The sequence below is a fragment of the Barbus barbus genome (assembly GCF_936440315.1).
Source record: "Barbus barbus genome assembly, chromosome: 12".
In the NCBI taxonomy this organism is placed as follows: domain Eukaryota; kingdom Metazoa; phylum Chordata; class Actinopteri; order Cypriniformes; family Cyprinidae; genus Barbus; species Barbus barbus.
The window spans coordinates 29,726,925-29,871,103 of NC_136740.1; the positions used below are offsets into that span (position 1 = coordinate 29,726,925).

Consider the following 144,179-nt stretch of genomic DNA (forward strand, 5'->3'; position numbering starts at 1 on the left):
CACCTTCAAAAACATCAGAGCGTGGCCTAGTTTCTGCCAGCAGGGTTTGTCGTCGATGTAATCTTCACACGGGGGCTGCGTTCGACTGCCATTCTGCGAATGCACAGAAAGAGAAAGACCACACAGACGAACCAGGCTGAACATTTACGCTTCGAACACGAGATTACATCGGCCTCACCCACGCTCCCCTACTGTGAACTTGCATGCCCAAAGCCAAAGCTAAAGGGACGCATTAAAGACGCCTTAGCTGAGATTCAGGTAGCAGCATTATTCTGCATCTTGGAAGCTGGGGTGCTATTATTAAACAGCCATATGCAGGAAACACGACGCAGGCAAACGTGCATCGCCCTATATTATTGTACACAATGCTGATGCCACAAACCCAGTTTTAGTTCCTGCCTTGCTCAGTTGTGCATCTTTTGTTGCACCTTACCTCAATCCCCATATTTCTGACAGTCATATCTGAACATCTGATGTGCAACTTTGGCAGCGAGTTGAATAAAAGATCATTGGTGCAGATTTGTTTAGATAGACTGGCCTACAAATGCAAAGGAAATCCAAGATGCAAAGAATATCTGAGTAACAGTAGGTCATCGGTAAACCTAACACACGAACGAAAACACGCCAGATGCACATTTCTAAACCTCATGCAGGAAAAATACACTTAGAGCTCCATGCAAAGTCATAGGAGAACCTTACAAAGTTTAACCAAAAATATTTGTATTTGTCATTTATGAAGAAAAGATAAGGATTTCAACAATAAGGATTTCTCCTTGCCTGCCAATATTTCCACTATTTTTAATCAAAAAATTATGCTTTTGTAGCAACATATTCTATATGCAGTATAAGGCCTTTACCGAAAAACAATTTCAGACAAAAAATATTTAAAATTTAATAATAAGGATTTGTACTTGCCTTGACAAATTTACTGCATTTGTTCAACAAAACAAACTTTTAGCAACATATTCTTTATGGAGTTTTAAGTTTTCTTGAAACAATTTTGAACCAAAAATGTTTTTTACTCTCCAAAAAACCATATACAGAGCTCAATAATAAGGATTGTTTTTCAGCTGGCCTGGATTTGTACTTGCCGTGCCAATTTTTCCACTGGCCTCAAAACAACGTATAGCAACATATTTTAGCACCATTCTACATGCAGTATACATTCTTTACTACAAAAACAACTTTGATCAAAAAATGCTTCTTTTTTTTTTACACCCCAAACAATCATATTCAAAGCTCAACGATAAAGATTTGTACTTGCCCTGCTAATTTTTTTTCCAGAACAAAATTATACTTGTTAGCAAGATATTCAATGCAGTATACGTTTTCCTTACTGATAAACAATTTCATACAAAAACAGATTTTATTCTCCAAAGAACCATATACAGAGCAATGTTTTCTGCTGGCCTGAATTTGTACTTGCCCTGCCAATTTTTTCACAGAAACAAAATTATGCTTTTTCAGCAACATATTCTATATGCAGTCTAAGTTTTCAAGCACTCAGCAAGGACTGCAAGTCTGTATTTGCCTGGCCAATTTTTCCATTTTTAGCACATATTCTATATGAAGTTTTCTCCACTTAAAAACAATTGTGCAAAATGTAAGAGCATAAAAGTTACGAAAACATAGACTCACAAAATGTCAATGAAACCTCATCTGTAACCAATTAGATCATGCTAACTTGACGAAATCAACAGAATTTGATCACTTTTTATATGCATGCGAGACATAAAATACATGCACAGAAGATGGGAAAGTCGTAGAGGGGAATGGGATACGACATATGCCAGATTAAAACTCACATTCTCTTGAGCACTTTCACAACCCACTTTGACAGAAATGTAACTTTTAGGAGTGCAAAAAACATTACGTACTGTATATACATTTTGAGCAATCAATCACCGGGCCCTTGAGAACGGGGAACTAGAGGTGCCGTGCATTGGGCAGCCCGTACGGTGTGCCATGCACTAATGGGCAAAACCCAGAGCAGGATGCCTCTAATCAGCCAGGCTGGGAGGGATCAAGACTGATTTTTGCCACAGGGCATTTAGCGTTCCTGAAGAGGCACGGATGGGCTGGTGGGAGGGGGGTATTGTCTGCCACGGCTGTGCGTTATAGGATTGAGCTCAAGTTTCCTTTGTGCGTCGATTTTTGTTGAGGGATTATGTTCTTTGAGAGAGTTGTGCGGGCAGGGGGACGGAGCGGAGGCGGTGCGGCGGAGGGAGGGCGCGGGGAGCCCGTGTCTTTGTTCCGAGAGAGGAAAGAGAGAGAGGATGTACAGCGAGAAAAGAAAGGCATAGCTCAATGAAGTGAGCATCTGTGTTATAATGTCATTGGGCTAGATGTCAAGCAAGTCATGTAACCAGCCATGTAACAATTCAAAATCAATTTACCTCCCAAGAAGGAGCTGATCTCGAAGGCACTCGAGAAGCCCTGTCTGAGTTAATCGCCCTGGAAAGTTTCGAAATGATTCTTCTTTTCTGGCTTTGTCACTTGAACCTGCGTCAGACTTTTAAAGAGACTTTTAGATGGGATATTTGTAGGTTCAAATATACACGTGGACATTTTTGCCATTTTAAATGCATTTAAAAAGTCAAAATATTCCACGCAGGCTCTCGATTAATAAAAGTTGCATGCATTTGCGGTTTAAAATAGTTTTCAATGAAGTACAGAAGAAACTTTTTTTTAAAGTATTTCATATCAGCTAGGCGTCTACAGACACTGGGTATTACATACTTGGTAAACGCAATACTTTTGCTCCACACAGGTTTTTGGTCGCACATTTGGCGTTCCCAACTTGTTAAAGCATCGCATTTGCATCGGATAACCAACATATAGCGCATCATTTGCATGCCTGAAAGTACACTTGAGTAACTGTAATTACACGTGACACCAATTACTCTGTTACTTTGTATTAAATTATAATGGAAAATTCCACTAGAGAATTGGAGCCTAATTGCATCTTAATTTGCATAATTTTGCATATTAATCACATCTCAGATGAATAATAAATTTCAGCAGATTTGTTAATTTATGCATAGATACAAAAACAAGAAAAAATAATCCGTTGGGGGGAAAAAATCAGAAACTATTACTTTGGCATTTGCACTGATTCTCTCATTATCCAACATCAAAGTAAAGTTACAGTGTGCCACTCATGACATGGTTACATTTTCATACATGTACCTCTCATATTTGTGTAAAAAACTATATAAGCCAGGTTTTAAATGCCCTTGTAAGATAACAGCATACAATACTGTATCTCAACACTATTCATGCTGAATGTTACTGGCATTAATATGCAAACTGATGGCGAGAGTGTCATGGCAAAAACTGCAAACAGGTTTTTCAATTATGCCTTTTTTGTTCACCGCAATCAAGACTAGTTTTGTCTTGCAAGTCCAAAATAAAATCCAGGTAACAAAGCATCTTTTTCTTCTTTGCTATTTATTATTGGAGGCACTCTGAGTTTCTTTCCGCTATAAAATCACGACCTAAAGTTTGTAATCACTCTGGCAAAGTAATTAATTGAAATCGGAACTGCTGCAAGATTTTTATTATTCTGTTCATTCAAGCCACAGATGTAAAAGCATTTCAGACTGACAGAGATAATTACTATAATACATCTTAGCAAGGTTTCCATATCTGAGCGCAAATTCAATAATGATGAGCTGCAATAGCAATTATTTATCAATAAAAATAGTCACAGAATTCAGAGGGGCGGGTAAATCGTGCAGGTGTCTGTAGTCTTGGTTTTTATGCCTCAACCCTGAAAGAATAATCATCATTTTCAAAAGAAAACACAGATAGCAGGCAAATACAAAAGCTTATGACCTGTAATCAGCGGAAACAGCAGGAATTTAATGATGTTTTGCTCTGCTGATCACATTTAAGCTTCTGAAACAATGATGTTGTGCACCTGTGAGGTGTGTTTGGGTGATGCTGCTAGCTTCGGAGAGGGGGGCACTTTTAAAGCGGCTTGCCCACCTGTGTCACTCATTTGCATTCGTTGATTCAACAGGAACACTTGCCTAACCTGCTCAAATCCCTCTTTTTATTCAAAAGTTCATTCATCATATCGTTCAGTGCATATATGATACAGTACAGACATGATCGTTCATGCAGATGGAAGGGAAATGCAAAAAGAAGTTTGCTAGATTAAATGATAAAACAATAAATAGAGAGACTAGGGCTAGTTATCCCAAAGGTTTGCTTCAGCTGTGCGTCTACAAGATGCTTTCAACTGTTAATCAAATCAAATTTCCACTATCGTCATATTTTTGTAAAAAGCACACTAAATCGAAGGTCGGGGCAAGTTGTCACGTGATTTAATATGTATGCATTTTAATGGTTTAGGTATTTTTAACTGTTTGGATGTGGCTAAAAGCCTATAATAGGCTGTTTAATTGTGACATCTTACCCAATATAGCATGACAGCATGCTCAGTAGCCTTTTTGTAGTCAGGATTTTGGATGAATTTAAAGTTACTGTCATATTATCTTTCACCGACTACTATATGCAATTACAGATTAAATATTCAACAACATAATAAATATAATAATCCAAAGTAGACCAAAAAAAAAATTCAAGATTTTATACATACAATTCTATAAAAGACTCTTTAAATGTATTTGTGATTAAAATTGGAAACATTTTTGTGAGTCAATCTTACAAAATAAGTCATTATTGTAGTCAGGTCTTTGTGTCTATGCATAAAATGACACAACATAAATAATCACTGTATGACAACTTGCCCCGGTGTCTCCAATGCTATTCTCAGTAAAGAAAAAAAAGTATTGTTAAATTTTCAGATTTTTGGAGAACTGGCTTATATGTCCTAGAAACCTAGAGTTACTGAGCAAAACATAAGGATAACATTTTGTGAAGAACATACATTATGCTGCATTTGAGCGCAAACAATGATATTTGATCTAATGCAACATCGACATTCATACATTTTAAGCGCGATTTTAGTGTCCAAATAACTTAATGCACGTTATATTGTTAACCTGAGACGCATTAGGTGAACAAAAATATGGCATTCTGGCCAACATAGAAGATATTCACGTTAAACTAAAACTTGCACTGTATGGGTCTACTTTTTTTTATTTATAACTTCTCATAATAAATGCTACTTACATTGCAAGGCCATCCATCAGCATCAGCATGCCATCCAGCGTCTGCGCGGGAGCGCGCATGGGAAACACGGGTCTTTGCCTCCATCTACTGGAGAAATGACACAAGTGATGAGAAACCAAAAGCATTATGGGTACAGCGTGGGTTAGTTTCATAAGGCTGCCGGAAGATACGCTGAGGTCGGTACGTTTGTCATTTAAGAGTTTCACAGTGACCAGATCGGCATTGCGCAATTGCAAAAGAAATGCGCGTCCGTGATGCATCGATTCACGTGTTTGGCTGCACGTCGGGAACTCGCATTCTTGGCCTGTTCATGGAAGAGGAATATTGTGTCGATTAAACACGAAACCCACTGCCAACCATTGTGGCATCAGCGCGTGCGCCCTCATGCCAGCTGCGCGACCTCTCCAAAGCGCGCATGGCATCACCTGCGCAGACCGTCTGCTGGCCAGCACTGCAGACTTTATAGTCAAGATGCAGACAGGGACACTAAGGACACTGAGCATCCTGGCATCATAGTGGTGGGCATCCCGGATCCCATCGCGTGGATCAGGAATAAGACTACCTTGTTTTTAATTGAATTGTATTTTGGCTTGAAGTTCAGTGTGGAGTTTGACAGTGGTGTGAAACAGGTTGGTATGATGATATGGCAGAAAATATCCCATAAATCATAAGCCTTTTTAGGATTATTTTAGTTACCTTAAAAAAAAAAAAAAAATCTTATGAAATCAATTTTTTTCAGCTAGTTTTACATTAAAAGTAATTTTTGAAAACTATAACATTAAAACACAATACAGAAAAATGACTAAAACACCTCAAAACTACTAAAACTAAAATGAAAACAAAAAGCACACAAACTCTTTCAGCTATTAGCTAAGACATAATTTTTATTTTAATGTACAAAGTAGCTATAAAATAAAATAACTGAAATAAAAAATAATAAAAATTTAAAATGTAAATGAAAACAGAAAATAAAAAGTGAAAACTGCTTTATTTCAGGTAGCAGCCAAGGCAAAAACACAACAAAATTGCTCAAATACAAAATAAAACCAAAATTATAATAAAAAAAAAAAACACTGATCTTCTAATAACGATGCCTAGAGAGTACTGTGGCCAATAAATAATGCCATTTAATTACAGCAAATGAGATTTCAGAACAAAAAGCTCTTCTGAAATGAGTGCTTATTTTACATGCTGATTACTCCGCATAATAATGCTTTAAAAGAGAAATCAACATGATAATCTCCAAACGGCCAAATGCAGCCTGGCAGATATATCTGTTTATCACTAATAAAGCACTGAATTGTGATTATGACTGACATCTCTCTCCACAGGCAGCAGTCCATGTGTCTACTATGCTCTCCAAAGGCAAGTTTAATGAATTAAGGAGTGTGATGTCGAAAGAGGTTAGTTCATTCAATTACTGGTTTTGCAAACATTTGAAGTCATATAAGGCCTGTACAGTTTTTCTTCTGTTTACAGGCTGTTGACAGTGTCAGAAAGCAATGTAAAACTCTGTCAGAGGCCCAACAGAGACATCTTGCCATTTCCCTCGATGACATTATATTTCTGCTGCCTGAGGACGTGTCCGTATTCTTTGACCAGAGCGGTGAGTCTGTTCATTCCTCTTATGCAGAAACTTTTGAAATCTATAAGCTTTCGAAAATGTTAAATATGCTTGTGTTGTAACTTTCTAAGGATACGGCGGACTTTTAGAAACATTCTTAAAAAACTCAGACACTTTAAAGATTAACTAAACTTTAGCAACACAAGAAATGAACAGGATAGAAATATGAAGCAAGAAATATTGAGAATTTCACATTTTTATTTATTGTTACTAATATTATTTTGACTAAGTTTTGATGTAATGTTGATTTCTGTCATTATGTCAGACAGGATGGAACGTTTAAATATAAAATCAATTGATAACACTCACTGCGGTTGTTTTCCCTCCAAAGTGATGTCACTTCATGAAGGATGATGTCATTAAGGCTTTTGTTAAAGAGATATTACAAAAAGTGATATTGGGTACACAAGAAAAAAAATATCTAGAAAATGATTAAATTAGAACATACATTGTTTGAAATATTTAGTTAGGCAAATAATAAAATGACAGATTCTTCATAAATTAGTAGTAAAATAATAAAAAATTCACCTCATTCTCATTATGATATTACAACATCAGATCAACGCATCTGATCCTGATGGGTGAGCAGCGAACTGAACGTCTTTTGTTCTCCTAGGCAGAAAGTTTCTTTACATCACCATGAGGCTTTGGTATCTGTCCAGCGCAGACGTACCTGAGGACCCAGAGAGCACCCGCATCTTCAAGATGGACTTCACTGAAGAAGATGGTCCTCAAAAGAAGATCATCACAGCTGTGTACGAGTAAGTGTTCTGTGACAGAATACATCTAAAGCTAGATATGAAGAACTATATGTTCATGTGCATGTATATTATAACTATTAAAAAGGGTACTAAAATGATCAAAAATTAAAAAAACAATAGACATTAAAACAATTTATTAAAAAAATCAATTAAAACTATAATAAAAAAATAAAATCTTTTTTTTTCAGCTACTTGCCAAGGCCACATTTCTCATTTTCATTTAGTTTCATGTACTAAAATAACTAAAACTGATTTAAAATAATTAAAAAAAAAAAAAACTTAAAAAGGACTTAAGTGAAGACGATGGTCCTCAAAAGATCATCACAACCGTGCATGAATAAATGTGATTTGACAGAATATAAAGCAAGATATCAAAGACAAACCCAAAAAATCTATAAATAAAAAACAATCAAAAATAATATATATATATATATATATATATATATATATATATATTATCCTATAAATAAGCATCATATTCTTCATTCTTTCCTTCTAATCTTTCTGATTTGGGGGTGAAATGTGAGCTGGACATGGTTTTTTGCCCTTCATCTTATGAACATTTCAGTGTTGTGATCTTCTTGTGTTTCTTTATGTTTATGCACTGCTTATGTGACTTAAATTGCTATATCCGCCTTAGTTTTTCAGTCCAAACATACATATAGCGGCTGTATGTTTGGCACTCCAGAGTAATTTTCATATACGACTCTTTGAAAGAGTCACACTCAAAACATAATTAGAAGTCAAACGCTCTTCATTTCATTGCACTTGTAAACTGTCTCAGCGAAAGCACCTCGTGTGACAAATTCTCCTCCCCGTAGACAGATTTTGGTGAACGTTGACGTAAACTGCACACAGCCATAAGTCTGACTGATGAATGCCAGCACAGCTTCAAATGATCTTAAATGTACTTAATGGATTTCTCCCTTATGACAGACATTTGTTTTCCGCAGTGCTTTGATGGATATATAGATGCTAATAGGTTCGCTCTCAGCTGTTTGCATACTCCTCTCTTTCTCTCGTGTTTCAAAACATCTTTCCATCTGTCACATTAGCACGTTTTACTCGGCTGTCGCTCAGCTAGAGTGCCGTCTCTAAGTTAACTTTGTGAAAGTGTCATACTTCAGCTCACCCTAGTGTGGGTCTGATGTGACACGTTTTTTCACACCTCAGTCTTTTTTCTGTTGTGTGATTTTAGTTCTGACACCCTTTGAGTTTTTTTCATCGTTTTATGATATATGAAATTCCCCAGATTTTCCATTGCATTGCAATAGGGATGCACCAATGTTGAAATTATGGATAACTGTCAAAATAAATCAATACTTAGTCTACCCTTTTCCCCCACACATTTTCATCAGGTGCAATGCAACAGCTTTTCCATAATAAATAATTTGTCAGATTGACAAAATATCCAGTTGCTGGTGTTTTTACTGATTAATCACGGCAAAAAAGTAATGCATATTACTATATAGAATATATATTTTTCTAGTTATGCTCCATTTTAACATTTCATCAACTAGATACTTGCTTTGTCCAAATACCCACACTTGTGGTCTCTGCACTTGACCACTTATATGACTTATTTCCTGTATTTGGTCCAAGTGTTCAAGTGAGCATGAAGATCACAAGTGTGTGTAGAACATTTTCATTACCTGATGGGACACAATTATAGTGTTGTAAAAATGCAAGTGTTTACATAGCTTTATTTTTATTTTAAATACTTTGCAATTTAAAATCAACTTCTAAATGTCTGTTCAGTATTCCCTATAACATGGCAATTTAATTTTGGTGCTTCTAATTAAGTGATAAGAAGTAGTTGCAAATGTTGTACAAAATAATTATCACCTCTACTCATCTTTGCACCAATAAAACGTGCAACACTTTGTTTTTCTACCAAATTATCCAAGCAGCCTTTTATATTAATATTTAACTTTCCGTGACCGCTCGCGTGATCTCGGCAAAAAGTCTCAAGATTTATTTCCAGAACATGATGCATGATGGGATACACTAATAGCACTCCGGAGTAGTATTCGAGATAGTGTGCATTAAGGGCACTGCATTTGTCTTTAAACTTGGGACAGTCTTGCACAATTACTTCCTATCACGCACACACACTCTCAAGTGGCCAAGACCGCAAGTGTGGGTATTTGGACAAGGGAACTATTCACATGGCATAAACTTTGCATGCAAGCCAAATCTTGCAATTTTGCCTTTTTTATATATTTTGACTGAGTTTATATATCAGATTTTTTTTTCTTCTTAATTCTGGACTTGCATCTCTCAGTTATGTTCCACCATGGAATAAAAAAATAATTGCAACTTTGTATCAAAGTTGTAAAGATTATACCTTACAACTATGACCTTTCTTCTCAAAATTGAATATTTAGATCTAACAATTTTATATCTCACAATTTTGTGAAATAATAAATCGCAGCTACCTTTTTATTTTTGTATCCTATGGCGGAAACAGGCTTCCATACCAGTATCCAGCGTTTCAGAAAAAAAAAAAAAAAAAAAAAAAAAAAAAGTACATTAAAAGGTATTTTCTGGTCCCTATGGAAATATTAACAGCTTATGTGTTCGTTGAAGGTTTTATCGTGAATTGACTGCTGGAGGTGATCCAGAGTGGACGGTGACCCGGATATGGCACTGGAAGCGACTAGAGTAAAACACACAGGACCCCTCACAATACACTTTACCAGACTAAAGCAAACACCTTGTTTTCACTTTATATTTCATCCATCCTGGGTGATTTGATCACAAACGGTCAGGTGAGGAACATCAATGTTTACAGCTGTTAGTAACTCGCCTCAAATTACTCTCCTATGACTGGATTTCAAAGGGAGGGTCTCTTAAAGTTTAAAACCCATGTTGTAATTCAGTGGTTGATTGACAGGTGAGTAGGTGCTTCACTGCTGCTACAATATCAGTTCACACATTCTGGCTACAAATGTGATTTAAGTGATCGGATCACAGCACGTTTTGGATCCAATCCTGTACTTTATGTACTGTAGCACTGACCACTTGTGGTCTGATCGCCTGAAACAGATCTTAATTCCAGTATAACCAAGGTCAAAGAATCACTCCAAAGTCACCTTTACATCCACAAGTAACAGATTGTGTCGGAGCTCAGATGTCCAGAAAGCACTTGATATTTCAATAAAAAAAAAGTATAAATTAATTCTGCCTTGTCATTTTTTATGTTGATATTTTTATTGTTGTTGTTTTGGGGAAAAAAAAAGTTATTAGTCAATTATTAGTTATTAGTTCAGTTGAAACTGATATTGTAAACGTATTGCATAAAGATAATGAAGCCCTTTTTTTCTGAACCATTAAGGTTTTCTGCATTTACTTAAGCAAGTTTTACAACAAATTGTCTATAATGTGGACAAACATTAATTCTCATCACTGTAATGCAATCAGAAATATCTGTCAGGATGCAATGATATTTCTTTTTTATTAAAAATCTGAGTAAAATATACTCCTACAATGGGAATGAGATGGCTTTAAAGTGAAAGTGATGTGACATACGGCCAAGTATGGTGACCCATACTCGGAATTCGTGCTCTGCATTTAACCCATCCAACGTGCACACATACAGCAGTGAACACACACACACCGTGAACACACACCCGGAGCAGTGGGCAGCCATTTATGCTGCAGCGCCCGGGGAGCAGTTGGGGGTTCGGTGCCTTGCTCAAGGGCACCTCAGTCGTGGTATTGAGGGTGGAGAGAGTGCTGGACATTCACTCCCCCCACCTACAATCCCTGCCGGCCCGTGACTCGAACCCGCAACCTTTGGATTACGAGTCCGACTCTAACCATTAGGCCCCTTTAAATGTGCCTTATTGTCATAAGAATCTCAAAATATCTTGAAAACAGGCTTCATTTACTTGTCTTTTACAAAACATCCATGTTAATATTGGTGACTTCAGTCTATTTGAAAAAATGTTACAGATGTCCTTGGGTCATGTGATTAATTAGGGCCTAAGTTTGTTTCAGAGCTGGATTTTCCAAGTATCAAAAACATAATTTTTATGCCAAATCATGGTCTAATGCACTTCCATTAAGCAGAGACTGGAATTAAACGGATATCTCAACAAAACAGTACTGAAAGAGTCACCCTTTTTTTTCCAGATCAAGCAAATGAGATTTGCGACAAGATAAACAACCACAATTATGATATTTGATATGTTCGGATCATAGAGAACCACAGATGGTAGTTGAGACCAATTATCACCTAATTTAGATATTAAAATAAATCCTTTGTTAAACTGACAGGAAGACGTTCTCACCCATGCGTGGATGTCATCCTATTTCTGTGGAAAACTCTTTTATGGCATGTCATTGTTTATGCATTCATGGTTTTACAGGGAGTCATCGAATTATCGTTGACTGAAATTCATTAAATCATTTAGAAATATGGCTGTGGGATTATTATAATTTTTGCAGGCAGTAATGGATTGTTCTGTTCAACTTGCGTGGGTGTTTTGTCACATGTGTGCAAACAAGTCATAATATGATTAACAGTGGATATCATACCTCCTGTTTCAATTGAAATAAATATGTTAATACCATATTAGGCAATTAATCACGCTGGCTTCAACTACAAGTGAACTGAACAAAAGAAAATAAAAGCATTAATGTGCTTTACAAAGCTATTTTGCACTCCTCTAGGCTTTTATCATGGATTAGGGACTCTGCTGTTATTATTAATCTGTTTATTGTACTAAACATTAACTCATATTTCTGATGGGTTATACTGATGTTGCCAAATTAGGCAGATGAATTCATCTGTGTACTCTTGTGCATTTAAAGTCAGCATGAAATGCAGCTCAAAACCCATTTAACTCCTGTAATATGACACATTTTCAAGTGACAGGATAGGCAAGAAAATTGATTCGATTGTGAAAAGGAGCAGGATGTGTATTAATAAAGTAAAGAGGTTCATGTTCAATGTGTCAAACAAAAGAGATTGAGATTTACTAGTCCAAGAGATGGAATAATTTACCTGATAACCAGCAAAGGAATAGGTGTATACTAATATCCAGGCAGCAAATAACTATTATTATACATAACAGATTACAACACTTGGCCAAACTATATTGGGTAAAGCACACAAACACACACACACACACAGACTCCCACTAATCATCAGTGTGTGATAAAGTCCTTTGGGAGAAAACAGTAATTGACAGCAATCTCCATCTCTTTCAAACTCCAAATGCAGCATACGTCCTCTAAGTAAACTCAATAATGTTATCCTGGGAGGCAAAACTTCATTACTAAGCTGAGCTATTATTACGCTACGTTGAGGGCACTTCTTATTGCAGTCAGGCCCGTTGCAGCACTTTGCTTCATTTGACAAGAGACTAAATTAAACAAATAACATGGCTGAAATTACCGCTGACCCAATAATGGATCTGAACTAAGAAAATACTGCAGTTGTAGAAGTCATGAGGGTCTGAACCCACTTCACGGTGTAGTAATGATTACTAGTTTAGTGTGTCCACACCGATTATTGTACAAATGAAAAAACCTTTCCAGAGGTAGTTTCTGCATTTATCATATTAACTAAATAATCCCTTGAAAGGCACCTAGAGCGGTCTCATTTTTTTTATGTTACTTTCTCCTAAATTATCTGAATGCAGGCAAACTTTGAATTATGGAGTCACCAGGATTTTTAATAGTTAACTGAAACTTAAAACCATAAAAAAGTTGTTACTTTAAACTTGAACTAATAATAAAAAAAAAGAGTAAATTTATAAAATTGTTAATAAAGATAGACAGTAAAGCAGACTATACATGAAATTATAGAAATATGTCTCATAATATCTAAATGCTTAGTTTTATTATCAAAGCTGATGAATAAGAGATGAACAAATAAACACTCCTCAAAAGCCTGATGATCATATTCAGAAAAAAGAACTAATGTCTGGAAAATCAAGTAAAATCAAATCAAGTCCAGCTAAGTTGGACTAGTCCATTAAATGTTCATCTTGAAATATAAAAGTTATTACGTTTACCTCATAAAAATCAGATCAGATTTCACAGCAAAAAGACATTTGAACCACAAGCTGAAAGTAGATGTTTGTAAAGTTGTGTGCAGGTTTATCAGAAAAGCTGAGCAAATTTCTAATTTAGAGGCTTTAGAAATTTCCAATATGATACAGTAGGTTTTAAAGGTTAAGCAACACCTTGAAAAAAAAGCATGGAGGTTGTTTTAAAGCTTTGTGTAACTTGAATATTTGGGCAGTTTAAGGAGATTCAAAGGTTTTGTGTGAGACTCACCGGCTGGGGAAAGTCTACCCACGACAGCATTGATGAGAGAAGACGAGGTGAAGAAGTTGTTCTGCACAGTTCTAGGCCTAGACAGGGTTTTTGGAGTTTTCCTGGTGCTTACCACCTTAACCGGTTCCAGATCTTCAGGTCTAATCAAAGGCTTCACGGCGCTGGATTCCTGGAGATCTGTGCGCTGCATGTAAGCTGGGGCGGTCCAAGCCTTCCACTATAAGTTTAGAGATAAATTTAAAATATTTCAAGCCTTGAACCAAACCAATTAAGCTCAGAGACAATCAAAACATTGATTTGAAGCAGAACAGTATTTGAAAAAACTAATTCAAGTAAAAAGTCTTTTGGTATTTTTTATGAGGTTTTGGTAGATCTGTCATGACTTTAGAGACTTAGTGAGCAAGTAATGCACCTCCTGTGAGAATTTTCTGCTCCACCCTGTTGATTGGCAGTTTGTCTTTCCAATTAAGAAAATTGGAAAATTCCATGAAGCCGATCAGTCCGTCTTTATCAACATCACAGTGATCCATGAGATCATCAAGCACTGCGTCACTGTAACACAAGACAATTACAACAGGTTTTCAGCATACTTTTGTTCAGAAATGAATGGTTAACTATGGTGAAATTCTGATAGTTTGTAATATAAATTAATGGTAACACTTCACACAATGCTCAACCAATTCTCACTATTAAGTACCATGCATATTACTAGCATACTGGCTATTTATTAGTACTTATAAAATACTTAATCCTACCCCATTCCTAAACTTAACAACTCCCATACTAACTATTAATAATTAGTTAATAACGAGAATTGCACCTTAAAATAAAGTGTTACCAAATCAATGAGATCTTTATAACAGTATACCAGACGTCTTTACATGAAATGATACAAATATTAGTTGTCACTCTATATCTCTCAATAATACTGATCAAAGCTCTGTAGTATCAAAAACTATAATGCTATGCAATACAATAATCAATAAGAGACAAATTACCCCCGGTTTCACAGACAAGGCTTAAGCCTAGTCCTAGACTAAAATGTAAATCTTAGCTGTTTCAAATGAAATAAACTTGCACTGACTGATCTTAAAATATATCAGTGACTTTCTTTTGTCTCAAGATGCGCCCCAGTAATGTTTTTTTCTAAGCATGTTTATAAAAATTACTTAAATGTCCTAATTGAACTATGGCCTAATCTTGGCTTAGTCTAAGCCTTGTCTGTGAAACCGGGCCATAATGTTCCTCAAAAGCTTAATGATCAAATTTGATACACTTTAACATGAAAAAAAATTATGTATGGATAATCAAGTTAACCTGTAAGTTGCTTCAGTCCAATAAATGTTCATCTTGAAATATTACTAACAATATAAGTTATTTTTGTTTACTTTATAAAAATCAATAAAGATTCCACAGCAAAATTACATGTGAATTAGAAGCTGAACATTTCTCCAATTATACTAAAAGGCATTTTACTTGCTAAAAAAGCACAAGACAGACCATCAAAGAAAAGTGGTAATTGGTAAAACTGGCAATGAGCAGTTTAAGAAATTAAGCAATGAGAACAGCTGCTGACCTTGTCGTAGTATCTAAATGCTTCGAGTAATGAGCTGAAGTTCTGGTAGTTGGACTTCTTGAGGTGCTGGCGAACAGCGCTGACCACGGCTTGCTGTCTGTCTTTCCCTTCAGGTACTCGCCAGGAGGAGTTTGATGGAGCAGGTCACCCACACCTGAGGAGAAGTGGTTGAATCTCTCAAAACCAGTCAAGAACATACCCCACAAATATGCTTAACTGTCATGAACATAGGCTTCATTTTCTTTATTTAAAATACAATGAATGTTTTTGAGTTTTGATTATAGGAAAGTCCAAGTTAAAATTTCCCAACAATGTTTTTCACACCAACCAAGAATAACCCATGAACTCTCTACAATACTGGCTGCTAATTTATTTCTGACATATCAAACTCAGAATGTGACAGACGATTTAAATTACCAAAGCTGTCAGGTTTCATCAAGACTCCAAATGTGTGATCACTGGGAACGTTTAATGTCTCCGCAATTCTATGAATTAATGCACAAACAGAAAAGATGATTTACACAGTGGCAGAAACTGTGAAAATATCATTAGTATTTAACAAAAATGCTCTTAACCATGACTTACGGATCATGAACGTTGCCTGTTTGTGGCTGAGTCTTCTCTCTGAAGTCATCGCAGCGTTTGGAAACTAATTTTGCGCTGTTGTGCCTGAAGACATGAAGATTAATTAATTGTTCATTTCTGATCATGTTGTCATTCACACTGCTATATTAGTTGTCATTAGGGGCTTATTTAGAAAATTTGAAACAAAGTATGGATTGTCATTATAAACTGAATAACGAAGATTGCAGACATTCATAATAGCTGTCAAAATAGTAAAAATGACAACACTGTTACCTTTCTGGAGGCATAATGTTATCCCAAAATACATTAATTTAGCTACAAATGACAATGCAATTAATCTCTGATTTTCTCGATCCTTGGGACTGAGAGTGGGGTGAATGACCCAGTACTCCCCTACAGATGGTGCTATGTGTGTATACATCTATATTATACAGCATATATATATAATATAGATTTTTTTTATATTTTTAAAGTCTCTTCTGCTCACCAAGGCTGCATTATTTGATCAAAATAAAATATATATTACTAAATTTAAAATAATTGTTTTCTATTTGAATATAAAATGTGATGCAAAGCTGAATTTTCAGCATTACTCCAGTCTTTAGTGTCACGTGATCCTTCAGAAATCATTCTAATATGCTGATTTGCTGTGCAGTTATTATTAATGATCAATTATGAATTATTAATAATGGTTCTTATTACATTGTTTGCTGGTTAATATCTTTGTAAAAAAAAAAAAAGTGATAATTTCTTCAGATTAGACAGTTCACTCAATCAGCATTTATTTGAAATATTTTTTTTACATTATAAAATGTATTTACTGTCACTTTTGATTAATTTAATACATCCTTGCTGAATACAAAAAAATGAAATCATTTTAAATGTGTAGCAGTGTTACACTGTTTTCACAAAATATTAAGCAGAAAAACTTTTCAGCATTGAGAAAAATAATGTTTCTGGAACACACACACACACACAAAATGTTTACATTAACAATATAAATATTTACATTTAATCTGAAAATAAAAATCAATACTAATAAATCGCTGTATGTTTAGATTTTCAGCCATAAGCAAAACGTAAGTTAAGGTGTGTATGTGTGTGCATGTTTATGTGGTTTATGAGGACACAAATTTGTATAATGACATGGGTATGACAGAGGTATTACAATATGAAGGTGGTTTATGAGGACACTGCCTATGTCCCCGTAATTCAAAAGGCTTAAAAAACATACTAAATGGTGTTTTTTGAAAATCTAAAAATGCACAAAGTCTCCTGTGAGGGCTAAGTTTAGGTGTAGGGTTGGTGTAGGGCAATAGCACACACAGTTTGTTCAGTATAAAAACCATTACACCTATGGAGAGTCCCCATAAACCACAAAAACCAACAAGTTGTTACTGTACAAAGCACAGTAAACTATTTCTATAAAATATTGCACTACTGTTATTTTGCATAGAATACATTGTTCTATCAATACTTGCACACTCATCCAGCTGTATTTATTTATTTATTACCACTGTTCTCACGTCTCTGCTGTTCATAATGTGTATATATAATCCCACATTGCTCTGTTCATAATGTACATACAATCCCTACATTGCATTCCTATTTATATTCTGTATGTACTCTGCTCAATACTGTATATAGCAATTCCACTGTACATTCTGTAAATCATATCTTCATTTACTCTGCACTTATATGTATATAAAACACTATATTCTTGCACTTCTGGTTAGATGCTAACTGCATTTCATTAGCTCTGTACTTGTACTCTGCATAATGACAATAAAGTTGAATCTAATCTAATCTAATCTAATGTGTGTGTGTGTGTGTGTGTGTGTGTGTGTGTGTACACGTTTACATTAGTGAGTCACAGGGCCACCGCAGAGATCTGGTGATGGTTCTCCCATCATTGTTATGCAGCGTTGGGAAACCAAACCTACCATCTCTCCTATAGTGATTGCAATCGTACTTTCTGTCCACACGCTCTCCTGCAACAACAAAGAGACAAATGCAGCCAAAAGCTGTCCATCTGTGTTTCTGAAATGATGCCAAAATAAGCACAAGAGAAAAAGATATCAACAAAAATGGAAAGTTTAGGCAAAGACTAAGACCTCTAAATGGGCTGCATTCTGACTGACCTACAAAATAGGATCCGTGTGAGCGAGCTGATGTCCCTCATCCGCTTCCTCCTTCACCTGATGTGTGGTTTTGGGTGGATTGATGACCTCACCGCCGTTAGATACTGCATTTAAAAGAATTCACAGTTTCTTTTGATTATTGAGTCTATAAATGACTACGCTATTGAGGTTTCACTATTACTCTTACACTGGAGTGTTGTAACACCAAAAGTGGTTTTCTCAGCATCAAGCCAGCTTGGTAAACCAGGTCCTTGAACTCCTGACCTCCCAAGAGGAGCTTTCTGATAGTTGGCATAATTGATTTCATGAAGATGACGCAGCCTCTCTTGGAAGCGTGTTTTTGGTGCAGGATGGATCACTAATCCAGCCTGAAAATGCATGCATGCAGTGAGCAAACACTTTTTCTTTGTATCTATTACATTTGCAACAACGTCCAAAGTTGCCAATGTGCTTGTAACTGAAAAAAGAAAGAAAAGCTCATGAATAAATTGTTTTCAAAAGTATTTTGATATTGAGATTAATATGACTGGCTTTGTGTGAAGTTAAAAGGGTTTAAACATGAAGCACTAAGAACGAATATAAAAATTGTGACATGATGTCTGCTTACATTAATGGATGATTTAGTGTTCACACCATGGACTAGTGTGCTGGCAATATCAGGATCATTTGCTTTTCCATGGAAGGCCCGAACTGTCCCAACGGGCGGCTGAGCAGAATTGACAAACTTTCTCACCACAGGTGGAGTTACAGTCTGTAAATAAACATAAATATATATGTTTTACAATGCCAGTCAAAGGTTTGGTTTTTCAAAAGTTTTATATAGACCAAACATACACAAAATGGTTTGGTACAGCAATTTACTGCTTTTAAAAAAAAACTGATAATATAAAATAAAATAAAAAGGCTCTATATATATATCTCCAGTTAGTAGCCTAGAAGAAAATTGGAGAATGACCCACCCCTGGTGTAATTTCTTGCAGACAAGTCTTAGTTGTGTCACCGACTGTAATGAGTTGTCCTGCCTTTCAGTGGAAATTATTATACATTAAAATTCAGTAATATTTGTTGCATAATTATAGTCGAGAAATCTATATACAAGATCATTTTGTCAGAAAGTCGAATTAAGCGTTTATTTTATATTCTAAAATTATCCTGTCTATTATCTACCTGCAACAAAGACCTAAGTTGCCAATGCGCTTTTAACTGGAAAAAAAAAAAATTATTAGTCTTGTTTTCAAGAAAAAACTTGAATTAATTAATACATGACTGTAATATGACTTTAGGGAATTTCACAGGTTAAAGTAAATATAATAATAATAATAAACTCTGTATACAAAATTATAATCCGGTGTGTTATGAAAATAAAATATTTGTGATGAGCGTTGTTCTGATTGGCCGATTTGTCTCCGATGAGTCTGACGTCAGATCCAGTCATCATCAGATTTGATGCAAAAGGGGAAGTTGGGAGGAACCGAGAGGAAGGTACGAGTCTCAGGGCTTTAAACATTTGTACGGTTATGTTAGTTTGAATGTTTTTTGCTTTGTTTTTTAAATAAGCCAAACTGTTGTCCAGTTATTTCCGATTTCTTGCTTTTTTAACGGTTTATTTATGAGGTGTCACGCTCAGTGCTGTGTGTGCGAGCGGCCTGTTTGTCTTTTAGCATTAGCACCATTAGCTTCTGGGAACCATTAGAACCGAAGCATCTGAGAAACTGACAGACCCGTTAAAGTACCGCTAAAAACACGACTGTCATTGAGTTGACTGTGTGTTTACATGTGTGTATTCGAGACAGATAATATCACTAGCATAGTTAGCATCAGAAGCTAACAGGCAGCTTCATATCGTGACATTAAATACATGTACTATTAAATAATTAAGTGATTTGATTTTATCATTTAAGTTACTTCTAAATGTAAACACTATATTAACCGATTAAAGCCTGCTGCGGTTTGTTTTGAAGAGCCAGATTATGCTAAACGTCAAATAAGTCACGTTTTATCAATAATGTTTATTTAATTTGAGCATATCCTATAAATTCTGATGTGAAATGTAAAGATAATTGCTATTTATAATCGCCTTTTAATTTAAAAATGTTTAGGAGCTATCACAAGCACTTATTTATCATTAGTGTCAATAATAGACTTGTTTTGCACAGTCACTCTGTCTCATACTTTCTATATCGCATAAGATATAGCAGGGTTGTATGTATAGTCTAGAATGTAATGTAGGCATTGGGACTTGGGCTGTGTTTGAATAGCATATCACCACACTAGTCTTACTGTTTCTGCAGTATACATGGTATGCCGGGGAAGTCGTGGCCTAATGGTTAGAGAGTCGGACTCGTAATCGAAAGGTTGTGGGTTCGAGTCCCCGGCCGGCAGGGATTGTAGGTGGGGGGAGTGAATGTACAGCGCTCTCTCCACCCTCAATACCACGACTGAGGTGCCCTTGAGCGAGGCACCGAACCCCCAACTGCTCCCCGGGCGCTGCAGCATGGCTGCCCACTGCTCCGGGTGCATGTTCACGGTGTGTGTGTGTGTGTGTGTGTGTGTGTGTGCGCATTTGTTCACTACTCACTGCTGTGTGTGTGCACTTGGATGGGTTAAACGCAGAGCACCAATTTCGAGTATGGGTCACCATACTTGACAATACGTCACGACAACAATGTGTGTACATGGAAGTTTTCTTCCAAATGACCTACTATATTTTAGTACTTTACAAAACACCTGAAAAGTATACACCAAAAAGTGTGTAGGCTCAAAAAGTCAAATGAAGGAATTAGAAAGTAAAAGAAAACACTGGGATATCGATGATGTAAATGTTCTTGTTCTTGCTTTGAACACTTATTGCACATTTGTGCTTACTAATAAATATTCTTAAATATTCTAAAATCAGTTGGCAGTAAACAATATATACTATAGAAAAAAACAAAACACGTAGTGCTAAATCAAATATTGGATAAGTCAAATTTATAGCAATTTCGAAATGAGATAAAATGACATGAAAAGTTTAATTTGTCATAACTCGTTTTGTAAGCAAATTTCGACTTCAGTCATCAACTCTGTTATGACAATGTCATAATTTTGACTGTCATTTTTTATTTAATAATTATATGGTCATAACTTAATGACACTGTCCATTTCATTTTTTTTGTTTCACAATGTTTCACGTTTTGTCATAATTATGATTCATTATGGAATTATGATTTTTCTCATGTGGCAGAAATGGCCTTCCATAATATACAGTAATCAGTATGTAATAAGCTTGTATTCCACCCCCATCGTGGCTTTGCTTTTTGTTTGTGGTGTTTAAGGACACAATACTGTTGTCACTGGGTTTTTGGGTCAAAGCACAAAAGATATTTAAGGCTTAACACAATGTCTATTGTCTATGATTTAGTCATGTGACCACATTGGTATGGATGTAATTGATGGCATGACAGACTACACAATAGATGTTCTGACTAGATCGGTGTTGCAGTCGAATATTTTACAATATATGAACTGAAGATCTGGGTCTCAACTTGTAGGATTATGCTTATTACAGAATATAGAAAATGGCATATCGTTACTAATTGGCCACCAACATATATTGTGCAACTCTTGTTATCCTCAGGTTGTATTTGGCTAACCAAGACACCCCTGATACATTACATTACGTAATAGTGTTAACTTACAAGCGATAATAGATTATTAATGTTTGTTCCCGTAGATCTGGGAGTGACCGTTTGAGAAGCACCTCTTGACTTCAGTACAGGAGATTGGGGCTTAGGGTCATGGCAGGAAGAGGTGGAGCAACGAGACCTAACGGGCCGAACGCCGGCAACAAAATCTGTCAGTTCAAACTAGTGCTTCTGGGAGAGTCCGCTGTGGGGAAGTCAAGTCTAGTCCTTCGCTTTGTAAAAGGACAGTTTCACGAGTTTCAGGAAAGCACAATAGGAGGTAAGACATGCATTATATTGTCTGCATATAATAACCCATATCTGATGTGATGCTAATGCACTTATGCATGGGCAGTTAGACCTAAAATCGTATATTACAGTAATGGTATATCACTAGTATAATATACAGTAAATAAGAATTGTTTTTTTTTTTTTTGGTGGCAAAATGGAAAAAAAAAAAAAAAAAACAGTAAACAGGCACAAAAAGTTTAGTTATCAACACCCTTTAGCATCTCAATCGGCTAAAACATTTCTGCCATTGGAATATGCAGTCATACTGCCCAGCCCTAATTACAAGCAATTACCAGATACTGATGGCAAGATCTGACCCATCTCTGTCCTCTCTCCACTAGCTGCCTTCTTGACTCAGACAGTATGTTTGGATGACACAACAGTCAAGTTTGAGATCTGGGACACAGCTGGCCAGGAGCGTTACCACAGTCTGGCCCCAATGTATTACAGAGGAGCGCAGGCTGCCATAGTGGTGTATGACATTACAAATGAAGTGAGTCCTAACCCACTTTGTTTACTCTGCAGTTTAATTGACAAATCAGATTTTGAATCCAGTCACATTTATTTAGAAGGCATAATTTTATATAATACAGATATATAATACAGTAATAAATGGGAAAATGACATGATGCTGGGGTCTTCAAATATGAGAGAAATTCAAATTTTGCTTGTCTCATTCAGTTTTAGTCAGTTCTGTGTTGGTTCAGATTCAGAGTAACTCTGTAAATATCTACAGAAACAGCTCTACAGAAGACAACACTGTTATTTAGCTCAAGAACGTTCAGTGTCGATTCTTTTCAGTTCAATTAAGTTGAGATAGAACTTCTTCCCAAGTCCAAAAAGAGAATTTATTGTAATTAATCTGCAAAATGACTCAGTCTAAAGTCCTTTCAGCAAACCTGCAACCTGAGTGTGAATGTGGCAAAGTGGCGTTACTTATTTCACATGCGAAAGAGGTTATGAATACAAAAAACATCCCATTTAATTCTACAATTCAGCGAGAGGGTGAAAAAAACTGTTTTGAAAAGTCATTTTTGGATCTGTGAGAAAAATAACTGAAAAATGCATGATATATTCCCTTTAAGCACAAACGAGAATGCTCTGAATCCAGAAAATGCTTTACAGAAATGCATGTTTTTTTTTCTTTCAGGAATCATTTGCACGTGCGAAAAACTGGGTGAAAGAGCTTCAGCGACAAGCCAGTCCAAATATTGTAATAGCTTTGGCTGGAAACAAGGCAGACCTTGCCAACAAGAGAGCGCTGGACTTTCAGGTTTGCAATGTTTGAACAGCCACAGAGGAGCAGACGCTTCATGTTGTCTTTACAAATGAGATGTGGAACGGTTTATAAACAAACATGCAGACGTCCAGTCACTTTGAACAGTCTGTTTAGAGTCTGAAACCCTGACTTTTTTTTTTTGGTTCACAGGATGCACAGTCTTATGCAGATGACAACAGTTTGCTCTTTATGGAAACATCGGCAAAGACTTCAATGAACGTTAATGAAATTTTTATGGCCATTGGTAAGTTTATCAACCAGTTTGACGCACTACTTTTTTGGTAAATAGTTCTACACTGCCATTCGGAAGTTTAGGATCGGTATGATTTTTGTTCATGAAAGAACGCATTTTTATTTTTGCTCAGAAATACAGTAAAACCAGTAATATTGTAAAATAACTTTTCTATTTGAATATATTAAAATGTAATTTATTCCTGTGATGCAAAGCTGAATTTTCAGCACCAATAATCCCTTCAGTATCACATGATCCTTCAGAAATCATTCTAATACACTTATCTGCTGCTCAATAAACATTTCTAATTATCAAAGTTAGAGGTACAAAAATTTTAACACCCTAAATTTTATCCAGTCAATGGGTGCCGTCAGAATGAGAGTCCAATAATCCATCACAATCCACACATCTCCAGTCCATCAGTTAACGTCCTGTGAAGTGAAAAGATGTGTTAGTAAGAAACAAAACCATTAAGATGTGTTTAACTACAGACTGCTGCTTTTGGCTAAAACACGAGTCCTCTATCCATCCATAATATTGCTTTCTCCAGTGAAGAAAAAAAAATAAAAAATCCACTGTCTGAATCAGGGGAGAAATATGCACAGATCAAGCACGGTCTATAAGTAAAACCCTGTCTGAAACAGTTCTAAACCAAAAATATATGCGTGATGTGAGAGGACAACGGGATGTTATGAGTCCGTTATTATGGACTCATATTTTGGTGAGTGTTTAAATTTAAATATTGATAGATCAGATTTGTTTCATACAAATGCACAGCTTTTCACTTCACAGGATGTTAATTGATGGACTGGAGTGGTGTGGATTTTTTGTGGATTGTGATGTTTTATCAGCTGTTTTGACTTTGATTCTGACGGCACCCATTCACTGCAGAGGATCAACTGATGAGAAGTTGATGTGATGCTAAATCTGTTACAATAAAGAAAAACTGCATCTTGGATGGCTTGAGTAAAATTTTAGCAAAAAAAAATGAAGTGACACTGCCAAGTGTGAACTATTTTAGTGTGAACTATTCCTTTAACTTCCAAACATAATGAAACATCATTCCTTATATTTACAAAAATACCTCTTTTGTGTGTTTTTGCACCTTAGCAAAGAAACTACCCAAGAATGAGCCCCAGCCTGCAGGTGCCAACACAGGACGCAACAGAGGTGTGGATCTAACAGAAACGGCACAACCCACGAAAGGTCCCTGCTGTAGCAACTAAACGGCAACGGTCCTCACCTCCTAACCAACCGCATCACATCTGGACATGGGGCTCCTCCTTCCAAACCTCGCTCCTTGGATTAGCTAAAGACTCTGTATAGCTGTGTTTCTAATACTTTTTTTTTTACTTTTTATTTTTAAGAAAAAAATAATATGTAAATCAGTAGTCTACTGGATGCATGCATCACTACAAATGCTAAATACACATTTTAACTTCAGCAGGAGAACAAACCTGGATGAAAGCGCGTGAGAGAGAGAGATAGAGAAATATTGAGTGTGTTTGTATGAGTTTAGTATGTGGAACTGATTACCTTATAACCAGGCCCAGGTGCAATCTGCAGACGTTTTCTGCTAGAATGGATTAAAACAATGTGTTAAACGAAGCTATCCTTAGTGGTAACTGCAAGCATAATCAAATCGAATTAGCAAACTAATAAACTTCATGAATGCATTACAGTTCTGTGGAAGTCTGCATGCAGATTTCGTGTAGGCCGTTTATGACTCGGAGAAAGAATTTAAAAACAGTTTAAGAAAAACCAGATTCCCCACCCGCTCCATCAGCATATGGTCTTGGGTTGGTTGGTTTTGGATGCAGTAGCTTCATATTATAGTCAAGCATTCCTCAATGCACCTGCTGTGTCCTCAATACACCACATATTGCAGTATGGCCATGATGATATTGAAAATATTCGGCCTTCATTAGAGCGATTCATAAAGTCGTCCAGCTCTTTGGCAAAAGGGATCTTACAAATCGGCTTGGTGAATCGATATTGTCTTTGGGATAAAGAACAAATCAAGGAAGGCAGTCAGTAAAACATGTTCAGCCTGCTGTATGAATGAGAATACAGTCCCAATTAATAATAATCATCATCATCTGTGTTATGCTTATACATTTATTGCCAGGTCCAGATAGACTGTGCATTTTCTGGGGCAAAATCTACTGAATTCTGAGGATTCACATGTTCAGTGGACTATTGCAACAACAACAAAAAGTCAGAAATCTGATACTCATAATTCTGACTTCTGAGAAATATAGACTCAGACTCGAAAGATATAGTCTTGGAAATCTGACTCTCAATTGGAAAAAATGTCTCACATTACTGGAAAAAAAAAAAAAAAAAATTAGAATTCTGACTTTTTGTTGTTGTGGCAAGTCCAAGTTTATACTGTAGTCAACATTTGAAGTGGATCAAAAAGACAAGAATACATGTTGGTTTTATGTTTCAGGACAACTTTGATGAAAGGTTTTGAGCCACTTCAAATGTTGATTAGTGTATTTCGCAACTCATAGCTTCGTGCAATTCTGACTTTTTTCAGTTTACAGTGCACAATTCTTGCTTTTTCCCCCCTCTGAATTGCAAGTTTATATCTTGTAATTCTGAGTTTATATATCTCACAATTCTGACTTTCCAAAAATAAATTCTGTGGGGGGGAGAGTCTGAATTGTGAAATATAATATCCAAATTGCAAGGGCAAAAAAAAACTGCGAGATAAAGTTGCTGTTACCTTTATTTTTTATCCCATGGTGGAAACGAGCTTCCATGTGTAAAAGTGGCCATTTGAATCCTCCACAATTTCTATGTGGGCCTGGTAATTATCAATTAAAAGACAAAAAAAAGAAAGAAATTACTTCTCAGACATGTCCAGGAGTCTTTCTCTGCAATTTGTATTGTAATCTTACTGGAAGTTATGAGCAAACTGTAACGCCTGATTATGTCAGTGATGCAGTGCAGTTGTGTTGTCACATGTACTCTGAAGACTAAAGGTGTGTGTTTGTGGGCAGATATAAATGATACTTTTATAAATGAGCTTTTGCTTCAAAACATAACTTAGAGATCTTTCAATGTTTTGTGGGCAGATAGAAACCCGGCATGTCTGCATCATTTAGGTGTGCCTGCCATGACGAACAGTAATTTGCACACTGTACAGCCTCTCATAAATCCTACTACCAGTTTGAAGTTTCTTTTAACGGAGAATCATGTTTAAATGGTGGTCTTTTTAATGTACGTAGTGTTATTAACAAATGAACTTGACATTTAGTCAGTGGTCTGTCTTGTACCGTCTCTTAAAATGCTAAATGTTTTTATTTCTAAGAACCTATTGAATTGCACAATTTTGAGTTGCGTTTTTTTTTCTTTCTAATTATAAAATTGTGGCTGCCTGTTGTATTTTATCATGGACTACAGTGGACATTGTAACACTCCTGAAGTACCACAGGTAGCTGCGGTCAGTAAACTAACTGGCAGACGTTCAGTAAACCAAACAGATTCAGCGGCGTAATGCATTAACACTGAGGTACTGATCAATTTTTAATTTCCAGGTACTAGTATATTTCCAATAAAGGGGGTGAATTGTGTGCATGCATGCTGTGAACGTTTAATTCAGGTGGTTTTGATTCCAATTCGATAACATTTGTCTGACACGCATTTGGAACATAAATATCCTGGACACCAGCAATTCCATCAGATGAGTTACAGTTCTTGCAGTATCAAGGCTGGTCATCAAATTTGGTAGTTTTTCCAACATTGTTGGCTTATCCTGTTGTAGATTCCCCGCCTTCCACTGCGACTGAAGTTTCAGTCGACTCACTTGTCCAATCCAGAGCGTGTCTTCCAAATTCAGCATTCCTGACTTCCTCAATACTGAATCCCAAAGTCACAAAATAATCCAGCAAAACTGGTTCCATCTTCCTCCAGCATCTCCTGTAAGCCACTTGAGACCAAGATGAGCAGTTTGGTGGAGACTCTGGTAGTAAGCAGCAGAAGACCACACGGTCACCAAAGTCCCATTTAACTTCAAGCAAAGCAAATGAGGCCATCTTCTGAAACAAATCCTGGGTTTCATCCTAAACTTAGCTTCATGTCTATTTCTTGAACATTCCAAAAAATAAAGGTGCTTCACGATGCCATAGAAGAACCTTTTTTTGTCTAAATGGTTCCATAAAGAACCTTTAACATCTGATTATAAAAAGGTAAGAAAGAGATGGTTCTTTAAAGAACCTTTGACTGAATGGTTCATCTATGGCATCGCTGTGAAGAACATTTTAAGCACCTTTATTTTTAAGAGTGAAGGTCTTTTGACTCCATAGGGATGTTCATGTTATTAGGTGTATGTGTGTCACTTTAGGTAAAAGTGTTTGCTAAATGACCACTTACTCTGCTATATGGGAGCAGGGATTTAAAGCTACACTTTTAAAATATAGGTTTCAAAAGGGGGGTTTATAGAGATGCAATAGAACAACCGTTTGTGGTTCCAGTTTTTATTTGGTTAACAGCTCCTGAACTGTTTTTATTAGTGTGAAGAACATTTTCATAATATAAAAACCATTTTTCACTCTAAATAACATTTTGTGGAATGGAAATTGGTTCCACAAAAAGTTATAGGTTCTTGATGGAACCATCAATGCCAAAAAAGGAACCTTTATTTTTAAGAGTGTGTGAAGAATATTATAATAATCTGAAGAATCATTTTCCACTGTAAAGAATTTTAAAAGTGCTCTCATTAATGCCAATAAAGAACATTTATTTATTTATTTTTTAAAGTAAACAATAAATAGGGTTTGCTTTTTGAAGAGATGCACATGAAGTTCCCTCAAAGCATTTTTAGTTGAGTTCTGCCCTGAAATTCACTGAATACTGTGCTGTAACATGCACCATCAGCTTTTCTTTACAGTTCATATGGTATTTTTTCTATATGCCAGTAAATCCTGAAAGTGGCAAAAAAAAAAAAAAAAAAAAGACTTACCCCCGGTTTCACAGACAAGGCTTAAACCTAGTCCCAGACTAAAATGTAAATCTGAGCCGTTTCAACTGAAAGAAACTTGCACTGATTGATCTTAAAATATATCAATACCTTTGTTTTGTCTCAAGATGGACACCAGTAATGCGTTTGTATAAAAATTACTTAAATGTCCTAATTGAACTATGGCTTAGTCTAAGCCCCGTCTGTGAAACCAGGCCTTGAAGTGTCTTGTCTGTCTAGGTCTAGATTTTTGGCTTGCACCCAGAGAATTCCCTATAGAAAGACAGTGTTTGAGTTGCAGGCTGTGTTTATAATGAGAAACGCTGGTATGAAGGAAGGTTTGGCCCTAGGAGGCCACAATTCCTCTTATTTAGAATTAAAAATAAAAAAGGCGTTGTATTTTCATATTTTCAGGATATTAATCAGTGTGTGTGTGTAATATATAAGAACGTATTATAAATAACTTATATAATTAAAAATCACCGTTTATATTGCAGACGCCATAAATCATCTGTCGCAACTCTCTAATGAAAATGAGCCGTTCATCCGCTTCCTCTTCAACATAACTTACTTGGATAGTAATAGTTGTGTATATGGAGATTTATTGGTTTATTAAACCCATAGTGACGCACTTTTCATGCATGCATTTAAAACGCAATTTTGTCAGCATTTGGAAGCTTTTCCTTACCTGCATGTTCTCCTCCTATCCAGCAGATGGCAGCAGGACGCTTTCCCAGCTCTGCTCTATGTGCTAGTTGTTTGTCCTCAGACAAACTCACACTTTACTCAGTTAAAAGTGATTTAAAAAGTTTTCTGTGCGAGTCTCTTTGGGCTTTTCCACACGAGCTTCACTGCAACTCCAGTCAGATTGAATCAGGGTCATTTGGTGCGCAGGTGATGCAAATTACCCAGAGGCCATTGTGGTTTGTGTGAATTAAAATCAATATGCATGCAAATTCGGCATGACCCAATTCATCTGGGTCGATCCGACTCGTTCTTACAAGTAGCCAATCACTGATTCAGAAAGCACTCAGACAAAACAGGCTACAGAATAGAAAAAGTTCAAGTAGCACAATAATTAATTTGGATTAATCTGTTCATTGTTTACAGGATTTCACCCACCAACCTCATGCTTCTTGCATTTTCTCACAAAATGTGCAACTGTGTATTGTCATGACAGCTATTTAATAAATATTTGACAAATCTAGCTTTGACTTAAATGAATAAATGAACTTTAAGATCAGCTCCATCTATTGAAGAAAATCTCAGATAAGAATGATAATTTCCACATAATCACACACACTAAACTGAGGAGCCATTTTTAGCTGTTGCTACAGTATTATCTAAAAACCCCACACATGTTTCTTCATAAAATATATCTATTAATATTAGGCTATAGCCCAGGGATCCTCAAATCTGACCCACTCCTGCAGAGTTTAGCTCTAACCCTAATCAAACACACCTGAGCTGCTAATCAGAGTCTTCAAGATCATTAGAAAATCACAGGTAGGTGAGTTTGATCAGGGTTGGAGCTAAACTCTGCAGCAGATTGGCCCTCCAGGGAAAGATTTGAGGAACCCTGCTATAGCCTATAGGTTACTAACATAAAACACAAAATTATAGCCACAATTATCTAAAATTGTTTAAACATCTATGTTTACAACATTCTAGTGATCATCTCTAGTTAGTTTCCTTGTAGAAATGCTGCTATTTTCAAAACAGGTGTGAACATGTTTTGTCCAGTGTCTTGAGAATCAGCAATATTAGAGGCAGGTGCTTCTGAAGTTAATTTATTGCTTCTGTGAACGTTTCGACATTGAAACAACAAGGTGACATTGTGGACATCTGAGTTGTTTTCTGCCACGATATGCATCTCCTGTCGCGCTTGTCACCCGCAGCCCTGAGATGACATCACGCTGACAGTCCTATTAAGATGATAACTCTGACCGCCGCATATATTACTGTCACTCCACTCTCCGCTTCATCCCCTCTGAATGAAAAGAACCAGAAGATTGTGTCAAACAGGCCTCGTCGCAGAGAGGATATCAGATATCTGTAGGGTGAGTGGATTTTTGAAGACTCAAACCGGGACAGACAGGAGGGTGTTCTTGTGAAATCTTCATGGGGGGTGAAAATGTGACGGGAGTATAGTTCTAAAACAGCTGGAAAACAAGAGTTTTTCATTTTAGTCGGTGTCATTTTACTTTCTTTCTGGCACAATGAATATTGTTAACTAAAACTATGTGTGTTTTAGCAGCTGGAATATAGCAACGCATGTTTTACGCACACCTCCAATGTCCAGTCTTTGTGTAGATTTCAGTCTAAGGTTACTTTATTGAACATAATATAAATACATACTTGCAATGATGAATGGTGGACACCTTAGCTTCCCGAATGTGGTAAAAACGGTATACGCTCCCTGCACCAAGCCTGCTAACTCTACGTGAATAAAACACCGACTTAAAAACCCTATGTGCACATACTGCCCCAAGTGGTGACAGCCCAAAATACATTGACACATTGGCTCCTACACACCGGCCCCATAATTGTTAATGTACAACTACAAGTATCTCTTAAATTATCAAAGAAGCCAAAATGGGTGTATGTGAACTTCTTTGAAGATCAGTCCATTGTTTCTTCCAACAACAGGCAGATTTTGGAAACAGGTCTATCCAGTAATCCTGTTTTTGTCTTCAGTTGTACAGAACGGACAAATCCCTTTATGTCAGGATAAGTCTGAGTGATTTTGCCTAGTGACCAGGAACCACGTGGAACAGTTAGATCCATGATGACCACTATATCACCAACAGTGAAGTTTCTACGTGGCTTCCTCCATTTTTGTCGTTCCTGAAGTAGTGGAAGATATTCCCTTATTCACCTTTTCCAAAACAGATCAGACAGATATTGGACTTGTCACCATCTACGTCTGATATACAAATCACTTTTTTGGAAAAGTCATGGAGGAAGAAATGGTTTTGATCTCAACTGCAAGATATGATTTGGCGTGAGTGCTTCCAAGTCATTTGGATCATCAGAAAGCTTTGTGATAGGACGGTCATTAAGAATATCTTCAGCTTCACAAAGAATAGTATGAAAGCTCTCATCATCCAAGCATTGTTGTTGAAGTGTGGAGTACAACACTTTCTTTACAAGACGAATGAGCCTCTCCCACACGCTTCCATGATGTGATCCTGCAGGGGTATTAAAAGTCCATTTTATTCCTTCTGATAGGAAAGTATGCTGAATTTTATCATGATCCAAACTCTTCAAAGCATTTCTAAGCTCTCCCTCTGCTCCAATAAAATTAGTGCCGTTATCGGATCCTAAATGCAGTACTTGGCCACGACGGCACATAAAACGACGAATACAATTTATGCAGGAATTTGCATCCAGAGAGTAGGCTACTTCAAGGTGTACCACTCGACTGGTCATGCAGGTAAACATAACTCCATATCTTTTGACAACACTGTGAACTCTCTTCACATAAATGGGTCCAAAGTAGTCCACACCAGTGTTGGAAAAAGGAGGCAAATCTGGCATGATCCTTTCCTTTGGTAAGTCAGACATTTTTTGTTCTCCAATTTTGCTTTGAAAACGTTGACACACAACACATTCAGAAATTACTTTACTTTTCTACAAACAGAGTTTCCATTAATAATCCAGTACCTCTTTCGTAAAGTTGACAACATGTGATTTCTCTCCGCATGGCCTAGTTATCTATGAACATGCTGCATTATAAGTTTGGATACATTGTTCTTTCGGCAGGATAACTGGTCTTTTTGTCTCCTCAGGCATTGCTGCTCTACTAAGTCTTCCACCCACTCTAAGTAAACCATCCATCATTACTGGATCAAGCTTGTAGATATTACTACACCTTTTGACTCCAGATATTCCACTTTGCAAGGAAAAAAAATATTGTTTGAATGCATCGTATTGAGAAAATCCAATAATTGCTGATTCTGCTTGAGAAAGATCATCTGGTGTAAGACTTTGACCATGGAATCCAGTTCGAAACCTTCTCATTTCCTCATTAACTCGGTCCTGCTCTACTGTAGAATTGTTTCTTCTAGAAGTAAATGAGGACTGAATGTGTGTTCTGTATTGCTTGAGCTTCAAAAGAACATCTTTGAACTTTAGAATCCATGCCACTGTAGTTTTCAGGGTAGACGGGGCCAAAACTCTTTAAACAGAACGTGTGAAATGTGACTGTGTCAACATGCACTGTTCGCCACATATTGGAACAAAGTTAAATCCTGCTGATGATGCCTCTAGAGGCATGTCTATTTAAAACTTCTTGAAATCCAGCAGATGGGTACACGGTCCAAATATTCTGTTGGAAGCTTCAGAGGAATGGCCACAATTCTCTTTCGACCGAGCCTTGATAGATGATCCAGAGGTAAAAAGGATACAGTGATAAATGCTGCCATTTCAAACTGTTCTGACAGTGCTACTCATCAACTCTTGAACTATTTTTCTGATTGGACAAAACTGAAAACTGCTGGACATTGTAGTTGGCGAAGCCGTAGCTCTGGTCAAACGCTACAGGAGGCGCAGGCGGGGAAAGAGATCTGGCGCGCTTGTGAAGCTCAGACAGCGTGGATTTCGAATGCCGTTGCCTAGCATCCATCTGGCGAATCTCCGCTCTCTACCCAACAAAACGGACGAACTCCTTCTGCTCTCCTGGACAAACAAGGATTTTTCTAACTCTGCTGCTCTGTGTTTCACGGAAACCTGGCTAAATGTCGACATACCGGACAGCGCGATTCATCTGCCTAATTTCACGCTGATCAGAGCAAATCGCAACGCAGAATCAACGGGGAAATCGCGCAGCGGCAGGACGTGCATTTACATCAATGAGAGGTGGTGTACATATGTAACTGTGTTAAAGAAGATATGCTGTTCAGGTCTAGAAACGCTCTTCATTAACTGCAAGCCGTTCTATTCGAGTTCTGCTCGTTCATTCTTGTGAGTATTTACATTCCACCACAAGCACACATGAGCACAGCTTTACAGAAACTCGCTGATCTGATCACAGAGAGTGAGCAACAACACCCAGACTCTGTTTTAATCATTCTCGGGGACTTTAATAAAGCAAATCTATCCCGCGAACTGCCAAAATACAGACAGCACATCACATGTCCCACCAGAGACAGTAATATATTGGATCACTGTTACACAACAATAAAGGACGCATATCACTCGGTTCCACGAGCAGCTTTAGGACTCTCTGATCACTGTTTGGTTCATCTTATTCCGACTTACAGGCAGAAACTTAAATCTGCAAAGCCTGTATTAAGATATGTTAAAAGATGGACTAATGAAACAGAGCGGGAAGCTTACAAGGCTTACAAGCCTGTTTCTCTCTCACTGATTGGTCTGTTTTTGAAGCCGCTGCCATCGATCTGGACGAGCTCACAGAGACTGTAACATCTTATATCAGTTTCTGTGAAGATATGTGCATTCCTAACAGGACTTAACTAATCTACAACAATGACAAACCATGGTTCACTGCAAAACTCAGACAGCTCCGTCAGGCCAAAGAAGATGCTTACAGAAAGGGGGATAAAGTCTTGTACAAACAGGCCAAATACACTGGAAAAGGAGATCAGAGCGGCAAAGAGGAATTATTCTGACAAGCTCAGGAAAAAAATATCTTCCAGTGATCCTGCTTCAGTGTGGAAAGGCATGAAGGATATCACCAGTTACAAGACACCATCCCCCAGCACTCTGGAGAATCAACAACTGGCAGATGACTTGAACTAGTTTTATTGGCGTTTTGAAAAAACACCGCACACCCGCCCTGAACACCTCTCCACACAACCATTAACACCTCCAGCAACCCTCCTCTCCCCCACACCTACAATTCAAATCAGTGAAGGAGACGTGTACCAGGTCTTCAGAAAGAACAAAAGAAGGAAAGCACCAGGCCCAGATGGTGTGTCACCAGCCTGTCTGAAAACCTGTGCTGATCAGCTGGCCAGCTGGCCCATCTTCACACAGATCTTCAACAGATCACTGGAGCTGTGTGAAGTCCCCTCATGCTTCAAACGCTCCACCATCATCCCCCGTCCCAAAGAACCCCAAAATTACTGGACTTAATGACTACAGACCTGTGGCTCTAACGTCTGTAGCCATGAAATCATTTGAAAGACTGGTTTTGGCTTATCTGAAGGACATCACTGGTCCCTTACTGGACCCCCTGCAGTTTGCCTACAGAGCAAACACGTCTGTGGATGATGCAGTCAACATGGGACTGCACTTCATCCTGCAGCATCTGGACAGACCAGGGACTTATGTGAGGATCCTGTTTGTGGACTTCAGCTCCGCTTTTAACACCATCATCACGGACACCCTTCAGAATAAACTAACCCAGCTCTCCGTCCCCACCTCTGTCTGTCAGCTTCCTGACAGACAGACAGCAGTTAGTAAAGCTTGGTAAATTCACATCCGGCACTCGTACCATCAGCACTGGAGCTCCTCAGGGCTGCGTACTCTCCCCACTGCTCTTCTCCTTCTACACCAATGACTGCACCTCTAAAGTCCCCTCTGTCAAGCTCCTGAAGTTTGCAGACGACACCACACTGATTGGCCTCATCCAGGACGGTGACGAGTCTGCTTACACACAGGAGGTTAAGGAGCTGGCTGTCTGGTGCAGTCTTAACAACCTGGAGCTTAATACGCTCAAAACTGTGCAGATGATCATGGACTTCAGGAGAAACCCCCCTGCTCTCCCCCCACTCACCATCATGAACAGCACTGTGACTGCAGTGGAGTCATTCAGATTCCTGGGTACCACCATCTTTCAGAACCTGAAGTGGGATATTCACATAGACTCCATTGTCAGAAAGGCCCAGCAGAGGTTGTACTTCCTTCGCCAGCTGAGTTCAATCTGCCACAGGAGCTGCTGAAACGGTTCTACTCCGCCATCATTGAATCCATCCTCTGCACTTCAATAACTGTCTGGTTCAGCTCAGCTACCAAATCTGACCTCAGAAGACTACGGAGGGTAGTCCTGCTGAGTGAATCATTGGTACAACCCTCCCCACTCTCCAAGAACTGTACTTATCCAGAGTGAGCAAAAGGGCTGGTAAAATCACTCTGGACCCCTCAGATCCAGCACACTCCCTCTTTGAATTGTTACCGTTTGGTCGACGCTACAGAGCTCTGAGCACCAGAACGGCCAGACACAGGAACAGTTTCTTCCCTCAGGCAATCCATCTCATGAACACTCAACAATAAACATGGAACACACAACTATAATACATTATCCATTCACCACACTCACTTATTTTATTTTTATTTTCTCATTTCTAATTTGCACATACTTGACCTGTACATACATGTACCTATTTGGATATTTGTATATTATTATTTTTATTATCTGTGTCCTGTCCTGTTGTTGTCTTTCTGTTGCACTGTGGAGCTTCTGTCACTACAACAAATTCCTTGTATGTGTAAACATACTTGGCCAATAAAGCTCATTCTGATTCTGATTCTGATGTCATGATTTATCATGTCCTTTTTAGTTGTTTAGTTCAATGTTCTTTCCCAAGTAGAAAAGTCTTAGTTTGCATTGTAACATTAATACAAAGTTCTGTTATGAAACTCTAGATGGTGCACAGGTTATAACTCAAGCTGAAACAATTACACCTTCATTCACATGGCGCAGCTGACTGGTTTCTTTTTGCATCAGCAGCCGATCAGCTTGCTGCTCAACATTCAAATACTTGGCTAGTGCTTGCTGTAGTACTGGCATCACACTTCAGAAAACCTTCACCTTCCCCAGCTTCACCTGTATAGATCTTCTATGGGGTCATTTCATGTATGTTATACATGGGGGTTATTTCATATATGTTATATGTGAAGCAGAAGTACAGCAGCAGCGTATCAGATCCATTCTGCCAAGACTAAACATACCATACTAAACTCTCAGAGAGTTGTCATGACAGAAATTAATTTACTCTAGCACAGTAGATATCAGTAAAGCAATGCCGCAACAGATTAAAGAAAGGATTAAAATGTGGGTAAATCTAGAGGTAAATCTGCTTTAAAAAGTATTACACATTCAAGCATGGCCAGACTGTGCGCATTGAGAGACACATTCAAATTTGTCGTCTTTATGCGGTAAAACTGTATGTCTTGACGTACTAAAGAAATACAGTGAAAATGGATGCCTTAACATGGACAGAACATGCATGTCTACAAATACAAAACAAATGTGTTCAAAAATGCGTTTTAATGTGGACAAACAGTGCATGTTGACACGGTCACATTTCACACGTTCTGTTTAAAGAGTTTTGGCCTCTTCTACCCTCCATAGTCAGACAACAAATTGTTCACAACAGAAAGAAAGTCTGTGACCCTGGACCACAAAACCAGTCTTAAGTCGCTGGGGTATATTTGTAGCAATAGCAAAAATACATTGTATGGTTCAAAATTATAGATTTTTCTTTTATGCCAAAAATCATTAGGACAGTAAGTAAATATCATGTTCCATGAAGATATATGTACATTTCTTACTGTAAATATATCAAAACTTAATTTTAGATTATGCATTGCTAAGAACTTAATTTGAACAACTTTAAAGGCGATTTTCTCAATATTTAGATTTTTTTGCACCCTCAGATTCCATATTTTCAAATAAGTTGTATCTTGGCCAAATATTGTCCGATCCTAATAAACCATACATCAATGGAAAGCGTATTTATTCAGCTTTCAGATGATGTATAAATTTCATTTTCGAAAAATTGACCCTTACGACTGGTTTTGTGGTCTAGGGTCACATATGGGTTTGAAATGACACAAGGGTGAGGAAATGACCGAATTCGGGGTGAACTATACCTTTAAGTGCACTCGCTCTTTGAGTGCTCTGCATTTGGGTTATTTGGAAAATGCTTTTTTGATGACCTTCCCTCCTTTTCAAAGAAACGCTGTGGGTTAATGACACTGAAAGCTGACAGTGAGAACTCTGGAGGTTAACGATAGCTAAACAGAACAAGGTATAATTTCTGTCAGGGCTTTAGTGCTGGAGCCGCACGCGGCAGTAAAACCTCGTAATGTGCAGTTACTCTTAACTTTAGGACAGTTTTTATTGTGTTCGAACTTGTGATCTGCTCCGAATAACTCTTAAGGGTGCACTGTATACACAGTGATCATGCATAATGCATTCAGACTGGAAAATATTAAAGATACAGGTATGTGGAAATTAACTTTAATAGAATTAGCTGCTAACGACTCAATGGCACCAGCATTGCTATTTGATCCAGAGTCTTTATTTTATACAGGAGATGGTTGGCAGTTTATATTCTCTTTTGAATAGTAATTTCACTCGTTGAATGCATTTTTTTTTTTCATTGATTGTTTAAGGTTTTTTTGGCTTGCGTTTTAAACAGCGCATGGGGATTTTTAAAAAATATCTGGACTCCTGTAGTCTGAGCTGAAGCCTCATGTTATAATCAGTGTTTTACTCTTTAAATTCTGATCCAAAATACAATTATTGACATTTTCAGCTGCACACGTCCAGATCCCTCATCGACTCTGAGGTGTTGGCTGTCCTTCCAGTTTATGTTAATCAGCATGCTTTTGAACTTAATTATAAACCGTATTTAAATGAACTAATCAGAAAGAGACCACATTTCAGAATCATAATCAAATTGCTAAGGTGTTCCGAGTAGTTATTTCTTAATGCACAATTATTAGTCAAAAGTATCTGTATATTTCCACTTCTTTTTTCATCTCACGTAAAAATAGTAAGTGTGGTTGGTTAGAAAAGCAAAATACATCTTCCCTCAACAACAACAAAACACATTTAGAGATACAGTATCATTCATGTTCATAGCAACAACAAGGACAAGCCAGATGCTTAAAACAATACTCAGGCCTAGAGGCTTGTTCAAATCCCAAAATATGAGCAACAGTGATACTTGACCACAAAGTAATAAGAATGACCCTCTTCCAAACTCAGATAAAATGAGCCTTCTCAAGTCAATGTCACAGATTACTCAATCCATCTTGCTTAAAAGCAACTTCAGCTCGCTTATTAGGACCTGTAATTGTCTTTGGTCATATCAGTGAAGTGAAGTGAAATGACATACTGCCAAGTATGGTGACCCATACTCGGAATTTGTACGCTGCATTTAACCCATCCAACGTGCACACACACAGCAGTGAACACACACACACCGTGAACACACACCCGGAGCAGTGGGCAGCCATTTATGCTGCGGCGCCCGGGGAGCAGTTGGGGGTTCGGTGCCTTGCTCAAGGGCACCTCAGTCGTGGTATTGAGGGTGGAGAGAGCGCTGGACATTCACTCCACCCACCTACAATCCCTGCCGGCCCGAGACTCGAACCCGCAACCTTTGGATTACGAGTCCGACTCTCTAACCCAGGGATCCTCAAATCTGGACCATTCCTGCAGAGTTTAGCTCTAACCCTAATCAAACACACCTGAGCATGCTAATCAGAATCTTCAGGATCATTAGAAAATCGCAGGTAGGTGAGTTTGATCAGGGTTAGAGCTAAACCATGCAGCAGATTGGACCTCCAGGGTAAGATTTGAGGAACCCTGCTCTAACCATTAGGTCACGACTTCCCCATATCAGATGCACCAGTGACAGATAACATCATCTCAAGTGTGCTAATGTTTCAAACAATGCCTAAAATCCAAAAGAGCCCAGCTGGAAACACTGTTGACATGAGCCATAAAATCGCAAGCACAAGATTCGGTCTCTCTCGGCATGGCAGCAGGGATGAAGATGGGCCCGACATACTTAGCAGGCTCCGCTATAAACCTGCAGGAATAAAGAGAACTCGCTCCTCTTGGACTAGAATGCTAATTACTGCATTTGTCATGATCAGGAATCAAAGCGGTGCAAAGGCGACCAGAGCGCTTGAATTTCCCCACTCGTCCTCCGATGATCGTCATGTTCTATTAGTCTTCTTTAGATCTCCCCTGAGGCACTTGAAGAGAAGTGCGAGGCTTCGAGTGCTGAGTAAAGTGTTCTACGTGTGCCGGGAGGGTATGAAAAATGGATTTCTGGAAATAAATCCACTTCGTGAATGACGTCCTGAACACACATGGCCTTCTCAAAACATCTCGTGATTCAAATGCATTATGAACGCTTTCAAAATAGCATTCATTTATGGATCAATGTTGAAACAAGTAAATTTTTCCACGACCACATTTCAGAGAGTCTGTCAGCGTTATTAAAGGAATAGTTCACAAAAAATTTACATTCTGTCATCATTTACTCACACTCGTGTCTTCGAAACTGCTATATGTGGAAACAAATTAAGGGCTAGTGAAATGTCTACTACCTACATTGGCAGCTTGCTTTTAATGCAGCAAAATTTGACCTAATTTGTTCACCATTTTTAATGCTCTACATATACATGAAGCACATGGCAGACTCAACTCACAGTTGATTTCAAATTATTTTTCGACTTGCTAATCTAACAATGAAATATAATAAGCTTCAGAATACACAGAAATACAAAGATACATACAAGCACACAAATATTGGATAATAGTTCATGATAAGATAATTGTCAAAAAGAACTACATACACTGATCATTTTTGGCATTAAATTATATGTATCATTAGACAGTAAATAAAATATATTTTCTAACATTGTCCACTTCTTTTAACAAAAATATGTTACGTTACATTACGTTTCTTTTGAACTATCTATTCAACAAAGAATCCTGAAAAAATTTATCATATTTCCAAAAAAACAACAACAATATGAAGCAGCCTAACTGTGTGCAACATAATACTAAATGTAAGTAGCAAATTATCATATTAGAATGATTTCTGAAGGATCATGTGACACTGAAGACTGGAGTAATGATGCTGAAAATTCAGCTTTGCAACACAGGAATTAACTACATTTTAAAATATATTTAAAAAGAACAAAGTAATTGTAAATTGTAATAATATTTCAGAATTTTACTGTATTTTTAATCAAATAAATGCAGCCTTGGTGAGCACGAGACTTATTTAAAAAATAAATTATATAAATATCTTCACCCCAAACTTTTGAACAGTCGTGTGTCTAAATATTAAATTGCACTGAAATATAAAAAAAACCTCTATGATTATTACTCATTGTAATAATAAATGTGACCCTGACATGTTCCGGGCGAGTTCTTCTGACATCAGCGAGTTCACGGATGTAGCATTAAGCTTTGTAAACACGGTAACCGAGCAAGCTACAGAAACAATAACGATAAGGACATTCTCCAACCAGAAACCGTGGGTGGACAGTACAATCCGTGCTGCGGATAACAAACGCACTGCCGCTTACAATGAGGCTCTTCTGACCGGGAATATGAGCGAGTACAAAGCATCGTGCTATGCTCTCCGATGCGCAGTAAGAGCCGCTAAACATAGATACAGAGAGAGAATTGAGTCTCATTTCCAGCTCAATGACTCTCGACGGATGTGGCAGGGACTGAGGACCATCTGTGCCTTCGTAAACGAATCCTCCACGGAGGTGCTGGATCCGTTACTGGCCGACGAGTTAAACATCTTCTTCGGCCGCTTCGATTGCAATGGCGGCGGCGCGTCTCTGCTGACCAGCGCGTCAGGAAGCAGCAGGCAGAGCAGCGATGATCCTATAATCACCGTGTCGGAGGATGAGGTTCGGAGGGCGCTAAAGAAAGTGAACATCAGGAAAGCAGCCGGACCTGATGGGATAACTGGCCGTGTTCTGAGGTCCTGCGCTGATCAGCTCGCTGGTTTGTTCACTTCCATCTTTAATGAGTCCCTTGCTACCTCCGTGGTTCCCACCTCATTTAAAAAAACCGTAATAATCCCCGTGCCTAAGAACAATAAACCCTCTTGCCTGAATGACTATCGCCCAGTTGCCCTCACATCTATAGTCATGAAGGTTTTTGAGAGACTTGTAAAGAGCCACATTTGCTCCTCCATCCCTGATACTTTGGACCCTCTTCAGTTTGCCTATCGCCCAAACAGATCTACGGACGATGCCATTTCTCACGTCCTCCACTCTTCTCTCACACACTTGGACAGCAACAATGGGAATTATGTAAGGCTGCTATTCATTGACTATAGCTCAGCTTTCAACACTATAGTCCCCATCAAACTGGCTTCTAAACTCACAGACCTCGGCCTAAACTCCTCACTCTGTGACTGGATTCAAGACTTCCTCACCGGCAGACCTCAAGTGGTGAAAGTTGGCCATTTCACCTCAAACTCCATCACCCTGAACGTAGGAGCCCCACAGGGCTGTGTCCTGAGTCCCCTGCTCTACTCTCTCTACACGCATGACTGCATGTCCTCTCACAGCTCCACATCTATTGTCAAATTCGCTGATGATACTGTGGTTCTGGGCCTCATCTCCAACAACGATGAGACCGCATACTTGGATGAGGTAGAGAGACTTACATCACGGTGCCAGGACAACTGTCTCTCTCTGAATGTGAGCAAAACTAAAGAGCTGATCATGGACTTTAGGAAGAGACAGCAGTGGCCCTACACTCCTCTTATGATCAGTGGGACCCCTGTGGAGAGTGTGAGTAGCTTCAAGTACCTCGGTGTAAACATCTCCGAGAACCTGACTTGGACTACACGCATCCAAACACAGGTCAAGAAAGCCAGGCAAAGACTGTACCATCTGCGACAGCTGAGGAAATTCAGGGTCTCACCAGCAATCCTGAAAACTTTCTATTCAGGGACCATAGAAAGTGTATTGACTCAGTGCATCTCAGTGTGGTATGGAAACAGCTCCAATCAGGACTGCAAAGCACTACAGAGAGTTGTGCGCTTAGCTGAGCGCATCTCAGGGTCTGCTCTCCCCTCTCTGCAGGACATCTACCTCAAACGCTGCAAAAGTAGAGCTGTCAAAATCATCAAGGACTCAAATCACCCTGGTAACCGTCTATTCACTTTGCTTCCATCTGGTAAGCGCTTCCGTAGCCTGATGGCAAAAACTGAGAGACTTAGGAGGAGCTTCTTCCCCCAGGCCATCAGGCTCCTAAACTCTAACTCTGTGTCATAACATCACTTGACTCCATGTAAATATCACCTATCAATAATTTTTTCTACCTCATATGCTGCTATTTAAATACCCTGCACAACTTTTTTGCACATTCTTCTGCACATTCCTCTTTATTACTATTTAAGTCAACAACATACTGACCGGCACATTTATATTTATATTTTTTTAATCTTTTATTTTATTCTTTTTATTTTTTTCTACTTTTCTTTTTCTTAATATTTGTCTATACAATTGCACTGTCCTTGGAGCGGACCTGACTTACATTTCACTGCTGGTTATACTCTGTATAATTGTGTATGTGACAAATAAAAATATTGAATCTTCCACAGCAATGCATATTACTAATCAAAAATTAAGTTTTGATATATTTACGGTAGGAAATTTACAAAATATCTTCATGGAACATGATCTTTACTCAATATACTAATGATTTTTGGCATAAAAGAAAAATGGATAATTTTGACCCATACAATGTATTGTTGGCTATTGCTACAAATATACCCATGCTACTTGTGACTGGTTTTGTGTTCCAGGGTCACAAATATAAAAATATGCATTTAAGAGCTATGGGGAGGAGGAAATAATCATTAAATAGCCTAAATTTCAGTATGTTTCTCACACGAATTATTGAATGGCTTCAGAGGACCTATCATATAAACTACTAGGCTATATACTTGACAGTGTTTGCTAAGTATATGTTTTCATTATAGAAAGGAAAAGTCATACAGGTCAAAATCTACATATTCCATCCACAGTATTAATTTTTTAAATTCAGCAATGGTCTAAAAAACACAACAACAACACCAAGAAAAATTCAGATAATTGGAATCTGATTTGGCTCTTTGGATAAAATACAGCCTGTCTTCTCATGGAACTGACCTTCCGCTCAAACAGAACATATCGACTCCTACATGCAGATGTTCACCTGCTGCTTTTCAAAACGGATCAAGTCATAGCATGGATTTATGTAAGAGGTTTCAAGAAAGTTCACGAGAAAGTCCGCAGAGAGTATGGGTTATTCAGCCCCGCGTCTGCTGACTTATGAGCTTTTGACAAATGTGACTCATACAGGAATGTCAGAAAGTGAAATTGATGGCAGTGGCGTTTCATAACGCATACAGAACCTCCTGGAAACCAACGCTTGTTTGAAAACACAGTTTATATTGGCTTTTTATAGGCACTTTTGTTTTGTTTTGAAAAGAGGTAAATTGTAGATTTGCTGATTAGCAACTGCAAGTGTGACTCACTTTTACCGGCTCGTGGACCAAAACAAGCAAAGTCGAGATAATTGGCGTGCATTTTTTTTTCTCGATCCATTCGAGAAAAATGGATTAAAGTAATAGTTCACCCTCGAAACGATCATTTTGTCATATATACTCACCCTCGGGTCGTTTCAACATATTTTCTTTCTTCTGTAAAACATGAAAAGACATGTTTTACAGCACATTTCTGCAAAATGTCTGAGCTTTGTTTTTCAGGAAACAAATGACCCTAACAACCAAATTTTGGATTTGTTTCTCACACAAAGTGATCATATGACTTCAGAAGACTTGGAATAAACGCATGGACTACTTTTATGAGACTTTTAAAGGAATAGGTCACCCAAAACTGAAAATTTACTCTTACATCCAAGATGAAGGTTGTTTGTTTCTTCATCAGATTTGGAGAAATTCACCAATGGATCGTCTGCAGTGAATGGGTGCCGTCAGAATGAGAGTCCAAACAGCTGATAAAAACATCACAATAATCCACACCACTCCAGTCCATCAAATATAATGTCTTGTGAAGCGAGAAGCAAAAAGCTGTGAAAATAAAGAGGAACAATTCTGACGGCACCCATTCACTGCAGAGGATCCACCAGTGAGCAAGTGATGAAATGCTAAATTTCTCCAAATCTGTTGTCATGAAGAAACAAACCCATCTTTGTATAACCTGAGTGTGAGAACATTTAAAAAAAAAAATAAAAAAAAAAAAATATATATATATATATATATATATATATATATATATATTTTTTTTTTAGGTGGTTTAAGGAATTATCCTTTAAGTTAGATATCCTATATTTCTCCTTGTGTTTCAAAGAAGAAAGAAAATGCTGTGAATTTGGGATGGCAGAAAGCTGAGTAATGCATTTCAATTTTGAAGAAAATATTCCTTTAAAAAAATTAAATCAATTTTCAAATTCAAGTTTAGGTTCTGCTTACCAGGCTTAATTTATTTGATCAAAAATACAGTAAAAACAGCAATATTGTTAAATACTATTACAATTTAAAATAGCTGTTTTCTATTTGAATATATTGCAAAATGTAATTTATTCCTGTGAATAAAGCTGAATTTTCAGCATCATTACTCCAGTCTTCAGTGTCACATGATCCTTCAGAAATCATTCTAATATACTGGGTTTCACAAGTTGAAAACAAGTTGCTTAATATTTTTTTTCCATGATATATATTTTTTAAATTCATGATTCTTTGAATTCTGAGCATTTATTTAAAATACAAATATTTTGTAGCATTATAAATGGCTTTACTGTCACTTTTAATTTAATGTGTCCTTGTTCAAAAGTATTAATTTCTTTAAAAGAAAAAAAAAATCTGATGCCAAACTTTTGAAGGGTAGTGTGTGAATATACATATTTAAGTGAATAATTTTTTCTCAAACAAGGAAGTTAACAAAGCAGGATTCTTTATTTGAAAATGTTTATCGGTTTTCACATTGCAAGAAGAGACAGACAAGCTTTGTGGCCGCAGTAGCTCATGTAATATTCATGAGATGTTTCCAGGGACGACTTCAGGTGAAAAGCCCGCTAACTCACCCCCATATACACACTCTCTCACACACACACACATATACACACACTCCTGCACATTTACATATTCATCTGTTTAGCAAACATCCCACTATATTTTTAACCTTGCTTTGACATGAATCAGCAGCATTTTACTTTGGAAATCACCCACGTATCTTCCCCAAGTTCTGCTGTACACACACACACACATACATATTCACAAACAAGTACAACAGGGCTTAATTTGTATTGCAATAGCTGGATCTGGATCTTGATCTGGAATTGGACTGCAAACACTGACCATGTTTGGAGGGTCTTAAAACTGTGAAATTAACTTTTATTTGACGTCAGCAGCCTTAACATTCTTAACATCAGAATTAACATGACTATTTTCCTGCTCGAGCATGATCAGTCACATGATATTTACAGCTCAAGTTATTGGCTGAAACTTCTTAAGTTGTAACTGTATAAAATGTCCCAAACCTGCCAGATCCATCACCAATAACTTATTCCATTATGTCTTAATGGACCCTTTTCACAGATGCATTTCCAGAGTTATTAACACTGTAAATATGTAAGTTTTGTATGTAAGTTTTTTTTTTATATATATATATATATATTCATGTACATTTATAACACTACTTTGCATTTTTACCTCTGCATTGAAGTTTTTTAGTTTATCTACGTGGAAATTTCACATATAATTCAATGTGGTAATTGGCATTTCCTTATTTGTGAAATGTAAATATTTTTGAGGAAGTGATGGCAAATGTTTCATTAATTAATTAAGAACAGACAACGATTACAGTTATTTTTATTGAATTAATGTATGGTTAATAAAGTTTCAAAGTATATTTTGAGGGAGTGATGGCAAATTAGACCTATTTCTCTTTTCTGATCAGTGTAATGGATTATGTAGATATTTGATATATGCATTTTTGATATGATTATGTTAATATGATATATGATATTTCTTCCTCTTTTGTGAAGTCATAGAAATGCTATAAAGGATTTTTTTTTCTATTAAAGCTAATGGGAACCCAAAAATGATATTTGTTGTAGATTCCATTCACCACTATAGACGTTTATGATGACTTCTGTTTCTGAGAACCACAGAAATGTGAAACGGGTCCATTGACAAATGAAGCACAGCTGACCTCGTTACACCAACAGCTGGAAACAGGAAGGGATCTAATCATCTAAAGCACTGAAATCAACAACAGAAAGACTTAAAGTGCAAAACAGCAGACAAATATAACTTTCCAATTTCCCCATTATTAACATCTCTGTGTTCCCAAACTCACCTTAAATTTACAAATCAATCTTGTACTCTAAGCGATGATAATGATGAATCATGGTTTCCATACAGAAAACAAAAACAAAAATCAAATCTCCACTAATACATTTATAGCTTAACGTCAGTGTGTCACATGTAAATGATGATGCATAGTTACCTGGTTCGTGTTTTGTCTTTAAATTATTGCGATATCGCACATTGGCTCTGGGCATGAGGTGATGGAGGGGTTAATGATCCGATCCCCCAGAGGTCATAGTCCAAAGGTCAATAAGGGGCAAACAGTACAGGCGTGTGAGCAGTCCTGATTGGCCCCGGTGCAGGGCGGAGCAGCGCGGCGGGGAGGGACTGAGTCTGAAAGAGGGCGGGGTTATGGCAGGCACGCAGCGGGAAGGCGGAGCCAATGGCGGCCGCGACAGCTGCCAGGTGAGACGGCATTATCCTGGTAGTCAGCGGTGGACACAGGTCTTTACCGACTGTCATCTTCAACTGCTGGACAGAAGACAGGCTTTTAAATATTTATATATATATATGTATATATATTAAACTTTAAATTATATAAAAAAAATTAAATGAAATAAAAATATAAATACTAATAATATAATATAACATTCTTCAACATGATTCATATATGTACATGCATATGTGTGTGTGTGTGTGTGTGTGTATATATATATATTACAAACTTAGTCATTTTTATATAATATATACACAGACACACACACACCAAATGTTTAACCATAATTATTTTAATAATAATAATAAAAATTCCAAATGATTGTATATGTTCATTTATTAAATATAATTGCACCATATATATTTAATGTGTTGTTTTGCACAGCTACAGAAAATAATTTCATAATAACTTAAATATTTTTATTTCATTATTAACAATAAAAAATGCAAATGATAAATATAAATATAAAAGAAGAGGGAAAGAAGGATATGCACACAAAAATATAGGCCAAAGCTCATGTATATGTATTCCATCAAGTCCACAAAAGTACAAAGAATTTACCACTGATTTAGGATTGAACTCAAAAACATTTTGTACTTGGCGCTTTCTTTGTACTAATTTTGTGGCCTCGATGGAACAAATTTACATGAGCATCAGCCTATATTTTTGCGTGCAGATTCAATTTTATTAGTAAAATCTGTAGTCAAATGGGTTGTATTGCAGTTATACCCCACAATGCTATGCAATCAATATTATGCGATTCCAGCGATAGCTCACTATTTTGATGTTGTTCCAGACCCATATGTGGTTGTTTGTTTCCGTGGAACACCAAACAGTCTCAATACAACAGACGGTTCAGAGTGACCGCAAGCACCACAACAGTAGTCCATATGACTCATGCGCTATCTTCCAAAATGTCTGAAGTCATATGATAGATTTTGTTTGAGGAACAGACTGAAATTCAAATCACTCACTGAAAATCTTTGAAATCTCATTTGTGTTCACAGTGAGCTTGACAGATGTGGTCACTATCAGCTGTTGTTGCATGGAACAAAACGGAAAAATATCAGCAGGTTTGGAACGACAGTAAATAATGACAGAATTTTCATTTTTGGGTGAACTATCGCTTTAATAAACGGTCTGGATGTGTATAATTCATCAGGACGTGTTATTTGAAAGGAAAAAATTGTTTTGATAAGCGTTCGTCAAAACATAATGGTTTCCTCTGTCTCTGAAATAACTTTCCCTGCTGACATACACGAGTCAAACAGGTGCTGATAGCACACTAATAAACTACATTACTGTTCAAAAGTTTGGGGTCAAAAGTGTGATCAAAAGTTATTACAAAAGATTTCTCTTTAAAATAAAAGGTGCTCTTTCTTTCTATTCATCAACGAATCTTAAAGGGGACCTATTATGCAAAAATCGCTTTGATAAGGTGTTTGAACACAGTTGTGTGTGTGAAAACAACCAGCCTATAATGGTAAAAATCCACCAACTCATTTATTTATAATCTAAAAATATCAACAGTCTCTCAGAACAAGAAGTTTCAGATTCCCCCTCTGTTCACGTCACTGAGGGGCCCATTTTTGACGCTGCCCTATAAGCATAGACACAGCCCTGAGTGAGAAGCTGTGGTCCGACTCCACCATTACTGTTTACTTGCTGTAGCTGCTGGAGATATACAATGTCAGCGCCAAAGAGGCATTTCAAGTGTTGTGTTTTGGGATGCACCAACGAACATAGGAGTCTCCATAGACTCCCTCCATCTGAGGGCACTGTGGTTAAGTTTCATTGTCCCGGAAAAAATCGGTAAAGTCCCCAATACATGTAGAGATCAATACCAACGCTTCGTGCACAAACGTCAGCTCCAGACAAATTAAGTATCATGTGTTTGTTTTCAATTGCCTTTCTGAAAGAGCTTCTTGACACTCTGTAAGGCTAATGATGCTAAAGCTACTACTTGTCACTGGTGCTGTCTTCATGAATGATCGTGAATAGGAATGTGGTGGTTATAATTTCCATATGAAAGCAATGTGAGTCGATCGCTTGAGTTTGTTGAGCTCATAATCACAAGTGGGACTTATGAAGTTTGTGATAGCAAACTTATTTTTATCTTGCTGTGCTCCTTGTCTGTGTAATTCACAAACGCAAATTTATTATGCACAGTACAATCAGATGACTGACTTTGAAACCGAGTAGTTTTCTGTAAAGATAAGTGGCTTGTACTAATAGGGGAATGTTTATTTGCAAAGGCTAGCACTGGGAGCTTGTGCTCTTGAAGCTCCGCCCTCTTCTCCGGGAGCAACAGCTCATTTGCATTAAAGCAACACACTCAAAATCAGCGCGTTTTGGCTCATACCCTAAAAGTGGCAAATTTAACAAGCTATAAAAAATTATCTTTGGGGTATTTTGAGCTAACACTTCACATACACACTCTGGGGATATCAGAGACTTATTTTACATCTTGTAAAAAGGAGCATAATAGGTCCCCTTTAAAAAAAATGAAGCCGCACAACTGTTTTTAACATTGATAATAATCAAAAATGTTTCTCGAGCAACAAAACAGCATATTAGAATGATTTCTGAAGGATCATGTGAGACTAAAGGCTAGAGTAATGATGCTGAAAATTCAGCTTTGCATCATAGATATAAATTACATTTTACAATATATTCACATAGAAACCAGTTCTGTTAAAGTCCTGGTATTCATTATTTCCACTGAACAGTTTTCCACTCTGAAATGTGTCACATTGTGAAAGTTAAATTTATTGTGAAATCATTTCATGTTGTTTTTATTAAATCTGGCATCAATCCATCATGCAACATCTGATTTTGAAACAGTCTGAGCTGACATAATTATTTTTGCACCACTAGCAACACAAAACAGAATTACCTTTATTGTTTTCCATTTCTATTGAAATGAACAGGGTTGCTAAATAATATTTTTCTCCAGGTATTGTTAAGGAAGCAGGAACCTACTGTCTGTTTGGTGGCTCCTCTTTGGGGTTTGGTGTAAGGACTGAACTTGGGTTTGGCTGGTTTCCCTGCAGCTGTGTCTTTATGGCGTCTGCTGCTGATATGCTGACGATACAAACACAGAATGTGACACAGATGTGATGAGCTGACAGACACAGTTTACAGATTCTCTAACAGCGTTTAATGCTGTTATGAACTTTTCATACCAAATTAAAATACAATTTGCACTGCAGATTATTTGCCACAAGCATTTATAGCAAAACAATCCACTGCTATTAGCGGTACCAAAGCAGAATATCCCATCCTTTATTATTTATTTAGATTGAATGATGTTGAATGTATGATTTTGATTTATTTATGTTTCACTATGATTTTTTTTTTATATTGTTTGGATGGTGGGTATCTATATCCTCCACAAAATTACAGAAATCTTTTTTATATCAACATATATCACAACTAATTAAATTATTTTCCTTATTTTACAAAACTTAATTAAAATATTAAAATAAATATATTTATATTATTTAATCTTTCCATCTCCATAAATCAAATGGTTTAATCCAGGGCTGTCCAAACTCGGTCCTGGAGGGCCGGTGTCCTGCAGAGTTTAGCTCCAACCCTAATTAAACACACCTGAAGCAGCTAATCAAGCTCTTACTAGGCATACTAGAAACGTCCATGCAGGTGTGTTGAGGCAAGTTGGAGCTAAACTGCAGGACATCGGCCCTCCGGGACCGAGTTTGGACATCCCTGGTTTAACCACTGCTTTAAAGCAGGTATTGTACATCAAAAATAGGCAATTATTACTATTATTTTAGTAAAATACTAAACAATATTTCACTAAATCTTAAAACCTTCCAGTAGAGTGGAACATTAGAATTACATTATAAATTAAATCTCACAAGTAAAATCTGTAGTCAAGGGAGATTTTTACATTATTTTACTGAAATCCATGCCTTTGATGCTGCCTACATAATGCTGGCGCATCATGCTGTGCTTTTGCTTTCACAATGACAGTCAAATGAGGTTCGGCACTCACCTGCTTGAGCTGCGTCTCTGAATTGACGTGCACGTCGCAGGTTTCACAGTGGAATGTCTTGTACTGCAGGCCCGTGTCTGCTTTAGTGGGTGCAGCCAGCTTGCTCTTCAGCCCGGCCCTGGGGAAGGATTTGATGGAGCCGATCCCACTCCGAGCCTCCAGCATGGTTTTGTGTTTGGTTCCTGAGGAACAAAACATGGCAGGTTCAAAACATTTATCATCTTAATGATACACATTCGCCAGAGAAAATAAAAGCGTGAGGGCAGGACGGCGTCTTTACTGCTGATGCATCACATTTCAAAGTCAAGTACTGTATATGTATTAGAACTAAGTATACACTAACCGTCAAAAGAGACATGTGACTGAATTTATGGTTCTCATTGATCATTGAAAGGTCTTTGCTTTAATACTTGAAAAAAAAAATGATACAGATCAGCTGGATCAAATAGTGAAGCAAAAGCAGCTTCTGTGACCCGCAGCTTTGGTTTCAGTATTTTTATGATTCATTTTCTCCATAAGCATATTTTTAAAAAATCTTTAAAAAGTTCCAAACCATGAACCAAATCAAGCAGCTCCACATCACAACATTTATCTGAAGCAAAAAAAAAAAAGAGTTCCAGAACAGGCAGTCAGTAAGATTTCTAATGCTTTTAAAAGAAGTCTCTTCTGTTCATCAAGGCTCCATTTATTTGACTAAACTAATTAGTCTGAAAAATGTCCTCACAACCCAACTTGCCAAAAGTCATAACCGAGGTGCAGTATCTTGCTGTAGTATTTTAGTACTTAGATTTTTTTTATTTATTTTTTAAACTCTTTGACTCACTGTAATCTTGAGTGATTTATTGCTTTTATAAAACTGCAGCAACAGCAATATGAAATAAGGCCCTTTTTAAAAGGCTGTTTCTTCAGTTTTGTTGCCTTGCATATGTCAGGGTGAGACCTGATCCTGTTCAATTCAGAAAAGCCTCAGTGCAGGCGCTCTGAGAAGCTGCTCACCGCTGTTATGCGCCTCTAGCTGTGACGCCGAGTTGACGGCCACCTTACAGAGGGAGCAGTAGAGCAGACGCAGCGCTTTCTCATCCTCCGTCTCTGTCTCTGGACTGACTTCGGGGTCATTCTCCTCCGGTTCAGGGGGGTTGGGCGTGATGGAGCGGCCATCCTCTCCTCCTGACACTGAGGTAGACTCTGGCTCTGTGGGCTCCACGCCGGGGCCAGACCCTGGGGCAAAAGAGGGTGATGATGGGGCCACAGGCGCTCCAGGACTCCCACCTGTAAAAGACAAATGACCTGTTATTGGTAAGTGTGATAGTGCTTTAGTGTTTATACCGTACCAGATCTTGTTTAATAGTTTTAGGGTTGTTATTGCGAGTCTTTTGTTTTGATCTCAAGTGTTTCATAATATGAAGTTATTCTAGCACCGATGCCAGACTCATCATTCATATATTACGAATAATTATTTGGTTTCCATTTATCAAGGTCTAAATATAAAGAGAAAATAATTGAAATTAAGTACCTTTCATTTTGTAAAGTACTTAATTTAATAGATTATACAAAAATATTGTTGCTCAATTTCCAGCATAAACCACACAGACACACACAAAACTAAAAACAACTAATTATTAGTTCATAATTAAGAAAATATTAAAATAAAAAAGTTTTAAATCTAATTTATTTTAAAAAATAAATCTAAAAAGCAAACAATAACTCTTCATTTATTATGAATAACCATTTAGTTTGTATCCATCAAGGTCTAAATATAAAGAGAAAATTATTTACTAGACTCTTGAAAAAATTATTTTTGGACAATTTAGTCCTGCATAACTAACAAAATGCACTGCAATACAAAGTGTAATTTAAATAATAATAATTTAATAAAATGTAAAAAATAAAAACAAACAAATAAATACAGACTCATTATTGATTTATTATGTATAATCATTTAATTTGCATCTATATTTTTTTCAAATATAAGGAGAAAATGATTAAGATCAAGTACCTTTTCATTTTTAACATCTTTAATTTTATGGGCTATGCAATATAAATCTAATTAAAAACTATAATAACTTAATAAAAATGTAAAATTTTAATTATTACAAAATAAAATTAAATATTTGATAAACACATGCCTAATTTTCGAACTGAAGCACTGCACCGAATGCTATTGAGGCGCAAATACAAGTCAGACTTTTCTAATTATACACACATTATATTGTCCACTGGATGGATGAGTATTGGATTGTGTTTTGGATGAATAAATATGCAGCAGGCACACATAAACACGAACCCTGATGTCACTGATGACTTGTCGACCTCTAAAAGCTCCTTCGTTGCCATGGTCAATAATACATGAGCACATTATTCCATCAAACGGCACTCTCGCGTTCTGGCTGCGAGTTTTTCCCCCCGAGTGTTGGACTTGCTTTGATTTGAAGACTTCCTTTATTTGAGCTGGAAAATAACTGTGTCAAATATCGAGATCGATGGCCTAATGCGGTCGACACTGAAATTAATTGCATCGAATAAGATAAACTGCTGCTGATTTTCCCCAGATGAGGTCTGCTTTTGGCAGGACGCTCTGATCAATGTCTGAGGGGTCTGAACTCTTTGTACAGTAATAACAGAGGCTCTCTTCATTTCAGACCCTGGGGACTCAATCGATACTGAATTATGTCGTTCTATTTTGGCGACCCGTTAAGTAGCGTCTCTTATTTATCCCAGAACTCCTCTTTGGAGCATCTGTAAAATAAAAGAGGCATGGATGCAACCGAACATCTTGCTCAAACTAAGACCAATTAGTTAACCCTAGGGCTTCAACAAACGCTTATTTTGAAATTCAATGAATCTAATGATTATTATAATGAATAATCAACAAATTGATTATTGCACTGAATAATCAGTAAACTTTCGACGTTCGTAATCAGTATCAATTCATTAAATATAGAGTTCACATTCTACACACATTCATATATACATACATGCACACAGAGCTGTTGTAATTCTAACTGAAAGTAACACTGGCATCGTTTTTCCATGGTTAATACTGTAAAGTTGCTTGCTTTTTAGCAGTCTATTGTATAACGGACTATTAAAAATGTGACATGACTTACTGGAGTGTTGAATTGCAGCTAAACGGCTAAAACCGGAAGCTAACAATAAATAAAATGTTCTACCTATTCGATTGTGTTTTATTAATGTCTACACCTAAACCTACCCCTTACAATAATGCAAAAACAGTAATTATTGTTGTACAGAGTGACAAAAATGACCACTCTGACATAATTTAATTACAAAATAAATGTAACTGTAATCAGTTACAGTTACTAAGAAAAATAGTGAAATTAAATGTTACTTATGAAAATGTTAACGATTACAAAGGGGGTTTGATCTGAATATTTTCACTCATCCACATACAGATTTAATTGATTTCTTTCCTAAATTGCACTGACTACTCTAATATGAGACATGGACTGGTTTGTAGAATCCAGTCATAAAAATGGAATATGCCACATTTTGGATGAATAAATCAAAAGTAGGTCAGTACACTTAAATCAAAATGCGATATGGACTATTGTCTGTGAATATTAAGCCGCAAAAATACAATATATGAATCCTGCACGTTCTACGTGTCTCTGGAAATTAATGGTGCAGAGTACGGTTTCGTTTACTACATACACACTGAAGAGCGAGCATTTTACAATTTATTTTGCAAAACTATCATCATATCATATAGAAACAGATACCAATGTTTCAAAAAGACACCAATTCAAGAGTTTAGTACACAGAATAGGACACATGCTTATTAGATGCCAGTGTTTCCTGTAGTTACGCAAAGATTTGATTTTAACAACAGTATCAGTAAACTATTTCTTGTTGTTTTTTTGGACGTGTTCAATTATTATCATCTTAATTCAAGTGATGAAGAATTTTGTAAGTCCGACTGTAATCATTGTTAAATAATACAGTAAGGTTAACCCTGTATGGTGTACATGTTTGTAAATAATTAACAGCTGAAAACATTCATTAGAAATTTTGAAAAGTAGGCTAATCAAACGTAATCAGTTACATTAATATAGTAATTGAAAAAGTTACACTACTATTACATTTTAAATAGGGTAACCTGTAATCTGTAACCTATTACATTTCCAAAGCAACCTTCCCAACACTGAAAATTACGCTACATTGATTTGTGCATGCCCAGTAGAGGAATCTGTATACCATCTAGATTTAACACCTACATGTCTCATAACATGTCTTCTTGTATTGGATTATATATGGGAGGGCTGAAATACAGTCTTGTACTACAGCGCCACACTGGTCAAATCGCATTTTTGCAGGCACTTACTTTAGGTCATATGAGATCAAATGACTACTCGACTACAAAAATAATTTGTCGACAGTTTTTTTTTTTTTATTTTTTTTATTGTGGACAGTGTCAATACTTCTGCCTAATCGTTTCAGCCCTAGTTAACCAATATATAGTTCTGCACATATAGTTTTGGAGCCCAAAGTCCTTCATCCGTGTTGAAAGGCTCACCAGCTGGCTAAAGAAGATTAGCTTGTTGAGCCGTGGACCGGGGCACCAGCGCCGATGGTCAAAACGAGCCATTTCTCTCCCACCAGAGAAGCATCATTGACCATGACGGCTCGGCACAGAGAACTTCATTTACACTCCAGTTTCTATTAAATCTGCAGTGGCGGCCACATGGACACTTCAGTCGAGCTTGACCACTGTGAGTAAGAGCCAGGAACTCAACCAGAGACAACGGGAAACTAAAAGAGCTCTTCTCAAAGCTCTACAGATGAGGGTTCGGACAGAGAAAAAAATGTTTGTAACAGTCCATGTCAACCAGTAAGACAACTAACTATAGGCCTACTACATGTCAACAGCAGAGATGGGTAGATTACTTACAAATTGTAGTCTGTTACTGATTATAAATTACATGAAGAAAATTGTAGTCAATATAATCTAGTTTACTCATTTTAGGTTATGTATTCTGACTACTTTTGGATTACTTTTAGATTACCTTTGACCTAACTTGTTTACATGAGATTATTGTTATTTAAAAAGCCAAAGAGAAATAAAAGATATTGCATTCTTTGTTATCAACATCATGAAATGCAACTCCAGGGTTTCCTAAACTGGAGTAAATGAAAGAACTGCAGGAGTTGATGAAAAGCTAATGCTTTAATTAAATCATTAAAAAAAATAATAAAATTACTATTATTTTTAAAAAATAAGAACAAAATAAAAACAGACTACTTAATTTGAACTATTAGACCAACATCAGAGAACATGCAAATATGTTGTCAAATTAAAAAATATATATTATTATTATTTATTTATTGAAAAATGTATTAAATGCTGAGATGAACTAATGTTACCAAATAAAACCTTATTGCTGTCAGTCCTGTCTTCCTGTGTCTTGTTTCCCCTCCTCTCATGCCCATATTTGGTTTGTTCCTGTTCCTGTCCCCGTTTAGGTTTATCAGTTTATTAGTCTCGAGCCGTGTGTCATTATCTAGTTTACTCCTTTGTTTATAAGCCCCGTGTTTCCCGAGTCTGGTGTCAGCTGTTATACACTGAACAAAATTATAAACGCAACACTTTTGTTTTTGCACCCATTTTTCATGAGCTGAACTCAAAGATCTAATATTTTTTCTATGTACACAAAAGGCCTATTTCTACTCAAATATTGTTCACAAATCTGTCTAAATCTGTGTTAGTGAGCACTTCTCCTTTGCCGAGATGATCCATCCACCTCACAGGTGTGGCATATCAAGATGCTGATTAGACAGCATGATTATTGCACAGGTGTGCCTTAGGCTGGCCACAATAAAAGGCTACTCTAAAATGTGCAGTTTTATCATACAGCACAATGCACAGATGTCGCAAGTTTTGAGGGAGCGTGCAATTGGCATGCTGACTGCAGGAATGTCCACCAGAGCTGTTGCCCATGAATTGAATGTTCATTTCTCTACCATAAGCCGTCTCCAAAGGCGTTTCAAAGAATTTGGCAGTACATCCAACTGGCCTCACAACCACGTGTAACCACACCAGACCAGGACCTCCACATCCAGCATCTTCACCTCCAAGATCGTCTGAGACCAGCCACCCGCACAACTGCTGCAACAATTGGTTTGCATAACCAAAGAATTTCTGCACAAATTGTCAGAAACCGTCTCAGGGAAGCTCATCTGCATGCTCGTCGTCCTCATCGGGGTCTCGACCTGACTGCAGTTCGTCGTCGTAACCGACTTGAGTGGGCAAATGCTCACATTCGATGGTGTCTGGCACTTTGGAGAGGTGTTCTCTTCATGGATGAATCCCGGTTTTCACTGTACAGGGCAGATTGCAGACAGCGTGTGTGGCGTCGTGTGGGGGAGCGGTTTGCTGATGTCAATGTTGTGGATCGAGTGGCCCATGGTAGCAGTGGGGTTATGGTATGGGCAGGCGTATGTTATGGACAACGAACACAGGTGCATTTTATTGATGGCATTTTGAATGCACAGAGATACCGTGACGAGACCCTGAGGCCCATTGTTGTGCCATTCATCCACGACCATCACCTCATGTTGCAGCATGATAATGCACGGCCCCATGTTGCAAGGGTTTTGTACACAATTCCTTGAAGCTGAAAACATCCCAGTTCTTGCATGGCCAGCATACTCACCGGACATGTCACCCATTGAGCATGTTTGGGATGCTCTGGATCGGCGTATAGGACAGCGCGTTCCAGTTCCTGCCAATATTCAGCAACTTTGCACAGCCATTGAAGAGGAGTGGACAACCTGATCAACTCTATGCGAAGGAGATGTTTTGCACTGCGTGAGGCAAATGGTGGTCACACCAGATACTGACTGGTTTTCAGACCCCCCCCAATACAGTAAAACTGCACATTTTAGAGTGGCCTTTTATTGTGGCCAGCCTAAGGCACACCTGTGCAATAATCATGCTGTCTAATCATTATCTTGATATGCCACACCTGTGAGGTGAATGGATTATCTCGGCAAAGAAGTGCTCACTAACACAGATTTAGACAGATTTGTGAACAATATTTGAGAGAAATAGGCCTTTTGTGTACATAGAAAAAGTCTTAGATCTTTGAGTTCAGCTCATGAAAAATGGGGGCAAAAACAAGTGTTGCATTCATAATTTTGTTCAGTGTACGTCATTCCTTGTGTTCTGCGTCTCCTGTGACTCCTGTGTTCTAGCGATTGAATAAATAAATGTTGTTTGAACGATTCCCTTGTCTCCTCGTTCCCGGTCTCCAGAGAACGTGACAATTGCAAAGTGTCACCATATTCATCAATATTTTTTTATATCAATAGTTTTCGGTTTTATTTCTTTAATTCTAATTTTTACATTTCAACATTACATACACCAAGTTTTTCATCTAATATGTATGTTTTATTTGAGCTTTATTTAAATTATCTTTTAATAGTTTTAGTACTGGTTTTGTAAACGCACATTTGGTGCAAAGATGTGTGTGAAGGAGCACATCATCTGGGAAGAATTATGTCCTATTTTAGCAATTTCACCAATTATGAATCACATTCCACTTAATGATTCCAGTTCCATAATGACTTCATTAATGACTCTTTTATTACTTTTGAGGAAAACCCTCAAATAAACAGTTCTGATTATATACTAAACAAACACAACACTATTTGTGGTATCATTTCAAACAAGAACTAATTTGTCTTTTTGGCTGCTTTTTAAAGAGAACTGAAAAGAACTGGTTCAAAAGAGTAATTTGTTAATGAATCAGATTACACCGGTTCTACAGTATGTTCCTTACTGTGTGCAACCGATGAGCATAATGCAAATAATAAAGACTGAATATACAGCAGCATTGTTCGTCATAATCTAACAAAATTGCCAAACTTATCTATAAGAACACTGTGTGGATACATGTACTGTATCTTGTGAACAGACCAAGCAATTTAGATAGTATTTTCCATCCGGCTTTACTCTTTCAGTGAAGAGGTAATTTAAAACAGCTCCACTTACAATTAATCAATTTACTGCTAACTTCAAAAAGCCCACAAAGTCATTTGCTGTTTATGGGGAGATTCACCTTGAATGACAGATAAAGAGGAAATGAGGTGAGCGGCGGCGCTGACCTGAACATTAGCCTCATTTTCTTCTACCATCAGGAGGCTCGGATCACAAGCGGCCGACTCTACAGGAAGTCTGGCACATCCCAAACTACGACGTGTGATCAATTTGAGCAGCATTTGTGTTTGAAATAAGTCATTAAAGGGTAATTTGTGAGAGTACAGGCTGCTTTGATTGTCTGTTAGTGTGCTGGTGATCTATAGGACTCTGCTGTGACCTGTGAGGCAAAAGAAGGAGAAACGCACACAGATAGAACATCAGAGAAGGAAAAAGACAAAGAGATCAATGGTTCCTCATTAATGATCGGAATGGCCTTGATCAATCAAGGTGCTGAAGGTGGCAGAACAGATCTGGGTCAATCCATCTAGTTCATTTTTATGTCACCAATCATATTCTGAAGCCCTTAAATATTTGGAAAGACACTTTTTGGACACACTTGAAATATCTGAATGTCACTGCATTCGTTCACACAATATCCCAATGACACATTTTTTTTCTTAAATGCTAAAATGCAATGACATTCATACATTTTGCAATTGTGGCTAAAGAGTCTTAATACTCTTTGGTATCTTAATGACTTGTATAAACACTCTAAAATATCCTGTGTGATAAAATTGTTGATAATATTGCTGTTGGAAAAGACTAATAAATGAATGAAATCAATATTTATAATATTAAAATATATATTTTAAAAATATTTAAAATATATAATATATATGTTTATAAATCTTTATATATATATATATATATATATACAGGTGCATCCCAATAAATTAGAATGTTGTGAAAAAGTTAATTTTATCTTGTAAGTTATTTCAAAAAGTGAAACTTTCATATATTTTAGATTCATTGCATGTAAAGTAAAACATTTCAAAAGTTTTTTGTTTTAATTTTGATGATTAGAGCTTACAGCTCATGAAAGTCAAAAATCAGTATCTCAAAATATTAGAATATTTACATTTGAGTTTCAATAAATGACCATCCCTACAGTATAAATTCTGGGTATCTCTTGTTCTTTGAAACCACAATAATGGAGAAGACTGCTGACTTGGCAATGATCCAGAAGACAATCAGTGACACCCTCCACAAAGAGGGTAAGTCACAGAGGGTCATTACTGAAAGGTGTGGCTGTTTACAGAGTGCTGTATCAAAGCATATTAAATGCAAAGTTGACTGGAAGGAAGAATTTGGGTAGGAAAAGGTGCACAAGCAACAGGGATGAACGCAAGCTTGAGAATATTGTCAAGCAAAGCTGATTCAAATCCACTCCTGAGCTTCACAAGGAGTGGATTGAAGCTAGAGTCAGTGCATCAAGAGTCACCACGTTCAGACGTCTTCAGGAAAAGGGCTACCAAGCCACTTCTGAACCAGAGACAACGTCAGAAGCGTCTTACCTGGGCTGTGGAGAAAAAGAACTGGACTGTTGCTCAGTAGTCCAAAGTCCTCTTTTCAGATGAAAGCAAATTTTGCATTTCATTTGGAAATCAAGGTCCCAGAGTCTGGAGGAAGAGTGGAGAGGCACAGAATCCATGTTGCTTGAAGTCCAGTGTGAAGTTTCCACAGTCAGTGATGATTTAGGCTGCCATGTCATCTGCTGGTGTTGGTCCACTGTGTTTTCTGAAGTCCACAGTCAATGCAGCCATCTACCAGGAAATTTTAGAGCACTTCATGCTTCCTTCTGCTGACAAGCTTTATGGAGATGCTGATTTCATTTTCCAGCAGGACTTGGCACCTGCCCACACTGACAAAGGTACCAAAAGCTGGTTCAATGACCATGGTGTTACTGTGCTTGATTGGCCAGAAAACTCGCCTGACCTGAACCCTATAGAGAATCTATGGGATATTGTCTAGAGGAAGATGAGAGACACCAGACCCAACAATGCAGATGACCTGAAGGCCGCTATCAAAGTAACCTGGGCTTCCATACCACCTCAGCAGTGCCACAAACTGATCACCTCCATGCCACGCCGAATTGAGGCAGTAATTAAAGCAAAAGGAGCCCCTACCAAGTATTGAGTGCATATACAGTAAATGAACATACTTTCCAGAAGGCCAACAATTCACTAAAAATGTTTTTTTTATTGGTCTTATGAAGTATTCTAATTGATTGAGAGTGAATTGTTGGGTTTTTGTTAAATGTGAGCCTAAATCATCACAATTAAAAGAACCAAAGACTTAAACTACTTCAGTCTGTGTGCATTGGGTTTATTTAATACACGAGTTTCACAATTTTAGTTGAATTACTGAAATAAATGAACTTTTCCACGACATTCTAATTTATTGAGATGCTCCTGTGTACACACACACATACATAAACTGAATTTTATTTAATTTTTTTACTTGCCATTTTCATTTAGTTTAAGTAACGTGATGTGCTATGATAAGTAAAAATGAAATAAAAAAAAATAAAAACTATAGATATATTTTAAAAACTAATACAAATTAAAAAGACTGTTAATAATGAAAAATGCTATTATTAGATCTAATATTAGTTTGGTGAACTTCACAAAAAGATTGAGAATTTATTTATTTTATTTATGTAAAAAATCATAAACTACATTCTGTCTGATAAAATGATAGAAATTAGTTTGAAATCAACATAACTTTCCAAAATATTAATTAAAAATATTAATATTACAAATTTCTTTTATTAAATATAATTATTAATTACAATAAATAATAATTAAATAATAAAATAAAATGAAAAATAATTTGATAATTAAATCATGCCAATTATGAAATAATATACATCTCATTTTCTCAAGTAACGCAATAAAGAATGATGTACAACCCAAAGAAAGAGAGCTGCTCATTCCATCAGCTCCTCTCCGGTCCCACCGATGTGCCCAAATGCTCTGCCAATCTCTGCTCTTTAATTACGGGGGCAGTAATAAGTGCACCCTCGTTATTATACCAACTAATCAGAAAGTTCAGCATGTTTTGATCCTGAGGTTCTGTACACTTTCAGAGGATGTGTAATAGTGCCTCCTACCATAAAACAGTGAAAACAGAAAGACAGAAAATACCCTCATTGGTGGAAAAAGAGTTAAATAACAGTAAAGACATTTATAAGATTCTATTTCATATAAACACTGTTCTTTTGAACTTTCATCAAATATTTCTGAAAACAGAATTACAATTATTACAGTTTTCAACATGTATAATAATCCGAAATGTTTCTTGAGCAGCAAATCAGTTTATAAGAATGATTTCTGAAGGATCATGTGACACTGAAGTCTGGAGAAATGATGCTGAAAATTCAGCTTTGCATCACAGGAATAAATTACATTTTACAATATATTTATTCAAACAGAAACCAGTACTTTTAAATTGCAATCATATTTTAAACTTTTACTGTATTTTTGATCAAATAAATGCAGCCTTGGTGAGCAGAAGAGACTTCAAGCTTCTAGTTCTGTCTTGGCAGAATCATCATCATCTCTAGCAGGCTATAAGTGTGTGTTTGTAAGGCTTTTTTCCAGTTCAGTGCCTGATGAAGGGCTGAGCGCTGCAGACAGTGAAGATGCTGGGAAAGGATATCAGGTTTGCTGATGACTGAACAGATGGAGTTTGCAAATCTCTCTCTTCTCAAAATCATTTTTTATTGCCCTTTGTGTATTTTTTTCCCCTATAACTTCCCCTATATTAGTTTATACTATTTATACTGACTGTAAGGCAGTCCTTACTTGTTTGGTGATGCAGAAATTACTTCACCTTTAACTATCAACTCTGTCTGTCTGATGTTTCTTATAAAATGTCTCAGGGGGAATAAAAATGAAAGCAAATGAGCCATGACGTAAGAGTATAATGCTATGAAATGAATTATTTGATGAAAAATGGTTTTGTCTATGTTGAGATGTCTGACTTTTGATGACTAACTTTGGTATCTTGGCAAATCTGAACCCTTTGGTATCTTGGCAAATCTGAACCAGGGTTAATATAGTTGGCTAAAACTAAAACCATACAAAACATTTTCAGGGCTTGTAATAAACTTTTTAATTCATTAAAATCAGAAAATATTAATAAAAACTATAATCAGGGTTTCTGAAGGTTTTATTATGTTAAATGTAAGCCTTTTTAAAGACCTTTTAAGTCAATAAAAATAAAAGCTTAAGGCATAAATCTGTTTGCTCCCAACCACTGGAAATAACTGGTCACACTGCAAAAATCTAATGTTGTGCCTTAGTATTTTTGTCTTGTTTGCTTGTGTAAATGTCTAAAGATTTTTAAATCAAGATAAATGAAGCAAAATGCTAAAATGATTTATTCACCATTGACAGATGTTTATTCTTGCTTTAAACAAACTCAATTAACTTTGCTCAGTTTCTCAGAAAACAAGACTTCATATCTTCATTTTGCATCTTAGGTAAATGTATCTTGATTTAAGGATGTTTAGAAATTAGCATTGGAAAACAAGACAATTTTTTAGCAATGCATGCAACATTTTTTTCTGTCTGATTACGACCTTTTTAAGACTTTTAGAAGGCCTATATCTCAACCATACTATATCTGAACACAGTCGGAGACAGTGTTGAGATCTCTTCTAAAAACTGACACATGTAAGACCCCATGGCTTTTTTTCTCAGGAGAAACGTCTGAGCAGCATCAGATTTGCAGGTGATATTTCACGCAGCGTACGGTTTTAGAGACCCGAGAGCTCCGTAATCCAGCCCTGAAGCACGTGAAAGCGTCTCCTCTTCTCTCTTCCCTGACTCGTGTTTTCTGCCCGCATTGTGCAGCTGTCTGAGCTGGCGTCCCTCCCCTGACAATCTGCTCTTTAATAGCTAATATCAGGGTACATTTCCTGCGGCACTGGACTGGAACAGAGAGATGGAGGCGACTCTGTCACACACACTCACTCACGCATGCACACGGCTGCTGACTCATCTCCTCATCTACAGCGGCTCTCTCTCGGCCCTCTGCCCATCTCGGGCATCACATCAAAGGACCGTACTCTCTCTCTGCCTCAGATAGCGGCCATTTGTGCTGCTGCTGTCTCACTGATTAGATGTCATTTTCAGCTCTGACAATTTCTTACTTTTGTTCCATTTTTTTAAATTTGTACACGTCTGTGGCACCGCTAGATCTGGAGGTGCTGTATTGTCTTTTTTCTAGCCTCAAATGTTTTAGATGCACCAGGGAAAAGAAAGTAAGCCAGCTTTCACTTTCAATAATGGTTCACTTCAATACTACTACTAAAAATGTAAAGCATGTTTCCAGGTACAAAATGTACATCTAAACAAAACATGCCCTGCAGCCTATGCATGCAAACACAGGACAGCATTGTATATGCATGCAAGTTTTGTCTTTTGTTGCTTCCCAAAGTTTTAAAGTATTCATTTTTGTGAAGTACTAAGTACTATTTTTAATAATAATTTAATGTTTGTTTATATAAATGTTTAATAAAATAACAATGTAAATATTTAATATAAATAATATATAATATTGATATATATATATATAAAATTATGCAATATATTATATGTGTGTGTGTGTGTGCATAAATATTATATGCTATACTGTTATATACTATTCATAAAACATATTTATATACTGTTTATATAATATCATAAAGTGTAAATTATACAATATACAGTCAAACCAAAAATTATTCAGACACCAGATATAATTTTTTATTTTATTTTTTACTAGTGGATGCAGGGCACTATAATTCAGTTATGTAAGTGAGGAAACCAAAATAAAGTAAACTGTGACATATTATACCCAAAAATTATTAATATAGTGGACTACCAGTAAAACTTATAAACAATTTGGGATCAAATTTATTCAGACACTTTGACCTGAGCATGTTTTGCTCAAGTGTTTTTTCTTTAATTGCTAATGCAAACTTTTTGCACCACAGACTGAACAAAATTAAGCATTGCTTGCTAATTGGTTGACCTAAATTGGTATCATCTAATTGTGTACTTAAATTTAACAGCTGACAGCTATTCAACCGAACTCATTACATAGATTTCTATCAAAGTTATCTGACATTATCAAGATCAATTTGTTCTGACACAGTTTATCTCTGAGGTCTTGTCATATTACCATTTTCTAAACTATAGTGAATAAACTGTGATAATTTGAGAAACGTTGAAGGTGTCTGAATAAATTTTGGTTTTACTGTATATAAAGTATATAATATACAATATAAAATTAGCAAAATACATATTAATATCACTATTTTTTTTTTTTTTTATTTATATAGTACACAAAAATTAAATATAAATAAACTGATTTTGGTTATTTTACAGGACACATTTTGATCCTTATAAAGAAAACTTCAAATTAATTATTAAATCAAAAAAATCTAATTAAAAATACCATCACCAACATATGAGTAGCCTATCTCTGCCATAGAGTATTGCATATATTTTTCACATGGTCCGAAGCAATTTCCATCCTGAAGTTTAGTATGACCAATACAGATAAGCCCCAAGCTAAGAAATCCACTAAGAATGCAGTGACATCGAGGTGGAAGATAACAAATACCACCAAAGTATGTAGTCAAATGCATACATATTCTCTTCCCACACATAATTCACTTCCCAGCACTGACAAATGACTGTTATTTAATAAGAAAAAAAAAGAAAACCTTAAATTAAACGCATTAAACAGTCACTCCAAAAGAGCAGACTATCTCGCACGCTGCTATCTGCTCTCTGAAGCCGCCCTATTAGTGTCTGAGCCTCTGCTATTCATTACATGCGGCAAATAAACTCTAGATAATGCAGCTTTCAGCCGCCCCCACAATTCATCTCTCTGACATCTACGCACATTAATATTCATTACCGAGTGGCATTTTGACAAACAAACGCCCAGCTCGCCGCAAACGCTGGGAACGGGAGAGAAGTGGTCAGGTGTGATGCTGCGTTCAGTATGATGTGGCATGATTTATCGGGAGGTTTCTGGCCCTGCGTGATCATGTACTCAACTGGGTCACGGTGCCCTTCTTTATTCTTTATTAATGCAAACAATACACCGGCTCGATTAGTTTTCTGATAACGGCAGAGGTAGGTCACCGATCCGTGCGTTTCCATTCCAGAGATACAAAAGGGGAAATTGACTAAAATGAATTGCATCTGGTGATGATAGCGCCATTTATTTGCATCTGTGGTGCATCTGTTGTTTTAGCACCGTTCGCTAAAGAAATTATGCAAATTGCACAGTGCAAATGTACACAAAAGACCTGTGGTAAATGTGATGCGCATGGTGCAAAACCCAATTTTGAGTCCTAAAGGGTGCAGGATGCAGCACACTATCACGATCTAACGTACTTAATGTGAATGCACAGCATCACTCCACAAAAGCACCCGCTTTATGAATAAGGTGCAATCAATAATGTGTCTCATTTACATAGAAAGGAGGCGTGTTTGCATGGGAAAGAATAAAAATTGCTTAATTGAAATGCAGCTTATTCTTATTTTAGCACATTTAGTGCCTGGTTAACCTGGATTGCCAAAAAGAAGATGCATATAGTTGCAATTAAATAAAGTATTGCAAAAGATAAATCTGTACTTCCTCCAAGGAATAGTTCACCCCAAAATAAAAATTTGCTTTGAATGTATTCTCCCTCAGGCCATCCTAGTTGTAGATGAGTTTGTTACTTCATCAGATTTGGAAAAATGTAGCGTTCCATCACTTGCTCACCAGTGGATCCTCTGCAGTGAATGGGTGCCGTCAGAGAGAGTCCAAACAGCTGATAATAACATCACAATAATCCACACCACTCAGAATGATAATTCAGAATGATGTGTGTTTGTAAGAAACAAATCCAACATTGACATGTCAAATCATTTAGCTTCTGGCTAAATTATGAGTCCATAATCCATAACCAGGAGAGAAATATGCACAGATCAAGCGGAGTTTACAGGCAACACCAGCTATAAACAAATATGTGGGTGTATTTTGATGTGAGAGGAAAACAGGAGATGGAATTTTTCACTGGAGGAAGTGCCATTATGGATTATGGACTCGTATTTTGACCAATTTGAAGTCTAAAGCGGCTTATTGATGGATTTGTTTCTTATAAACACAACTTTTGGCTTCACAGGATGTTAATGGAAAAAGAGCCAGATGTGTTGCAAAATAATTGCTACCAAGAATTTTTTTTTGTTTATTTTAAATGCATTGGGGTTCTTTTTGCAATTAAATACAGCTTTGTCTTTTGCAGTATTTTCTTTAATTGAAAGATTGCATGCAAAACCATCGCAACTGTTTAGTAAACTCACCCCAAAGGGTTGACAAGAACAACTTCTGGTGACAGAAATGTGTTGTTATGAACTGCACGATGCACAGAGAACACAAACTGCTGATGCTAGTGCATTGTTTGTGTTTATGTGTTTGGTGTTGCATCTACGAGTCCACACAAACTGCATTACCTCTGGCTCATAGTGATGAGCCACTGCTTTATAAGACAATAACGGCTTGTGAAGGAGCGTCTCTCTGACTGCAGGCTACACTTTTGCCTTAAAATACCACAAATTAGATTACACCAAGTGTTTGAGCACAAATAGACATTTTGATTGGGCGAGCTTGACTGCTGGGCCTAAACAAGCAGAACAAAAAAGAGTGAAGTAAATTATTGGTTCCAGAACAGGTTCCAGACGTGTGTTGAGTGCACCTAATTCCACAATGTGCTTACGTACACAATTTTGTGCCATGAGACTCCAGAAACCTGATCCAGCTGTAATCCTGCAGAGAATACAGCCAACCCCTGGATCGCTAACAAACACACACGGGAGGATGCTGTTTGCTTTGAACCATCTGAAACGGCACTACGAGTCAAATTGAACCACCAGAGCAATATATAACTTCACTGTACTGCGGAAGAACATCAAGTTCAGGACAGGTCAATGAAAACCAGAACCTGAAGTGGGCGTCATGCTATTTTCCACTGGTGCACATGAATATGAAGTACTGTGCTGCTGCAATAGCGACACAATTACTGCAAAACGCTTGCCTAGGACTCAAATTATGGCCTTTAAGCCCATTCTTGGAACATATTTCTTGTTTCCAGTTCAGAGAGAGATCTTTGTGACAGAAATAGAAGAGGAGGTCAAGTCTGGTCCAGGGAAATCCGATGAATGTTTCTTCTGTAGCACAAAATGGCAATAAATTGCATAACTCTTTGCGAGTGCAAAACTTGCAGATGATATCTGTGTGTTCTGGGTGGTTTCTTAAGTCTTCATGATACATTTAGTATCAAGAAACCCCTTCAGACAACAAAACCCTCAGTTACAATATCAAGTGTTCTACCAACCGGCTGCTAGTCTTTACATATGGATCAATGTAAAAGTGTGGTCACATTTATAGTTGCTTGATGAAATTTTGTGAGCAAAATACAATTCCAGTGGCAATTTGTTCTATCAAGAATTTCGTCTGATGCACTTGCCTGTGCAAAGAAATCTCCCTATGCAATAACATTTCAGATTTAAGGTTAGTGACTCTGACACATGAATTTGCAACACAGACCAATTCGCTTGTCAAGCCTGACGTCACACGCCATTGTTTCCAGGTACAAATTTTCAGTTGCCAAAAAAAACAACAAATGCTGCTGATATACACTCACGATGTGCTTTAATACTAAAGAAAAATCATGATCCTAACCCTGATCTTCATACTAAAATCTCAGAAGGCCAGACAGTGATTTTCATCTTTTATGATCATTAAAATATTTTAAAATATTTGCCATTTTATTGTCCACCAATCTTTGAAAAAAACAAAACAAAAACTGTTAAAACTTAAAAAGAGTTTTGTTTACTTTCACTGTTTAGGTTTTTTTTTTAACATATTTATTTAGAGTGGATTTGTTTGCTAGCTAGTAGAATAGCTATGGATGTTTGATTTGTTATTTGTTCCTGTATCATTCATTTTGTCCCATCCAGTTGTGCTTTCCGTCACTTGTGAAGTTTCAGCAAGCAACAGTAACTGTGACCACACATTTCTGTTTTTTTGCCATTTTATTGTCATTTTATTTATTTTAATTAGTTTTGTTTACATGCATTGTGTTTGCATTATTTTATTAACTATATAAATCATAATTTTGACTCTGAAGACAGAGGTTCTTTTGTTGAGGTTGCATGCAAAACTAATGCAACTGTTGCAACAGCTTTCTTTCACCTGTTTTATCTCGTTTTATTTGCATGCATTATATGTCTATAGTATTTTATTAACTATATAAATAAATTTACCTCCAATAATATGCAGGTTATTTTGATGCAAAATTGCTGCAACAGCTTTCTTTCACCTGCAAAGTTTCGCCGAACAAAAGTTACTGTGACATTTTTTTATTTAGTTTTGCTTACATGCATTGTGTTCGCAGTATTTTTTAACAACATCAATTATTTTGTCTCCAATAAGATAAGTTCTTATGCTGAGATTGCTTACAAAATTGTTGCAACACCTTCTTTCCACTCATCGAAATTTCATCAAGCAACAGTAAATGTGACCACACTTTAACTCTATGAAATGTTTTGCCATTTTTCCACATCATTTTATCATCTGCCCAATCTCTAAAAAAATAAACATACACTTCAAAAAGAATCAAGACACTGCTCTTTGTACCATACATGTCTGTTGCAAACGGTTCAAGATGAGCTGCACTAACTCTTCGGTTTTGGGGGTTTATTCAAGCAAGCATGAGCAGCCATAACAGCAATGCTTGTAAGCATGAGATAACGTCTCTTCTCTTACCTTTTCTGTCAGTGTTGCTGGCCGCTGTGGAGGGAGAGAGGCTTCTAGGCGGCTCCTTGTTGGTATTTTCCCTGGTGACCAGGGAACTCTTGTGTTTGAGGCATTTCGGAGCGTCCAAGGATTTCAGCTTCTTGGCGTGTTTGGTGCCTTTGTAGTGGGCCAATGCCTGGCTCTAGGAAACACAAAACGGGCCAACCCGTGGAGAGGGCCAGCCCGGACCAGGTGTTAGCAACATCAGACAGGGGTGAAGGAGCTCTGAGCCATGAGCAAACAAGCTGCTCGACGCAGCACTGCAATGTGGCATGCTCGCATTTTATCGACATCAAACCACCCATCTGTGAGGGTGAAGGTGACATGACGCCCATCTTCAGTGCAGCCCAGTAAAATGGGGCTCTCAGTATGAGAAAGCCTGCTTGCTCGTGAATCTCACATTGTTCAGCGTCTTTGTGCTTCACCTGTACGTATAGAATGTCTGGATCTGCTCCAAAATCTAATGAGCTGCCTACATATGCAGCATTTTAAGGCACCGTAGGCGTACAGCACAATGAAAAGGACAACTTTCCAATTTTTCTATGTGAAAAATGTGAAGCTAAAAATGGTTTGATAATTTTGAGAAGGAAATGAAAAAAGTATAAATGCTATAGAGATGAGAAACTGTTGTATTTCAATATAATATTAATTATACTGCTTGGCAAACGTCATTAAGAAGGTGAGTGGGTTCGGATAATTCCAAAAATGTTGCATAAAAATATTTATTTTAAAATTTTACATTTTTACATTTTAAAATTGTTGAATATTTAAATAATTATATATATATATAAATATATATAATTATATTACATATTATATAATATAAAGTATTCTTAAAATAATACTAAATCATTAAAAATATTGTATGCTTTTTAATTACATTTATTATTTTCAGTGACAAAATATCACAAAAAAGAAATTACACTAAACCAAAGCCTACATTACATAATGAAATTATGATGATTAAACTTTTAGTTTAAATTAATCATAGATATATTAATATATTAAATGTATTAAATACATTACCATTATATATTAATTATATAAAACAAATGTGCTAAACAAGTTTCTGTTTTGTTTGTAGCTTCACTAATCAATTCCAACACAGGGTACCAACATATATGTTAACATTCATTAATGTATTAATTAAAATCATTAATTAGAAAGTTTAATGACACTAAATTTGTCTGTTTTTACTCAAGGCTTTCATTTGCAATATTCCAAGCCAGCATTGCATGTATTCTTCACAGAGAAAGCAATCCCATTGTGGAAAAAAATCACTGAAGCAATTCAATACCAGCTTCTTCATTTTATGCCTATTCAATGTTTTATCTGCCATTGCCATTATAATAGTAATGTCTTCTGTAAATCAATAAATATTGATTCCTTGTGATAAATTTTGTGATTTAGCATACTTAATTGCATCAGTCAAACGGCACAGTCTTCTGTGAATAAGGTGCAACCCATAATGAGCTTAATTTACATATAAAGGAGACGTGTTTGTGCTGGAAAGAATGACAATGACTTCAATTAAACATTCACAGCGTTCACATTTAGTGCCTGCTTAAACTGGAATGATTAACTAATCAGCATATCATGTAATTAATTTGACTATCAATTTCGGCTGATTGACAGCGCTACTTCTGATTCATTCATTATTACGGCTTATATAATTAAATAATTGACTATTTTACCCAATATTAAAGTATCTTATGCTTATTTATGTATTAAATTACAACCTCAGGAGCTTAATTGAGTCTCCTCACTGGAATCATTTGATTACGGTGGTTTGATTTCAGTCAGGATGTTCCCTTAGAAGGCAGCTCCCTAGGCAGTGTACAGCAAGCAGCTCACTAGGTTTTGGCCTAGTCTCTTTGAGTAATGGTGTGGAATAAAGAGTCTGACAGAGAAGAAAAGAATGGCCTCTCCCAGTCGTCCGTGTGTCAGGTTATTATCCCGTATGACACAGACCCATACATAAAACTTCCAGCTCATCGTGGCTGACTTGGTGGGAAACAAATCTTTTCATATCCGTGGGCACAATGTAGGAAGCTTCAAACGCTCTGTGCCATTTGCTTTCACCTTCAAACCAGATTTATTACGGCTCAATTGGACCGTGCCATTCGCAACGTCTTTCAATTGCCCTTGTTTACCTCAGCGCTAACTCCTGGACGCCTGTCTGACTTTGCAAGCAGCAATGCAGGATACTATCAAGAGATGGCCAAACGCTTCTTTGATTAAATAAGGCAGACTTCGCTGGTGCAAAAACAAGGTGGGCACGTGAGTAACAAAGACATAGATGCTAGGGTCCAGAACTACATATTAAATCAATAAATAAATAGATCAATCGATCAATCAATAAACGGTACATTAATGATAACATGTAAATAAATTATATTAAATTATTCTTATAATAAAGGTCCAGAATTATATTTTTGCCACTAAGTTAAAAATAAATTAAACAATAATACATAAAAAATATAACAAATGCTACAAATAAAACATAAATAAAAAATAAATAATAAAATTAAGTGATAATACATAAGAAATAAGAAATAAACATAAAAGTTACAATATTTATAAAAGAAATATTATTTTGATTTTTTTTAAGTAATATTATTAATAATGCATAATTATATAAATTATTATATATTTATTACTTGCCATAAAACTGTGTTTTGCATTATTTTGCAATGGCAAGTAGGTTAGAAACAATAAATCAAATTAAACAATAATTAAAAAATTATAAATATAAAAAGTCACAATTATTTAATTCAACTTAATAATTATATTTCAAAATATTATAAATTGTCTATAACTGTAAAAAAAAAGTGTGTGTATGTATATATAAATAAATAATATACACACACACATACATATATTTTGCATAGTTTTTCAATGGTAAGTTAGAAAAAAGAAATGGAAAAATTCAATAAATAAAAAAAGCTACAATAATTACAAATAATTATAGTTACATTTAATTTAATAATAACATTTACAATTTTTATACATTATGCATACTTATAAGAAATGTATTACTGGCCATAAACTGTATTTTGCATTATTTTCTCCTAGCATACAGATGACATTCCATCTCCCATATGAGCTATAGTCTCTTGGTAAAACTGCTGTTTACCTGCCAAAGCTGATTTTTACTCACATTTGGTGTTTGGTGCGTGTTCAGTTCAGGCCTTGCTTTCATACTCACTTTCCTTTCACGACTTATTTCTTCACAATACCAGCCTGCTTGCCAGAGAGGTAATTTTGTAAAGACATTAAGGGCAGATATACCTTTATGAAAAGCAATAAGACGTCATGACGAATCAGACTCCTTTTGATATATTGTATTTGTACAAATATCCGTGCGGGATATGGATCCTAATCATATAGATTTATATCACGGGGTTTGTAAGTAACACATAATTTGAGCGGGATAGTGTTATGAAAATGGCTTTAACAGCAAGATGAATGGGATGTTTCCTGACACCTTCCAGCTATTCGTTCCATTGGCCAATCACAGGGGAGAATGCAGTGACACAGATAAATGTCATGTGCAATCTGAGCCGCAATCAACCATTCATTAAACGCATGACACGGAAGAGCTGCCACTGTGATGGCCGAGAGTGGACGCCCGACGAGGAGGAAGTCAGTCCTGCCCCGTGAGCCTTTAACTAAGGTGGGCACCTGCAATGGGACGCTGTTAAATGACGCTATCTATCAATCATGGGAAAAGCAAATTAGAGCCGCAGTCTGTGTTTGGCAGGCAAAGAGCAAAGCACTTCAAGAACTAACTAGGTTTTCTCTCCCTTGCCATTATTTACTGTATTTATAATTCATACGCCCAGAAGAATCCATAACCAAGTGTCTCCTATTTATGTGAGTAACAAACACAGAAGCTAGGGGCTAATTTACATTTATGCCAGTAAGTTTGAAATTGATATTTAAGTAATTAAAAACAATTAATAGTAATTATAAAATATTATAATGATAATTCGTCGTAAAAATTAAAATAAAATGTGAGTAACGTGAGTAACAAAGACCAAGTTACTAGTCCAGACAAAACTTTTGGGCAGTAAGTTAGAAAAAAATAAAATGAAATAATGTTAAATAATAAATTAATAAAAATATAAAATAAATATAAAATTGTACAATATTTATAAATAATAAATCTAAAACAAATTAATATTATAAATAATTGTACAAATTACAAATAAATAAATAAACAAACAAACAAATAATAAAAAAACAAGCATGTGAATAACAAAGCCACAAATGCTAAAGTCCAGAACTAACTTTTTGGTACAGTAATTATAATTATAATTATAAACAATAAATATAAAAATCTCAAAAAACAAACAAACAAAAAACATGTGTGCGAAGTATTCTAAGGTCCAGAACGTTTTAGCAGTAAGTTAAGGGGAAAAAATAAAAACTAATATTAAACAATAAATAAATAAAAATATTTAAAAAGGTAATAATTATAAAGACAACTGTAAATAATTATAAATAAAAATATTAGAAATATTAAAAATTATAAATAATAAAAAAAAAAAAAAAGAAAAAAAAAAAGCATGACAGAGAAGCTGCCCCTGTGATGGTCAAGCCTTTAACTAAGATGGGCACCAGCAATGGGACACAGTTAAATGACACATTTTTGGCAGACAAAGAGCAAAAGCACTTCAAGAACTAACTAGGTTTTCTCTCCTCCACCATTATAAAATGTATCTATAATTCATACGCCCAGAAGAATCCATAACCAAGCGTCTCATATTCAAATAGACCTGTGGCGATATATGAAAACCTAATATCATTTTCAAAAGTCGCCCAGAACGCCTGGCTGGACTCTGTAACTCTCCAGAAGCCATTTAATTTTTGAAAATGTGCCGCATAAAGGATTCCCGGGCTCAGATTGGAGCGGATTGGAAGCTGGAGCACAAACGACCAATAATAATGAGGTTTTGCTGAGCATACGGCGTGATTTGAATGTATAATCTCTCCCAGATGCTCTCTGTGATTGGCTGCTGGAGAGCTACAGGGCGTGTGATTGGTCAACAGCAGCCCCTCCCACTAATTCTGTCACACGGTCATGACGGATGTGCATAATGAGCTGTGATTGCCATGCGATAGGCCTCGGTCCTGCGGATATTACAGCTTAATATCTTACAGTGACGCTGTAAATGAGCACCTAATAGAGCGGATATGGGCAGTGCTGTTTTTAAATAATCCTATTTGGACTAAATATCTCGGATGAAAGCGTGGCACACAGGAAGAAGTTCTCCTGAATGGAAAATGACAAGGGATGGATGAAGGACGGAAGATAAAATTGTCCTCTAGGCCAGGGTTCGGCAAGTAAGATTGGCATCGGGCCAAAAGAAATTTCACCACTAGATGGTGGGCCAGAACATTGTCAAAAGATAATTTAAGATATTAATTGATTAAAAATGCAACCAGAATTGCCTGTGACTGACTGGGTATTTTGTAACTGTTAGTGAGCTGTTACTCTGTGTAAAATCCTACGACAGTCATTAACAAAAAGCCACATTTGTGTGGCGGTGTCCAATCAGCAGTGGCGGCGCTAGGGCGGGGCTTGACGGGGCTATAGCCCCATCAGAAAATTGCTTAGCCCCGGCACAGCCTCCCCAAGGATTTCCAAATGATTTTCATATTTTTTTAACTCTCGGTGTCACTCTCATTAACATTGAAAAATAAACATAAAAAAAAAAAGTGCCTAATATGTGGCCTATAAACAATTGATATTATGGGGGAGGGGTCAAGCAACTCAAGCAAGCAACGCGCAAACTGTGCGCAAGAGTTATGCCGGTGAACGTCAGTCAATTCACTATTGAGAAAGTGAAAGTAAAAAAAAAACTGACGGCTAATGCTGCATTATCGGCGCATATACTCTCTGAGACAACGAGGGATGAATATACTCTAACATATCCTGATAACTGTATATAATTGTCTTAAATTATTCCCTTAATATTTCTCTTGTGGCTCATATAGTGAAAAACATGAGAAGAAACGTATTTTGCGTAATACAGGTTGTTTTTGAAAAACATGAAATAAAGCTGCTCTGAATTTTCATTGATGACTGCAGTGTTAATAATAATAATTATAGGCCTATAATTCATTGTATAAATTAATAGACTTGTTTTAAAAAATCTTTTTAAAAACAGTTTCAATGAGGAGTAAGCTATAGCCTATTTTATTATCCTCACAGCACATCATGCGGTGATGCGCTATAAAATTATTGTGGGGCAATAATTTCATGTCATTTCTTAATAAAAGTACTCTAATAATAATAATAGGCCTAATAATAAGAAGAATGTAACAGGCCAACATTAATTGGAAATGCTAAATCCTCTTAATATTGCCAATTTTTGATGCGTATCTCTGGCTATCATCGACACATGATATCATGCAAATCAGCACAGGGAGGTTATCACCCGCAATGTGTACCCGTGTGGAAATAGTTTTATGAATTATAAAAAAAAAAAAAAATTCTCTCTTTTCTATATTCGTTCATAAATTATATTACTTTGTAAGTGTCATATTTGGCAGTTGGCATTAGTATATTACTAATAACAGTTTGAGAAAAAAAAGTCAGCTGTCAGCTGAAAATATTCAGAAGGAACAAATAAATTCCTTGAGAAATATAACATCCCACTCATGTCCACTGCAGTCATCATAGCCTTCAAGCTATTTAACATGAATTCTTGCTAAATATGCAGTTATATTACGGGTCGTTGGCATGAATTGTACTCATGATGGTGGTGGAGCGCTCTTGGAGCGAGTGAAAACCACGACTCTCCGACTTTTTAAAAATCCACTCCTCGCTCCAGTCAAAATCACACCGCTCCACTCACATACTCTGATTGTGAGTAACTGTTGCTGTCATGACAGATCTATTTCAGAACCAGCCGCTATCAAAATAATCTGGCTACGGGTGTGGGCCAGATATTATTGCTGGCCCACGGGCCGCCTGTTGCCGACCACTGCTCTAGGCCATTTCAAAGTCATCCTCAATGAATCGGATGTGTCAGTGGATGATCTATAGTCTGAGCCTAATAGATGGCTGGAAGTATGACGATATATAATGTATGACAGTAGAAATGGATCAAATGTATGGGCAGGACCTTCTTATACACAGTGCATTGACAGATCTTTGTATGTTGGGCTGGGTAAAGATATCGATTCCCAAAACGAATGACTTTGGTTCTTTATAGTGAATCAAAAACACACAGTGTGGTCTGATTCCTGAAGCGAATGACTCTTATGAACTGGTCCTTTTTAGCAAATTAAACACATACAGTGTGACCAATGTAAACCAAATCACAAACAAATGACTCTGATAAACTGCTTCTTTTTAGTGAATCAAACACATGAAACCACCTCCAGTGTAGACCGATTCACAAAACAAATGATTCTTATGCAACAGCTTGTTTAATGAATGGTTATGGTAAAAAAAAAAAAACAGTTTGAATCAAAACATTGTCCTGTAAAATTTACAGCATTAGCAATGAGAGAAAATGTATTTCTTTAAGCAAAATGTACATTATAACTGCAATATAGGCTACCAAAAATAATCAGAATCAAATTGAGCATTTGTGAATCAACTTGCAATCAGCTCTACTTTTCAGTTGTGTTTATTCATATATTTCATGAAAATAAGCATCATGCTTAGTGAGTAAATAATGACAAAAATTTCACTTTTGAAAACTATTACATGAAGTTTCATAAACTGATGCAGTGCAGATGAAAATTATAATTTTAGTAAAACTAACATAAAATCAAAGTCATGTGTGGATGGTAATATTTATTATATTAAAAAAAGTCAAACAGGCGTGCACATCCCAACCACCCAGATCGGGCTCAGGTGCAGGACAACTGAACAAAGAAAAAGGAGAGAAGTCCGCACACTGTATTTATTATATTACCTTGACTGCATTGGATAATTAGATTTGTACTTTTCTCCAGTGGATTTAGGTTAGAATATCAGGGTTACAGTGAAGAGAACTCACCTGCGAGTTAAACCTCAGCTGGCACACGCCGCACGAGACAGCTTTCCTTTTAGAGGAGCACGAAGCGCTGAACGTGTGATGCAAAACAGCTTTCTGAACCGGGTCCATCTGAGGAGAGGAGAGAGAACGAAAAAGCAGTTTTATTAGCCTCATTCACCCCAGCGGCACGCTGAATGTCAACTCTGTTACCCATCGGATGGCATGATAAAAACGTCGCCCCCGGCGGCTTCACCAGAAACACGACTTGTGGTTGCGCAGTCTGGAACACGTTAAAGGCCAACGATTTTCACAAACATGCTCTTCAATCAAACACAGCAGGGGAAGAGGAGGGGAAAACAAACTCCACCGAGGATTTCATGAGAACCCGAATCAAAATTATACACTCAGAAAGGTCTGCTGCTACAACAGCGTGCATCTCGTATGAGCAACAGATCAGCATTGGGAAGACTAAGTAGATTAAAAGTGCATATATATATATATATCTCAACAGGACTAAAAGTACCACCAAACATTGTCCCTTTTTTTGGTAAATAAATAATAAAAATGTTACTAAAATATTATATATAATGTTTTTCTTTAGTATTTACTTAAAAAAATAATAAAAACTACAATAAATATTAAGGAATCTTACGAATCCCATTCCTAGTATCTCCTATGCTGTTTATTCATCGATTTATATTAGTCACAATCAGTCTAATGTCAAAATGAGGCACAGTGAAGCAGGATATGACATCGTCGGGGTGGTCTTCGGTGTGCTGAGAGCATCTCGGTCTTCGATGAGCTTGTGAAATAACACTGATGCTCTCAGCCACCGCCTGCTGCCTTCATTTGTCCATCTATCAGATAAGCGTCCGCCTCATGCCTCTGTCTCCTCAGACTGATTTACAGGCTCTCTCTCCTCTGATGTCTGTTCTATGATGGTTCAACAACTTGAACCTGCTGCAGACAGATGTCAGCCCAGCCGCCGGTGTTACACAAGCAGAAAATCACTTTCGATTCACAATCGTCTTCTGCGGTCAGCTGTAGATGAGGCTCCTAAATCAATTCCACTTTAAGCCCCGACAAGTGACATGCAGTTTAGAAACCTGATACGCTCTTCTTTATTAGATCACATCAGGCCAATCAGTCGCAGTAAGTTATGGTCTGATGTCAATTTCGTACGAATCCGTGCCATATTGGTACCACATGTACGTGTTTGAAATGAGCATGAAAAACAGCTAAAACGTTACATAATATAATTGCAGCATAACTCTAAAAAGAGGACGAGATGGCACTTAAAAACAGCAGGATGGGTGCAGGTTTTGGAGAACATCCAGCTGGCCAACAGGGGGCTGCAGGGAAATCGAAGGACTCGGAGGAGGACGTGCGAACAACACGGGAAGTGAGTGAGAAAAAGAGCAGAGAGAGAAGAAACAGAGATAAACCATCTGTGCGGCAATGACCTCGCGCTCCAAACACGCCGGGTTCAGCAAGGAAACGCTGCTTCTCATTCAAAGCGTTTTCATGCACAATAAAAACCTGATAACCATCAAAAACAACTCATTAGAAAAGCTCAACAACTCAAGAACAACCGTAATAACCTCGCTTACATGATGTGTTGAAATCGCCAGGGTTTTCTAGGATTTGTGCGTCAAAGCAAAAACATGCACAATCAATAACAGGGTTTATGAAGGTCTAATTTAAGACTTTAAAAGACCTTTTTAAGACCAAATAAAGAAAATTAAGGAATAAATTTAATGGATGACTATATGTCAATATGGCCTCTAAATGTAAATGTCTTGTATTAGCAACGCTTCATAGTTTGAAAATGCAATTTTTAACAGATCTCCTATACTTTTTAATTAATTTTCCAGAAAACAGCGTGAATAGCTCTGCTCCCAACCACTAGAATGTGGAAATAACTTATACTGTACCTTTCCGATCACAGTGCTTGATTCAAGGATGCTTGGATATTTTTATCATAAAACAAGACACAAATATTGAGAAAGAAACTTATTTTTGCAGTTATGCAACTTTTAATGCCGTGACTTTATAAATTTAAGACTTTATGCTCTGATTTGAATTTGAATTTATTAAGGGAAAGCCCCTTGAGATGCTTGATCTCATTTTCAAGGGGGACCCAACGATTTAAGCCTTAATTTGTGGAACAGAAGAATTTTTAAGACCTTTTTAAGACCAGCAGAAACCCTGCTAGAACAATAGTAAGAGCAAGATAAAACTCATTCACATGACTTCATACATCATTGGTGCCTGAAACATTATTATGGAAAAGCTGTTTATGAACAACATGCAGAATAGCACCAAGAACATGCATTAAATTCACAATGTTATGGAAGTAATAAAAGAGAAAATTAAGAGGCAGAGCAAGTTTGGTAAAGATTTACGAAAAAACAAATTTTTTAAAATTTTGAATAAAATGCTAAAATTATGCACAATAAAACCAAAAGCATGCATTAAAGTTGCAATGTAAGAGTCGTAAAAAACTCTTCGTAAAAAATTACCAAGAAATCGTTTTTGATTTTTGTACATGAATAGATCATATGCAATAAAATCAAGAACATGCATTAAAGTTGCAGTGTAACGGAAGTAGAGAAGGGAAATTTGTTTAAGAGATGGAGCAAGTTTATGAAAAGATTAAGAAGAAACTCTTTTTTTACAATTTTGAATGACATGGTTTTATTGTGCAAGATTTAAGCAAGGATGTGCATTAAAGTTGCAATGTAATGGAAGTAGTGAAAGTTGTTTCACGGACAGAGCATGTTTACAAAAAGATTACGAAGAAACCTTTTAATTTTGAAAAGCATGCTTAAATCATGCACAACACAACCAAGAATGTCTTTTGTGATGTAATGGAAGTAGTGAAGGGAAATTTGTTTAAGAGGCAGAGCAAGATTGAAAAAATATTACAAAGAAAATTTTGAATAACATGTATAAATAAGAACATGAATACAAGTCACAATGTAATGGAAGAATAATTTATTTTGTACTTTAACATACAGCAGAGTGTAACAAATTATCGAAAAAGAAATAAAGGATGGGGATTTCCGTCCATCAGTCATTGATTAGATGGAGACAGATCTGAATGCGAGCTTGCAGTCAAGAACTCAACAAAAATGTTTTTTAAAATGAAATGGATGGATGAATCATGCACAATATGATAAACAATATGCATTTTGAAAACAGATATGGTGAATTTCTATTTCTTGCTAACTAAATGGAAATAGAATTTTGACTTGTTGACTTGTGCAATGTGAAATGTCCAAACCAGAAACGGTAACATCAGAGGTCTATCATAATCAATGAATCCGCCTAATCTTAAAGTGCCAAATGTGAAACATATTCAGTTGATGATTAAATTTCAGTATATCGTTTCCATACAGGGACCTTTTAAGACAAACTACTGATTAAATGGGCATAAAAGCTTTACTTCTACGACTTCGAGATGTCTTGAGTAAAAAGCACTTGTTGTTTTTCTAAACTTCCAACAGCATTCTGATGTATATAATATTCATGTTCAAATGCCCAAATCTGTTTTTGTTTTTGTTTTCCTGAAGTGGAACCTTCAAAAAAAACTCCAGGATGTCAAGATAGTCAGAGTTGTCTTATATCAGCCTCCCGCTGCCCACTGACAGACGCAAGACGTTTCCTGACGTGCAGCATCATAATGCAATGCAAACATGTCAGTGTGCGAGTGTGAACCTCCCACGGTGCTGCACTTCCTCTTCCTCCTTACGAGACTGTCTCCTCTCATTCATGCAAACACTGTGTGTAACACACGTTTGAGCACCGTCCTGCCACGACTGCAGGATAGGAGCTGACAGCTGACGGGACGCCACCTCTGCTGCCCTCAGCGACGGCGGTTCACGTCACCGTGACTGACACGTCTGTGACGGAAATCAATGACAGAGGATTTCATAAACAAGAAATAAACAAGCAAATATCTACTTTAACTAGGCGTATGCATCTTGTGGTTGAAAGCAAATTGATTTGATGCTATTTAAAAATACATATATATTTTGTTTCGCAAATTTGGAATGTCTTTAGAAAGATTCTTAAAGGGATAATTCACAGAAAAATCTGACAATTTACTCATCCTGGTATGGTATAAAATATATCTTTAAAGGGGTGGTTGATTGCAATTTCACTTTTTTAACGTTAGTTAGTGTGTAATGTTGCTGATTGAGCATACACAATATCTGTTACGACGCTGAAAGTTCAATGCAAACAGAGATATCATCTTTAAAAATTCTGGCAGTTTAATACCTACAAAAACGGCTCGTAGGGACTACAACGAGTTACTTCCCAAGTCCGATACATCACGAACCCAGACAAACCCTGCCCCCGGGAACACGCAACGAAGGGGGCGCGGCCATAGAAAAGAGGAAGAAATAAAAAAACTAGGGGTGCATGTAAAAATCTATTCATATATGAATCGCAATTCTGTCTTCTAACAACTTTAATTAGGATAAAACTGTATATTAAAAGCTAGCAGACGCAGTAACACTTACTAATAACAGCGTATCTAAAAGTATGAACCGACAACAATAAAAAAAATGACATACCATTAAGAGCCATGCTTGCACGTGCTTTCACTAATATCCTCTGCGTCTCATTCGGGCTCAAATTGATGAGCAATATAGACGATGACATTGTGTACAATACAAGGGGAGCACATGCAGTTGAGCTGAGGTGCGGGACGTTTAGACGCGCACTAGAGGCTGTTTAGCCAATCATAACACACCGGACCAGCTAACCAATCAGAGCCCATCGTGTATTTCTGAGGGAGGGGCTTCATAGAACCAGGAAATAATCGAGGCGTTTATCAGAGAAGGGACAGAGCGGTGTGGAATAAAGTTCGTTAAAAAACGAAGCATGAACACGTTTGACTGCACGCCATAAACACAATCAAGCCTAGAAAAAAAACAATCAACCACCCCTTTAAAAAATGTTTCTTTTTTTAACTCGTCCTTTAAGATTTTTTTTTCTAATGAAAAAATAATATAATAAAGACAAACTACACTGCTGTTCAAAACGTTGTTTGTTTGTTTTTAAATTAATACTTTTTTCATTAAGCATTCATTAAAATGGGGACAGCAAAATGCATTTATAGTGTTAGAAATAGTTTTGATTTCTTTTTAAAATGCTGCTCTTTTGAACGCTCTATTCATCAAAGAATCCTGAGAAAAATGTATCACGGTTTCCACAAAAAAATATAAAGCAGCACAACTTTTTGCAAGTATGATAATAATCCAAAAAGTTTCTTGAGCAGCAAATCAGCATTTTAGAATAATTTCTGAAGGATCATGTGACACTGAAGACGGAAGTAATGATGCTGAAAATACAACATAGAATCACAATAATAAATTACATTTTCAAACCTATTCTAATAGAAAGCAGCTATTTTAAATTGTAATAATATTTCACAATTTTACTGTTTTTACTGTATTTTTCATCAAATAAATGCAGCCTTGGTGAGCAGAAGAGACTTTCAAAAAAAATCCCTATACTTTTAAACAGTAGTGTACGTGTATAGTGTATATAGAATTTTAGCAGGTAAAATAGATTTTATTTTTTAATTTAAAACAAGTAATTAATTATTCAAAAAGGCCTATTGTAAGAATTATAGGGTTCCATTGGCAGGATTGGTAATCAACACATGAATCAGCTACATGACTCCTAAACCACAAAAAATAAATCAGCCTTGTCTTGCTTTTATGAATGCATCTATTGGACGAGCCTTTCTAAGGGATCCCCCCTGGTGGTAAACAGATCAGCACAACTTGCAAAGTGTTTATTCTGTAGAAACAAAGCATGAGAGAAAACATAGACCGCGTTTTGATGACGAATCCAGCCGCGGCCAACACCAGCCACGCTTACCATTAACTAAAGTGGGATAAATGACCTGTCAGAAGCAATACCAGCCCTTATGTTTTTCCCAATTACACGCCCACGCGTGTGAATCCCAGTCCCTGTCTATTGATTTTAACTGCCGAAATTTGCAATTCAGATCGGGATGAGGAGGCCAGGCCAGGATGATGAACAGCACGATCTCCCCCGTGTTGATAAACACATGTAACATTATCCCGCAGTCGGCCGCGGCGTGGAAGTGTGAGTAGGAATCATCCACCCGTGAGACCCAGATAACATCCAAACAAATCTGAGGGAAACATTAAATATCGAACTGCTTATCTGACTTATTGCACCCATAATGATGAGTTATGGCATGTGCCAGAGGGCTGTAGCAAAAGAGAATTGAAATTAAATAAATATAAATCACAGCTCTCAAAGTGGAACATTAGGAAAAGCCTTAGAGAATGAAACAATGTCTGGGTTGACCAGACATCACGTTGTTCTCGGGACAGTTTCTTACACTTGGCACTTACTAGTACACAGAATAACCAAAAGAAAAATCACAAATGAGATATTCTGAATGCATATTAAAATGTTTTCCCCTCGATAGATTATATAAAATAAAATGGAGAGAATATATCTTCTAAATAAAAAAATTAAAAAACATCTCTCATTTGCCACCAAAGTCTGCCATTAATAGTCAGATCTCAGCATGAACTCAAACATTTCTCATCAAATCTCCTAACATCAAATAATCTGAGCTGCTAAACATGTATTATTTATATTCATACCATGTGTCAACCATTGTAAAATAACATGTTTAGAGTCAGCTATGTATTGGACTTAGAACCGCATTTTAAACTGACTCAAATTGGATGTACAAAAGTATTTGTTATGGATGCTTAAAAGTGCAAGCGCACACACACATACACAAAATCTGTGCCAGAGATCCGCTAAAAACAAAAAGTGTAAATGCAGTACTCGACTTGTCAAAATGTCCAAAATGCCATAATATAAAAGCGGACAGGATCTGGCTGTGGTGAAAAGTACAGCTCATTAGGATAAAGAGCACAGTCTCTTGAACTGAGAAAAGCACTCGCTGACAGATGGGTACAGAGAGCCGAGGCTGATGGGTAAATGGCCATCGCAGCAGAAGCTCCTATTGAGGTGCTTGAGCACAACCTCTGCCTACACACACGCAGACACAAAGACCTTCCTGAATAGAGCCCGTATCACACACCTGCTGCTCCACCAAACCCTTTCATTTCGCATCAAACGGGCAGCTCACCTCTCCGCTGGTGGCTGCGGCTGCATGACTGAGATATACACACCCTGACCAGAGCCTGGGAAGATGCTTTACAAATGGAGATTCCCAAGTTGCAAACGTGTCATTTAAAACGGCCATTAGCAAATCATTTGGTGGTGGTTAGGGAGAGACCCCCCCACATGATTGTAAAGCGCTTTGGGTGTACAGCAATACACAATAAAGCGCTATATAAATGCATCATTCATTCATTCATTCATTTGAATTGAACATCCAATGGGAAAATATGTGAATTACCATTCAAACTGTTTCTTTTTAAAAAGAAATTAATACTTTTATTGAGCTAGGATGCATTCAATTGATCAAAAGTAACAGTAAAGACATTTAAAATGTTATAAAAATTTATATTTAAAATAAATGCAGTTCTTTTGAACATTCTATTCATCAAAGTACGAAAAAATTGAAAAAAGTCAGTTTCCACAAAAATCCAAAAAATTCCACCAAAAATCATAAGGATATTAAGTAAAGATCATGTTCCATTAATATAATTTGTAAATTTCCTACTGTAAATATATCAAAAAAAAATTTTTTATTAGTAATATGCTTCGCTAAGAACTTTTCGATTTTCTCAATCATTTAGATTTTTTTGCACCATCAGATTTCGCAGCCAAAAATTTGTCCTCTCCTAGCAAACTTATTTATAGCTTATTTATTCAGCTTTCAGATGATATATAAATCTCAATTTAAAAAAAACCTGACCCTTATGGTCACAAATATGAAGTAGCACAGCTGTTTTCAACATTGATAATAATCAGAAATGTTTCTTAAGCAGCAAATCGGCATATTAGAATGATTTCTGAAGAATCATGTGACATTGAAGACTGGAGTATGATGCTGAAAATTCATTTCAAATTCAGATTCAGTTACATTTTGCAATATATTCACATAGAAATTGTAATAATATTTTGCAATTTTATTCTACTTTTCATCAAATAATATTTTTTTATTGCAATTTTATTAACTGACTAAATCGTAAAAAATAAAAGTGATTTGTGACATAGGAAGAGCATAAAAGATAAAAGATGATGAATATAAACAAGCCTTGACTAATCATGCACAATAAGACTAGGAACATTTCTTAAGAAAGTACATTTTAGCACATGCTTGACCGATCTGATCCACACACAGACAGAACAGCTGTGAAAGTCTCTCCTAAACTCAAGGATTATATAACTGGTATGCGTCTAACTTCCCAAACAGTGTAAATGCACTTCAGTGCTCTAAAGAGGTGGACTTGCGAGTCTATTTTCATCATTTCTAGCCTGAGGTTGAGCTTTCTGAAGCTGTTTATGCTTGTTATGAGAAGCTTTTGCCCACTTCTATCTTCATCTCCATCTCGGTTCTCCTTTGTGAGTGGGGTTTGCACTGAACTTATGTACCAAAATCACAGATTCAGCAGCAGAGCCTCCTACACAGGTCTCAACACTCCAACAATAGAGCTATGTTTAGATTTACACAACATTTAGCCAACAAATGCCGTATCGCAGTTTCTCGCAGAACAACTTAAAACAAGGCTGATACTGGCGACGCTAACCAGAGCTATTTATGCATTTTATCTAAAAGCAAATTCACTGAGGCTGAGTAAATTCTAAATTATTATTATAAGCAGTAAAATCAGTTAAAATAATCAAAGCATGCTTTTCACTAAATGAGCGTGGAAGAATAATTGATCATTTCCATTTATACCCTAGCAGAAAAAAACATGCCAAAATTTATTTAAAACACATTTCATAGGTATACTTCAAATCCATTAACATATGTATTTATTGACATATTACTTAAGACTTACTGATATAAAATTATAATTAAACTTTATTTGGAGCATTTCTTAATATTATGCCTAATATATGTTTTTGTCATGGATCTGTCTGTTCTCCACAAGTCACGAAGCACGCATGCACCTGTTCTCACCTGAGTACTGATCACACGCACCTGCACATCGTTAAACCACTCATTAGCCAAGCCTTAAATACACACACCTCACAGCACTCCAGTGTCCGGTCTCGGTCATTCGAAGAGGACTACCATTGCTATCGCAATCTCTATGCCTGATACTTACCTACTTGTTTACTTACCTGCTGATTTTTTTCACGAGTGGTTTCTCCAGCGATCCCTAGTCCGTCTGCTCCCGAGTTCTGTCCAAGTCAGCCAGATTGGTGAGGTGTGTGTCCAGCTCCTGTTCCTTGTCTCCTGTCAAGAAAAAGATACCCAAGTTAACATTCCTCCAGATCTCCGAAGAATCCAAGAACTATCACTTACCTGTCCAAATCCATTTTGCCTGAGTCTGTCAATAAATACCAGTTTTACTATACGTCACGCCGTCTGTGTCCCTCTTCTGTAACAGAAGACCGGGCCAACACCATATGCACAGAATGAACTCCATGTTTGATCCTGCAACAGTCCTACTCGCCATAACCCAAGATGGTCGTCCCATTGAGTACTATGTTGAGGAGTTCCTCCAGCTCGCTAACCAAGTGCCGTGGAATGATGGGATGTTAAAGGTTGTGTTCTGGACAGGTCTTAATGACCATCTTTATCTCCAAGCACCAGCTGCTAAGTCGTGACGTATTGTCAAGTATGGTGACCCATACTCGAAATTGGTGCTCTGCGTTTAACCCATCCAAGTGCACACACACAGCAGTGAGTAGTGAACAAATGCACACACACACACACACACACACCGTGAACACACACCCGGAGCAGTGGGCAGCCATGCTCCACACCCGGAGCAGTTGGGGGTTCGGTGCCTTGCTCAAGGGCACCTCAGTCGTGGTATTGAGGGTGGAGAGAGCGCTGTACATTCACTCCCACCTACAATATGTGCTATTACTAGCAGGTTACAATTCCCCCCACCTACAATTCCTGCCGGCCGGGGACCCGAACCCGCAACCTTTCGATTACGAGTCCGACTCTCTAACCATTAGGCCACGACTTCCCCGCTACAACAACCCCTGCTCGCTTGCACAATATATTGAATATGTGCTATTACTAGCAGGTTCTCCCTTAACAGTAAGTGATATCGGCAAGGATGCTAAAGTTGTTCCAGTCCCAAAGTCAACCCCAGTGAAAGGAATCTCCATTCCGAAATCCCAGTCTGAAATGACCAATGACGGCGGTCGCCCACATTCCCTGAAGTTCCCGCGAGCCCGTAAGTGGACCTCCAACAGCGCTGACCTGGGGGCAAAAGTATTAGCTCCATGTGTAACATCTGTCCGGTCATCCCTCGTCTCCCGAACTCACAGTCGTCCGTGGCCAACGCCGAGCAGCTGCCGTCAGCGGCCAACGCAAGTGTGCCACCCATGACTCTATCAAACCCGCCGTCGATCGCGGCTAACCCAAGCCCGCAATCTGAGAATATGGCAAGCCCGCCATCAGAAAGTATGGCAAGCCCGCCAGTAGAAGCTCCTTGCAAGTGCCTTCCAGTGCCTGCTCCTCGTAAGCGTTCTCCTATGAATCTGCTGGTCCCGTCCAGCTCTCCTGTGTCTCCGCTGGTCCCGTCCAGCTCTCCTGTGTCCCCGCTGGTTCCGTCCAGCTCCACGCTTCCAGAGCGCCCCTGAGTGTCCGCGCTTCCAGAGCGCCCTCCTATGTCTCCGCTGGTCCCGTCTAGCTCCGCGCTGTCCGAGTGCCCTCAAGTGCCCGCTCCTCCAGAGAGCCCCACAGAGCCCGCTCCTCCTCAATGGCTCCCAGAGGGGAACTTCCCCAAGAAAGTTTTTTTTTTGGGGGGCCATATACCCTCTGCCTGTGTGGCCGGGCCTAGAGCCAAGGCCACGGAACCCCTTGATCCGCCTTTGCCGTCCAAGCTCCCAGATCCGCCAAGGCCGTCCAAGCTCCCAGATCCGCCATGGACTGGGAGCTTGGACTGGGAGCTTCCGGTCCCGCCATGGCCGCTGGAATCTCCTGACCCGCCCTCGAGGCTTCCCCTGTGTCCCTGCCCTGCACCGGTCTCCAAGGTGCCCACCCCCCCTCCCCGATGTGACTGTTACAGTGCGGGACGCACCTTCCGGGAGGGGGAGGTAATGTCACGGATCCGTCTGTTCTCCACCAGTCACGACGCACGCACGCACCTGTTCTCCCCTAGTACTGATCACACGCACCTGCACATCGTTAAACCACTCATTAGCCAAGCCTTAAATACACACACACCTCACAGCATTCCAGTGTCCGGTCTCGTTCATTCGAAGAGGACTACCATTGCTATCACAATCTCTATGCCTGATACTTGCCTCCTTGTCTACTTGCCTGCTGTGTTTCTTCCCGAGTGTTTTCTCTAGTGATCCCTAGTCCGTCTGCTCCCGAGTTCTGTCCAAGTCAGCCACATTGGTGAGGTGTGTGTCCAGCTCCTGTTCCTTGTCTCCTGTCAAGAAAAAGATACCCAAGTTAACGTTCCTCCCAGATCTCCGAAGAATCCAAGAACTATCACTCACCTGTTCAACTCCATTTTGCCCGAGTCTGTCAATAAATACCAGTTTTACTATACGTCACGCCGTCTGTGTCCCTCTTCTGTAAAAGTTTTAGTATCACTATTAATAAGGATTGTGTAATTTCTGGATAATATCGGTCTTTAAATGCAAGATATTTAAAGTGTACCTGGAGTATATTTGCAATAGTTCCACTTTAGCAGAATCAAATATAGTTGGACTTCCGCACAATTAAACTGCATTAAGCACAAAACAAGTTGTTCCAATTTAGCAGACTTTAAGTATACCAGTATAGTATACCAAAACGGACAATTGCAGGGTATTTTTATTAAGCATATGTAAATGTATTTGCAGTATACTTAACACAAAATGTATTTCAAATACATTTTCATATTTTTTTTTCACTAGGGTATGCATCAATATATACATTTCTATAAAAAAAGCAGTGTTTACCTACATTGTTTTTACTAAAATGTATTAATACAGGAAAAATGTGAGACTTGCAGAAATAGTTTTTCAAAACAATGCCAACAAATAGTTGAACCAATTTTGAATTGATATAAATCAAACATTCCGATTCTAATAGCGTTTTTGTTTCTGAAGTTTAAATAAGAGACATTGGTGGAAATATCTTATCGTCTTACAGCGCGAGACAAGAAAAGAACCAAAAAGGAAGAAAATGCAAAGATTAAATAATGCAATACAATCACGATGCTATATACTGCCATCAAAATAAACTTGAATATATTGTAAATACGATTATTTCTTCAAACCCATATGAAAACTGGTTCTGTCTCGCAGAATTTCATTGAAATTCATTTAAAGTGAAGAATGGTTCATGCTCACTCAAGTGTTCCTCATGGAGATGGGTTGAGAATTCCTTAACTAGATCCATGACATCAGAAATGAGTCCATTCATCTCCTGATGGTGATTCGTCCATGCTTACTGAACAAGACTGATTATGGTGTGAAAGAGAGGAAGGTGAATATGACCACATGCCACTGAACCCAACACAAGGCATCAGACACTCCAGAGGCAAAACACTATGAAACGAACTGTCCTGCTTCTTCAATTACGCCATACGTCCATATGAGTTACAGGACTGAAGGAACAGTTCAGACAAAAATGAATTTACTCACCAGCATGTCATGCATGCCACAAAAGATGTTTAGTCAAATATCTAAGCTGTTCTCTTTCACATAATGGAAGTGGATGGAAAACAAGACTTCAAAAAGTAAAAAAGCATAATAAAACAAGTCCATATGACTCATACTCTATATTTCAAGCCTTCTGAAGTCATGTGATAGCTTTGTGTGAGGAAAAGACTGACACTGAATCATTATTCAATGAAAACCGTTAAGACTCTTGCTTGACATCTGTAGTCAACATTCATTTCCACTATTTTGAAAGACATTTGAATGCATAAATAATGACAGCATTTTCATACTCAAGTTTGTAAATCGCTAAAATATGGTGGAGAATGAAATTGTTTGATTTTTGATGCACAATAGAGTGACTCCAGCTGCTTCATTCCCCCTCAAACACATACACACACGTTTGTTTTTGTGAATCGTGGGGACATTCCATAGGCGTAATGGTTTTATACTGTATAAACCGTATATTCTATTGCCCTACACCAACCTTACACCTAACCCTACCCCTTACAGGAAACTTTGTGCATTTTTACTTTCTCAAAAAAAAATTCTGTATGATTTACAGACCACACACAGACACACACACACACACACCTCATAATATATATATAACATAACCTTTCAAAAAAATATACTGATTTGCTTCTCGAGAAACATTTCTTATTATCAATGTTGAAAACAGTCATGCAGATTAATATTTTTGTGGAAACTGTGACACTTTTATAATTCTTTGAAGAATAGAAAGTTCAAAACAACTGCATTTATTTGAAATAGAATTCTTTGTAACATTATAAATGACACTTTTGATCATTCTAATGTGTCCTTGTTGTATAAAAGTATTAATTTCTTTTTTTTTTGAAAGTCACTCCATTGGCTTTTAAATCATTTTGTTATTTATTTTTATTTATTTTGTATTTAAATAACTTCTGACAGTAAATCAAAGACAGTTTGCTGTGTCTAGAGTTGCATCCGGAATAGATAAGACAAATCAGCATATCTTCCCAGTGCATTAAGTGTGTTTACCTTTCTAAGTGTGTTTGCCTTTCCATCTGAAAATATGCCAAGAAAGCTTTCTTCTTACATCTCTAACTTCACTTAACAAACACAATAAAAGCTATGCATGCATGCAAGCTATTTTTGAATCAGACTGTGAGAGTAGCCAGATTCTATGGCAAGCCGTTTTGACTTTTATTCCTTCACGTGATATGAATTTTTGATATCAACAATTCAATTTTTACTAATTAAAATGCTAATTCTTGATATCAGGAATTATATTTCTACTAGTAACAATGGCTATTTTGATATCAGCAATTACATTTCCACTAGTTAAAATGCTAATTCTTGATATCAACTATTTAATTATTGATATCAACGATTTAGTTCTTGATATCAACATTTTAATTATCACTAGTGACAATGTTCATTTCTGATATCAAGAATTAAATTGTTGATATCAGAAATTACCCTCCCAGTTGTTGATATCAGAAATACATTTTCAGGTATCAGAAATGAACATTGTCACTAGTGATAATTAAAATGTTGATATCAAGAACTAAATTGTTGATATCAATAATTAAATAGTTGATATCAAGAATTAACATTTTAACTAGTAAAAATTGACTTGTTGATATCAAGAATTCATATCCTGAGAATGAATAAAAGTCAAAACGGCTTGCCATACAGATTTTAGTTGTTTGCAGGGCTGTTTTTCTTCAGTTTAATGAATTATTTAAGATCTACATCACCTGAGGTGTTTACGTGAAGCCTGTTCATTTCATCTGAGCCACGAGTCTGATTAGTAATGGATTATCAGGCTGCATGTAAACACAGAGAGTGTGCAGAGTCAGAAACTCCATTTGACCCTGAAGGAAAGCGGGACAAGGTTGTATGTCTTGTAGACTTGCATGTAAAACAGGGATGGGACGGGAACAAGGGTGACCACATAACAGCAAAGGCAAGCATGTCTGTAGGCTAACGTTTCAAACAGCCCTTGCACTTTTAAACTCACTTCGACCTCATAAATCTCAGCAAAAAGCTTGCATTGAAGACTTAAGTGAGGTTCTCCGGAGACCTTTCATTACATGTTACAGGTGTAAAGAGGCTTGCGTGACAGCATAAACGTCTTCAGCAGAGAAACATGGTGCAATGCATACTACATAAACTTGCAAATGTGCAAACTCTCCCACAAGAGCAGTTTGTCTGGATCCAAGTCTGTTTGTCATCAGAGCTTGTGGTTCAACACACAAGCAAAATGCATCCAAATACGCTTAATGATATAAAGCTACAGTTACAGTCGTATAAGTGTCTTAAACAAGAAAACTGACAAGCACAGCTTTAATATTGTGATAAACATTGAGAATGTACAACTTGTTCTGACTGCCTTCTCTATTAGTTTAATTGAAGAAACATTGGAAACCGATTGCACATATACATTTTTTAAGTGTCTATAGCCTAAAATTAAACATTAAATCCAGCTTGAGATTTATAGTATTCAGGATGTTTGCAGTACATGTTTATTAAATTGATAAAATAAAATATTTAGACAAATTAATACACATTCTAGAGTATATTAACCAAAACTGACACATTAAATTAACTTGATATTTATTAATTAATATACTCAGGAAGAGTTCGCATTCTTTAATTTTAGCTGATTATTCACTTAAAGGAAAAGTTTATTCAAAAATGAAAATTTGCTGAAAATGTACTCACCCTCAGTCCAGCAATGATGTAGATGAGTTTGTTTATTTATGGGAAAGATTTGGAGAAATTTAGCATTAAATTACTTGCTCATCAATGTATCCTCTGCAGTGAATGGGTGCCGTTAGAATGAGAGTCCAAACAGCTGATAAAAACATCACAATAATCCACACCACTCCAGTCCATCAGTTAACATCTTGAGAAGTGAAAAGCTGCATGTTTGTAAGAAACAAATCCATCATTAATATGTTTTAACTTTAAACCGTCACTTCTGGCCAAAGTGTGAGTCCATAATTCATACTAACGCATCCTCCAGTCCATTTTTTGAACTGCTTAATCACTGCATATTTCTTTATTTGCATATTAGTTTTTCACTGGAGGAAGCAATATTATGGATTATAGACTCGCATTTTAGCTGAAAAAAAAACAAAAACAGTTTGAAGCTATAAAAAAAAAAAAAAAAAAAAAACGCCTTAATGATTGATTTGTTTCTTACAAACATGCATCTTTTCACTTCTCAAGATGTCAGTTGATAGACTGGAGTGGTGTGGATTACTTGTGGATTATTGTGATGTATTTATCAGCTGTTTGGCTCTCATTCTGACGGCACCCATTCACTGTAGAGGATCCATTGGTGAGTAAGTGATGGAATGCTGCATTTCTCCGAATCTTTTCCCATAAAGAAACAAACTCATCTACATCTTGCATGGCTTGAGGGTGAGTAAATTTTCAGCAAATTTCAACTATGCCTTTAACTGAAACTGTTGATGATGCAACAGTTTTCCAATGTTGATGTCGCAAGCATACTGTGGTTTGAACCCAAAAACGTGATGTGAAAAGGAAAATGGGAGCAGCTGGAGGAGGCTGAAATCGAAGCAAACAGGAAAACTGTCAAAGTCATACGCACCTGAAATGTAAAGCATGGTGGTGTTAGATTGAATTTCAGAGAGCAATTACCCTCCCAGCATGTGCGACCCACTTCAGGTCAGCAGCTGCTCATTTCTAACATGAAACGCATCAACGTGAAATGTACGCTGCACGCCGTCAAACCTGATCTATCGTGACATCACAGACTTATGACACTGAACGATTCTGCTGGGTGTCACAAAGAGGGCCATAGCAGTTTCATTCATGCATTGAGGTCAGTGAAAACAACAATACAGAGGATTCAGACCCAGAGGAATGCTTCATGTGTGCGGAAAACAGCTCACAGAATATGTCAGGGTTTGAAAGACGTTTCAATTTAGCCAACTAAACCCCTCCGGGCTCTGATACATCTCCACTCTGCCAGCAATTCTGCATCTGCAAAAGCACAAATTGTTTTAATCAAAATGCAGTATATTATGCTCAGCTGCGCAGACGAACTGGCAGGAAAATATCAGCGTAAAAAGCCAAGGGTATTATCAGTGCATTCCACCAGGGAGAGGCTATTGGCAGGGAACAAAGCATCACCGTGAGAGCGGGAACACGGTGGGAATGAGAAACCGGCACAGCTGCGTGTGTCTGTTTACATCGCTCCACCTCGCTCAGACACACACATACTCACACTCACCTTATCCCTTCAGCTGATTCGTTAGCCAAATGCAGGAATTCCCCATTTTTATTGACAGCTGAAGTTTGAGATAAAATGTTTTCTTAAAGTACACCCTGAGATTTTCAGTATTTAAATAATTCAATAAACAGCACATTTGTATGTAATATAAAATAATAATAAAACTAAAAGTATTAAATTAAAATTGCAAATATATATATAATTGTTTGTCTTTTTTATTACTTAAAAATAAAAAAGTTTAAAATGATATTAAAAATCATATATTACAATAATATATTAGCATACAAATATATAAGAATATATTTTATTTTAAATATAAAATAATAAAAGTACAAATAGTACAATTAAATTAAAAAAATGATAAATGTGTGTGTTTGTGTGTGCGTGTGTGTTGCCAAACATCAGCCTCGAAACCTTAATGGATCTGCACAGAGGAGTGGGACAAAATCCCTCCTGAGATGTGTGCAAACCTGGTGGCCAACTACAAGAAACGTCTGACCTCTGTGATTGCCAACAAGGGTTTTGCCACTAAGTCCTAAGTCATGTTTTGCAAAGGGGTCAAATACTTATTTCACTCATTAAAATGCAAATCAATTTATAACTTTTTTGAAATGTGTTTTTCTAGATTTTTTTGTTGCTATTCTGTCTCTCACTGTTAAAATAAACCCACCATTAAAATTATAGACTGATCATTTCTTTGTCAGTGGGCAAACGTACAAAATCAGCAGGGGATCAAATAATATTTTTCCCCACTGTGTATATATATATATATATATATATATATATATATCTTTTTTATTTTATATTATTATTTTAAGAAAAATAAACCATTTAAATTTGATCTAAATATATCCATGAACATTTTGCATTTCCAAATGCACATGATAAACAACTTGTAGAGAGATTCAATAATCTTACCGAGCCATTTTGTGATTTTTCTATTTTGGTGCATGCAACTATATTATCACCCATAAACATCACGATTTTCTGTCAAGCTGCTTTGAAACAATGTGTACCGTACAAGTGGTTTACAAATTAATTTTGATTAATTATTAGCTTTTCATCAACTCACAAACCCCGGCCTAACGCAACAGAGAAGATCAGGCGCTGTCCGGCTGTTTGGTCATCCGGTAAACAGGCCGAGCGGACGGCTCTGAGGCCCATGTGTCACTCCCAGCACTCCACTCCAGAGCAATTTTCCACTGAGAAATCAATAGCGTAGTGCAGAGCTCTCTACAGGGGAAATAGAGTTTGTATTGTTTCTCGCAGACAAATGCAGGCCTCAGGAAAGATAAATGGTATTATCGTGGGCCTTAACAGAAAACTGTTCAGCCTCATTCATTTGCTCTCTTATTTTCAGACACTCCCCGAGTGCGTCGTTCTTCACTGAGAACCTTTGAACAAAGCATTATGGAGGAAACTGGACTGGATTCGTCTCCGCATTGTTCTGAAATGCATAATATTGGTCTGATATTATTTTCTGCCCTCATGTGTCCTCTGCTTTAAAAGCGCTGCTTGACTTTTCCTCGCTGGATCTGCATCAGATACACTTAATCCACCCAGATTCCACGTCCACCTGAGACTCGTGCTTTCCAAAAACTCTTGTCTGATGTTTCATAACTTTCATATCAGACCTAGTAGCCCTGTTTTATATCGCAGTACAACCCGGAGAGTCTAACCAGGTGCAATGCCACAAGTCTGCTGGGTCAAGAATGTTTCTGTGCGCAGTGAAAGTGAAATACTGTGGAAAACATCGAAATCAGGTCTATGTCCAGATTAGCATACTACTACTGCAGAACACACAAGAGTATCCCACAATGCACTGCACTCGACTTTAACATCTATTTTCAAATTTAAATTATTAACTCACAAACATTAATATTGCTTCAATATTATTACATATATAAATAAAAATAAGTATAAATACCCTAAAAATATTAATGTTAATAATATTAATATAAACAAAAATAATCATTTTAAATTATTACTGTTAATAAATTTGTAATTATTAAAATCTTAATAATTTTTAAAATATAAAAGTTACATTGTTTAAGTATTTAATAATATTATTTTTAAGTATTTACTTTTTTTTTTTACTTTTTCAAGTATTAATATTATTTGGACTAACAAGTATTTAGACATTTTGAGAATTATTAATTATCAAATCATTACAATTATATAAACATATTTTTAAATATCTATATAATATTTTTAAATGTATACCAGACAGTATACTATTCCGTTCCAGTCATCCTCAGTGACTGACAAAATGATCCGTCACGCTTCGCTTGTTGTGTTCACAGCTAGTCAGAGCAAAAACTCTGGAAGAAAACAAGGTTTATAGACCTATTTTGTGTGCATTTGCCATTTGTAACTATGCATCATATCAATTTGGCAAAGTCACTTTAATGTTAAATTAGTTCTGCTCTCATATAACCAAATTTATACGGCTTCATGCGTACATTACAAGCTTCTTTATATGCATTATTTGGAAAAAACTGTGCACATCATTCCAGCCTTGTAAAATTGCTGTTAACATATATTAGGGTTGGAAAATCCCTGCCGTCATATTCTATAAGATTCCTTTGTGTTTACAATTCTGAACCAGTGAATGTTTAACATGCCTCTGAGAGCCAGCTATAGATCTGACCTCACTGTTTCCTGAGAATGAACACACACACACACACACACTGCAAAATCCTCTCGCTCCAGCTGAAAAAGCTCAAGTCGATCATGACACACACAACTCTGTGAGGTGAGTGAACACCAGTGTTTCTTACAGGAAAGTACATGACTAACATATTATGACGTCCAACATACTTTCTTTTATTCAGCATGGCTTTGTTGATGTGTTACAAAGCCACATGAGTTCAGACAGAAGCAACAACATAATAATACAAGCAGATTTTGTAATAAAGAGTGTGATTGACAGAAAATGTGTTGCAAATGCAATATTTTGTGTATACAACACAGTTTGCATTGCAGTAAGTAGTATGCTAGCAGTATGCTACAGGTTTGAAACAACTTAAGGGTGAGTAACTTCTGACAAGATTTCCATTTTTTACTAAAATATCCTATAATGTGGGAAAAGCCAGATTTATAGATTTTTGTTTGCATTCCATAACACAATAGAAAGTTGTAATGAATATTTACTGTCAATATATTATTTTGAGGTGTCCAGTTTAATTTGTCCAATGCAATCTACACTGCATTTTGATGCAGATTTTCTGCTCTCAAGAACAGCAAAAACAAATCCACTGTTGCATCTGTGCCACGTGTAAAATTACACCGAGCAAAAAAAACTAAAGAATGGGACATAAACGCATTTACAACCTTGATCAAGCCAACTCTGGGATTCAATGTGAGAGTGAGCTTCGCCAACATAGCATAAGAGCAAGAGAGAGCGAGAGATTACTGTGAGTTAATCTAGTATCAGATTACCGGCTCCAGAGGACGGCCAATGCACAACTCATTATTGAAGGAAAAGTCTGTTAAATACAGATTAGGGATCCAGAGCAAATGTCAGCCTTGGCGACCATCGCTGCCTCTCTCTGAACCGCTATCAAAAAGTGTGTGTGTATGACTAAACTCTTCTGTGATGCACGACTGTGCCTCTCCGCTCCACATGCATGCATCTGTTACCAGCATGTTTGAAAAATCCCACACTCCAGTTTCCAAACGCAGGTCCAGCCAGTTCAGTCATCCCTCCAGCCAAATTCCCTCCCAGCAATATGCCGTCTTAGGACAACACGGCCTGTCTGTTGTGCTTTTTCACTTTAGCACATGCACGAATATTCAAAGGTTCCCATCTGTTGGTGGTGCAATGGGTGAGCACTGATGAATGCTTTAGTGCCACACAAGCATCTTGCAAAAATGTATTTCTCATGCTGACAAACACCCAAAACAACGCAGCAAAAAGTGATTGCTCAGAGGTTGCTCTTTTAAAGCTCAAGAGAATAAATGGATATTGCAGGTATGGTTGACTTAAGAATCAGCTTTGTCTTAGATATTTTTTCCTTAAAATAATTTTAAGAGAAATAAGAGACACAAATGGGACTTTTCATAACAGACTTTGATAACATTTTTGAGACCTCTTCCTGAATTCTAGAGAAGATGTGAGATTTCTGGGGTCTTTTTCTAAGGAAATATCGGAGAAGCAATTTTTTTCTCTAAGATTTTTCCTTCAGAGCTCAGAAGACATGATGGAGTTCTCAGCATAGTTCATTTAAGAATCAAATTCGTCTCAGATGTTGCTTCTAAAAATTCCATATGAGAAGTAAAAAGATACAAATGAGTCATACAGTAAGAGTGCAGAGATTTACAACTGGCAAAATACATCATTTCATGAGTTCACTGCCCATCCAGTCCTGATCGTTAATGGTAAACGAACTTGGCTTGCTGTCCTTAATGGAGGCTCGAACGTGAGGCTCAGCTTGCATGCGAGTTCAACCCCCCCCATTAAAGTGCTACCTAAAGGGAGAAAAACAGAAATAGAGGAGGAGATGGGGAGGTGGAGGGATGCCGGAAGAATTTATGCTGAGACGGTGCAATGAGAGCTGCTTATAAAGGCTCCTAATGATAACTGACAGAACTGAATGATTAAAATCTACGTTTGGAACTTCATTTAGTGTTTGGAGAATTTGATGTGCCATGTCTGAGTTCATATTGAGATCTGGATTTTGATAGCATGGTATCTTTGCAAATCTCAGTATACTCTGAGACATTGTTGAGATCTTTTCTGGAATTCTAGTGGAGATTACTGAGGTTTTTTTTTTGTTTTTTTTTCATCAAAGTAGACGCGTCTGAGAAACAGAAGGCTTCTCTCATTTTTTTCCTCCATTTATTCTCATTTGTGGCTATGAGAAATAATTAAAGAGATATCTTTCTTTTGACACCTTTTTCTTATGACCAAGGACACAGAGCAAGGTTGGAGAGCAGATTAGCATCACGTTGAAAATGTATTTCTCATTTGTAGCTCAGAAGTAATGGAGTTCTCAGTTATGGTTTGTTTAATATAATCAACTTGGACTGAGACTTTTCTTCTAAAATTCCATATGAGAAGTAAAAAGTACAGAGCTATAAAACAAATGCAAAAAGCAGCTCAGATCCTTTTGAGAATTCAACGAGAAGTATTTGAGATCATATTGAGATCTTTTTATTGCTACCCCTATGATATCTTTGATATCATAGAGATCACTTCTGAAACTCATACCTAAGCAAAGGCCTCTGATATGTTCTCCATGTAACCTCACTGGTATCTATGAGAAACTAACAAGACATTCAATAGATGTCCTTTGTTATTTTTCCTAAATAACAAAGACAAGTAATTTTTCTTCTTCTTTTAGCACCAGTTGTTATTATTCATAAGCCAGATCTACATCTATCATTTCCTGCATCCAGCTGACTATGCAGTAGATGTTTATGTGATCTTCACAAGTTCACAACCCAAGCCTAAGACAACAGCTGGCATTATATTTCCAGAATGCACTGCAAAGCACTCCACAACCAACAGTCCCAGAACACCAGCGCTCATATGACAATTATCAGAAGCGACACTCTCTTCAAAACACGGCGGACGGCGTGTCTGACCACCAGCGCGAGAATAGAGTGAACCTCATTAGCACCTCCAGACGGCGTGTGTGTGTGTGTGTGTGTGTGTGTGTGTGTGACTCACGCTGCTGAAGCTGGGAATGAAGCTGAGCGTGGAGCCACCATCCAGAGGGAAGGGAAGGAAGTGCTTCATGCCCAGAGAGGGTGGCACAGTGGGCAGAGGAGCTCGAACCAGCGTTGGCACCAGTCCGCTATGACATGCGTTACCTAAGGAGGAGGAAGAGAGAGACAGAGAAGTCATGAGATGATACACGACCTCAAGCACATGTGCAACCACTGGAGACTAAAAGATTAATTATTAAGTGTGTTTTTCTTTAGCCGTTTATTTTAGAAGCGCTGACGTGTCTCATATCTGCATGCCAAATTATCCTTCCTCATCATCACACAGCCTGTTTTATTTAGTTATGAGCTTTATGGGAAGCCAAACGCTCCAAATGAACCGTGCAATGCTAGGCGCTTAACCCTTTGAACAAGTAAACTGTCGTGCGAGTAAATTGGCTGATCTGGTGGAAAGCCAGATGCGCATTCCAGGTGTTATTTTTCCATATTAAAACAATATTTGTTTTTGTAATCTTTTGTAATCATCTCGCTCTGCCTCTAAAACAACTTCCCTTTTTGGATGACATCATCAATGCCTCTTACTTTTTTCAAACCAAAACAAAAACGTTTTTGCTAACTGAAATATCAAAACTGGTAAAAACAGAAACTGAACTAAAATACGTCACATGACTCCAACATTGACTCAAATAAAATGAAAAGGGACACCAATTATACAGCTTTCATTTTTGAAATACTCAAAACGTAGGCTATATATTACAAAACTTATAAAACCAAAGCACTCAATAAATTCTTGAAAATTCACACATAATGGGCCTCATTTACGAAACCGGAAATTGGGTGTATGGTCGTTTCTACGCAAAACTTAGAATTTATCAATATGGACGCGAGCGGTGGCTACGATCAAATCTCACATCAGGTCTGAGCTTGTGTACGCAAGATTTTGAGTTATAATGACAGCATTTTGTTCATTTAGATTATTTTCCTAAACCGACAAACAAAGCTTTTTTTTTTCTTTCAGGGCTTTAACTTTATATGCGCAGCGCAAATAGCAGCATAAACAACAGACCATGAGGAATCACACATCGTCGTATCACGCACCTTCTGTGAATTGAGAAAAACTTAAATTATAAAAGGAATAAAATAAAATATATTCCTCTTAAATAACAGATTAACAAGAGAAAGAAAAAAAAAACAGTGCGAGAAGTATAGGCCACTTTCATTTTGTGACACTCTTGTGCATTTTATTTTATTAGTTTTCTTTATATCTTTATTTTTAAAAATTGAACTGATCGGTGATCAGGCAGGTGCCTCACACGAACACACAACATTTCAGTGTTACTAACTTGACATTTCAGCCATTAATCCAACTAAAATGCAGTCAACCAAACGTAAAAGTTACACTGAACAATTTACAAGGTCCACTGTAAAATCAGCGTGCAGCGCCAAAACAAACATTTACTGCGCATGTGAAGGGTGATGTTTTACGTGGATATTGGAACACAAGTGAAGTACAAAGCCTTGTTTACATCATAGATAATAGTTTAGCAACCAGATGTTACATGGCAAAAATGGAAACATTTGGATGTCGAATTTATAGCTACTAATTTTTTTCATTCTTTTTCTGTAATACCGTTAAATTTAAAGGGTTTGTTGTGGATTAAGGAGAACTAAATAATCTATATAGTGTTTATAAATGTTTTGTTATATTTACTGGTATTTAATATACATATAAATGAATGCCATTGTTTGCTATTATAAGGTTAACGGGTGTTTTTGGAGTAAGATCGATTTCTCCTTCATGAGATTACTTTTTCTTTTTGGCTGGGTTACGTTTCTCCGTGTCGTAAACTCTAGGGGTGAGGTTTTTAAACCGGGGTGTTTTTAGCATTAAACATGAAAATCCCAACATATTGTGCTGAGAAATTTAATGTAAAGTACACATCCCTAATCTAAAGTGTTAGCAAATTTAAAACTATAAGCCTCCCATAGGCTGAACTGTGCATGAGACGTTTCAGCAAACTAAAAACTACAGTAACTTTGGGCCTTTCCCTAAAAATCTGATTGATAAGAATGTTGTTCTAGGACCAGCACGGATGTTGATGCAGGAACATGGCCTAGTATGGCAGAATCGCAGTGAGCGCACAATTCATGAGATCAATTCAGGCAAGATGTGATGATCCAGAACATTTCTTTGCCACACGCAGCGAAATCGCCGCTGAGGATCTGAACACTGCCAGCGATGGCATCATGGCTTTAGTACTTGTTTCTCAAAACCATCTGCCATATCATTCACTTTTTAACAAACTCTCCAGTTGCTATAAATATCTGAACAAAACCCTTGTCAAACCCAGACTCTGGACTGGCTGTTCACTGTAATAGCAGTAGACACAGTCACTAGTCCAAGTGGGAGAGACAGAAACCAGTGGCAGAAAACAAAAGTAAATGGCTTGTTTTACTACAGTACGAGTGTTTGTGTGGGTGGTGTTGGAAAGGCAGATTTTTACAGCACATCCCATTACCGCACCAGAAAAAGAAACAAGTGTTCCATATCCAAACGTAGACAAAAGCCAAAGCAATGCAGAAATGTAATGCCAGTGAAAAATGCATTGCTCAGGAGCGACTTTATCCTTTGTTTCATTAAAGTATCAGATTTGCTTTTTGACAAAAATGCGTCAATTGCTAACATAAATAGATTAATGCGAAGAGCAGTTCAAATCATTTGGTTAAAGGGGAATTAAATGAAAAATGTTTGTTTTGAGATCTCTTGCAAACTTTATCTTGGCAAATATGAGCAATGCTTGGGACATTTTTGGATCTGTTGTATAACTCAAATGCAGACACTTAAGGCTTTTGTCTCAGGAGAAACATCTGAGATGCAGAAGAAGCAAGGTAAAGTCTCTATTTGTTAATTTCTGTCTGAGATATTAATAAGATCTCCGTTAAATGTTTAAATCGCGTAGGGTTGTCTCTGAAACTCAGAAATGAGATTATTAGTGGGAAACAAGTCGGTACTTGATCTTATTATTGTCTAGAAGAAACAACTGAGATATTAATGAGATCTCCTTTGTGATTTTTCTAATGCATGGGTTGAGGTGCGATCTAAAATCTCCAACTTCCCCTAAGGTCATTTTCTAAGGAGAAATGGACTCTAATGTCTCCATTTGATCTCATTACTGTCTAAGAAACCACAAAAAGTCATGAATGCAATCTCTTTGACATCACATGGAGTTACACGTGCTGTCGTATCTCAGATAATCTCAGTGTTTGTTCTTTCCTATGAGTTTTGAAATCTCAGCACCAGCCTGACATGGATTACAGAACAAAACGTTACTAATTCCTCTAGTCCTTCGGGCCTGCGGGGAGGAGAGAAATAATAAAACAAGAGAATAATAAAAAAAAAAAACACGCCCTTGCTGCAGCCCTAAATGGTTGCGCCACATGCCTTTGTGCAAGCGCAGGCACGTCTTCGTTCTCCCTTGACAAAGCATGTCAACCTCAGGCCTCCGTGTCGGTGACTCGACTCTAACATGTCAAACGACATCAGGCTAAAGGAATGCTGTCACGGAGCCATACACTGAACAAGAAAACAGAATTAAATATGCAAGCAAAACCGCGGCCTGAGTTACAGCAGGAACGGCACTCACCAACCAGGAGGGCGTCTTTAGACCCAAGCATCTGGGTTTTATCTCCTCAGGGCTTTGAAAAGCTTTACGAGGTTTGATTACGGTGTGCGCATGATACAGCTACATTTAAAAGCCTCTTTCTGGAAAAAGGCAAACAGGCAAAGCATCAATGTTGGCAGTGTGTCACTCGGGTTTAAGGGAACACAACTTATTAAGTTGATGAGAGCATTTTGATTGTTACAAGGCTTTTTGACACCGTGCCCGCAGCGAGAGCAAGTCTTTTATGGCTCTGTTTTCTGTTTCAAAGAACAGTAATGTGGAAAATGTCCAATCTTCTCTGCCCTGCAGTCAGTCACTGCACTGCTTTCGGTGAGCTGTATTTTCAGCACCTTCTCGTCTATGGAGACCACCTCGCTCTTAGCGCTGAAACAAGCTCTCACGCTTTTACAGAAAGGGGTCAAGGGTTCAACGGTTAGCATGGTCCACTTCACCTTGCCATCTCCACTTATGCATCATGCATTCCTCCCCATGCTGTACTTCTCTCCTCACCGCTGGCTGCCTCGTTGAATTTCTCTCATTATCTGTCTGCATGTGAATCTCCTCACTTACTAGAGAACAGAAATGGTGATGAACAAATGTTATATAAAAAATACAGTGGCTGGATTCACAAAACAATTCTGAAGAATATCCTGTATTCCCAAAAACATTTAAGTTAGAAAAATAGCATGATTTTATTCTTAACCCAAATTTTTTACTTCATTGTAATGGTACGAAACCTGGTAAAGGTTTTGGCTCTTGCTATGTGAACACACACACAAAAACATGGACATGGTTCAAAAAGGTTAAATGGTCCTAAAAAAATGTCACAGTTTTACTGTTCAAGGTCAAAAATGACTGCATTGGAAATGAATAAGGAGCAAATTGTATCTAGTGGATGCATTTGGTACTGCACCCAAACAAAATATTTTAGAAAGCTAATGTTTTTGCGATATCAACCTAAAATTTGTAACACAACTTGTAAGATTTATAGTTTTTATGGTTTAAAACTTCCCTTCAGCAACAATCTGCCATGTGTCTTCTTTAAAAAGAGACCAAGTCTGCACGTCAAAGTTTTAAGATGCATGACCGTTTATAGGAAATTTCATTTTCAGGTCAATGCTCAAAAAGTGGTAAACAGGTACTAAATGGATCATAAGTATTCCATAAATATAATTTAGTAACACCATAAAAAATTAAATAAAATAACATTAATAAACTATGTAAAATACAATTGATAAATTTAATTAGGAAACAAAATGTCATTTTTGACAGGCACACAGGGAGCAGAGGGTTAAGAATGTTCTGAAGACAAAACTTTTTAATTCCTGAATACCTTTTGATTTGAATTGCTGAAAAGAATGCCCTTCAAATTCGACACAAATAACCTTAAATAAGGTCTTCATGAAAATAGTGTGCCTGCTTATTTTGATTGTTATTAAGGTAATCTGCAGACAGCAAAAAAAATTAAATATGTTTTCAGTCGATAAATGAGTCTTCAACAAGAACTGCTATATGATCATTTTATTCTTAAGGAAAAAAGTTCTTATGAGAATATTGTAGAACTTGAGTGCATTTCAACATTCTTACAACTTATCTTAAGAATTTCTTAACTTCTGTCTCAAGAAGATCTCTGCTTATCAGGCTCCATGTCAATTTAATCAGAACGGAAAATCAAAATGCAAAAACAAACGCAATCAGATGTGCAACTTAGATTATTATAAATTTAAGACATTTATCTGGAATTAATGATTCAGATCTTTATGATTTCCTTTTGCGATTGTTACCTCTCAATTTCTACTAGTGCTTTTCAACGGCATTTCAGAGCCAATCAGCTAAGCTTATTCAGTCACATGACTTGATGTTATTCAAACCTAAGTGCTTCCCCACAGCACTCGTTTATGCAATATCCCAAAATGTGCATAAAAACACTGTATTGAAACTTGCCTAATGTAAAAATAGCTATTTGACCTATCAAGCTATAATGTAAAGCCACTATATATGCATGAGTGTAATATATAGTGTGAGATTATAAACTACAGAGGATGCACAGGAAACCCAACATGATCGAATTTGGCCAAAAAAAGACTGCAGAGTTTCAAAAACTTGAATCCAAGCATGAACTTTGACTTTACTCTCACCCACCTGTTTCAGTTCTCACCGACTCTATCAACACCCACCGGCTCTTTGAAACACTGCTAAACATACACCACTTCCCACTGCTGCAGCGATCGCAGTAATGAAACCGAGGAGAGAGAAGAGTGTGTGTGTCAGAGAAACTGCCTGTAGCACCGTCTCCATATTTCTGTTCAGATGTGCCATCATCTTTAAACAGCAGCGCTGCTGACTGAGAGAAAAAATTATGTCTGAAGGACAAATATGGCACGTAAATAATTAATCACATCCACTCTGTTTGCTCATCACTAGGATTCTCCTAGACTTGATCCAGTCTGCTTTTTCTCCATGGCCCTTTATATCTGTCAAAAAAACACACATCTACACTCAAAGCACACACTGCATAGCTCAGAGAGTCTCTCCTGCTGGACTGTCAGTCAGAACACATCATAAGAGTGTATAATATACAGCAGTTTAGATCAATACAACAGCTTCATGTTGTTCAGTTTGAAAACAAGCAAAAATCTTGCATTATTTACAGCAATACACTTACAAAGGAAGTCTCTGAGGTATTGCACTAGGATAAACAACAAAATACACAAATATCAAATAAAGCACCAAGACTCACAAAACAGAATGTTAACAAGACTAGTCTAACAACTCTGTGCAAAGTAATGCAATATTTCCTCTCATGTTATGGAATGAAGGTTCCTCTTCAGGAACTCGAGCTGCGTCCAGAGACGCTTGGGGGAACGCCTTCAGTGTGACTGGCTCTGAATACAAATGAAATCTGTCCAATGGATGGGCGGGACGCCACGTGCGAGGTGACGTAATGACCAGCTGGTATAAAAGCACGTGCGGTGAAACCGGCGTCAGCTAGCTCTCTGTGTCTCCGTGAGTCCTATTTAGTGTTGTCTGTCTGTTATATCATGTCTAAAAGCCAGTTTAAGGCTAAACATGGGAGCGAAGCACAATACAAGCAGTGTGTTCCTCCCTGCAAGCGTTTTTTGTATGCAGGGGATACACACAGCTTGTGTGTGCTTTGCTTGGGAGCAAGACATGCGGAGGCGGCTCTCGAGGGGGCTGATTGCCCGCACTGCGAGGGTCTTCCTCTGCGTGTGCTTCGCTCCCGAAAGGCCCTCTTCTCCGGGGAGGGTTCTTTCATTGGCGTTCCCAGGCGGCGCTCGTGGGGTTCGCAGCGGGATCTGATGGAGAGATCGGAGACGAGCGAGTCTCTATCTCCATCCTCACCTGTCGGATCCCATGACCGCTCCCCGAAATCGGAAGCCCGCCTTGCGGATACTTTCCCTCGGGCAGCGGCCTTGGCATTTCTCTTGTCTTCCTCCGAGGAGGTTGACACGGGAAACGTCGAGCATGTTGCACCCCCTCTTTCACCCCAATATGAGGAGCTTGTGGAGGTGATTACTCGTGCCGCAGCCAAGTTGAGCCTCGACTGGCCGGCCGAGTGTCCTGTCGAACCGCAGAGAGGCAAGTTAGACGAGCGTTTTCTGCGGTTTCAGACTTCACCTCCACATCGGGGCATGCCTTTTTTCCCCGACCCACACTGAGGAGTCGAGGTCATGGGGGAAACCTTTCTCGGCCCGCCTCTTCGTCCCCTCATCGGATTACTATGGTAATGTGATGGGGACGAGTGAGCGCGGTTACAGAGCGATGCCGCGTGTGGAATCTGACGCTGCATCATCTCTGAAGGCTCCGACCCTGCCCACCAAGCCGCTGTGCACATCATCAGTGCTGGTGGGCAAGGGATACGCAGCAGGAGGTCAGGCTGGCTCATGTCTGCACACCATGGCGGTGTTGCAGGCATACCAGGCTGACCTGCTCAAGGAGTTGGATGAGGGCGAGGGATTTAGTGCGGAGGACATTCGTGAACTTGGACCCGGAACCGTAGCAGAGCTGAGATGCTCGCCACCCCTTCGGGGGTCTCTAGAGCAGCTAGTTCGGCCGTTCCCTGCCGGTTTGCCATTCTAGCCGCTAGCCGCTCTGATTACACAAGAGGCCAGTCTCGAGAGACTGGTTCCCTTAGTAGACTATTTCGCAGTGTGGAAACTACTGCCAAATGCGTCTCAGTGGGTCCTGTGCACTGTAGAGAGAGGCTACAGAAACCAGTTCGGTTCTCGTCCGCCTCAATTCAACGGGGTGAATTCCACTTTAGTGGGCCCCGAGCAGGCTCTGGTAATGAAACAAGAGGTAGATACTCTCTTAAGGAAGGAGGCCATTGAGGTGGTTTCTCCTCACGAAAGAGAGTCCGGATTCTACAGCCGGTACTTCATAGTTCCAAAGAAGGATGGAGGGCTGCGTCCCATTTTAGATCTGCGGCAGTTAAACCGCTCAGTCAGCAGACTGAAGTTCAAGATGCTTACTCTCAAGCAGGTCGTGTCTCAAATCAGGTCCGAGGATTGGCTTGTCGCGATCAATCTAAAAGACGCATACTTCCATGTCTCCATTCTTCCTACTCACAGGAAGTTCCTGAGGTTTGCTTTCGGGGCAAAGCTTACTAATATCGGGTACTTCCCTTCGGCCTAGCACTCTCAGCCCGCACTTTTATGAAGTGTGTGGATGCCGCGTTAGCTCCGCTGCGGCTACGGGGCATCCGCATACTCAATTACATCGACGATTGGTTGATTCTCGCTCAATCAGAGCGGAGGGCGGCTCAAAATCGAGATGTTGTTCTCGCTCACATAAAAGTGTTGGGGTTAAGACTGAACCCCAAGAAAAGTGTGCTTTCTCCATTACAGAGAACCACTTATCTGGGGGTGGTGTGGGATTTGACCACGATGCAGGCACGTATGTCTCCTGCTCGGATCGAGTCAATCCTCACGAAAGTCAGGAGGGTGAAAGAAGGCCAGTCACTCACTGTCAAGCAGTTTCAGAGACTGCTGGGTCTGATGGCAGCTGCGTCCAGAGTGATACCTATTGGCCTGCTGTACATGAGACCCCTACAGTGGTGGCTCAAGACCAAGGGGTTCTCCCCGAGGGGAAACCCGCTTTGCATGATCAAGGTCACGCGGCGGTGCCTACGTGCCTTAGACATATGGAGACAACCTTATTTCTTGTCCCAGGACCCGGTGCTAGGAGCTCCGTGTCGCCGCATAACGCTAGCGACGGACGCATCCCTCACCGGTTGGGGAGCGGTCATGAGTGGCCACCCTGCCCACGGTCTGTGGAGGGGTCATCATCTCGCTTGGCACATCAACAGGCTTGAGATGCTGGCCGTGTTTCAGGCTCTGAAATACTTTCTCCCAGACCTAAGAGACCACCGACAACACATCGGTGGTCTCTTATATCAACTAGCAAGGAGGTCTGCGGTCACGCCCCCTGTACAGGCTGGCGCACCAGATCCTTGTGTGGGCTCAGGGCAAACTCCTCTCATTAAGAGCAGTTTATATCCCTGGGCATCTCAATGTGGGAGCAGACACCCTGTTGAGACAAGGGCTCTTGCCTGGGGAATGGATGCTTCACACCGAGGTCGTGAAGCAGATCTGGAGAGTGTTTGGCCAGGCTCAGGTAGACCTCTTCGCTACTCAGGAGACAGCGCAATGTCCCCTCTGGCCGAGGCTTCGTCTGTACGCCTTTCCCCCGATTGCTCTCCTCCCCGGAGTTCTAGAGAGAGTGCACTGGGACGGCTGCTACTAGTAGCCCCATTCTGGCCAGGCCGAGTATGGTTCTCGGACCTGATTTCCCTCCTCGACGGCTCTCCATGGGAGATTCCAGTCAGGAGGGATCTCCTCTCACAGGCAGGAGACACCCTTGTGCACCCCCGCCCGGAGTTGTGGAGGCTGTGGGTGTGGCCCCTGAGGGTGCACGGCTCATATCTTCCGGTCTCTCAACCGAGGTTGTTGAGACCATCCTCCAATCCACAGCTCCCTCAACAAGGAGACTGTACGCCCTGAAGTGGAGACTCTTCGCTTCATGGTGCGGAGATCGCAAGCTTGACTCAGATAACTGCCCGGTTGGTACAGTGCTGGACTTCCTGCAGGCTCGACTCTCTGCAGAGTTAACCCACTCCACCTTGAAGGTTTATGTGGCGGCGATTTTGGCCTACCACGCCTCTCTTGGTGGACAGTCAGTGGGCAGACACCCCCTAGTCACACGTTTCCTCCGTGGTGCACTGATGCTAAGGCCTCCAGTACTCATTATGTCACCTCACCCGTGATGTCCTGCCCATCCATTGGACAGATTTCATTTGTATTCAGAGCCGGTCACGCTGAAGGCGTTCCCCTAAGCGTCTCTGGACGCAGCTTCTCGTTCCTTCGAGGAACTGGGGTTACATACGTAACATAAGACGTTTATCTGGTTAACATTCACAGTTTGCCCCTGCTGGTAGAGGTCATAAATACACCATTATAAAGCTGAAAATTAGCCATGCATTGTTTTAAATAAATCATCAATCAAAAAACATTTATTGTTTATTTTTCTATTTATTTAAATTTTCAGTTTTTAGGCTTTCATAATAAATAAAAAAAATAAAAAAATGTTTAATAATGAAGATAAAAATGATTAAATTAATTCGCTTTAGGCAGACAGCATAATGGTAAATTTTGTGTATTAAATATTTTCAATAATTGATGCAAACATGCTTTCAGGCTACATGTTTTGTCCCTTTAAAATCTTCTAGAAAACACAGTGATAACTGATTAAAAATAACATCCACCTGATTCTTGATTACTACACATCTTTCTCTCAAATTAAGAATCATACCATTAGACAGATTGGACACTGCTTCATGTATTAACAGAAAAATCCACCCACAGGAATTATGTCGATAACACAGAACCAGACGTTCATCTAGACAAGTGGTCCCACTGCTAAAAGGATAATTGAGACAACTAAACGGCTCAAATAATAAACATCCACAGCACTTCAACACGTTTCTGCTTTGAATCCCTCTGGAATGCCTCACATCTTAGATTTCCATTGCAAGTGCATCGCTGTAAGCATATTTTTTGAGGGATGAATCAACATATTATGCCACAGATGGAGTTCATAAAGCTTAAGTTGTTCTGCACATTCCACTAAGGGCCAGTTGTGATACTGTGCACTGGATTCAGTATGATTCATCATTTAAGAGAAGAATTATAAGCCTCAATTATTCTGCAAATAATAAAACATCATTAAAAAAACTGCAAATATATAAACTGCATGCAAACCTGAATACAATCGACTCCTAACTAGCACTGGTCAGGAAGCACCAGCCATGTGCTTTGCAATCTGAAGTTATAAACCAAATCTTGGGTTAACCACTCTGCAGTTTCTGCTGTCATCACCCACATCACAACAAGATCTACACTGCTCTAAAGCCACAGGAGGCCAACAGTTCATTTCTGAGATTTCTAATTGTAAAAGAAGTCTATTTAAGACCTTTTGTACCAGAAACAACACCGATTTGATCCCAATTGGCACCCGTGTGATTGTTCAAGCTGCACTGGATGAATAAAGATTCTTGCCCCGAAGGTTTGCAGAGTATGAAAATGCTAAATGTCTGTACTGTTTTATTTTTGCTTTGAAAAATGAACTTGAGTGCCACATTTTCAGAAATGCAAGCGCAACGGTCAAAGATGTCCATCTAGCGTGTATTTACATAGAAAAACAAAAGAAAAGTAGTACATATAAGAGGTCATTGTACTATAAAAACATCCTGTAAGTTTCAGAACTCAAAACTTTCTCTTTAGTCTAAAAACAGCTTATATTGAAGACAATCTGCCTAAACGATAGTTCATGAAATGTGCCACTTTACGACGTAATAATGTGGCAAAACATCCCCTCTACAGAAGAAGATCAACTCCTGCTTCTAATGAGTAAATAAGTAAATAACGAGAGTGGCAAAAGCAGGTCTACGCAGAAACCAAATGATAAAGTTGCTCCGAAAACAACAAGACACTGTGCAGTGCCAAAAACAGTCTCTGCATTGCCTTCCTTCTGATCCCTACATTTGGAAAGAGTGGATGAACTTTATTTTTAATGAAGATCCAGACCACATCAGTAAGAACTCAGTCATTTGTTCACTTCATTTTACTGCGGATTCCTTTATTATTATTATTATTATTTAGTCATTTAGCAGATGCTTTTATCCAAAGTGACTTACAAATTAGGACAACAGAAGCAATCAATTGTAGTATTAAAACAACACAAACAGATCCAAAACTAAAAACTAAAACGTTATAAATAATATATATACACATTTTCAAAAAATAAAGAAATTAAATAAAAATGCCAAATGCATATAACAAAATATCAAAACTTAACATTTAAATGAAAACAAAAAATAAAGCTAAAAACTATTCAAAACATTAAAGAACAAAAGGTATAAGAGTATAATAATGATTCTAACATAACACAAAGCCAAACACCAAAAAACAACTACATATGTGTATGTACAACCACACACATACACATTTATAAATTCCATTTCCTCCATGTAGTTTGTTGAAGTACTAAAATAACTCAAATAAAAAAAAAAACCTAATCAGACATAAAAAACGAATAAAATGACAAACATTACTCCAACTTTAACTAAAATTAAAATAGATAACAAATAAAAATCAAACTACATTAGTTTAACAGTAATCCTGAAAAATAATGGGATTTTCAGAAAACTAAAAGACGATGCTGTGCTGACTATATTGGATCCTACAGTAATGTCGCAGCACAAGTGCAAGTAACTGTTTTTATTACATGGTCACTATTGCTTTGTCTCTTATTACAGATCGTTTGATATGTATTTATGCATTTATAACCTAAATTGGGTATTTACTTCCGAGTCTATAATCCACCACACCTATTCAAACAGAGCGTTCTGATGAGGGAGGTTAAAAACAGGACAGAAAATAGCTTTTTACTTCAAAATTATGATGTTTTTTGATGTACAAATCTTGAAAACATTATAAGGGGACCTCAGAGCACAGTACAAAATAATAAAAAAGGCAGCTCATACTCCTTGTATGGTAACATGTTACTAAGCAAACAATGCAATACTCTAATAAGCTACTCTAATTAATAATAAATATAGGGTAAAATAGTATATTTTACCATTTTGGTTCCAAATGAATTATATGTACAGTATCTCACAGAAGTGAGTACACCCCTCACATTTTTGTAAATATTTTATTATATCTTTTCATGTGACAACACTGAAGAAATGACACTTTGCTACAATGTAACGTAGCGAGTGTACAGCTTGTATAACAGTGTAAATTTGCCTCAAAATAACTCAACACACAGCCATTAATGTCTAAACCGCTGGCCACAAAAGTGAGTACACCCCTAAGTGAAAATGTCCAAATTGGGCCCAAAGTGTCAATATTTTGTGTGGCCACCATTATTTTCCAGCACTGCCTTAACCCTCTAGGGCATGGAGTTCACCAGACCTTCACAGGTTGCCACTGGAGTCCTCTTCCACTCCTCCATGACGCACAGAGCTGGTGGATGTCAGAGACCTTGCGCTCCTCAGCGCTAACAGATGCTCGTTATCATGTTGGAATAGTGAAGTGAAGTGAAGTGACATTCAGCCAAGTATGGTGACCCATACTCGGAATTCGTGCTCTGCATTTAACCCATCCAACGTGCACACACACAGCAGTGAACACACACACACCGTGAACATACACCCGGAGCAGTGGGCAGCCATTTTATGCTGCAGCGCCCGGGGAGCAGTTGAGGGTTCGGTGCCTTGCTCAAGGGCACCTCAGTCGTGGTATTGAGGGTGGAGAGAGCGCTGGACATTCACTCCCCCCACCTACAATCCCTGCCGGCCAGAGACTCGAACCCACAACCTTTGGATTACAAGTCCGACTCTCTAACCATTAGGCCACGACTTCCCATATATACTGCCCTGCGGCCCAGTCTCTGCTACTGTATGTCACAGTACATGTTGGCATTCATGGTTCCCTCAATGAACTGTAGCTCCCCAGTGCCGGCAGCACTCATGCAGCCCCAGACCATTACACTCCCACCACCATGCTTGACTGTAGGCAAGACACACTTGTCGTTGTACTCCTCACCTGGTTGCCGCCACAAACGCTTGACACCATCTGAACCAAATAAGTTTATCTCGGTCTCATTAGACCACAGGACATGGTTCGAGTAATCCATGTCCTTAGTCTGGTTGTCTTCAGCAAACTGTTTGCGGGCTTTCTTGTGCATCATCTTTAGAAGAGGCTTCCTTCTGGGATGACAGACATGCAGACCAATTTGATGCAGTGTGTGGTGTATGGTCTGAGCACTGACAGGTTGACCCCCCCACCCCTTCAACCTCTGCAGCAATGCTGGCAGCACTCATATGTCTATTTCCCAAACGCAACCTCTGGATATGATGCTGAGCATGTGCACTCAACTTCTTTGGTCGACCATGGCAAGGCCTGTTCTGAGTGGAACCTATCCTGTTAAACCGCTGTACGGTCTTGGCCACCGTGCTGCAGCTCAGTTTCAGGGTCTTGACAATCTTCTTATAGCCTATGCCATATTTATGTAGAGCAACAATTATTTTTTTCATATCCTCAGAGAGTTCTTTGCCATGAGGTGCCATGTTGAACTTCCATTGACCAGTATGAGAGAGAGAGAGCAATAACACCAAAGTTAACACACCTGCTCCCCATTCACACCTGAGACCTTGTAACACTAACGAGTCACATGACACCGGGGAGAGAAAATGGCTAATTGGGCCCAATTTGGACATTTTCACTTAGGGGTGTATTCACTTTTGTGGCCAGCGGTTTAGACATTAATGGCTGTGTGTTGAGTTATTTTGAGGGGACAGCAAATTTACACTGTTATACAAGCTGTACACTCACATGAAAAGATATAATAAAATATTTACAAAAATGTGAGGGGTGTACTCACTTCTGTGAGATACTGTCTATGCGTCATACGCCATCTTGATGACCAAGCTCACTGCAATGCATTGTGGGATGGCATTCAACGCTCGAGATGCGTGCAATGCTGCTGTAGAATTTGGCCAAATATCAAGCTGCAATCTTTTAGAACTGTATTTGCACCTGTGATGCCTTCAAATGCTGCCTACATAGACAGCTCAGTGGGTTTTGGAACAGAACCCGCGTCTACATTGGACACAATAGGTGTTGCACCACATCACATTGACTACTGCATCGAAGCTGCACATCAGGGACCAAAAACGTCAAGGTAGCTTTGATTTCAGTCAGAAGTTATTTAAATGCACAACAAAAAAAATCATAGTAAAAAGTATTTGTAAATCAAGAACAATTGAAAAAAATGCCTGTGCAATACAGAATACCAAAAATAGAAACAGAAAAAAAAAGAAAAATAGTGAAGTGAAGTGAAATACGGGCAAGTATGGTGACCCATACTCGGAATTTGTGCTCTGCATTTATCCCATCCAAAGTGCACACACACACAAGTGAACACACACACACCATGAACACACACCCGGAGCAAATAGAAGGTTTCCATTACAAGGAGCATCAGTCACTTCCAGTGGACACGGCTTTGTGAGCGATTTAGTAGTCGTGCATCATGGGACGCCATCTGCGTCTGGTGTAGTCATGGTGTGACATGTTATGCAGCAGTGTGACATGCTAAACTTCATATAAAACTATTTTAAACAGAAATAATAATTGCATTATTTTTTAAGGACTGCAAAAAAGTTGAAAGGTGATAAAAATGGTAAAAAGCATCTAAAAAAAATAATTTCCTTTTAAATTCATACAAATGTAAACCTAACATCTTCAAAGTTCATGTTCATGTTATTTAACAATCCCAGTACTTGTTCTGGCATTTCTAAAAACATTTTATCATGTTTTCAAGCCCCTAAAAGCTGCATCTAATGCAACGGCTTCACCTCAGAGCAACAGATCTGCTGTATCTCCCATGGTGAGCTCTGTTCCCGTTCCTCCGCGCATTCGGAAAGGAATCATCCGTTCAGCGGGAAGCTTCATTTCCAGACGACACGCTGAGACACAGAGACGCACATTTCCTAAAATCTCCTAATTCCTTCAGTTTTGTTGTAGCTCACGATTTCACACTCTGCTAAACTCCACCGCAACAAATCAGGTGTCTGGTGAGGCACGCGAGCCGTGCTCCTCTGATGTCCCTGCGAGAAACCCCTGCTGTGAACGCCAGACGGGGAGCCTACAAAACAAAACAACAGACTTTCAAACTTACCCATAAACATGCTCTCCATGGTCATCACGCGTCCAGATCCGTGGCGTCCCCGTGCACCGCTGCTGTCAAGAGTGAATCCATGTGGGAACAGGGACCACAAAGACTGCAACAACACCTTGCTAGTTTTCTGTCCCTCTCTCTGTGTGTGAACGGAGATCCCACTTCAGAGAAACTCTCAATCTCGCTCTCGCACCTCTGTCCTCAGCAGTGTGTCAGAGCACTCTAATCTGACTCCTGGTGAAGCAGCTCTCTCCAGCGTGCCGATATCAGCGTCTCTGGCGGGAGTCGAGCCACGGCTGCTCATTTGTTCTGTCTGAGTGTTCCTCAGGCACTGCTTTCTCTCTCTCTCTCTCTCTCTCTCTCTCTCTTTCTTATCTCTCGTTCACTCTTCCAGCACCTCCCTACTTCATCTATCATGCGTGCTCTTTCTCTCTCTCTCTCTGTCTCTTCACAGTTATCTAGTGATGTCCTCATAAAGTAAACTGGAGTTTTATTTCTACTTTATTTTAATAATTTTCTAGTAAGAAAATGTGAGCGTTTGATTTGCTGCAGAAGAAGTCACTGTTACAGTGCAAAAGTGTTTGGCAGGACATTACTAGGATTTTTTTTTTTGGCTGTGGTGTTGCTCGACAGTTGCTAGGGTGTTTTGGCTGGTTGCCAGGGTGTTCTGTTTGGTCACTATGGCGTTGCTACCATGTTCTGCGTGGGTGCCAATTTGTTTTAGGTGGTTGCTAGAGTATTCTGGGTGGTTTCTCTGCTGTTCTGTTTATGTTGTTGCTACATGGTTGCTACCATGTTCTGAATGGTTGCCAGGTTGCTGTAGGTGGTTGCTAGGGTATTCTGGGTGGTTTCTCTGTTGTTTTGTTTGTTCTGTTGCTGCTATATGGTTGCTAGGGTATTTTCTGCTGTTCTTTTTATGTTGTTGCTATATGGTTGCTAGGTTGTTCTAGGTGGTTGCTAGGGTATTATGGGTGGTTTATCTGCTGTTCTGTTTATGTTGTTACTATATGGTTGCTAGGTTGCTCTAGGTGGTTGATAGGGTATTCTGGGTGGTTTCTCTGTTGTTCTGTTTGTTACGTTGCTGCTATATGGTTGCTAGGGTATTTTCTGCTGTTTTGTTTATGTTGTTGCTATCACATTCTGCATGGTTGCTAGGGTATTTTCTACTGTTCTGTTTATGTTGTTGCCATATGGTTGCTACCATGCTTTGCATGGTTGCTATGCTGTTCTATGTGGTTACTAGGGTATTTCGGGTGGTTTCTCTGCTGTTTTGTTTATGTTGTTAGTATATGGTTTCTACCATGTTCTAAATAGTTGCTAGGTTAATCTAGGTGGTTGCTCGGGTGTTTTCTGCTGTTCTGGTTATGTTGTTGCTATATGGTTGCTAGGTTGTAAGGTGTGGTTACTAGAGTATTCTGGATGGTTTCTCCACTGTTCTGTTTATGTTGCTGCTGTGTGGTTGCTACCATGTTCTGCATGGTTGCTAGGTTATTCGAAGTGGTAACTAGAGTATTCTGGCAGGTTTCTATACTGTTGTTAGGTTCTCCCGAGTAGTTGTTGTTGTTTGCTAAGGTGTAGCACGACGGTCAGTAGCCTGCTCTGGCTGGTTGCTAGGGTGTTCTGTGTGTTTATTATGCATACTAGATAGTTGCTCGATAGTTCTGGGTTCTTAAAAGATTATTCCAGCTGGTTACAAGGCTGTTGCTAGATGGCTGCAAGCATCTTTAGGATGGTTGCTAGGCTGTTGCTAGATGGTTGCTAGGCAGTTGTGGGTGGTGAACAGCACATTCCAGGGCCCAGTTTATGGCGGGGCCCTTCTTTGACCACAACAGTGGACAACGGTTTGCTACATTTTGATTGGATCTTGGTGGACCAACATAAGCTAACTGTCCAACACCATCAGATAAAGATGCTAAGACAATGGCCAGACACCTATTTGAGGGCAAGAAGAAAACCTCTGGTACTAAGCCCAGGAAGGACAAGACTTCTCATTGGTCCACATGCAGTTTCTTCCCTGCACCCATCTAGCGATTAATGCCTAAGATTTTGGCCTGTGACCGCCATAAAAATTCCTCAGGACCTCTGGATGCAGCAGCAGTGCGTGAAAAAAGACAGATCACAAAAATACATCCAAATCCATTCTTAACTGTGCCTGGCAACTTTAAAACTGATGCAAACTACAACACATCCATGACATATTTATTCAGAGAAATAAGTATTCTCAGTGACAGCTATGAATAATGCATCTGTAAAACTTCAGTGACACTTTTCTAACTGTATGTCTGAACTATGCCAGTGTTTCTCCGATGTTTTATCACCTCACAACATTGCCATTAATGTAAAAATATATCTCACTGTCATGTTCTAGCCTAGATTTACCTTTAAATAATAATTGAACATTTTATGCCCTTAATGTTGTGACAGTTTTCCCCATTGTATCAAAAATGGTGTCGAATATCAGTATTTTTCAAGGTATTGTATCAAAGTTAGAAATTACAGTATCATGACAACACCGACTGACCAAGTTCTGAGTCCCTAGCCCTGAGAAGCAGAAGACATACTTTCATTTGAAACAAGACTAAGCTCAGTTGAGCAAACCTTTAAGGTACTTTCATCTGCATGTCCCAGATTAAGGAGTTTCTGCACCTAATTCAGGGCCTCATTTGTGTGTTCCAGATTTTAGGAACCTTTGGTGCAGCATCCAGAACACTTCAGGTTCAGGGTAGAGATGTGAACAAATAGTCTAATATTTTAACTGTAATTGTTATTCAAAAAAAAAAAAAAAAAAACACTATTCAGATTTTACTGTGTTGCTTTGCTGGCTGTAAATGCAGAGAATCCACGATAACTCCTAAACACACAAATTAAAAGTCAGTTATAACTAAATGCACAGGGTGGAGCTGTGGAGCGTGTTAACAAGTTGATTGAATTTGACCACAGAATGTCATTGTCTGCCTTTCTTGATCTTACTAAATTATCTTACAAAATGGAATTATTTTTGATCAAATGAATCAGTGAAACTGAGTTATCATAATATCACCATCACAATGAGAAATCACATAAAATTCAAACTGGAGGAAAGACAGCTGTCCATCACTGCATTCACGACTGCAGGTAAACCCAGCTTTCCTGATAGCCAAATAATCTTGAGGCATACACTTCCTTTAAGTTTTCTCAAGGGAGAGTGAATTAAGAATAGAAAACGCAAAGCTCTGTAAGAAACTTTGCTTAGCACACCGTTATCTTTGTGTCTCTGGAATGTCTCTGGAATATATATATATATATATCAAATTGTGCCTTGTTTGTAAACAAATCGGCAGTAAAATGAAGTGAACAAAGGACTAGGTTCTTAATGACGTGGTCTGGATCTTCATTAAAAATAAGGTACTCTTTACTACTCATCCACTCTTTACTAATGTTGGAATCAGAAGCAAGGCAATGTAAAGACTGTTTTTTCACAACTTGGCACTGCACAGCGTCTTGTTGTATTTGGAGCATCTTTATTGTTTGGTTTCTGCGTAGACTTGCGTTTGCATCTCTCATTATTTACACTATGTGCGCGAATCGGTGGGCGGGGCTAAACAGGCAGCGATGTAGAAGCAGGTGTTGATCTTCTGCGGAGGCGGTGTTTAGCCACACTATTATGTAATAAAGTGGCACATTCCACAAGCTGTCTTTTGGCATACTGCCTTGAATATAATCTTTTTTTAGACTACGTTTTGAGTTCTGAAACTTACAGGATGATTTTATAGTACAATGTCCTCTTATATGTCAAAAGATCAAGAGACTTTTGATTTGTCAGTTCATGTCCCCTAATTAATTTATGTCCCCTAAAATAAACACATTTTTGAATATTAATTTGTTTTATGAGCACAAATATTTGAATTCAATATTTTGGAAAAATGCGCTTCCCTAGTTTAAGGCTGCTGAAATGGATTCCTCACTGCATTGTTACCCACACAACCATTGGAGAAGTCACTGCCATGAGCTGCTCACTCGACCAACATAAATAGTACTTATCCCAACCTCTTTCCAGAGATGTTTGTATTGTTGTATATTAGTGGTATATGATTTTCTAATTTACATTAGAAAAATGTGCTCTGGCTTGTTGCTAAGGTGTCGGATGTTCTAGGTCATTTCTAGAGTATTCAAGCTAGTTGCAAGGTTATTGCTAGAGTGCTCTACACTGTTGCGATTGCGTTGTGGGTGGTTTACAGCAGTTGCTTCCTAGTCTAGTCTCTAGATGTGGCTCAGGTCCCTGATTTATAGGCCGCTTTGCTGGTTAACATCTGCTAGACGAACAAAAGTCTAAACACTTAGTAAATTAACGGTTAGGAATTGGTTCAGATCTCTAACCAAATTATAATAGTGATGCTGGCTTTAAACACCACTAATGATGTTCTAAATATGCAAAATGTTTTACGTTTATTCTGTATGCATCTCTAAATACAAACTATATAAGTCAATGGTGGTATATTTAAATAACCAAGAAAACATGTCTGCATAAGGTCTTAGGAGAATATGTCATCACAGACACAAAAACACACGTACACTTGACCTTGATTCCCCTCTTGGCTCTTGCTCAGATCTTTCCTTGATTGATTCAATGCAATTCTTTCTGAAGATTGACCGTTCGAAAGCCTCCCGCATGTACTGCCTACAAATAAGAGGCTTTACTTGTAAACAAGAAATACAAACACATATGCAGAGCAAAAACAGATCGTAACGCGCTCTCATTCACTTACAGAGTTCAAGAGAGAGGAAAAACAAAACTAACAAAAAAGAGAGCAACAACAGAACTCATTGCCTCTATGGGATGCGCGTTACGCTCTCCTGCAGCTAGGAGACGGCAGATATTTTGCATCGTTGCACAGATGTTTTCAATTAATCCCGAATTCCCAATCGCTCCCATGCCTCTCGTCCCACCTCCAGCCCGTTGCGAGTAAATAAATGTATTCCGTATCTATAACTGCAGAACCTCGCTCATCCGGCTCTACTCGTCCGGGCTGACAAATGTGTTTTTTAACCTTGACTCGGAGGTGTCACTGCTGAGACAGAGCATTATTTTTCACCATGAATAGCATTTAACAGCAGCTGTGCCCAGAGGAGCCCATGGTGAACCACATGCAAAGTACAGCATGGGAAACTTCATTAATCTCTCTGTCACTTTCATGACGCTTTTCATTAGTTACGCTGCTATCTGATCAACTGGCAGGTTGTGGGAGGTTGTGTGTGTTTGTGAAGCTCTAAACAGATTCTGCGACAGAGGAACGGCGATCTGAGACGAACAAAAGAGGATGAGAGAGTTTACTTACTTTTCTGTGACTAACCAGTGCTGTGTCCCACTACAACACTGCAACATCTGACACAAGCTATGTTCAGAGAATAATACTAGCTTACTGCTTCCTAAATCATTTACAGTATAAAAAACATGTACTATTTATTAAATAAATAAATAAACAGCTTACTATTTACTTGTTTACTGCTCAATAAATACAGCATTTATTATTTAAAAAATAATAAAACATTAATTACATAAACCGCTTGCTAAGTCCTGCTCAATATATATGGCATTTACTATTTTTAAAAAGTAAATAAACAAACAAATAAACTGCTTACTCAATCCTGCTTAATACACACAGCATTTATTATTTAAAAAAAATAATAATAATGTACTTACATAAACTGCTTGCTGAATCCTGCTCAGTATATTTTAAATACATTTTCAAATAAATAAATAAATGTGCTATGACCCATGAATTTGCTATTTTTTTAAATAAAATAAAATAATGAATTTCTTAACAGCTTACTGTTTGCTTGTTTACCGAATCCTGCTCAGTTTCATAAAGCATTTACTATTAAATAATAATAATAAATGATTAATTTCATAAACTACTTACTGAATCCAACTCAGTATACATGGAATTTATTTTTAAAATAAATATGTTATGTGTTGCTCAATATATATGAAATATTGTCACGTTTATGTTCTGTCTCTGTTTAGATTTGCCTGTGTTTCTGTTCTACCTTCATTGACCTAGTTTCCCTTAGTTTGCCCTGATTAGTTTATTTTGTTCACCTGTGTTGTATTAATCATCTCATTAGTTCCCTTTGTTTGGTTCTTGCTTATAAATCTTCAGTTCTCCCTTAGTCTTTGTCCTGGATTGAGAACAAAGCTTCTATAACTTGTGCAAAGTTACCCACACCTCATTTGTTTCTCCTTTATAGCAATGAGTTTAAACTGAGTGCAAATGAAGACCTCTTTATGAAAGTGAGGCTCCTTCAAAATGGAGAAAAGCTTCAACAAACTCTGACAGAAACATAAGCTGACCTTTGAGGATTTCCAACAGGTCCAAATGGGCTTTCAAAAATCCAACTCTCTGTATTCACACTTGATTTTAAACATTTCACACACTCAGATCTTTCACAGAATCTTTCGCAAAACAGATCTCATGAATTTCTATCTGGTAAATTGAATTCAAACATTTAAATACAGTAAATAAGAAGAGTCACGGGACGGAAGGCAGTTGAACTCTACGTAGTGACACCAGCAATTTAACCACCATTGTTTCTCATATGTCTCACACTTGCTCAGATTCGCAATCAAAACAATCAAAATATAATATTGCAATTATGATCTCAGTATAACTCTACATGATCTGTGCTGTGCCTCTGTACACTTACTATATGACAACTCTTCTCTTATTTGTGTACATTTTATTTCTTTTAAGCTAAATAAACGTTAGTACGTGATCTTTAACTAAAAGAGCAACACTGGGGCAAAACAATCTCTCCGCTCTCTATAGATATAACATCGTTAACCCTTTCTTACTTTCACTGCGAGGTGTAAACACAAACACAAAAGCCATTTTCATATATAAATTAAATAACCTGCGGTGTGCCTCGGGTGAAGTAATAATACGGTGACCTGTTTGTCATCGCATCAGAATGTCAGTCTATAAAACAATCTATTCTGACATAAGTGCACACAAGCATATGCGTTAATGGCTGCTGGTGGTTGCGACTATGGGCTGTAATGGTTGGCATGAGGGTTTGACAGACGCCTACAGATGCAGAGGTGAAAGTGCTGTTTACATTTAGCAGAAACACACACGAAGACACCGAATGAAACATAAAAAGAGCAGCTCCCAGCAAGTCCTCGTGATCAGCAGCAGAGAGGAGCAGCTGTTTCAGGCCTGCTAAACCAAAAACTTGTCAAAATCAAAAGCTAACCGGTCAAGGTTACAGTGTGCTTTTTTAATAAATTGTGCAGTGTACAGGCTGTACTGCAATAGAATTGCAATTCAAATTTTAATGTAAGGAAGTCAGATTAAAATTAATGGGAATTCATTTAGATTAGATTTGGAGTAATTTAGACTAGAAACTACAAAAACTACATTTGTCAAGAGAAATCTCTGAATGCTGACTTGACAAAGGATTGTTTGAAGGGTTTTTTTTTTGGGGGGGGGGGGGTTAAAAACCTTGAAGTTTGAAGGTTTGTAGACAGAGAATATGATAAAATGAAACAGAGATAGAACAATAGAACAATCAAAAGACAGATAGACAACTGTTGATAGATTGATAGAAGGATGGATGGATGGAACAAGACAGAATGATAGAAAGAACAATGGATGGGTGGATGGATGAAACAAGACAGTAAAATGGATGAATGGATTTCCTGTGTTGAATTTCTTTGCATTACAACTCAGCTTCCTGTTAGCCTAATTGAATTCAAATTCACACTTATGATTTGAAATGGAGCCAATTCGTCTATTGTGAATTTTACAAAACCCCGCTGAGAGTCGTATGATTTTGCCTGGAGCAAAAAATACCGCAAAGTCAGAGTGGGTTTATTTGTTTTCTCCACTTATCATTTACAATCGTGCTGTTGTTCTGAATATCATCCTGACTGTGAATACCTGCAGATATTATGATATTCAGGACAGCAGCATTATTGCTCTTGTGATATTTATTAATGCACGAGATTAGTGCCTAAAAACCCTCCTAACAGTACTCACTGTAACACACTTCCTATTATGGCATATTTCTTCAGTATACATTAATCTTGTGGTAACAATGTATGAAAATTTTTGTGTTGATCCTTGTGGTCACTAGTTCAAAGATTCCCATAAAGTTCTTTTATTAAAAGCACATTTTGAGTGAGGTAACTGTACTGTGATATGGATCGCATTTCTGTCTGCTTCACTTCCCTGCTTCACTCGTACAGCTCTCAGAACAGAGATTAAACACGCTCCGGCGATCGCCGTCCTCCTCGTGCTGTTACTCTCTCATGCCGTACTTTTTTTAACAAGATTTTGCTGCGTGTAAATAGGTAGAGCTGTGAGAAAACAAGGTTGTTATTTATTGGGGCTCAGTGATGCGTTTCATATCATGGGGCTCAAAGAAGCATTTGCGCTTTCAACACAAGTTGCACGGAAGATCTTATCAAAGTGCTAAATACCAAAAGTGTCTCAACATTTCACAACTGCTGATAAATCACCCGCATTTAACCAGCTGAGCTGAATCCAATCACACCACAACAACAAAACATCAAGAGAACAACACAATATGTGCTTTTTTCAGACAGCGATCCTGAACATAAATTCAAAGCATTCAAATTTGGCATGCAACTCATCCTGCGATCGTTTACTATGCACATGACTGAGAACTTAATTCTACACTTGTTTAAGGGAGCTGATACTTTTAAAACAAAAACTCGTTGCACTACTAATCACTAATCACAACGGAATACAGTGCTTCACCCCCCCAAAAAAAAAATTATTTGGAGAAATTTTGCATTACATTACTTGCTCAGCAATGGATCCTCTGCAGTCAATGGGTGCCGTCAGAATGAGAGTCCAAATAGCTGATAAAAACATCACAATAATCCACACCACTCCAGTCCATCAGTTAACATCTTGTGAAGTGAAAAGCTGTATGTTTATAAGAAACAAATCCATCAAGATGTTTTTAACTTTAAACTGTTACTTCTGGCTAAAATATGAGTCCACAATCCATAATATTGCTTCCTCCAGTTAAAAAATAAAAAATTCTCTCTTTGAAATCTGCACAGATCAAGCACCATTTTGAAGTTACAACAGTCCAAAACAGTTCAGTTTTTTTTTCAGCTGTTTAGACTTTCATTCTGACGGCACCCATTCACTGCAGTGAATCCAGTGGTGAGCTATGCTAAATGTAAACTCATCTACATCTTGGATTTCAGCAAGTTTTCATTTCTGAGTTAACTATTCCTTTAAGGACATGTTGGACAGATTTTGAAACACTTCATCAAATTCATGTCGCGTTTGCAACTAGATGCTCTGCACACTTGAAGAGCATCAGCCACATGGTGCGAGTCTTGTAGTGTACAGTTCAATTTACATTAAAGGAAGGACTCAAGTGTCTAGTGATTAGAATATTATGTTCTACATGGGCAACCACCTTAGCAACCATCTGGAACATCCTAGATATAGTATCAGTGCACTAAAAACACTCAGAATACTTTAGTAACTGCATGGCAAAATCCAAAACTCTCTAGCATCGACTTCTATACCGAAAGGCACCACTCATTCTTCAGAAAAAGTAAAAATCTTATGTTTCTATTTCTGTGCTAAATTGTAATTGCTTATTACACTCTTAAAAATAAAGGTGCTTCACGATGCCAAAGAAGAACCTATTTGTCTAAATGGTTCCATAAAGAACCTTTAACATCTGAAGAACCTTTCTGTTTCAGCGAAAGAAGGTTCTTCAGATTATAAAAAGGTAAGAAAGAGATAGTTCTTTAAAAAACCTTTGACTGAATGGTTCATCGCTTGAAGAACCTTTTGAAGCACCTTTATTTTTAAGAGTGTCTGAGCAAAGTTACCTTTTATAAAGATAAAAAGATACCTTTTATTCAGTAAAATGGTAAGCAAATACGCTGAACATCAGTAATAAGCATCTGAGTTTATTTTCATTTGAATTATTAGTGCCCCGTCATCCATTACGCAAGAACACACCATTTGCTTTCATGGAGAAGTCTCGGGACGGGAGGAAAAAGATGAATGTAGCCAAATCCTACAGAACCGTTTCCCAGCTGAACAGCTGATAATTAAATTCTTATGTGGGCCTGACATCATCTCCACTCCAGCATGTACAGCTCACGGACTACACCAGATGTCAAACAGGAAGAAGTAAGCGCCTGCGGCAACAGCACGGCCTAATGTAAAGATATTTTAGAAGAAGTGCTGTGAATTATCAGTGGAAGATCTGTGGTTCAGGCCTGAAGTTTTACACAACCACTTAGTTTTGGCACATGTCCTGTAAATAATGCAAGTAAAAAAGAGGGCGTTCACACAGAATGGCGAGACAAACTGCAAAGGAAAGCACATGAAAGCTTTCAGGGGTTAGCAGGGTCAGATTCAGCTGGTAGATGTCATAACTGCAGAACTTGTTACATCATTTTTAAAGCCATTCATCTGAATTCTGCATGTATACCCCCAAAATCTGCAGCGGAAGTCTACAGAAAGAAATAGGAAGTTTTTTTTATCTTTAGGCAGTTCTTAAAAGCATCAGCATGATACACTCTTTTTCATTTTCTATCAATACTTTCTGGTAGTGAAAGGACACAAATTAATATTTTTCTCTTTCATTTTTTTTAAATAAACCAAAAATATTAAAACAATCTAATAATTGCCCATTGACAAAATTCTTATGATAATTAATATAAATCAACATTTCTCTCAAAAACAAGCCTCATACTCTTTAGTTATGCATTTGATTTCCTCTAATGACTCACTGACTGAATCAAATGATTCTCTATTTATCAGAATGAATATAGATCACAATTTCTCTCATTTACATACTATATTAGATGGACATTTTACTGAATGCCTTTGCATTCGGCCAAAATGACGTCTTATAATCATACTCAAAAACAAGTCCATTTGAATTCTGGAATGACTCACTGGACTGAATAAAACAATTCTCAACTCATCAAAATCACTATTTTACTCAAAAAACATGCTCAAAATGTAAGACTCGTGCTCTTTAGTTTTCCATTTGAATCACAGTGATTCACTAACCGAATCAAATGATTCTCAGCTTACAAGAATGAATATAAATCAAAATTTTGCTAACTTGTTTTTTTTTTTAATGCTTTTGAATTTGGCAACAAAGAGGTATAACCATGCTAAAAATAAAAGCCTTTGAATGCATTTGAATTCTTTAATGTCTCACTGGACTAAATAAACAATTCTCAAGTTATCAAAATGAATGTAAATCACTGCTTTTCTCACTTTATATACTATATTGGATAGTCTTTTTTTCTACATTTTCATTTTGCCAAAAAGAGGTATCTTATAATCACACTCAAAAACAAGTCTTATCTTTATGAATTCTCGAATGATTCTCGAATGGCTCACTGAACTGAATAAAACAATTCTCAACTTATTAGAATGAATATAAATCAACAATTCACTCAAAAAACATGTCTCATGCTGTTTAGTCATCAGTTTTAATCACAGTAATAACTCACTGACTAAACCAAAGGATGCTAAACTTACAAATATAAATTAATATTTCTCTCACTTTATGTATTATCAGAATCAGAATCAGAATGAGCTTTATTCCCAGGTGTGTTTGCATATACAAGGAATTTGTTTTAGTGACAGTAGCTCCACAGTGCGGCAGAATGACAGCGACAGGACAGGATACAGATAATAAAAAATAAAAATAAAATAAAATAATGTACAAATATACAAAAATGGACAATGTGCCAAATAGCACAATCTTGGATTGTTTCTTTCTAAGTGCCTCTACATTTTGCCAAAAAGTGTTATAATAACACTCAGAAACAAGTCTTATTTTTATGAATTCTCCAATGACTCACCAGAGCAAATAAAACATTATCAACTTGAATGAATATGGATCAAAAGTTCACTCAAAAAATTAAAATTGCTGCAAAATATATCTCTTATTTTTTAATCACTGTATTGACTCACTGACTGATTCTCAACAACATAATGAATACAAATCAACATTTCTCTCATTTTTTATGATATCTTGGATGGATTTTTTCCAAATGCCTTTGAATTTGGCCATAAAGAGGAATCTTAAAGTCTTATCTGATTGAATTTTCTAATGAATCACTGGACTGAATAAAACAATTCTTAACTCATCAAAATAAATATACATTCATATTCTGCTGGACAAAATCATGCTCAAAAAACAAGTCTCGTGCTCTAATGTCCATCTGAATCTCTCTACAGATTCACTGACTGAATAAAACAATTCTTAACTTAATAGAATGAATATAACCAACATTTTGCTTATACCTTATATGCTATCTTGGATGGATTTTTTTTCCCGAAATTGTCTTTGAATTTGACAAAAAAAAAGGTGTCTTATTACCATGCTGCCTACCTAATGGATCAGCCTTAGTGTCTGCCTTATAATGCAATCCAGGAATAGGCAGTTTACTATGCTTTTGAACAGAGCAATAAAGCCCATCTCTATATTGTTCTACTAACTGACACAGTCTGACAGCACATATTCAATAAAATAAATGGCTGTAAAGTTTGCCAAAATAAACAACGAGTGCTGGCAGAGATCAATATCCAGCATCTCACAATTTTAATCATCAGCGCGGACAGTAACGCAGAACCAACTGGAAACTAATGTAATAAATTTAATCATCTCAATCAGTTCCGAACGCCATCAGGCTCTTGTTTCACTCTTTCCATATTTATAACCCACAGCTGTCTCGCTCGCTTCAGTTTAGCCAATTGGCCGTTAATTGGGGGTTTGGCACCGGGTGAGTTTTTGTAAACATGAATCAGCAGAGCCGTGCGGTGACAGATCGGAAAGTAGATGAAGCCGATCTCGCCGCTGGAGGCCATCGATTTCTGCCAGAGCTTCTTAAGCCTTCAGCACGGTGGGTCAATATGGATTTGATATAGCCTACGCGAGTTTAAAACGAGCCGAAAACATACAGCCGGCATACCGCGGACAGCCGAGTCAGCAGGGACGAAATTAAAATGACAAAGGTGGCTTTGGGATGCAGATATTGACTGAAGAGTCGGGACAATGTTTGTCGAGTTTGTCTCGCTGATAATGTCTGTGCCAGAGGAAATAACACGGCCGTGCGAAACTCCTACAGGGACCAAAACATTGCCTGTAATCACATTTCCTGGGAGCGGGAGAGAGAGAGGGAAGATGCCTCTGTGAGAGGGATTAATTGAATCCTGTGGATACACACGGCCGGGGGTGAGCATGAACCGCAGAGCTTTAGACGCCACGCTGAAGAGACAACGCACACGTACACGCTATTATAAAGAGCCGCAGTGATTCCCATGCACTTCTGATTAGTCTTAAAGCGCCAGCCTCTTCTAACTGCTATTTATGTGCGAGTTCATTTCAGACACACTGTGTAGAAGGTGATCATCGACGGGCCTGCTTGAGCAGCATGAGCCTGATATTGAGCTTTCTAATGGATTTATGTACTCGCTCAGCATTTCACTCCATTAACAACAACATCACACTCTGAACTGTGTTTATGCCTAGAGCTGGACGAAACGACTCATATATATCTCAATACTGCAAGTCTGTAGATGATATTTAATATGCATCACAATATTTATTCTGACTGTTACGTTATTCATTTTATTACAATGAAATGACATATGCAATTAATCACACAATCGATATTTGATTTATGTCTTTTTTTTTTTTTAACTAAGCACCATTACATCAGTAGGTGTTATAGTAGAATTAACCATGGCATCTCTTCAAGCAATGCATGAATCAGTGATTTTGAATGAACTGGTTAAATAAATGATTCAGTGAGTCACTGAACAAATCCAAAGTCACTGAAACAGTGATTTAAAACTTATTTTAAAAATCACTTGTCAGCAGCTACTGGTGTAATAAGACAATCTGAAAAAAATCTAAAATAATGATATATTAATATGTTAGGTAATAGGTTAGCCTTAACAAGAAATTGATACTTTTATTCCGCAGAGATGCACTGAATTGCTCTAAAGTGACAGTAAAGACATTAATGTAACAAAAGATTTAGATTTTATATAAACACGGTTCTTTTCAATATTCTATTCATCAAAGAATCCTGAAAAAGACCCTGTATCACATTTTTTACAAAAATATTAAGCGGCACTACTGCTTTCAACACTGATAATAATCAGAAATGTTTCTTGAGCAGCATATTAAAATGATTTCTGAAAGATCATGTGACACTGAAGACTGGAGTAATGATGCTGAAAATTCAGCTTTGATCACTGGGATATATGTGACCCTGGACCACAAAAGCAGTCATAAAGGTCAATTGTAAGCTTTCCATTTATGTATGGTTTGTTATAATATGACAATATTTGGCCAAGATACAACTATTTGAAAATCTGAAATCTGAGCAAAAAAAAATCTAAATATTGAGAAAATCACTTTTAAAGTTGTTCAAATTAAGTTCTTAGCAATGCATATTACTAATCAAAAATTAAGTTTTGATCAATTTATAGTAGGAAATTTACTAAATATCTTCATGGAACATGATCTTTACTTAATATCCTAATGATTTTTGGCATAAAAGAAAAATCAATAATTTTGAGCCATACAATGAATTTTTGGCTATTGCTACAAATATACCCCAGCAACTTAAGACTGGTTTTGTGCTCCAGGGTTATATTGCATTTTACAATATATTCAAATAGAAAACAGCTATGTTAAAAAATATATATAATATTTCACAATATTATTTTATTCCCTAACCAACTGTTTTTGCTATTTAAAGTTAAACCAAAGATGCTACTGTCTTAATAAAACTTAACAAGACAAAGCAGACAAAGCAAGAAATTGCAAAACTAGTCTGACACAAAGTTGAAACATAACAGCCAGATAAATAGCGCAATGTTCCCAATCTGGCGTAATTTCCTATCGCTCAGCCCTAGCTCTCACGCAACATTTTGCTCCACTATCAAACATCATCACAGTTCAAACTGCTTTTACGCCACTAGGCTTTATGATGTTTTCAGGGACCGTCTCTAAATTCTTGATGCCGCTTCAGCGTCAAAGATCTTCCACAGGATATCCTCACGTCCATAAATTTAGCTGAACTCTCGGGCGCTCAAAAGCTCAAGGTTATTTACAGTTTTCTAACAGCCGTCATACAGCCGTTAATGCCAGAAAAGAATGTGCACATCATCAACCTTTGACACCGAAAGCCCAATAAATCGGCAGGAAGCCACTGAACCCAAGATTGATGATCTTATCCTTCCCCAGCTACTGTCACGGCTACAGAAAGATGACTTTCATAAAGATCAAACTCTTCTGTTGAAGTTTTCCTGTGTTTGTGAAACTAAAGTGTCTCTTGCGAAGGAAAAATACTGGAACTGAATGATTTTCGCACCATTTGGTTCCGTTAACGAGTGTTTAACGTCTACATTCTTTCACTGTAATGGCTTGCTAAAAACAGAGCTGATTTTGACACGTTTAAAAAGGTGTTTTTTACACTACCATTGAGAATTTTTAACCAAAATATGTTATAGACTTTTAATTTAGACCCTAAAGAATCATATCAACTTGTGCAAAATGGGCATCCAATGACCCCTTTAACAAACTTACTTACACTTACACTTACTCATCATGTCCAACTTAATGTAAGCAGCAACAGAGAAAAAGCCTAAACTCAAGAAGAAAAAAAAATCCTTCTCTTGAATTACCTGTTGAAATCACTACACAGCTTGAAACAATTGAATCAAAATATAAAAGCATATCTAAATATCAAGATGCAAGTCAAACAACGTCTTGGCCATCAGCCTTTCTCAAGACATAATGGATGAATCACTAACTGAATCAGTCAGAACGATTCCTGACTTGTACCATGAAGTCATTACTCGTCTTATCACGTCCAACTCAAAATCAACTGATTACATTTCTGCTGCACCAGACAGAACAGCAAAAACTATCTCCAACTGACAGGAGTTTGATTGACAGGTCATCTGACCAATCATAATGCCAAATCTGCCATTTGGTCCATATAATAAATAAAATAAAACATACTAATAGGCTTTCCCAATCTTATTTGCGTAAGAAGTTGGTGCGTGACGAATCTGCGTTTTGGCGGATAATAGCCTATGCTTGCCTGTTGCATGCGGTTGCATGATATGAATTATCCATTTAGTGTTTTTTTTTTTTTCCAACATACAACAACGGCAGAGGAATCTGAGCCTAACCAAAATAAAGACCGACTCCAGACCCGGACAGCCTCATAAAGTTGATCCACAGGACGCTCCGTTAGCAGCTCAGTGTTTTACATTTATGTCAGGAAAAGGACCATTTACATCCAAATGTAATTTAATGCACACAAAACAAAACCTAGAAATATATTTCAGAATATAAACTGCTTAATCGGCCATTTTCAGTAAGATTGAACGTTACTAAATGTGTTAGATTAACGTCGGTGGACTTTTAAAATGGTGTGTATTGATGTCTTTCAGCGGTTGAAACAAGATACCTTCTGATGTTCATTCATGTTTATTTCGTGCTATAACTAGTAAAGAGGAAGAGATGATTGGTTCAAGTGCCGCTTAAACCGAGGCACCACATCAATCTGTCACGACACATAAAAAAGCCACAAAACTGTATTTATTGTTTGAATTTTTAAAAAATGACAAAAAAAAAGCTGAGACTTTGTTTCATACCAAAAGTAACCTGCTCTGCCTTGTCAACGAAAGGGATCAACATTTTAAAAGCACCACAGAGGCATACTTTGAGGAATAAACCTACAAATGACTTGTAGTTGATAAATAGTTTTACAAAAAATATCCTCATCATACATATCCAATTATTCTCCTAGTACTAAAAGAAACATTAACAAATTTCTCTATAAACCAGAAGTGTTACCTCAGTATCAGTCGCCATCCCAACGCAGAGAAGCGAAGATGGGATGGAAGGACGAGAGTTGCACGGGACGCTGCTTAAATGACAGCTGAGAAATGGTCATCGTGTCGGGTGGGACGCGGGGGGAAGCGTGTCCTTGAGGAATTCCAGTGAGATGTTTATTAGGCAGACACAGATGAGCGCTTGTAATTACCAGTCAGAGAGCTGAATGGAAAAGGCCTTGAGTGATGACACGGGGAGGAGGACGACACATGCGGTTTCATTCTGACTGATGCCACAAACACAACGCATCCCTTCAATTTCAGGAAACGGTCAGACCCTACAAGAGGAATAAATCCTGTTTGCATTGTGAGAATAAAATGAGAGAGGACAGAGAAGAGATGAAGTGTTTCCATGATTTAAAGAACTTTAGATTACGCAGCATGCATTTATTTCCACAAAGCATCTCGCGACTTCCTCAGACGAATGATAATAAAAGGAATACAGCCTAAAATGGATATTGCGTCTATTTACTTACCCTCATTTTGTGCCGAATCCATGACGTTCTTTATTCTGTAGATATTAAAGGAGAAACTGCATGCAGCTCTTTTCAACATGACAACAATTCATAATGACTACATCAAGCTCCAAAAACACACAAAAGAATTCCTGTCACAGAAGGAATTTTAGAGCGATATAAGTTGAAAAAAGAAGCAAAAATTTCCCTCAGTAGAGTAATATTATACTTTAGACTAGGCAGCACATGCAATTATTTACATAAATCATCTCTGAACTTCAGAAGAAGAATTACGGCCAAAAGTAAGGGTGTGATGACAAAACATCACGAAAAAAACTATAAATGAACCACACGAGAGAATACTGTGTTATAAAGTTTTGAAAACAGGTATTTATTTTTTTTATCTCAGATCTTTCTCAGAAGGTAGTTTAAACAAGAAGCGACAAAGTGTTTGTATGATTTAAAGCACAAAATTTCCCTGAGTACAGTAATAGACTGCACAACATATGTATTTATTTACACAAAGTATCTCTCTACTTCCTCAGAAGAATGATAATAAAAGGAATAAGGCCAAAAATGAATAATTTTCATGGCGTGCCTATTCCATGACATTCTTTAGTCTGTGGATAAAAAAGCATGCAAACTTTTCCACATGATAACAATTCATAACAACCACATCAAGTTACAAACATATAAAAACAACATAAATGAAAAGAAAAAAAATGTTGTGCTATAAAGTATTGAAATCAGGTTTGAAAATCAGATTTTTTACCCTTCCACAGAAGAATTTTGGAACAACATGAGGTGGAGAAAGAAGTGTTTGCATGATTTTTAATATTAAACTTTAGTATGCAACGTGTATTCATTATAAACTTTAGTATGCAACGTGTATTACACAAAGAATCTCTGAACTTCCTCAGAAGAGTGACTAAAAAGGGGTTTCAGCCAAAGATAAGGGTGAGTGATGACAAAATATTCACGTTGTGCCAAATCCATGTTGTTCTTTATTCTGTGGATACAAAAGAACAAACTGCATCTTTTCAACAACAAACTCAAAAACATAAATGAGCCAAAAAAAAGTAGTCTATATGAAAAAAATGGGCTATAAAGTTTTGAAAACAGGTCAAATTTCTTTTTACCCAAGACCTCCTTTCTCAGAAGGACATGAGGTGGAGAAAGAAGTCATGAAATGTTTGCATGATTTAAAGTGCAAAAACAAAATTTCCCCCAGTAGAGTAATATTAAACTTGAGACTGGAACACGTGCATTTATTTAAACAAAGCATCTCGGCTTCCTCAGAAAACTCAAGATAAATGAATACAGACAAAAATGAATATTTTGCGCCAGGAGAAATTGCATGCATATCTTTTCCACGTCAACAATTTATACTGCATCAAGCTAAAAAAAACACACAAAAACACCATACAGTATATGAACCAAAAAAGCATGGTTCCTATGCTAAAAAATATTTCAAAACATTCTTGAATGAATTCTTTTTTCTTTTTTTTCTGAAGAGGTGAGGAATTATTCATAAGAGAGTCCTTTGAGAATATCTGTATGCTAGACAAACAAGAAAAACAGCAATAGTTGAGATAAACAGATGGATATTTACTGGCCATGTGCTTCACACAAGCTCAAGTGGAAAAGTAAGGAGTGGAGGAAATGGGAAGTAAATCCTGCTCTAAAAAGTAAGCATCAGGCTGGTTTCCACTAGTCAAGCTGCTGGTCTTGTTTAATAGTTCTGAAGGGGTTGTAAGCATTTGCCAGCTGGTCAGGATGTCCAACCTTCTAAACCAGGATGATCTCATTTCCATACCTTTCAATAGACACTGAAATGAACAATATCAACAGCATGTAAAATGTAAATCCATTTACATACATATAAATTTAGCATGCATTAATTCTGATCACAACTGCAGGTAACCGAGTTCAAAACCCAGACAGAATCCCTTTGTCCAAGACATACATTTTAAATAGTAAAATATATTTATAAACGAACTCCAGATGGGACTAATAAACGTCATTTGCACGGCTGAATATTGTTATCATCAGGGCTCAACATGCATGAAAAATCAGTGGAACAATGATGATGTTATGGGAAACATTAACATGTGTTTCATTCATTCATTAATTTGTGTGTGTGTGTGTGTGTGTGTGTGTGTGTGTGTACATGCATTCTGGTTCTGAAGAGTCACAGAACACAATGAAATCATTATAATCTAATATTAGGTAAAAGCATTAATAAATGTGAAGCATTTATTATAAAAACAATCAAATCAACCATGAATTCAGAATGACATGCATCTCAAAGGATTTGTAAACATTTGTAAGTTTCTAAAGGTGTTCATACATAAACGTTTTCATATTTTAGCTGCAGTAAAAACATTAATATTGCATGTTTCATCATCTACTCAAATGTATAAATATATATACTGGGCTTGGTAAGATGATTGAATGATTTGAAAGAAGTTTCTTCTACTCACCAAGCCTTCATTTATTTGATCAAAAGTAAAGTCAAACACAGTAATACTGTGAAATATTATTACAATTTAAAACACTGTTTTCTATGTAAATATATTGTAAAATGTAATTTATTTCTGTGATCAAAGCTGTATTTTCAGCATCATTCCTCCAGTCTTCAGTGTCACATGATCCTTCAGAAATCATTCTAATATGCTGATTTGCTGCTCAAGAGACATTGCTTATTATCATTTTTGACAAATACAGCAGTATATTTCATTGTACACATGGGGTACTTTTTATCCCTGTGTTCACCAAACCCATCTTGAGTGTTTGCTGCTAAAAAGCTCATTTTTTAGTTTCATCTGACCATAGAAGCCAGTCCCATTTGAAGTTCCAGTTGTGTCTGATAACTGAATATGCTGGAGATTGTTATTGGATGAGCTAGGAGAATTTTTCTTGAGACCCTCTCAAACATTTGCATTATGTAGTGATGTAGGTGCTGTTTGACTATTTATTTTTAAGGTTTTCTGACCCCGAGACTCAACTATTTTCTGCAATTCTCCAGCTGTGGTCCTTGTAGAGTCTTTAGCCACTCAAACTCTCCTCCTCACCGTGCATTAGGACGATATAGACACACGTCCTCTTCCAGGCAGTTTTGTAACATTTTATGTTGATTGCAAATTATTAATTATTGCCCTGATGGTGGAAATGGGAATTTTCACTGCTCTAGTTCTTTTCTTAAAGCCACTTCACTAATTTGTGAAGCTCAATTATCTTTTGCTGCACATCAGAAATATATTCTTTGGTTTTTCTCATTGTGATGGATGATTATGGGAATTTGGGCTTTGTTTTCCCTCCTATTTATATTTTTGTGAAACAGGAAGCCATGGCTGGATAATTTCATGTTCATAATCACCCTGGAGTGCTCACAATTGTGAATATGAATGGAAATATAATTCAGATATATTTTACTCATAAGAATTTCAAGGGGTGCCAATAATTGTGTCCAACGTGTATTTGAGAAAAACATTTATTTCATAATGATATTTCCCCCATTTTAAATTCTTATTATCCAATGAAAGGTTAAAATAAAATAAAATAAATTTTATTTTAAAATAAAAGATCAAAAACAATGCAGATAAATTTTCACAGCCTTCTTTGATCATATTTACCAAGGGTGCTGATATTTTTGGCCATGACTGTGTATATGTATATATACATACAAATACTAATGAGTTTAAAAACCATCTAGAGCAGGAAGACCAGTGCAAACTATTTAAAACCAGCAAATCACCTTAGGCTGGTGTCTCTTCAGAATTTTCCTTACAGTATGGTACGCATACATGAGACTAATATGTGAAACTTCTGATCTAATTTAGACAGAGAAGTTTTTTTTTTAAAATCTCAAGATCAATTTCCAAGTTGCATCACGTGGATTTCTGCACTCTACAGATCTAAACAGCTTTATGCATAATTTCAAATTGCTGCATTTGTTCTATAACAGATGCCATGTGCTGATTACATAATATCTGGTGTTTTATTTTAGTATGAGAACAACAGAATCAATACCCTGCCATTCCCAGCATCATTATAAACACCAAATGTTGCACAATGCTGACTGAATCATCACTCAATATCAACACAAAAACTAGTTACAACCTTGTAAACATTTTACAGTGCTGCTTAGTTGTTTCCTGGCACCGTATTGCTACAGCTACAAAACTCTAGTGTGGTCTGTTTTTTTTTTTGGAGAGCGAAGTCAAATCAAGAGAACTTACACTGGAAACAAAAACAACGGGACCACCAACGTGCCAGCTGAGGCCGGATATTGAAAAAATAGCCCAGTGCAATCCATTACTCTGTCCCCGAAATTACATTTCTTCCTCAGATAGAGAGCAGTTCACTGACTGGAGGTGAGATGGTTAGCTTGCTGCATTCCCTTCAACGTTTGTTCACTAAAGGCAATTATGCAATAAAAGTTCGTTTTTTTTAAAGTGCCAGAATAGCAAAGAGGCCTTTGAGAGCCAAAGGAAGTCCTGATTTAAACATGCAATGAAACCTGCTGGAGGTCACGAGATTGGAAAGGAACTGCAACATTTATTTTGGCACTGCGTGTTTTGGCAACAAACTACCGTCATTGCATTACCATATATTTGCAATATATTTCTCCAAACTATGGCTCAAGCAGTGTCTTAAATTAAAATAAAATAAGCAAGAGGGAAAAAATGGAAATTCATGCAAAGGTTAGAAACGAGAATCAGACGGCTCCTTCAGACCAGATGTCTTTTGTTCATATGGACTTGTTTAAGATATTGGCTAAATTTAGTGTTTCTTCTCCAACAGTCTATTACATATAGCGGGGCCCAATGTCATCGCTTTGACAAAGGCTCAGAGAAAAAAAACTTCAATAACTCTCTTTATGACCTCCAAAATTCAGAGGTGAATGCAATTTCCTCAGGACCCTTTGTTTAAATTTGCCCCAAGAGAAAAGACAGACTGTTCCCCTCATATCCAGCACTTTTAGTCACACAAACACAACGGGAATGCAAATCAGGCAGCGGCTAATATCGCAAACCCCTCAACAAGGCCCATATTAAACAAACAAGCAAGCCCAATAATCAATTACATATTCCTAATCTCATCCAAAATGTCATTCGTCAAACTAAATGCTCTTCTAACAAAGGTTCGTCACTGGCTGTCACATTTCTGGCACGTCTTCAAAGAGGTTTGTCTTTATCCAAAGCCTGGGTCCTCCAGCACTCCAAGCACAATGAAGTCTCTCACATAAACCCACCCAGGCTTGGACGGATGAAGTGTGTGAACCATCAGGAGTCCTGCAGTGAAGGAGCTGGGATGCCTTCCCAAAGCCGAGGGGAGCGTGCATGTTTGAAATCAGAAAAAGCCGAGAGACTCGGTTTCCTGTTTTTTGGGCCTCTCTGAGCATTCAGCATAGCTTCTGTTGGTCGTCAACAAGTGAACAACAGTCAACAGAGGGAGGAAATTAGCGAATAAATATGCAGATTTGCCTCGCTGAAATATGCCGGGTTGTTGATTGCGAACGCCGGGAAGATGAGACGATAATTACCACACCAGATCCTTCAATACGCGAGATCTGGATGCAGATCCGTGCTACGCTTCAACAGACTGTTAGGCTTTTTAAGCAAGTAAACTCCACCTGTTTTGTATTTCCAAGTTTTTTTCTCCTTTCGCCAAACACATCGGCGAGAAAAGCGTTGCAAACATGGAAGACGAATAGACCCCTCCCCACACACACACACACACACACACACACACACACACTTCTATCTCCTGAGGGTTAGATGGAATTCCAGCAGTCTTTGGCTCTCGGATATTTGTCATCCCTCATCTACCCTTTGATCCCAGTGCAAATCTCTGCCTTCCAAGCCTCCGTCTCTGCTCTCCCTCCCATCATTCTTTTCTAATTAAGGTCAGGCTCTCACTGTAGACTCGCCCTGAGACCTTGAATTTCCTCAGTTCTGTAACCCCAAAAACCAAACAGGCAAGAGCAGCTTCTGCGTGGGCAAATGGAGAGGAATGAGGCAGATCTTCTTGATTTAGTTTCCTCATGGTGAATGCACACCCTCAACCTGCACTATATTATTGGTGAATCACTGTTTTGAGTTACGCTGTTAAAATGTTGCCATGCAATGATGTCAGAACATTTTCTGATTATGGATCAAATGTGGCAGCTTATTTTAAAAAGCGCATTGGTGTTTGTGGCATTTTATTCACCAACTTTCGATCTAAGTAACTATGAATGTGAATTTCAATTGGCCACAGCAAACAGGATACTGAATTTGCATTACTGAATAAAGAGATCAACCAATAATTAAAATCCTTGAAACACAAAAGATGATTTTGAAAAACATTTAAAATTAACACTTCCAGCCATAATATTTTGGGATTTAAAAATATTCAAATTCAATTTTGAATCTAACTCCTAACATTTAAATTCCACTAACAATTTTGCATCCTATTTCCTTTCCCAAATTCAAATCAGATTCAGAAATGGATAAATATAACAAAGGCCGTATAAATATTTGGCATAACACAACAAAGTCAAATGAATTTGCGTATGATGTACCGGTAATTAACACAGCAGTAAAAAGTGCACTGAATTTATTGTTCACGCAATTCTGGTTGCTATGTTGAGGCTCAGTCATATTTGCTTTGCTATTTTTTTCATATTATGCATAAATATTGCAGTAACAAGAATTAAACCTCAAGCTCTCACGAATAATGAATGTTGATTAATAATGAATTGACCACATTTGCATTAATTCTTGCAATCAAAACCACCAAATCCTGGGGCAGTGTTGATCTGGTTTTATGGTTGTAGCTTAGAAACAACAGCAGAGTTTAATTCCATTTTTATTTCCTTAAATTTAAATTCCACATTTTTTAATTCAAATCAGATTCAGAAACAGGCTGTAACACCTGAAAATGCAGTAAGCATATAAATACTTGGCACAATAATTTTTATTTACTGCAAATATGGTTGCTGCAGTATGTTGAGACTTTCACAAATCACCAATCACAAATAATGAATGTTGATTAATAATGTATTGGTTGCATTTGCATTAAATCGTGTGATTGCATGATCACCAAATCCTGGAAGGGCTGGTTTCAGTGGTAGTAAGCTTGGAATCGGCAGTAGAATACTGTTATTTTTTCTCTAAGCCCTTTTCACTTTGTAGGTTTTCTGTGACCAAAAGGCAGTCAGGGATGATTTTTGACTGCTAAAATCAACACATGCCAGCGCCGTGCTATTTTGTGACTCAGAGTGCAACACATGCATTATGCAAACAGTCACCATGACTACAGATGACAGGCATCAAGGAAAAGTAGATTTCTTTCTCAGAAATTTCTAAGAGCTTTTTTTTTTTTTTTAAATGCATGCAAACACAAGAGAACAAACATGATCAAAAATACGCCATAAAACCATCAAGGCAAGCAAAAACATGTAAGCATGACCAGAACAAAAATGCATGGCTATTCCAGCATTTATAAGGATCATTTGATGTTTGTGGGGGTCATTTCCTCTGAAGCACCAGCAGGGCGACTTTTAAAGTGAAAAGCATTGCTGTGAGCACTATATCATAGCCGAGCCTGTCCTGAGTGTTAAAGATCCAGTAAAACAAAGTGCCGTGACCCGGGTTCCCCTCTATTGTGTGTTATCTCTTGGCCTTGTCATCTCATTCTATTCTCATTCCACTCCGCTGCACCTGACCTTCCCAGAACAATGGAAACGGTGAGCTAAAGGTTTCCCGTCCCGCATGCGCAGCTGATGGACGTTCACCCCCTCAATGCTAACCCACAGGGACACGATACCGCACTCGGGCTCGTTTAAAAGCCTCACGGCGAGAGGCAGGGAAATTCAAAAGCGTCCAATTAAATAAAAGATCTGACGGCGTGCCAAGCCACGGGTCTGTTGAGGAATATGCTGAACGCCTTCTGGTTTTATCTAACTGTGAGGTTATTAAGCCAAGTGTAGGTCATGTTCCAATAATCTATGTCTTAATATTATTAAACTCACAGTTTTTAAAGATGGAAATCATATCAGTGACTTTTAAACTTAATACTTCAGAATAGAAATGACCCCTCAGGATGAGTAAAACCAGTACATTTCATATCCTACGTGTTGAATATGACAATCAAATGAAGATAATGCAGTAAAGATAAAATAAAGATAATGCAGTCCATATAATATTTATACGATTATATGAGTCTACTCCAGGCATCGGGAACGGAGAAGAGCAATTATACGTCATCCTGGTGCTCTCAGCCCTCCTGAAGGGATCCCATTAATCTCAAAGAGGACTTCAGAGCGGGGCTGGAAAGAAGACTCATTTGTCTAAAGATCTCCCTCAGATTTTCTGTCATAGCCATAACGTCACCCCGAGCTAATACCGATGAGAAGTTTACCCGCAATTCCCTGTTTCCTTGAATTTTCACATTTTCACATTCCATTTTGACTGTAATTCCTTACATATAAATTCCACTTAAAATTGTGCATTATGAATTCACATTCAAATCAGATTCAGAAGTTGACTGCACATATTAACTGAAAATGCTGCCAACATATAAGCATTTTGTACAAGACAACAAAGTCAAATGTATTTGCGTATGAAGTGATCAACTCAACTTGTGTTCACAAAGTAAGAATATTTAAAAATATATATATAATAATAAATGAAAGCAATTATTGTTGCCATAATGAGACATTCTGTCATTCTTTTTATACTAGTTATTTTTATATAATGCAGAAATTTTGCATAAATAAGATGAAAACCCAAGCTATGTGTGATTTATCCAGTTGTAAAATTGTTATAAAAATGGACTTGTTTGCCAAAAAATAAATAGTTAAATTTAAATTAGATTAAAAGATTAATTAAATTGTTAATGTTTCATGCCTTCATTTTATTACCACTGTTTTTATTAATATATTTTTATTAAATAATAAATCCAGAAAAAAAGTAAATAGACAGCACAGAATTTTCTCTGTAAATAATAAATAAAATGGACCTATTAGTGTAAAAATGAATGAATGAATTAATTCTTTAAATTTTATAAAAAAAATTATGAAAGTTTCAAGATTTCGATTAATTAGATATGCTTTTTGATTACTAAATTTTAATTCAACCATTAAAACAGAATCGATAAAAAATTTATTAATTCATTTAAAAAAAAATTAATATGGGAATGGGGGGGGGGGGTAAAAAAATAAAACAGATTTCACATTCAAAGCGCCCTATAAATGTGCAAGCATATAAATACAAGAAAACAAAGTCAAACATATTTGCAAATGAAGTAATTAATTTAAAAATGCACAGAAGGAAAAAATAAAAAAATTTACTGAATTTATAGTTGTTGTTGTTTTTTCCTATTAAGATTCCTACAGTATATTACGAATTTGTGTCATACTTGTTATACTAGTTTTCATAATATGCAGAAATATTGAGGAAATAAGACAAAGCTATTTTGGACCAATGAGATTTCATTGTGGGCGGGGCTAGAAATAGAGCGACTTACCAACTTGCCCCAGATGATTAGAACGAAAGCTCGCATTAAAACAGGAGAGATTCAATTTAACACTGTCACCATATATCAAATCACACCTGGTTAGATCGCATGTAAAACACGAGCAGAGCATCTTGCAGTGGCCGCAGACCTCTGAAAACACAGCATGAGTCCACTGGGAAAGCTCAAACCCCACAATCATCTTAACTAACCACAACAGCAGAGCCTGACAGCGCTCTGGTCTGTACAGAGCTTACATGAGTAGAATTCATCAGTCACTTTCATGAGCCATGTGTTAAACCAACTGACATTAATATATACATTAAGAACAAGCTGGAGGAGCCGTAGAACAAACACAGACTCCAGATGTTTCATCTCTGTATTCATGAGAACGTTCAAATGCACCATTCCTCATTTTTCCATTTCGAAACAATGAGCCCATGCTCCTCTGCATCAGAACCGGCAGTAATTTATTATTCAGGTATGATGCCTGCATTTCCTTAAAAAAAAAGTTTGCAGAAAGAGTGTAAGGGAAGCTTTTGAGAACTTGTTGAGGAACTTCTGAGCCTGTCAAGCTATGATAGTTTAAATTATAGTTCAGCTATAAAAAAAAAAAATAGTAAAACCACAGTAAAAACAATTAATAAAAAGCAGCTACACTGAAATTTTAGTATTATTTATATACTATTTT

At 37.5% G+C, this 144,179-nt stretch overlaps 3 protein-coding genes and 1 pseudogene across 7 annotated transcripts; 2 read left to right on the forward strand and 2 right to left on the reverse strand.

Moving 5' to 3' along the window:
* The first annotated feature begins 5,265 nt into the window (after positions 1-5,265).
* On the forward strand, positions 5,266-10,685 carry LOC306877919 (m-AAA protease-interacting protein 1, mitochondrial-like). Its single transcript, XM_079429959.1, has 5 exons — positions 5,266-5,771; positions 6,474-6,545; positions 6,622-6,748; positions 7,383-7,527; positions 10,117-10,685. Exons 1-5 carry the CDS (start codon positions 5,397-5,399, stop codon positions 10,193-10,195), a joined length of 798 nt encoding a protein of 265 aa, XP_079286085.1. The 5' UTR covers positions 5,266-5,396; the 3' UTR covers positions 10,196-10,685.
* A 3,028-nt stretch (positions 10,686-13,713) lies between these two features.
* Positions 13,714-20,418, reverse strand: LOC306878585 (EF-hand domain-containing family member B-like; annotated as a pseudogene). The gene is made up of 13 exons: positions 20,401-20,418; positions 19,080-19,142; positions 18,728-18,871; positions 18,308-18,488; positions 18,121-18,224; positions 17,841-17,970; positions 15,980-16,063; positions 15,812-15,879; positions 15,395-15,548; positions 14,680-14,693; positions 14,231-14,370; positions 13,819-14,013; positions 13,714-13,724 (listed from the first exon to the last, which is right to left on the reverse strand). The product of its transcript is annotated as an EF-hand domain-containing family member B-like (transcript).
* Positions 19,550-27,165, forward strand: LOC306878300 (ras-related protein Rab-5A-like). The gene is made up of 6 exons (XM_079430558.1): positions 19,550-19,602; positions 21,833-22,062; positions 22,415-22,566; positions 23,224-23,346; positions 23,503-23,596; positions 24,695-27,165. Exons 2-6 carry the CDS (start codon positions 21,897-21,899, stop codon positions 24,808-24,810), a joined length of 651 nt encoding a protein of 216 aa, XP_079286684.1. The 5' UTR covers positions 19,550-19,602; positions 21,833-21,896; the 3' UTR covers positions 24,811-27,165.
* Positions 27,166-45,245: 18,080 nt separating this feature from the next.
* Positions 45,246-116,945, reverse strand: znf385d (zinc finger protein 385D). Of its 4 annotated transcripts, none has more exons than XM_079429677.1 (8): positions 116,599-116,945; positions 100,674-100,816; positions 78,001-78,108; positions 69,950-70,121; positions 52,129-52,401; positions 51,133-51,314; positions 50,097-50,198; positions 45,246-47,149 (listed from the first exon to the last, which is right to left on the reverse strand). In XM_079429677.1, exons 1-8 carry the CDS (start codon positions 116,621-116,623, stop codon positions 46,925-46,927), a joined length of 1,230 nt encoding a protein of 409 aa, XP_079285803.1. In that variant the 5' UTR covers positions 116,624-116,945; the 3' UTR covers positions 45,246-46,924. The 4 variants fall into 4 exon arrangements, with proteins under 4 accessions (XP_079285803.1, XP_079285805.1, XP_079285804.1 ...); XM_079429679.1 differs by having other exon boundaries at positions 46,348-47,146; XM_079429678.1 differs by lacking the exon at positions 116,599-116,945 and adding an exon at positions 104,784-104,860 and having other exon boundaries at positions 46,348-47,149.
* Between the last annotated feature and the right edge of the window lie 27,234 nt (positions 116,946-144,179).

What these genes read in the sequence shown, in the direction of transcription:
- LOC306877919 (XM_079429959.1), top strand. Translation starts at nt 5,397, where the DNA reads ATGCATCGATTCACGTGTTTGGCTGCACGTCGGGAACTCGCATTCTTG. An exon ending in TTGACAGTGGTGTGAAACAG is followed by an intron (nt 5,772 to 6,473) that starts GTTGGTATGATG and finishes CTCTCTCCACAG; the next exon opens with GCAGCAGTCCATGTGTCTAC. An exon ending in GGAGTGTGATGTCGAAAGAG is followed by an intron (nt 6,546 to 6,621) that starts GTTAGTTCATTC and finishes TTCTGTTTACAG; the next exon opens with GCTGTTGACAGTGTCAGAAA.
- LOC306878300 (XM_079430558.1), top strand. Translation starts at nt 21,897, where the DNA reads ATGGCAGGAAGAGGTGGAGCAACGAGACCTAACGGGCCGAACGCCGGC. An exon ending in TGTATGACATTACAAATGAA is followed by an intron (nt 22,567 to 23,223) that starts GTGAGTCCTAAC and finishes TTTTTCTTTCAG; the next exon opens with GAATCATTTGCACGTGCGAA. An exon ending in TGAAATTTTTATGGCCATTG is followed by an intron (nt 23,597 to 24,694) that starts GTAAGTTTATCA and finishes TTTGCACCTTAG; the next exon opens with CAAAGAAACTACCCAAGAAT.
- znf385d (XM_079429677.1), bottom strand. Translation starts at nt 116,623, where the DNA reads ATGACCATGGAGAGCATGTTTATGG. An exon ending in AGCTGAGGTTTAACTCGCAG is followed by an intron (nt 70,122 to 78,000) that starts GTGAGTTCTCTT and finishes TGTGTTTCCTAG; the next exon opens with AGCCAGGCATTGGCCCACTA. An exon ending in CAGCAACACTGACAGAAAAG is followed by an intron (nt 52,402 to 69,949) that starts GTAAGAGAAGAG and finishes TGTCTTTTACAG; the next exon opens with GTGGGAGTCCTGGAGCGCCT.